This window comes from Mesoplodon densirostris, chromosome 15, assembly GCF_025265405.1.
Source record: "Mesoplodon densirostris isolate mMesDen1 chromosome 15, mMesDen1 primary haplotype, whole genome shotgun sequence".
In the NCBI taxonomy this organism is placed as follows: Eukaryota; Metazoa; Chordata; class Mammalia; order Artiodactyla; family Ziphiidae; genus Mesoplodon; species Mesoplodon densirostris.
Genome location: NC_082675.1, coordinates 47,576,571 through 47,703,228, shown reverse-complemented (window position 1 = coordinate 47,703,228; position 126,658 = coordinate 47,576,571). Strand labels below are relative to the sequence as shown.

The 126,658-nt window shown below is 40.2% G+C and overlaps 2 protein-coding genes and 1 non-coding gene across 3 annotated transcripts; 1 reads left to right on the top strand and 2 right to left on the bottom strand.

The window, feature by feature from the left end:
* Window positions 1-18,862: 18,862 nt before the first annotated feature.
* Window positions 18,863-59,776, bottom strand: RNF138 (ring finger protein 138). Its single transcript, XM_060118729.1, has 8 exons — window positions 59,702-59,776; window positions 59,062-59,244; window positions 39,849-40,014; window positions 37,783-37,898; window positions 25,241-25,297; window positions 24,287-24,398; window positions 22,803-22,910; window positions 18,863-21,187 (listed from the first exon to the last, which is right to left on the bottom strand). Exons 2-8 carry the CDS (start codon window positions 59,169-59,171, stop codon window positions 21,119-21,121), a joined length of 738 nt encoding a protein of 245 aa, XP_059974712.1. The 5' UTR covers window positions 59,172-59,244; window positions 59,702-59,776; the 3' UTR covers window positions 18,863-21,118.
* An 11,372-nt stretch (window positions 59,777-71,148) lies between these two features.
* LOC132503342 (U6 spliceosomal RNA) lies at window positions 71,149-71,255 on the top strand. The gene has a single exon (XR_009534590.1). It is a non-coding gene; the product is annotated as a U6 spliceosomal RNA (small nuclear RNA).
* Window positions 71,256-79,385: 8,130 nt separating this feature from the next.
* RNF125 (ring finger protein 125) lies at window positions 79,386-120,810 on the bottom strand. The gene is made up of 6 exons (XM_060119575.1): window positions 120,372-120,810; window positions 101,020-101,173; window positions 97,060-97,154; window positions 94,237-94,327; window positions 86,400-86,507; window positions 79,386-83,654 (listed from the first exon to the last, which is right to left on the bottom strand). Exons 1-6 carry the CDS (start codon window positions 120,533-120,535, stop codon window positions 83,568-83,570), a joined length of 699 nt encoding a protein of 232 aa, XP_059975558.1. The 5' UTR covers window positions 120,536-120,810; the 3' UTR covers window positions 79,386-83,567.
* Between the last annotated feature and the right edge of the window lie 5,848 nt (window positions 120,811-126,658).

Genomic DNA, 126,658 nt, shown 5'->3' with positions numbered 1-126,658 from the left:
AACAATCGCTGGTTCCTCTACTTTCTTCCTTCTGACCTTATAGTAACAAAGTAATACTTTCTAAAATTCTTTATAATTATACAGTTTCAATCCAAATTCTTTCTTTTGAAGAGGGATAAACTTGAAAAATATCATTCCAGAGCTCACCTAGAAAAACAAACATCTGAAAATAGTCAAGAAAATTTTGAAAAGAATTTAGAGAAGGGGCGGGTGAGAGTGTTTATGTAGGAAGAAAGTGGAGAAACTTGTCTTCCCTGTTAGTAGATACTAAAAGTCATTGGAAATTTATAACAATAAAACCAGTAACAACACAGGAATGGACTGATCAATAAAATAATATATAGCCCCAAACCAGACCCAAATATAAGTATCTGCTATATGCTAGAGCTGATATTTAAAAACAGTAGACAAATGGTGGGTTATCAATTAATGATGTTAAGACAACTAGTTACATGGTTGTTTTTTTAAAAATTAAGGTCTAGGAAAGCATCAGCTGGAATTAGCTGGATGGGGGTGGGGAAGAAGCAGGGACTTTTTTTTTTTTTTGGCCACGCTGCTGGGACCTGCGCTATCTTAGTTCCCCAATCCAGGATGGAACCCTGGCCCTCGGCAATGAAAGCACCAAATCGCAACAACTGGACCACCAGGGAATTCCCAAACCTGGGACATTTTAGACAGAAGGCAGCCAGACCAAAGAAATCACAACAAAGAAAGGAATATGGTGCAAGCAGGGATAAAACAGAGGGTCCGGATGGAAAGCCAAATGCCCATCAAGAATGGTGAGAGCTGAGTGGGGAAGAGCCGGCAGTAACCAGCCACATCGGCCCTGGGATGCCATGCTAAGCAAGCTTGAACTTGATCCTAAAGCCAATGGAAAGTCAAGGAAGTTTTCAAGCAGGAACTTGTCATGACTGGGTTTTCATTTAGGTAGATTACTCTGCTGCTTAGAGGATAGATTCAAGAAGATTAAGAGAGACCATTTAGGATGTAGTTGCATAAAAAGAAGTTTCCAGAAATGTTTAGGAATACAAGCCTAAGGGAGGAATAGATGAGCAAGAGATGGACATTGTCAACATGATCCTCAGGTTTGAGAATCCTCATGTTTGGGTGGTGAGAAAAAGGAGAAAGGTAGGATGGTAACTTAAGGGAGGTTCTAACAGGTTCTAATAAAGAGAGACAGAAAGAGACTTGGGCATGTTGGCAGCAAAGCCAGAACCAGGAAAGATGGGGTAGAAAAGAGTAATGGGGGAAGGCCTGGCAAGAGCTGGAAGGGAAGGGGCAGGGGAGCCGTGGAGGAACCATCTCTCCATCTGCACAGAAAAGGTGGAGGCAGGTGCTGTGGACCATGCAGTCCTAGTATCAGCTCTCATGACCCACCTTTATCAGTTTCTGGAATCTTTCTAAAAAGAAAATGTGCTTCTTGCAACCAGTAGATAAATAAGTCCTGAAGATCTAATACACAATATAGAGATTGTAGACAACAAAACTGTATTAGAAACATCAAACTTGGGACTTCCCTGGTGGTCCAGTGGATAAGACTCCACCCTCCCAATGCAGGGGGCTCAGGTTTGATTCCTGGTAGGGGATCCTGCATGCTATGCGGTATGGCCAAAGAAAAAAGAAGAGAGAGAAATATCAAACTTGCTAAGAGACTGGATCATAATTACTCCCACCACCACAAAGATGAAATAATATGTAACATAATAGAGGTGTTAGCTAATCACATTACAACATATAAATGTATCAGATCAACACACTGTATACCTTAATCTTACAAAATATCACATGCCATGCCAATTATCTTTTTAAAAATTTTTTTATTTTTGGCTGTGTTGGGTTTTCGTTGCTGCACACAGGCTTTCTCTAGTTGCAGAGAGTGGGGGCTACTCTTCGTTGCGGTGCACAAGCTTCTCATTGCAGTGGTTTCTCTTGTTGTGGAGCAAGGGCTCTAGGCACGCGGGCTTCAGTAGTTGTGGCACGCGGGCTCAGTAGTTGTGGCTCTCAGGCTCTAGAGCACAAGCTCAGTAGTTGCGGCGCATGGGCATAGTTGCTCCACGGCATGTTGGGTCCTCCCGGGCCAGGGCTCGAACCCGTGGCCCCTGCATTGGCAGGTGGATTCTTAACCACTGAGCCACCAGGGAAGCCCTTTTTTGGGGGGGCTTTGCTGCGGGGCTTGTGGGATCATAGTTCCCCGACCAGGGATCGAACCTGGGCCCACAGACGGCAGTGAAAGCACCAAGTCTTAAGCACTGGACTTCCGAGGAATTCCCTATGCATCAATTTTTTTAAAAGAACAAATCCACCAATTGCTCTAAATGGCTCATAACGATCCAATCAACAGATTTCCTGCCCTATTTTATGCTGGTGTTATTCTCAGTGCGGGGGATAATGCAGTGAACTGAACAGATGAAGTCCTGCCTTCATGGAGCTTATGTTCTCATGGGAGAGAAGATAGCTCTCAGATCTGTGACCTTAGAGCACCACATAAGGGAGTGATGTGCACCCTGAAGACATACAATTCAAGGCAAGGAGGTCAAGAGTGACTGAGGCATTATTTATATGAGTGGTCGGGGAGAGAAAATCTCTTGTTAGATGACATCTTTCCGAGACCAGAAGGACAGAATTTAGTGAGTGGTGGGTATGAAGTTTCAGGATTAGAGATCCTGTAAAACAACACCTTTTAAGAAAATGAATAAACAAAAGTGGCCTGATCAGTTATCAGTTATACAAACAGTGGCATTTACCAATAAAAAATTTGGGCTGCAAATCAACTCTCTATTAATCCCAAATGTGACCTAAAACACTATTTAATATTTATTTGTGATCCCCAAAACAGGGTTAAATTTTGGAGAACTGAAGGATAAAATTATTATAATAATCCAATTTCTGTTAAGTTTGCATGGAAACCATTAAGAGAAAATGACTCTTAGGAAAGCCTGAGACAAATAGCTGAGATGTATAAAATATTTTAAAATCTCCTTGTAGTTTAATTATTCATCAAACACATGCTATACACCTACAAGTGCTAAGTACTGCGCTGGGCACCAAGGGTCCAGATTTTGAGCCACAGACCTGTCATCTGAGATTCCACTGCCAAAAGGGATGGCAGACTGGAAACTAATTACTTATATTGCATGGCTACAACAGAACATGGCCAAGGTGCTTTGGGAATATAACATCCAGAGAAAGGAGAAACCAAGAGGCTTCTCAGCATAACCCCCTTTACCCTTTCTTATTGCCCTACCACAACTTATTCTTTTTATGTGCTCCAGCAGCTAGCAAAATACCTGGCACACAAGAGGTACTCAACAAATATTTGCTGAACTGAACCAAACTAGGTGACACCTTTACAAAGTTCCTACTCAGGTTCTTCCTCCACCACATCCAGGGTTCTATTCTCATCTTGCCCCAGGCCTCCTCCCACACTACATTCCTTCCTTCCTTCCTTCCTTCCTTCCTTCCTTCCTTCCTTCCTTCCTTCCTTCCTTCCTTCCTTCAATAAACACGTAGGGACTTCCCTAGTGGTCCAGTGGTTAAGACTCCACGCTTCCACTGCAGGGGGCGCAGGTTCGATCCCTGGTTGGGGAACTAAGATCCCTGGTTGGGGAACTAAAATCCACCATGATTAGGAAAGGGAATAAGGAGTATTGGTAGCAATTTTCAATAGGATTTTCAGAGAGGTGAGACAGGAGGGAAGGGGGCAGGGCACAACCTTTAAAAGAATGACATAGCCCTTGAGGATACGACAAATCCTAGTTAGAACAGATTAGGCCCAAGATGGCAGAAGATTCAACTTCCAATAGACCTTGAGCCTCATTATATGCTCATTATAACACATTACCATATGCTAAACGACACACTCACAGGTGCCATGACAGCTCCGAGGCCAACCATAACAGGCCAGAAAGTGGGCCTGGGATTCCTGGAAATCCACACCTCTTCCCCAAAATAGTTGGAATAATCCTCCCACTTATTAACCTATGAAATTACCCAGCCCATAAAAACTAACCACCCCATAATTCAGGGCCACTCTCACCTTCTGAGATGGACCACATTCTGTCTATGGAATGTGTCTCTCTCAATAAACCTGCTTTCACTTTACTATGGCTCGCTCTTGAATTCTTTCCTGTGCGAAGCCAAGAACCCTCATTGGCGGCCCATCCCAGGAACTCGCCCGAGACCTGGGACATAACCATCCTCTTGCACCATATTTTCCTGCAACATCTTTACAAAGGAAAAGGAGGAAGGTGGTCTCTCCCTCCCCACTTTTCCTTTGATTGTAAAAATGTAGCCCACTTAATTCTTGGGGCAGAGCCCTCTTGCCTGCCTACTTGGATCCTTCACAAGTGTCCTATATTAATAAATCTACGTCTTACCTATCACTTTGCTTCTCGCTGAATTCCTTCTGTGCCGAGATATAAAGAACCTGAGCTCCATTAAATCCTGAGATGAGTTGTTTGGTTTCAGTTGGAAGATTGTGGGTTCCAGTCCCATCTCAGGTGCAGTTTCACAATGACTTACTAAGAAAGTGATATTTGAATAATAATCTGAAGGAAGTGAGGCAGTAAAACTTGGGGGATTTTTATGAGGAGAAAGTTCCAGGCAGAGGGGACACCAAATGAAAGACCCCGAGTTGGAGGCATAACTGACATGTTAAAAGAACTACAGAGATGACAGTGTGGCTAGAGCGTGTATGTGAGGGAGAGAGAATCTATAGGGAAGTCAAATGGGTAATGGTCAGATGTCAGTGTGTGTGTGTGGTGGTAGGGAGAGGGCTTGTAAGACTTTGCCAAAAACTTGGCTTCTACTCTGTGTGTGATAAGCATCCACTGGATGATTCTGAGCAGCGGAATAACAAGATCAAAAATGTCTTAGGGGGGCCTCCCTGGTGGCGCAAGTGGTTGAGAGTCCGCCTGCCGATGCAGGGGATACGGGTTCGTGCCCCAGTCTGGGAGGATCCCATATGCCGCAGAGCGGCTGGGCCCGTGAGCCATGGCCGCTGAGCCTGCGCGTCCGGAGCCTGCGCGTCCGGAGCCTGTGCTCCGCAACGGGGGAGGCCACAACAGTGAGAGGCCCGCATACCGCAAAAAAAAAAAAAAAAAAAAAAAAAAAAAAAAGTCTTAGGGAAATTATTCTGGCTGCTATCTTGGGAACAGACTAAAAGGTCAGCAAATGCAGATTGTAAGGTTATTGCAAAAATCTACAGGAAAGCTGATGACAGCTTAGATCAGGAAAGTAGCAATGGGGATGGTACCAAGAGGTTGGATTCCTAGATATCTTTTGAAGGTAGGATCAAAAGAATTTGGACTGGATATGGGATATGGGAGAAATGGAGTAATCAAGGATGAGTCCAGGTTTGGGGGCTGAGCAACTAGCACAACAGAGTTGCTATTAGCTAAAAGTGGAAAAACTGAAGGACAACCAAGCTTGGATGGGGACGGGGAGAGCGGGAGTTCAGTTTGGACAAATTAAGCTTGAGTTTTCCTTTAGACATCAAATTGAAGATGACAGATCTATGAATAGGAAGTTTAGAGGGCAGCTATAGGTTAAAGGCAGAAATTTGGGGTTAACAGCAAAGAGCATTTAACACCATGAGATTGGATGAGACCACTAAGGTGTAAAGTAGAAAAGAGAAAGCCTGCAAGGACTGGACCCTGAGGCCCTACCCACTAAAAGTTCAGGGATACAAGGAGGAATAAGAAAAGAAACTAAGAGGGAGTGACCAGAGAGGGCCACAGAAGAACCAAGAGAGCATGGCAGCCTCCAAAGCAAGCGACAAAAAGATGGAGTGGGTGATCAATTGAGTCAGACGCTGCAGGTAGGTCAAACAGGATGAGAACTGAGGGCTCATCATTGGATTTAGCAAAATGTTATCTTTGGCCACCTTGTTACATACAGTTTTGGGAGACTTGAAGCAATAATAGCCATTCTGGAGTAAGTCAAGTAAGAATGTAATAGAGAAGTTAGTGACAACGAATACAGACAACTCTTTTGAGGTGTAAGAAGTAGAACAAAAATGGGACATGAGCTAGAGGCAGAATGGGATCAAGAGAGTTCAGGTTTTGGTTTTATTTGAACCAGAAGTAATAGTGCAATTGTAACACTTTAAGCATGAGCCAGTAGAGAGGGAAAATTTTATGATGGACAGAGAGAGGGGACAATTGCTGGAACGATGTCATTTTAGTAGGTGAGTGAGGATGAGATCTGGTACACAAATTGTGAACTTCATCCACAGCAGACCAAGAATGTGAGGTGAGTAGACTGAGTACCTGAAGCAGGTGGGTAGATGGGGGTGAGGAAGAGGTTGTAGAAATTCTTTTACTATTATTGCTAATCTCTCATTTCTATATAAATGGGATAAAAGTATCAATTGAATAATTTGTTGGGAGAATTAAATAAGTTAATGCATAACACATAGGATGTGTGTAATAAATGTTAAATATTAAATACTATTACAGGTTAGTCTGGGTAATCTAATATGCATGCTCTCGTGATATTGAAACTATGACCACCTACCCTTTTTTTTTTTTTTTTTTTTTTTTTTGCCGTACACCGGCCTCTCACTGTTGTGGCCTCTCCCGTTGCAGAGCACAGGCTCTGGACGCACAGGCTCAGCGGCCATAGCTCACGGGCCCAGCTGCTCCGCGGCATGTGGGATCTTCCCGGACCGGGGCACGAACCCGTGTCCCCTGCATCGGCCGGCGGACTCTCAACCACTGCGCCACCAGGGAAGCCTGACCTCCTATCCTGATTCACATTTAAAATCCTGCTTCTACTGGACATCTCTCAAAATCAACAGATCTAGAACTCAACTCACTTTGTTCCTCTCAGGGCAACTCCATCTCCTGCAAGCTCATCACAGCGAATGGTTCCTCCTTCTCCCAGGGCACATCAACCAGGATACCAGTTTTCTGGATCTCCTGCTTTCCCTCATGCTCATGCCTGAGCCATTTGGTAAGCAGATAGGGTAGGGGGTTCCCTGGAGAAAGAGAAGCAGGCATGGCTTTCTTGACATAAGAGAGGCCATTTTGGCCTAAGCCATTTTGTGATCTCAGCCCGGCCACAATGCTTACCCTTGAACAGGTCCTTGTAATGACCCTAGGGAACAAAAGAACAAACTGTTATCAGGCAAGAGAAATAACAATAGCAAAGAAAATAAAGCAGTTGTAAAGACTCCCAGTTCTGTTTCAGTGATAAAGATTAGCCTGAAGCACTTTCTTGAGCTGTTTTGCTGAATTGAAACCCCCTTTGGGCCCTCAACCATCACATCAACTGGAACCCAAGGTAACTGACCCTCCTGACTTCAATCAACTAAAGCTTGGACTCTGTTGATCTTGGCCCCAATACGAATACAAAAATGTATTTTGTCATCCAATTGTAATTGTGTGATAAATCTATTGGCTGTAATGTTTGAACATTTATATATGCATAGTAGCTACGGATTGTATTTTATACTATTTGGATGATTTTTTAAAAAAACAAAGTAAAACACCATCTAAATCTCTCATTATAACCAAACCAATATTCACTGCGTAATCTTTCAAAAGTTCAGCCTCTACTAGTCATTAGCCTCCTCAAAGACCTTGCGTGCCCCTGGGTACACAAGAACAGACCCTTGAAGCCTGGCTCCTCACACTCTGCTCCATCGGAGTCTATCTTATCTCCCACCACACCCTCCATGAACTTCTGCTCTGTCCATCCTGCTCTCCTCACCTTCTCCTAAACACACCTTGCTGAGTGTGCTCCTGGCATTCTGCCCCTCCTATTATGATCTAGGTACAATGCACCTTCCAAAGTCCAAGTCAATGTTAGTCTCCTCTTCCTTGATGTCAATAAAGTGATTTCTCCCTCCTGTGAGATTCGACGGAATTTATTTTGCCATACATCGTTGGAGATGTTTTTATGGACATATCGTCTTTTCCCTCTAAGTTATAAGTTCCTTGAAGTCAGGATGATATAGTATCCTTTGCCCTATATCCATAGTTTGTAGCCTAGTGTGAGTCTGATTTTGCTACATGTTATTTCCATTTGTTAGATACATAAAAGCTATGTTTAAAGTGGTGTACACATGGTTGACTATAAATAACATTTCCATTACTTCAGTAATCCCCTACATTCACATGGTTCAGTGAATAGTTTTTGGACTTCTTTTCGGGCAGGTTGGAGTATAATCAATTTTTATTAAATACCTACTCTGTGTAAGGAACTGGAAATATGAGAGTTCAAACAGCATGTTTGCCCTCATAAACTTTGCCTTCTATCAATTACCTTCATGATACTCTTATTTTTCCTAAAGAATCACAATTATATTAGAGGAACTGGTGTTTAAATCATTAGAAAGACATGTGGACATGATGACACTTTGGATCAAAACTAAGGGGTGAACGCTGAGTTTCATAGATCCCTAGATGCAGCAGGTTTACTCTGAGAAAAGGAAGCAAAGTAGGCATTTTCTTCCCCCCTTGTTGCCTTCTGCCCGTCTACACTGCGTCCCTCTAGGACCCTCTGCACTGTGTGGAATAGTGCATGACCCTCTACACTATGACTGTCTACACTGTGTTGAATCTAGCAGCTCTACTTCTAAGTCTGCCCCTTCCTTTTCCTGGACATTTTATCTGTTTCCCTTCAGTTCAGTTCAGCAAACATATATTGAGCACCTACTGTATTCAAGGCATGTTGGAAAGCACTGGTTGCCTGACTTATCAGTATGATTTATGTTTTCATAATATATAAAATATATGTTAGGGCTTCCCTGGTGGCGCAGTGGTTGAGAGTCCGCCTGCCGATGCAGGGGACACGGGTTCGTGCCCCGATCCCGGAAGATCCCACATGCCGCGGAGCGGCTGGGTCCGCGAGCCATGGCCGCGGAGCCTGTGTGTCCGGAGCCTGTGCTCCGCAACGGGAGAGGCCACAGCAGTGAGAGGCCCGCGTACAGCAAAAAAAAAAAAAAAAAAAAAAAAAAAAAATATATATATATATATATATATGTTATATAGAACATATATAAATTTATATTTGTGTATATTTTTATAAGCAGAGTAGAGTAAAATTTATTAAGAGGATTAGGTGCAAAAGTAAACATGTCAGGTGAAAACCAAATAAAATAAAATAACCCTCAGGGAGTGCTTGAATAGTTTATAAACTCTACATATGGGGTACAGAGAAAGTGAGGCCCCCCTGAGGAAACAGCCAACTCATGCTTGAAACACCTCAGACTCACTGTGGGGCTTCTTGAGAGTGACACAAGTTAAGTGTGTATGTGATGAGAATTTGCTGTGTGTGAGTGTATACGTATGTGCCTGTCCTTTTTTTCTAGGAAAAACAAAATTATAAAGATGTGTGCAGTAAGTACTACAAGTCATGGTCTTTCTCCCTTTCTGGTTCAAATTGCCCAATATGCCTGCTTTCTCTTCTCCACTCTGGCCATATTTCAAGCAACTGGTCTTTCAGTATTCTCTCCATAATGTCATAGTTCCAGGCTGCCACCTACTGGCTGTTTAGATGTATGTGCTTTTTTGTTCGTTTGTTTTTATAAATTTATTTATTTGTTAATTTACCTTTGGCTGCGTTGGGTCTTCGTTGCTGCGTGCAGGCTTCCTCTAGTTGCAGCGAGTGGGGTCTACTCTTCGTTGCGGTGCGTGGGCTTCTCATCGCAGTGGCTTCTCTTGTTGCAGAGCACAGGCTCTAGGCGTGCGGGCTTCAGTAGTTGTGGCACAGCAGGCTTCAGTAGTTGTGGTACGTGGGCTCTAGAGCGCAGGCTCAGTAGTTGTGGCACACAGGCTTAGTTGCTCTGCAGCATGTGGGATCTTCCCAGACCAGGGCTCGAACCCGTGTCCCCTGCATTGATAGACAGATTCTTAACCACTGCACCACCAGGGAAGTCCTGACATATGTGTTTTAACCAGTCTTCCTATTGTGCCTCTTGTGATTTGATGCCATCCCTAACACCTTCTGCATTTTCAACACCACGACTAACTCCACCTGGCATTTAGGAACAATGTGCTCCTTCTGTGACAGATGAAGAGTAGAAATATGTGCTTCCTTTCCCAGAGCTGCCAGTTTTCCTGTCATAGACTCATAAAAATGGATTACGATTCTTTACATCTTTCAGGATAACAAGTGTCCCAAGAACTTAAAATCATGGCAGGGTTGCACATTACTTCACAGTCTAGACATAATTATGGTTTTCTCCCAAATTACCATGTGATCTTTATTTTATTTTTTGCAGTACGCGGGCCTCTCACTGTTGTGGCTTCTTCCGTTGCGGAGCACAGGCTCCGGACACGCAGGCTCAGCGGCCATGGCTCACGGGCCCAGCCGGTTCCCGGCATGTGGGATCTTCCCAGACCAGGGCACGAACCCGTGTGCCCTGCATCGGCAGGCGGACTCTCAACCACTGCGCCACCAGGGAAGCCCCCATGTAATCTTTATTTTAAAACCCCAATATCCCACAAGCAATAACAAATTCCTTTCACGAGCATTTATTGAGCACCTATTAGCCACTGCCTGGAGGAGACACCACCTTGTGAGGAGACGTGAGGGACAATCGCTGTGATGCAATCTTTTTAAACTGGCACCTTCGTCCATTGGGGGCCTGGGAAAGAGCACTCAGGTCCCCCTGAAGGGGTCAGTGATGTCATCACAGAAGAGGCTGGGCTGAGGCTTAAGCCAGAAGGTCAAGGGGCCAAGGCTAGGGGGGTGGGGAGGTGGGGTTAAACATTGCAGGGAGAGGGAACAGCAGCACTGTTTGGTGGGGCACACACAATGCCATCCTGGGATTTTATTCCTAGTTTCATCAGCCCAAGCAGCACTCCAGAATCTTGCTTTTAACAGACTGTTTAAACGTTCTTAGGAGAACTGAAACCGAGCGGGACCCTGTGGGTCCCTCCTGGGTACAAAGCCTTTCCACGTCCCCTGTTTCTAGTTTGTAGGAAAAAGGCTTCAGCCTCTGAGACCTTCCCTGTGTTCCAAAGGGCAGATTCAGTTACTAATTAGGGGAGTGAGGGAATGCAGAAACAAAGGAAAGGCAGTCAAGAAACAATAGTGCAGGGCTTCCCTGGTGGCGCAGTGGTTGGGAGTCTGCCTGCCGGTGCAGGGGACGCGGGTTCGTGCGTGCCCCGGTCCGGGGGGATCCCGCGTGCCACGGAGCGGCTGGGCCCGTGGGCCGTGGCCGCTGGGCCTGTGTGTCCGGAGGCCACGGCAGTGAGAGGCCCGCGTACCGCAAAAAGGAAAGAAAGAAAGAAACAATAGTGCAGCTATTAAAGCAGGATCCTGGTTCCTCCTCATGGGATATACATAACAATATCTTAAGTTCTTCTGTGTGGCCCCCAACCAGTTGCAGGATGGTGACTTCAGGCAGAGCGCAAGATCCCTGGAGCACCGCCCTGTTACCTCACCACCAGCCAATCAGAAGAGAGTCACACAACCTGCAGCCCTCACCCCAAGTTTTGCCTATAAAAACTCCACCTTGGGGACTTCCCTGGTGACGCAGTGGTTAAGAATCTGCCTGCCAATGCAGGGGACATGGGTTTAAGCCCCGATCCAGGAAGAGCCCACATGCCTCAGAACAACTAAGCCCATGAGCCACAACTACTGAGCCCGCGCACCGAGAGCCCATGCTCCGCAACAAAGAGGAGCCACCGCAATGAGAAGCTGGTGCTCACCACAACTAGAGAAAGCCTGCACACAGCAATGAAGACCCAACACAGACAAAAAATTTTAAAAAATAAAAAATAAATTTAAAAACTGCCTCAAAAACCATCGAGGAGGTACATGTAAAAGTATGAAATTAGAACACTCCCTAACACCATACACAAAAATAAACTCAAAATGGATTAAAGACCTAAATGTAAGGCCAGACACTATCAAACTCTTAGAGGAAAACATAGGCAGAATGCTCTATGACATAAATCACAGCAAGATCCTTTTTGACCCACCTCCTAGAGAAATGGAAATAAAAACAAAAATAAACAAATGGGACCTAATGAAACTTCAAAGCTTTTGCACAGCAAAGGAAACCATAAACAATACCAAAAGACAACCCTCAGAATGGGAGAAAATATTTGCAAATGAAGCAACTGACAAAGGATTAATCTCCAAAATTTACAAGCAGCTCATGCAGCTCAATATCAAAAAAAACAAACAACCCAATCCAAAAATGGGCACAAGACCTAAATAGACATTTCTCCAAAGAAGATATACAGATTGCCAACAAACACATGAAAGAATGCTCAACATCATTAATCATTAGAGAAATGCAAATCAAAACTACAATGAGATATCATCTCACACCAGTCAGAATGGCCATCAAAAAAACGACAAACAGTAAATGCTGGAGAGGGTGTGGAGAAAAGGGAACCCTCTTGCACTGTTGGTGGAAATGTAAATTGATACAGCCACTATGGAGAACAGTATGGAGGCTCCTTAAAAAGCTAAAAACAGAACTACCATAGAATCCAGCAATCCCACTACTGGGCATATACCCTGAGAAAACCATAATTCAAAACCAGTCATGTACCAAAATGTTCATTGCAGCTCTATTTACAATAGCCAGGACATGGAAGCAATCTAAGTGTCCATCGACAGATGAATGGATAAAGATGTGGCACATATATACTATGGAATACTACTCAGCCATAAAAAGAAACAAAATTGAGTTATTTGTAGTGAGGTGGATGGACCTAGAGTGTGTCATACAGTGAAGTCAGAAAGAGAAAAACAAATACCGTATGCTAACACATACATATGGAATCTAAAAAACAACAACAAAAAATGGTCATGAAGAACCTAGGGGCAAGACGGGAATAAAGACGAGACCTACGAGAGAATGTACTTGAGGATACGGGGAGGGGGAAGGGTAAGCTGGCACAAGGTGTGAGAGTGGCATGGACATATGTACACTACCAAATGTAAAACAGATAGGTAGTGGGAAGCAGCCGCATAGCACAGGGAAATCAGCTCGGTGCTTTGTGAACACCTAGAGGGGTGGGATAGGGATGGTGGGAGGGAGGGGGAAGCAAGAGGGAAGAAATATGGGGATATATGTATATGTATAACTGATTCACTTTGTTATACAGCAGAAACTAACACACCGTTGTAAAGCAATTATACTCCAATGAAGATGTTTTAAAAAAACAGGCAGAGGATCTGAATATATATTTTTTTCAAAGAAGACATCCAGACAGCCAAGGGGCACATTAAAAGATGCTCAACATCACTATCAAGGAAATGAAAATAAAAAGACATATGAATTATCACCTCAAAACTGTTAGAATGGCTATGATCAAAAAGACAAGAAGTAACAAGTGTTGGAGAGGATGTGGAGAAAAGGAAATACTTGTTCACTGTTGGTGGGAATTTTAAATTGGTGCAGCCAATCTGGAAGACAGTATGGAGCTTCCTCAAAAAATTAAGAATAACACTGCCAGACTTCCCTGGTGGCGCAATGGTTAAGAATCCACCTGCCAATGCAGGGGACATGGGTTCGAGCCCTGGTCTGGGAAGATTCCACATGTCGTGGAGCAACTTAGCCAGTGCACCACAACTACTGAGCCTGCGCTTCTAGAGCCCGTGAGCCACAACTACTGAGCCCGTGTGCCACAACTACTGAAGCCCACGTGTCTAGAGCCCGTGGCTCAGCAACAAGAGAAGCCACCGCAATGAGAAGCCCATGCACCACAATGAAGAGTAGCCCCCACTCGATGCAACTAGAGAAAGCTCACATGCAGTAACGAAGACCCAATGCAGCCAGAAAGAGGTGGGGGGGATGAGGGAGAGGGAGAGGGAATGAGAGAGAGATGGGGGGGGAAGAAAGAAAGAAAGAAAGAAGAAAGGAAGGAAGAAAGGAAGGAAGGAAGAAAGAAAGACTGTCATATGATCCCAACTATTCAACTTCTGGGTATATATCTGAAGAATATGAAAACAAATTTAAAAGATATATGCAATCCTAGCTGCAAATTCTCTTTCTCGGAATTATATTCGCAGTTTGTTTCACCATTATGATATTTATTTGTGTTATAGCTATTTAAATACATATTTTATTGTCCTTAAGAGGTTCTAGTTCCTTGAATAAAGTGACATGCCTTATTCAAAAAAAAGATATATGCACCTCTATGTTCATTTCAGTAAATAATATTCATCATTATTTACTATAGCCAAGATATCGAAACAACCTAAGTGTCCATCAATAAGTGAACAAAGAAGATGTGTTACATATATGCAATGGAATACTGGCCATAAAAGACATGGCATCTAAGACATGGTTGGACCTTGAGGGTATTTTGTTAAGTGAAAGACAAGTACCTTGTTTTCACTTATATGTGGAATCTAAAAAAACAAACCAAGCAAAACAAAAACTCATACAGAGAACAGATTAGTGCTTAACAGAAGACAAGGGGATGGGGGGGGAGGGCAAAATGGGTGAAGGGGATCAACTGTATGGTGATGAATGGTAATTAGACTTATGGTGGTGATTACTTTTGTAGTGTATACAAATATCAATTTACATCGTTGTACAACTGAGATTTATATGGTGTTATATACCAATCTTACCTCAATAAATAAAAGAGAAAAGTACCATACTTTTTGCAGAAGCTGATGAGTAGATCCTAAAATCTACATGGAAATGCAAAAGACCTATAACAACCAAAACAGTTTTGACAAAGAACAAAGTTGAAGGACTTTCTTATGGATTCCAGTACTCACCATAAAGTTGCAATTATCAAGACAGTGTAGTATTGGCATAAGAACAGATATAGATGAACAGAACAGAATTCAGAGTCTTAAAATAAATCCTTTTACTATGGTCAACAGATTGTTATCAAAGGTGCCAATGCAATTCTTTGGGGAAAGGCAAACCAGGTGCTGGATATCTACATGCAAGCACTACACTTCATACCATACACAAATTAACCTTAAATAGATCATAGACTTCAATGGAAGAGAAAAAACAATAAAACTTAAAATATAGAAAATACGACACCTTAGGTTAGGCAAAGATTTCTTAGATAAGACACCAAAAGCACAGTCCCATGAAAGGAAAAAAAAAAAAAAAAACATAAAATGGACCTCATCAAAATTCAAAACTTTTGTACTTTACATGACACCATTAAGAAAATGCAAAGAATGTGCTAAAACAAAACATATTCTCTACGAAAAGGATGGTATATGAACCCTGGGGAAGGGGAAATGGTTTCTGAATGTGAACCCCTCCAAGGGTCTGTGAGGTCAAAAATATTTTCATAAAAATACTAAGACATTTTTACTTACCTTACCATGTTATTTGCAGTGTTGGTGTCTTAGCATGAATCAAGGCAGTGGCACCAAACATACCAGTATTTATATCATGCACTCAAGTGCCAGAGGGGAGAAAACAGCTTTACCCATTGATCAGTGAAATCTTTAATTGTATTAAAATTTAATCCTTAAGTACAAGTCTTTTTGATATTCTGTATAATGATACGGGAAATAACGCACAAAGCACTTATAAGGTGCAATTACTGTCTCAAGAAAATGTACTTGTGCAACTGTAAGTTTTGAGCTCAATCAGCTGTTTGCTTTTTATCGCACTGCCATTTTTGCTTGAAAGAACTGATGAAATTCAGACTTACTTCAAGGAAACAACCAACTATTTGTTGCAACGATAAAATCTGAGGTCTTAAGCAAAAATTAGAATTTTGAAAAAGCTGTGATCTTCTCAATCAATGGTCATATTAACAAATATGACTGATATATTTTTTAAATATGTCAACATTTTGGAACATCTACATAACTCATGCTACCATTTTCCAACTGACCATTAAACAATGTTACAAAATCATGCATGGGTAAAAGATCCATTCAAAGTGGAAGACAGACAAATGGGATTTTACTGTTACAGTGCACAAAAAGTCTGACATGGTTTCAGACTGCAGATTACCATTTGCCGAGTTTGGTGTATTATCAAAGAATATTCACAAATACCTTTTTTTTTTGAGATTACTAATATTCCCTTTTCCAACTACACTATGTGAAACTAGATTGCCTTCATATCCTTTAACCAAAACAACCTATCACAACAGATTGAATGCAGATGCAGTTTTAAGAACCCAGCTGTCAACCATTAAACCAGATATTAAAGAGATCTGTAAAGATGCCAAACAGTGCCACTAACCTCGCTGAAACATTTATTTTCCACTAAAAATATTATTAATGGAATGAGTTTAATATTCTATCTGGAAACATAAAAAGTTGGTATAGAGTAATACTAAACAAACATTCATCAACTTTTCAAAAAGGCCAGAAAAACGATTTAAAACCTTAAAGGTCTGAAAGACTACCAAATAACCTAGGTAATCATATACAAGTTATTCAAGTGATTTACGAATATTACAAATATTGTAAGTTTTCTTCTAAACAGGATGAGGATCAGCTGATTATTCTTTATAAGGATTATTTATTTTTTTGCGGTACGCGGGCCTCTCACTGTTGTGGCCTCTCCCGTTGTGGAGCACAGGCTCCGGACGCGCAGGCTCAGCGGCCATGGCTCACGGACCCAGCCGCTCCGCGGCATGTGGGATCTTCCCGGACCGGGGCATGAACCCGTGTCCCCTGCATCGGCAGGCGGACTCTCAACCACTGCGCCACCAGGGGAGCCCCTAGGGTTATTTTAAAAGGTATTTTTTATTTAGAATTTCTCATTGTCTGTAGTATTTGTACTTCTTGGAGACAAAAACAATGTCTCAGATGTTCCTACAAAAGATGAGGCTAGCGAAGACATAATAACCCTTTAGGTTCTATATTCTAAAAGGAGGGGAGAAAATTATTCCAGATTTTCCCGACAAAATTTCACACAGACTGAAGAGACCTGCCAGATGTAAACATATTTGGTAAGTTTGTACTGAATACACAGTAATAGTAAAGGTAACAGGCTCTGTCCCCAGCACTTTGTGTATTAACGCTTAATCTTCACAATCCATAGATGAGAGGCTACATAATTTGTCCAAAACCATGTAAGTATCAAACTGCAGAATCATCAAAACGCCAAGGAAACTAGGCTTGGTTGTTTTAAATGCTTTTAGTATCCTAGGAAAGATGCATTTACCCCCTTCTTCTGTATCTACTGCAGCAGCCCTTTAAGTTTCTACTGGTAGCATTACACAATACTGCCAGAAAATATAGTCCTTACATACTTATTAAAATCTTGTTGCTACAAAAATGTCCTGAAAACAGATCTTATACCTAGTTTATTAGAAAGGTCAGATTCTTACCTGGTTTCAGTGGAAAACCATTTGGTTACACTCTTCACCTGTTTTTCCTCAGTTATTACGAGGGGAAGACCAGTTCTCAGGTTTTATCTAGACATGGAACCACTAGGTGTCAACACGCATGGAGAAAGAACCACTTGCAATACACTTCCACACACAAATATTTAAAAGAAGCTTTAGAAGCTACTTTTTAGCTTTTCTGTCCTGGACAGAAAAGACAATTTACAAAACTAACCTAGATATTTCAAAACAATACTGAGCAAAAGCAGCCAGATATAATTTTTACTGAGTGATTCCATTTCTAAGAGTATAAAAACAGACAAAAACAATCTGTGGTATTAGAAGTTGGTGGTGGGACTTCCCTGGTGGTCCACTGGTTAAGACTTTGTGCTTCCAATGCAGGGAGCACGGGTTCAATCCCTGGTGGGGGAACTAAGATTCCACATGCTGTGTGGCATGGCCAGAAAAAAAAAAAAAGTTGGTAGTAGTGGCAAGTAGGAACAAGGGGACTTATGGGATTCTAGCAACTTTTCTTATCTGTGCTCTGATTACTTAGGCTATTGTTCACAATTTCAGTGTCATGTACCGTTATTTTGCCCATTTAGACAGACATGCCATTTTCTCCCTCACATCTTGTGTATTTTCTTCCTCTCCATAACCTCCTTAGAATAGCTATAATTCATTAATGTCTCCTCCGTATTCACGCCCCTGCCTGTTCACCTTATATTCTGCAATGGTATATCCTTCACCAATCTATTAAGAATTCTTATTACACAGGAAATTGCATGGTATAGTGTAATGCAAGTTTGCCAGTCAAGTACCTAATACACACATTTATCTTCCTCATTTCGGGGTGAGAGTGCAGTCACTCCCATTTCTCAGCCTCAGGATTGGACAATCTCTGTTGGGGTGATGCAGGCTGTAACACACATTTTCAGGTCTCTGTATCTTCTTTTAATCTCGATATAACTCATTTCGATTCCCCATCTTTTTTCAGAACTGTACTGCCTAATTAGAAAATTATATTCCATATTAAGTGGTATCGTGGAATGAGTACTTTATTCATACTTCTATTATGTTTTACAGTACATGTATTTACATGTATTCTGGGCCACACCTTTTCTACAAATATCACAACCTCCAGAGAGGGTTTATTCTTTGAGTGGCAGCCCTAAAGGGTTCCTATAAAGTTATGATTCACTGAAGACTGTAATTAATACTTGCGAAGCATGCAACAAGTATGTGACATGGTATTTGGCAATATATTCTTAGAACCCTGATACCTTATTTAAGGGTAACTTTTCCATTTAAAAATGTCTGTTAACCAGTTACCTAGCTTTCTGTCTGGTTGCTAGCATGGCCTGAAAATCCTGCTGTGTGAACACTTGATAAAATAGCTTTATAAGTTAACATTTGAAATAAAGATAAAATAGGTTTGTAAAGTTAAACCCAACATATAGCAGCATCAGCATGTGGTATCTTTCTCCTATCCACTTTTTTAAGTGCAAAATAATGGGTTATCTCCTACATGTCTTCCAGGGTGAGTTATGAGTTAAATGTTATCATGTCTGCCTCTAAACAAAATTTTAATTAGACACACAAGTAGGAGAAAACCACGTTTAATTGAAAAATAAAGCAATACATCTCAAATAAGACTGTTTAACAACATAAACTGTAATTTGTTGAGGCCTGTAAGTGGTATTCTGAAATTTAGGTAGAGTATCCATACAGTTTCCTCCCTTATCCTGACTCAGCTATATGCACATTAAAAACAAGGACTGTCGTATGAATTTAAACTGCGTCTCTGTAAAGCCAATCCCTATTCGTAATCCACTGACAAAAGGATGGGAGGTTTTAAACAAACATTTCCATACTGAGGAGCTCCCAGGTAAAAGCAAATAAAGTCAATATTTTCCTTACGAAAAAAAACTTATATGAAAGACACACCAGACTATAAATGATATTTAACTAACCCACAAACTTCAAAACACAATTTCACCAAGATGATCTCTACAATTTTCCTTTAAAGAAGTTCTCAAATCTCAGAATGGTTTAACTTGACATACTGGAAGTACTAAATTTTGAAAGAAAGTACTAAAGTTATTGCTTAAACTGGAAAAACCTATGGTCAAAAGTCTTTTTAAAAAAGAGTTCGTTAAACAGCTATTCTTACAATTACACTCATGTACCCGCAGAGAAATGTTCAAGCACATAGTAAACATCACTCTTTCGAATGACACAACCAAGGCGTATGTTAAGATGTATGGCTTTTTTGGTGATTGTTATTACTACCCATAAATTACTGTGTGACTGAAAAAGGTTTTTACAAAACTCCACCTCCAAAATTAACATTTTTATTAAATCAAGTTAAAAAAATGTTCACTGTAGAAAAGTCAACAAGGATTTTAACAAAACCAAAATATACCTTTTTATACAATATATGTATATATTAGCAGCAAACTACTTCTGAGATTTTCTTTTATATTCTTTTGAGTTATTTATTTTAAAGAAAGCATCAACAATGTATTAGTATGGAATGTCACTAATCCACTCTTCATCTTTTATTCTGTGATTTGGGCCTTCTAGTACAAGTTATTTTATGATTCTCATTAATGAATACTAAGAACAAACCCCGTTTTTGACTAAAATGTAGTGAAACAGAGTGGTTGGTAGAATCCATCTCACTACTATAGTCCCACATTACCTTAAGATAACAAATGAGCACCATATAAACAGGTAATTGTGTAGGTGTGTAAACTCATTTTTAAGGTGTAATAGTAGCCAAGTAGATGACTTAGCATTTGACTGTTACTTTAAAAATTTGGTGACATACAAAATTTTAATCAAATCAGATAAATACTTTGATCTCATATTGTTTGTGCATTTTTAAAATCTTAATAGAAATTCTGTATATAACCTGACAAACTGCATGCATATATGTGTATATACACATACAAAAGCGTATGTATATATGCATATACATCTTTAGATTTGAACAAATTTCTAAACTGAGATGAAGTCAAACCTCTCATTTAAATATATATATAGAATGTAATATCACCAACTGGAAGTTTCTAATAAAAGTTTCGTCTTAGCTTTAGCAATTCTGCTATTGAAAATTCTGAGGCCAAAGAGCTGTAATTCAGCTTACTGTACTTTAGGCTTACAAATTAGTCAGCCAAACAAACAAGATATGAAATTACCAACTGCCCATCAAAGAAATAAATTTTTCTCTTGATATTTCCTTCTAACAGCAAAAAGGAAATACCTATACAATGAGCTTTCACTTTTTAAAGAGTCAAAATTAGTAAAGAAATCTCACTAGTCTTCAAAAATACTAAACGTTATATAAATACAATTTTCTTATAATAGTTGAATTCTTCTGCTAGAATCTGTATTTAAAAAAGTTTCCTTTGGATTGTTTCATTTAGCACTTCAAGTCTCCATTCTGCAACTCAAATAACTGGCTCAGATTTGTTAGGTTTATATCAATCACATCTTTCACAATTTGGTACTGTGTTACCTGTGTACAACAATGTCAATGGGAGGAACTGCACCAAATTCCAAAAGCAAGGAAAAATTCAATATGTAATATAAAAATATAAGTACAACAGGGATTCCCTTTTCACCATTACATTAATGAAATATAATCCTTTTAATGCTTTTAAAGATAATGTCCTAACTTTTGTCTTTTAACTTATCAAGAGAATGAAGTTTTTAGATGGCCCACCTTTATTTTTCAATTAAAAACTAAAACAATAGACTGAATTACTTTTATTAATATACACATCAAGTTATTGAAACGGCGACTTCATGTAGTTTTCTCCTTAAAGATGGCACTTGCAGGTACAAAGATGCAGAGACGTCTACAGCCTTCAGATGTTTACCTGAAAAGATTCTTCAACAGCAGTTTGATATTGGGTTTCCTCATCTAGCTGAAGATTCTAAAAACAGTAACATTAACATGTCAATAGGAAAAACATACTCAGTACTTAGTCCAATACATTACACATCTTGATACACATTACACATACTTGAAACAGTTTATGTTACACCATATACTTCTTTAAAATATAAGCACTAAATACCTGAACTTTTAATTTAAAAAAATCAGTTATAATTATTTAGGAACAATTGATAAACAACAGAGATCAGCAGAGAATGAAATTTGAGAGTTACAATGCTTTATGATAACTTATTAATTGAAAGTAGTATAGTTAAGGGTAACCCACAATCATAAATTTTCTGTCATCTCTAGAAAAGAATGCCAATGTCGGAAGGTATATTCATTTAAAGAAAATAAGCACTTATTACATTAAGATAGTTGAATTAACATCATCTTAATCATAACATAAAGGTAACAACTACAGTTCACTCAATCTGATTATACTACTACTCCTTAACTTAAAAAATTCTATTTCCTTTCAATTATGGTCCATGGATTTGCTTTAAAACAGGCCTCCATTTGACAATCTCAAATCATTAAAATTACATGTTCTTCTGTGGCAAGGTAAAACAATCTGACAATTAGATCAAAAGCAGTTCACAAAATAAATTTTTGTTTTTCCAAACACATAGTTCTCTAGATGCAGTAACCTTTCTTACATTGAGAATTTAAGAATAACCTATAATTACTCCATAAAACTGCTAAAATTATCAGAGTACACTTGAATTTTACATATATTTGAAATATTATTACACATATATTTTAATACAGTATGACTAAAAAATGCAAATTACACAAAATAAAAAAATATATATATCAAGAATGACATAATTTCAACACTGGAGGGCAGAAGAAATGGAAATTCTGTTCATGCCATTCTCAGAATTGCACATGTCTGTGCTTATTACATAAACTGGAAAACAAGTATGAACCATTCTTTGTCAGGCTGAATCTTGAATTAGGTAAGGTTTTAATTCATTGAAGATGAATAAAATACAATTTCACAGTTAATAAAATGAAAGTCATCTAAATTTTTTTTTGTAACTATCAAGACACATTTGGGAAGTAGAAATTAACCTCATGCTTTGCTCTGGGGATCCATTTTTATATTATATAACTTCCCTCATGCACTCTGTTAAAGCACTGAACTAAGGCCAGAATCTGCCATTCAACCTGGCTTTACATAAATAAGCTCCCTCATTTTTAAAAAGAATGTGTCTCACATGCAGATATAAGAAATCTATTATGAGTTTAACAAGCTACTTACACTACACAAGAAATACATCCTCCATCTGTCATACCAATTTTACTTTCCTAGCAGGTATAATTTTCCTTAAATCTAGACAGTTTTCATATATATCATCATTTTGTTAATCTGGGGGTTTGCTCTTCCTCTATTTTCTCTCTCTAATATAGAAGGTGGACAGTAAATTCAACTTTCACCACTTCTACAAACCAAAATTCACCTATATTATCATAAAAACAACAGAACTTGCTCTATAACCGTCCAGTATGATGATACATCTTGCCTCAAAACTCAAGTCGAGATTGAAAAAGTTAATTTAACTTCAATATTTAAATGGTATTTTCTTAATCTTGAAAAACTCACTTACCACAAATTCTCCATAATCAAACTGATGTCTTTGATTTAGATGACTAACGAAATTTCTAGTAATCTGGCTAGGATCTCCCCAAGGAAGAGACACACAAATAGGACATGTCTATAAGAAACACAGTATTTCAAATAAAAAATAATGAAAATAACCAAACATCATTATTGAAAGTATTAAAACATATTACAAAAAAATCTACATGAAAAGCATTTCCAAGGGCCAAATTTCATGACTAGATTATTTCTAGACCAAATTACCTTAGATAAATTACACTAATCCAACACAACACAATAAAAAGAGAGATCTAACATATTCTATTACTTAAATCTGATTATTCTACTGTTTTAACAGAAACACCATATCCAGCCTTAACCAACTGTAATAATAATTACCAGTAACCAGTATGTAATCTCATTAGAGCCACACAATAACTGTGATATAATTATTATTATTAGCTTAATTTCATTTATAAGTAAGATGAAAGTAAAGGAAGCTTTAAATTGTATCCTTAAGGTTTCAAATGAAGTAAGTACATCTTAAAAAGTGAATGGATTACAGATGAAATGAAACAAAACAGAACTTTAGTAACTGGACTATAGCCAAAGTTTGTGCTATGTTGAATATAATGCAGAAACAAAAATTCACTAATGCAATATAAAACAAATGAAATCTCTTAAATATGAGATTCTCCCCTGGAGATGTCTTTGGCACTGTATCTGTTTACTTAACAGTAACAGACCCTCTCCTAATGAGCAAAGTAGGGGTGGTATCTCCCTTAGCGCTACCCGAGACTTTAAGGGCATACTGGGGCATACTCTTCCACAACTTTCTGTAAAATTGCTAAGATGTATCCACAATCCTTATTTTATCTATTGATACATTTTCCTTCTAATTTCTGAAGAAAATATTTACATATCAAAATGGGAAGTATCTCTTCCAGCTCAGTTTCTCCTGTTTGATATACAGTTGAAATTGAAACTCATGTTCCAAATGTGGAGTTGTAGAACCATTAACACAATGTTGGAATCCTGCACTCTGCTCTATTCTCCTTCAGTCATCAAAAAAGGTCTCACCACTCTCATACACACCCTCAAAATGGCATCAAAAAGATATGTATGCATCAAAAAGAAAGTATGATTCTTTTCCTTCCTTGCTTTATGCACTCATATACATTCTGCAAGGATACAATTTACAATGTTACTCCTTGGTAATGAGTCATCAGTTCACCTTTTCTTATTTTGCTCTTTTCCAGGCTATTCTCATACTTTACCCTCACAATTAAGCATACACCTTTTTATAAGTTAGTTACTGGGATTTTAAATATCTCATTTTGCTTCACAGTCATCAATCCTTTGTTGACAAAATATACCTTACTGACAATGCCCCACCAAGTTTACAGTAACCACTTTCCCTTGTACACATGAAGTGAAATAAATGGGACAGCATACCTTAAACAGAAGACTGTCTTAAACATACATACTTACCACAGGAACTATCTGAAATAGGTGATTACTATTACAGTGATCCAGTAAACGCTGTCTGGTAAAATTTGATTCTTGACACAAGGGACACTTAAAGGTGGGATGCCCAGAAGAACTATAAAACAATTTTAAAGGCAGCATACTGAATTTGAAATCATAACGTAAAAATGATGAGCTCCTATTTTTTGACCAATTATTATTTCTTTCTTTAAAAGTTATAATTATAGACTAATCAAAGATTGTCTCATTTTAAAAAAACTATGTTTTCAATAAATAATCTACAATAGATATTCCTAAACAATCTCAGTTTACAGTACCCTTAGTGTCTAGGAAATTTTTTCACGGTGCCTCTACAAGAGGCCTAAACAAAAATAATAACAAACCTAGCTGTCTCATTTATTAAAGTAGTTAGATTCAAACAACTTAATTTAGTCATTCCTGTAACCAATAGATGTCACTGTATGTCCCTTGAAAATTCTAAATATCCATGGTGTCCCAGTATGGAAACACCGTATCTAGGAAATTAAAACTTTTTTTAAAAGACTTACATCCATATGGTGTATCTTTAATTTATCCTAGTTCTAAGACTCTAACATACAAAATTCATAGGAAAAGTGAAAAACAAAAGCATCAGCCATCAGAATGATCAGCATTTCAAAATATTTTGAGGATCAGGCATCACTGGGTTTTAATATCTCAATTTCAGCAAGGGACAGTTCAATATTGACAACTCTGCCTAAATTATGCATGGAAGAAATCTGACCACAGTGAAAGAGGAGAGCTACACGCTTCTAATTTAATGTGACCTGTAAAAGCAACTGCATCATTTATTTCTAAACTGCTAACTTATGCATTATGTCTGATGATTTAACTGAATTTAAATTTTTTAATTTAAAAATCCATTATTACAAAGTGATAGGTATTATTTACTAAAATAATAGAAATTCAAAAGCTTACCTTGTATTCTCTTGATATGTTTCTGTGTTATCAGATGTGGATGTTTCACTCCTATTACTTAAGAGGCATGGGGGGGAGTGGGAGAAGTTAATACTTCAAGTAATAAAGCACAACACAGATTAACTGCTAATGAAGACAACCAGTCTGAATTTGTTTGAAAAGCCTGAACTTCAAATAGTTCTGAACTATGATATAATTATGGCATTAATTACTTTTCAAATAAATTCTGATAAGAACACTGCTTATGAGGTCCTTTAAAAATTAATTTAGGCATAGTTACAAAAGTATAGAGAATATAGTATTTTGCAGAATTGTCTTAAATCCATAGCATGAACGTTTCCCCAGGTCCCTTAGACTTTCAAATTAAGAGACTCTTCTACCTCTACCTGGACTAGTAAGTTTTTGAATGCTGGGGTAGAATCAAGAATTTGTGAACTTCTTGACTTGTAACTAGGATATAGTTTAAGGTTGTAGCATCCAAAATGGAGTAGGTTAAGAAAAAACATTTGAGTGTTCATTATGTTTATATTTTCCAAAAAGGAACTAGGCTTTCCAATATTTAATATACAGAATAACTTGATGTCCTCACTGGGACCCCATGCCAGAGTCATGTGTCATATGCAGTATCAGAGAAATCCTGAGAGAAAATTGGGCATTCCATATGAGGACTGTCAGTCATGCATTACAGAATTTCATCAGTGTAGTAAATTTTATAAAAAGAAGGCCTTTCAATAGCAGAAACATTTAAATAAAAATGAGATAGGCAGTGGACAAAAAAACTGTTGTGAAACTTAGAAAACTGACTTTTCATTTTTCTTTTACAAAAGGACAAGCAATACTATATCATCTACCTAACAGATGTTCTCCAATGACATCATTTCCCTTCTGTGAAAATACTGTTGTGTCTCCACACACATTCTCTGCAAGAAAGCTTCCCGGCCCAAATAGGAGACTATTAAACCACTATTTTGCATCTTTTTAGCAGTTATTAATCTGTCTCTGCAGGTAAAGGTGGTATTTTCACAATGTGGAGACTAAAAACTGCTTTTCAAAATAAATTCAAACTACGGAGAGTGCATTTGTTAAAGGGATGTTATGACTTCACCAAAAATAGTATGTCACCTATTTTTTTAATAATCTCATATCTATACATTTAAACTTGGTAACAGATTTTTCTAAACTGGTTTTAAATCTTCCAAATAAAGATAATCATTGGGTTTTGAACATGCCCTAATAAAATATAAAAACTTCTGATTCGTTTGTAAGAACAACTATAACATCGTCAGAGACTATGGAAAATTTCAACAAAAGCCCTTTTAATATTTACTAAATGGGATTGAAAAATATAGGTATCTCAACCTATGACATACTCTTCCACTTGGATCTGTATTGTGTGTTGTAGGTATCTTTTCAGCCATGATAGTCATCAAGACCAAGTATCAAAGTAAAGTGAATTTAATTCAAATCTTTAAATTACTGTCACTGTATTAAACCAAGATTTTAAGAAATTTTAGAAATCATAGTCAACCATATTGTTTCAATAAGAACAGTAACAAAACTTTAAGAATGAAAATATTTTATACCATTAAATAAAGCAAACTTATTTTTAAAGTAACTTTTTCATCTTTATCTCACTTAAATTTTGCATGTGTTATGCATAAAGTATCAGTACTATAAAACACATGCATAGTTTTAAAAGAAACACACAGGGGCTTCCCTGGTGGCGCAGTGGTTGAGAGTCCGCCTGCCGATGTAGGGGATGCGGGTTCGTGCCCCGGTCCAGGAAGATCCCACGTGCCGCGGAGCGGCTGGGCCCGTGAGCCATGGCCGCTGGGCCTGCGCATCCGGAGCCTGTGCTCCGCAACGGGAGAGGCCACAACAGTGGGAAGCCGCATACCGCAAAAATAATAATAATAATAATAAAATAAAATAAAATAAAACACACACATACTCAGAGTACATGCTCAATTTTTTTCATTGGTGGGGTATGCAATCAAAAAACTCCTGATTTAAAGCATTTTGATATCAAAGTTAATGCCCTTTTTAAATGTTTTCTCCTTTCCACCTATTTTTACAATTCTCTATTTTCCATTGTTATCATCATTCTAGTCCTTCCTGATCATCCTGTATCATGCCCTGGGCTATTACGGGGAGCCTACTCATTTATTCTAGAAATGTATGAAAGAGTTCAACAATAGAAAATCTATTACTGACAACCATACTATCAATTTAAAAAACATATGATCATTTATTTCATCTGATGTAGAACCATTCACTAAAATTCAACCTCCAGAATGGAAACAAAAACAAAAAAACCTCTGATCACCCACAATGCTTTTAAAAGTACAAATCCCTAAACTCTAGATAGCAGAGTATCTGGGAATGAAGTCAGATGTATACATTTTTTTAACTGCATACAAGATTCTGATTTGAGTAAGAACCATTCAATGGAGAAATCTTAAGTTCAGGATGATAGCATCATAGAACAGATAAAGAATATGTTAAAAAACCATCCATAATAATAAAATTTTAGATGCATCCCCACTAAAATCAAGAAAAAAAAGGTGCCTTCTATTTAATACTGGATAGAGGCCCTAGTTGATGCAATAAATCAAAATGAAGCAGTAAGAGACAAAAATTGCATTGACAAACCAAATAATTTTCTACGTAATAAATCCAAAAGAATCTACAGGTAAATTATGTAGAACTATTAGAACTAATAAATCAGCAAAGCTGCTAAATGAAAGATTAACATAAAAATCCTTAATATTCCTACTCACTAGTAATAACCACTTAGATTATAAAACAGGAAAAAAGATCCATTTGTACAGCAACAAAAACTATAAGGTTTTAGTAGGAAAAGATATACTAGAACATATTTATGTGTGCCCTAAATGGACTTCTTTTACTGCATTTTTTTTTTATGGAAGAGATAAACAGTTGGGAAACTGGGTGGGAAAAATGAGTATCATATGATGTCAATTCTCTCCAAATTAATCTATGATCTCAATAAATTCAACCTTTATAATGCTTTCAATCAAAATCTCTAGAGGAATTTTTAGGAAACTCAAAAGTCTGATCCTAAAATTCATATGGAATAGTAAAGGGCCAAGAATAACAGAAACAATTTTCTAGGTAAAACAAGAGGGAGAACTTTCCCTACATGATATTAAGACCTATTGTTAAAGCCACAGTAGTTAAGATAGCATGGTATATTAGAAGAATAAATGAAGCAACAGAACAGAATACAGATGTGTAGGACCAAAATGGCATTATAAATCAGTGGGGAAAGAATGGACTCCTCAATGAATGGTACTGGAACAAATGGTTATCACTTGGGGAAAATTTTTCCTACCTCACATTATACATCCAAAATAAATGTGAAAAGCACAGCTTTAAAATGTTAAAGAAAAAAATATCTTCTATAACTTTATGATGTGAGAAAGGATTTCTCAAGCATGACACAAAAAGCAAAAAACATAAAGAAAATAAATATAATATATATAAAAGTATAAATATAATACTTATGTATGTCAAAAGACACAATAAGACTAGCCAAAGACTGATCAAAAATATTTGCAATCAGGCAATGAAAGCCAAAACAGACAAGCGGGACTGCATTAAACTAAAAAGCTTCTGCATAGCAAAGGAAACAATAGAGTGAAAGGCAACATATGTAATGGGAGAAAGTATCTGGAAACCACCTATCTGACAGAGGGTTAATCTCCAAAATACATAAGGAACTCCTACAACTCAACAGCAAAGAAACTAATGACCCAATTACAGAATGGGCTAAAAATATGAATAGACATTTCTCCAAAGATGACATACAAATGGCCAACATGTATATGAAAAGATTCTCAATGCCACTAATCATCAGGGAAATACAAATCAAAACCACAATGAAATATCACCTCAGCTGTTACGATAGCTATTATCAAAAAAAACCAAAAGATAACAAGTGTTGGTGAGGATGTGGAGAAACTGGAACCTTTGTACACTGTTGGTGAGAATGCAAAATGGTGCAGCTGCTATGGAAAACAGTTACAGTGAAGTTCCTCAAAAAAAATAAAAAGTAGAACTACCATTTGATCCAGCAATCCCACTTCTGAGTATTTATCAAAAAGAACTGGAATCAGAATCTTGAAGAAACAGCACTCCCAAGTTCACTGCAGCGCTATTCACAATAGCCAAGGTATAGAAACAATCTTGTGAATAAATAAAGAAAAAAGGATATGAATGGATAAAGAAAATGCGGCATATACATGCAATGGAATATTATTTAATTTTAAAAGAAAAGAAAGTCCTGCAACTGTGACAACATAAATAAACCTTGAGGCTATTATGCTAAGTTAAACAAGCCAGTCACAGGACAAATACTGCATGATTCCACGTATATGAGGTATCTAAAATACTCAAACTCAAAGAAGCCAAGAATAGAATGGTGGCTAACAGGAGCTACAGGATGGGGATATAGAGTTTCTAATCAACATGTACAAATTTCAGTTATGCAAGGTAAGTTCTAGAGATCTGCTGTACAACACTGCCTATACTGTATATAACAATACTATACTATACACTTAAAAATCTGTTAAGAGGGCTTCCCTGGTGGCGCAGTGGTTGAGAGTTCGCCTGCCGATGCAGGGGATACGGGTTCGTGCCCCGGTCCGGGAGGATCCCACATGCCACAGAACGGCTGGGCCCGTGAGCCATGGCCACTGGGCCTGCGCGTCCGGAGCCTGTGCTCCGCAACGGGAGAGGCCACAACAGTGAGAGGCCCGCCTACCGCCAAAAAAAAAAAAAAAAAAAAAATCTGTTAAGAGAGTAGACCTCATGTAAAATATTCTTATCACAATAAAAAAAGGGGTGAGAAAAAAACCCAAAAAACCTATGCATGACTATGCCATTTTATGCTAAATTAAATTGTGGTATTACCTAAGGCAGTTTTCAAAATACTAGAGTACCTCATTTCCAGTCTTTAAAATGCGAAGAAAAATCTCAAGTTCTATGCTTACACGCTTCAAAAAACAGCAAAAAAAAATTTTTTTTAATTCTCTGGAAAAAATGTAAATATATTTGTATTGCATGTAATAAAGAATTATTATCCAGAACATATCATGAATGCCTATAAATAAGGAAAAGGACATTTTATCTAATACTTGTACCAGATTCCTTAATAGTTACTTAGCTACTGAAAATGTTCAACACCTTGGAGAGAAATCTGTTAGAAACATAAGATTGTTTGCAAATTTCATTCTTTCAGTCTTTGTGAAGAGTTGTATTTGGACTAAACTGTTATAGGTTTACTGACATCCAGTTATTAATGTTTACAAAGAGTTAAGATTAGTTGGAAAAGCCTGCAAACAGACCAAATAATTTCCAAGGAAGATAAAAGAGAAATGTGTGCTGGTATCTAATGATTACATGCATCCTCCCTCTCTCCTTTCTAGTAGCTAAGGAAAACAGAAAGATACAGTCCTCCATGTTAAAAGCAGAATTTTATGTTATGAACTAGAAATGGCGTTAGTAAAATAACTAGCACTCCTAATTATTATAAGAAACTACCCCATACGAATGCAATAATTTTGTTAAACATTCACCAACACTTATTACTTTATGGTAAATAGTTTTACCCTGACTGATCTGACTGAAACTTGTGTTGGTTTATTTTGGATGACTCGACTGGAAGTTATCCTGCTTACACAGATGGAAAGGCAGATTATGTCTGTTTTATCCGTCCCTGCATATTCAATAACATGTAGTGTGCCCAGTAGTTCAGAAGGTACAATAAATGTATGCTGAATTGATGAAATGATCTAAGGTTTATTTTGAATTTTCTTTAAACTATGTTAGTTTCTTCTTTTGAGGACCTATGGGCAAAGCACTTCAGTATAATCTCTTTTATTATCAGGAAAAGCTGTCTTTCTCATTAAGAACTATTTGGTTTACAATATCATAGACTTATTTTTTTAATAAAACCTTTATTTTTTTATTTTATTTATTTTTTATACAGCAGGTTCTTATTAGTCATCCATTTTATACAAATCAGTGTACATGTGTCAATCCCAATCACCCAATTCATCACACCACCACCACCACCACCACCACCACCCTGCCACTTTCAGCCCTTGGTGTGGATACATTTGTTCTCTACATCTGTGTCTCAATTTCTGTGATATCAGTGACGTTGGTCTGTAATTTTCTTTCTTTGTAGTATCTTTGTCTGGTTTTGGTATCAGGGTGATGGTGGTCTCATACAATGAGTTTGGGAGTGTTCCTTCCTCTGCAATTTTTTGGAAGAGTTTGAGAAGGATGAGTGTTAGCTCTTCTCTAAATGTTTGATAGAATTCACCTGTGAAGCCATCTGGTCCTGAACTTTTGTTTGTTGGAAGATTTTTAATCACAGTTTCAATTTCGTTACTTGTGATTGGTCTGTTCATATTTTCTATTTCATCCTGGTTCAGTCTTGGAAGGTTATACCTCTCAAAGAATTTGTCCATTTCTTCCAGGTTGTCCATTTTATTGGCATAGAGTTGCTTGTAGTAGTCTCTTAGGATGCTTTGTATTTCTGCGGTGTCTGTTGTAACTTCTCCTTTTCCATTTCTAATTTTATTGAGTCCCCTCCCTCTTTTTCTTGATGAGTCTGGCTAATGGTTTATCGATTTTGTTTATCTTCTCAAAGAACCAGCTTTTAGTTTTATTGATCTTTGCTACTGTTTTCTTTGTTTCTATTTCATTTATTTCTGCTCTGATCTTTATGATTTCTTTCCTTCTGCTAACTTTAGGTTTTGTTTGTTCTTCTTTCTCTAGTTCCTTTAGGTGTAAGGTTAGATTGTTTGAGATTTTTCTTGTTTCTTGAGGTAGGCCTGTATAGCTATAAACTTCCCTCTTAGAACTGCTTTTACTGCATCCCATAGGTTTTGGATCGTCATGTTTTCACTGTCATTTGTCTCTAGGTATTTTTTTATTTCTTTAGTGATCTCTTGGTTATTTAGTAACGTATTGTTTAGCCTCCACGTGTTTTGTGTTTTTTACATTTTTTCCCTGTAATTCATTTCTAATCTCACCGCGTTGTCGGAAAAGATGCTTGATATGATTTCAATCTTCTTAAATTTACTGAGACTTGATTTGTGACCCAAGATGTGATCTATCCTGCAGAATGTTCCATGTGCACTTGAGAAGAAAGTGTAATCTGCTATTTTTGTATGGAATGTCCAATAAATATCAATTAAATCTATCTGGTCGATTGTGTCCTTTAAAGCTTGTGTTTCCTTATTAATTTTCATTTTGGATGATCTGTCCATTGGTGTAAGTGACGTGTTAAAGTCCCCCACTATTATTGTCTTACTGTCAATTTCCTCTTTTAGAGCTGTTAGCAGTTCCCTTATGTATTGAGGTGCTCCTATGTTGGGTGCAAATATAATTGTTATACCTTCCTCTTGGATTGATCCCTTGATCGTTATGTAGTGTCCTTCCTTGTCTCTTGTAACATTATTTTAAAGTCTATTTTATCTGATATGAGTATTGCTACTCCGGCTTTCTTTTGATTTCCCTTTGCATGGAATATCTTTTTCCATCCCCTCACTCTCAGTCTGCATGTGTCCCTAGGTCTGAAGTGGGTCTCTTGAAGACAGCATATATATGGGTCTTTTGTATCCATTCAGCAAGCCCGTGTCTTTTGGTTGGAGCATTTAATCCATTCACATTTAAGGTAATTATCAATCTGTATGTTCCTATGACCATTTTTCTCAATTGTTTTGGGCTTGTTTTTGTAGGTCCTTTTCTTCTCTTGTGTTTCCCACTTACAGAAGTTCCTTTAGCATTTGTTGTAGAGCTGGTTTGGTGGTGCTGAATTCTCTTAGCTTTTGCTTGTCTGTAAAGCTTCTGATTTCTCCATTGGATCTGAATGAGATCCTTGCAGGGTAGAGTAATCTTGGTTGTAGGTTCTTCCCTTTCATCACTTTAAGTATATCATGCCACTCCCTTCTGGCTTGTAGAGTTTCTGTTGAGAAATCAGCTGTTAACCTTATGGGAGTTCCCTTGTATGTTATTTGTCATTTTTCCCTTACTGCTTTCAATAATTTTTCTTTGTCTTTAATTTTTGCCAATTTGATTACTATGTGTCTCGGCGTGTTTCTCCTTGGGTTTATCCTGTATGAGACTCTATGCGCTTCCTGGTCTTGGGTGGCTATTTCCTTTCCCATGTTAGGGAAGTTTGTGACTATAATCTCTTCAAATGTTTTCTCAGGTCCTTTCTCTCTTCTCCTTCTGGGACTCCTATAATGCGAATGTTGTTGCGTTTAATGTTGTCCCAGAGGTCTCTTAGGCTGTCTTCATTTCTTTTCATTCTTTTTTCTCTATTCTGTTCTGCAGCAGTGAATTCCACCATTCTGTCCTCCAGGTCACTTATCTGTTCTTCTGCCTCAGTTATTCTGCTATTGATTCCTTCCAGTGTATTTTTCATTTCAGTTATTGTACTGTTCATCTCTGTTTATTCTTTAATTCTTCTAGATCTTTGTTAAACATTTCTTTCATCTTCTCAATCTTTGCCTCAATTGTTTTTCTGAGGTCCTGGATCATCTTCACTATCATTATTCTGAATTCTTTTTCTGGAAGATTGCCTATCTCCACTTCATTTAGTTGTTTTTCTGGGGTTTTATCTTGTTCCTTCATCTGGTACATAGCCCTCTGCCTTTTCATCTTGTCTATCTTTCTGTGAATGTCTACAATATCATAGACACTATTAATAACATAGTGGATGTTTTCTTCTTTGTACTACTTGGAAGCTGTGAAGCACAGTGTACAGAGTATTACAATATGTTCGGCTACTAATTGAAATCCTATGGGCTGGGTATATTTTTTGCCCCTCTAGATCGTCTCTCCTCCATTTTTCACCATGCTCTTTGTACTGAAAAACTAACCTGCATTAACAGGTTCCCTTCTCTGCTTCCCAAATGGGTTCAGTCCAGCAGGAGATTTGGAGGAAGAAACAAGAGGAAGGTTAGGATACCTATTTCCCAGACTCCTTCCCAGCAAAACTGCCTTGACTGGTTGCATCCCTCTCCAACTGCCCTCTCCACATAGCTTTCTTTCTCCAATTCTGGTGTCTACTTTCTCCCCTCCCCTGCTTTCAGCAGACCCAGAGTACATGACTATTCCTTGTGACTTCCTATACCCTGCTTACATAGTGCACCCAATACTCTACTCCTTAAAAACAGTCCCTGCACACACAAAAAATATAAAATTAAAGATTAAAAAATAGTCCTTCACTAAATTCCCCTCAAATTATCTAATTTGAGTATAATTATCTGTTTCCTCCCAGGACCCTGACTATACATTCTGGCTTCTTATATTTCCTACCATTTTTTAAAAAATCTTTTCCTTCCTTCAACAATTTCCTTACTAGAAATTCATATACAAACTGAATTTTTCCACTGCAACTAGAATCTTGCATAGGATATAATAAACATGAATAAGACTAGGAAGCCCATTCTACTAGATAAAAAAACAGACAAGTAAACAAGAAAGACTTCAGAGTATCTAACACTTGGTCTAAGTCTTCAAAGAGAAGAAAAAGTCCAATGGCTGGCAAAGTGTGGGTTAGAATGGTGGGGAAAGTATGGAGGGAAGGGAGTGATGGTGATGATGATGATAATTAAAAACTAACGTTTAGGAAATTCCCTGGCGGTCCAGCGGTTAGGACTCCGTGCTTTCACTGCCGAGGGCACGGGTTCAGTCCCTGGTCAGGCAACTAAGATTCCGCAAGATGCACTGCACAGCCGAAAGAAAGAAAACCAACAAAGCAAGCAAAAAACCCCCAAACATTCACCAAGTAAGGTACTATTCAATATGTTTTACTTGTATTAACCTACTTATTGACTCCCACCAATGAGGTGTTTAATAGTATCACCACTACCTTTTTAAACAGATGAGAAAACTGAGGTACAGTTTCTTGCCAAAGTCATACAATTAGTAAATGACAGGGCCTCCCTGGTGGCGCAAGTGGTTGAGAGTACGCCTGCCGATGCAGGGGATACGGGTTCGTGCCCCGGTCTGGGAGGATCCCATATGCCGCGGAGCGGCTGGGCCCGTGAGCCATGGCCGCTGAGCCTGCGCGTCCGGAGCCTGTGCTCCGCAACGGGGGAGGCCACAACAGTGAGAGGCCCGTATACCGCAAAAAAAAAAAAAAAATTAGTAAATGACAGAGCCTGGTACCCAGGCAGTCTGGCTCCAAGCCTTCATGTTTAATGACTAAGTTATACTGCTTCTCAAGGATGGCCAGGATACAGTGGGAATAATTCAACATGGCTAAGGCATATTATGCAATATGGGTAGCCAAGAAAGACAAAGGCTAAACGGAAAGGTAAGTGCCAGATCAGAAAGGGCTTTAGAATAGGGATTTTGTCTTATTAAGCTAGTTGTTGAATTAGATCATGGAACCCCTTGAGAATCTTGACATTCTCTCTCCAGAAAAATGCACACATAGTACACACAAAAAATTGGCAGTTTAAGCAGTTCACAGAGCCCTTACTGGCCCGTGGAACCCAGGAGGAGAAACACAGCTATGGGGCCACAGGAAGTCACTGACAAGGTACAGAAGGGAAGATACAAAGACAAGGAGAAAGAGGTCAGAGTTGCACTTCTAAAATATCACTTTGGCAATCGTATACAGGACAGATTAAAGGAGGACCACCAACTAAAAGAATACTGAAACAGTTCAAGTGAGAGATGATGGGGACTTGAGCTATGGAAGTGACAACAGGGGCAGAAGAAATGCACAGATGAGGAATACTGCTATTAGAAATCAATAGTACCTATGACCAATTAGATCTAGGGGTAAGAGGGAAGAAGGCATGTCTCATGAGAAGAAAACTGAGTCATTTAACAAGCAGTGACTGCGCAAATCATATATACTAGGAACTTTGCTAAGAACTAGAGACACATTGTTGAACAAGACAAACACCATCCCTGCACTTAAGAATAATCTACTGGGTTAATAACAAATTGTTGAGTAATTTCAATACAGCGGAAGTACAGAAATAAAAAAACCAAAAGGGATGAACCTAAGGGGATTTTTTTAAAAATCACAAAATAAGAGTGACCAATTTCATCCAATGACACTGAGTCAAGTAAAACGAGAACCTAAAAGAGCAGGAAATCAGAAAATTACTAAAGACCTTTACCAGAACAGTTTCAACTAAGGAGATGAGAAGAAGCCTTACTACAGTATGAGTGCTTCTAAGAGTGGTTAAATTACTGAAAATTAGCAACATGTGAAATGAAATGCTACTAAAATAAAATCTTAAAGACTCTGCTTAACATATCGCCTCCTGGGAGCCTTTCTATAATGCTGCCAATACTGCCTTTCTTTACAGAATGGTGTGTGCTTGCTACTGAGTTTTTAAAAATTAAGCACTTCATTGTTTAGAGATACATGCGTGGGTAGTATTATTATAAAGAAAAGCAAAAGAATGAACAACCCAAAAAAGAGGACAGTGGTTACCTCTGGGCGTATGGGGTTCAAATTGGCATGGGCTCACAAGGAGACTCTAAGGTCCTGAAAGGGGCTTCCGTGGTGGCACAGTGGTTGAGAATCCGCCTGACAATGCAGGGGACATGGGTTCGATCCCTGGTCTGGGAAGATTCCATAGGCTGCAGAGCAACTAAGTCTGTGCACCACAACTACTGAGCCTGTGTGCCACAACTACTGAGCCCGCGTGCTGCAGCTACTAAAGCCCACACGCCTAGAGCCCGTGCTCCACAATGAGAGAAGCCACCGCAATGAGAAGCTGGCGCACTGCAACAAAGAGTAGCCCCCACTCCCGGTAACTGGAGAAAGCCTGCGTGCAGCAACGAAGATCCAACACAGCCAAAAATAAATAAATAAATAAATAAAATTTATTTACAAAAAATAAGGTCCTGAAAAATGTTATAATTTTTGACCTGGCTTAGTGGGCAACTGGGTATTTGTTTTGTCACTATTTTTTAAACCACACATGTGCATTCTGGCCATTCTTATGCATAAAATACATTTCATAAAAATGTTTAATGTACATAAACCTGAGACAATAAGATACAAATCAAGCCAAAACCTAGCTTTAAAAGAACTGAGACTAAAATAGAACTACAAATCTAATCGTACCAAATCTCACTTTTACATGACATTTTATCAAAATAAAAATTACAAACAATTCTATTCTTAGAGAGTAAAAGGATTCTAGTTTGCAAATACATTACTGAAACGGATTTTCTCTAGCTTTCAAGTAATTTCAGTTGTGAAAGAAAATACATTCAATTCACAGATCTACTTTTTATTCAGACATGTAAAGTTTCTTAGAATGATTTTTTACATAAGCTTAAGTCTAGCATAAAGTCAATCTCCCAGATGTCATTTTACATGCGTCAAACAAACTTATGAGGACAAAGGCAATTTACTTTAAAAACACAAACACCCCCCCACACACAAAAACACTTTATATAGTCTCTGCAAAATTTCCATTTTAACTATAAAAATAAAAACTATAAGAATAAATATTGCTTACCTGTTCCCTACTGAATCTTGAGAGATCTGAAAGTTTGGAATGACAGAAGAAACACCATATTCATCTTGGTACTTCTTACAAGATTTGTAATGATGTCTCATGCGATAGAATTTAATCTGTAAATTATTGATTAAATGTAATGTGACTTTCAAAAGAACAAATATAACATGATTCCATTTATATAAGGTAGAACAGAATTCAGACATAAAGTAGAATACAGGTTATTAGAGGGGTCGGGGCAGGGGAACAGCAAGTTACAATTTAACAGGTACAGAGTTTTTGTTTGGGATGATGAAAAAATTCTGGAAATAGCGGTGATTGTTATACAATGTTATGAATGTACGTAATACCACTGTATTGTACACTTAAAAATGGTACGCTTTCTACCTTACCATCCATAATACTGCACTCTAATTGTTCATTTGATGCCTCATACAGATTGTGTGTATGTATATACATATCATGTTTTCTTACCAAATGGACATTTATTGTATTAAAAAAGTTTACCACAATCTTTCACTTATAAAAAAAATAAAATAAAACTAAAAAAAGGTACGTTTTACGTAATGGATATTTTACCATAATAAAAAATTCAAAAAAAAAATTAATATAATGTGACTTTTAATATAAAAAGGAACTCATAAGACTTGAGATATTGCCAACAAGAAGGAAAAAAACAAGGCAGAAATAGATAACTAAATACTCTATTTAAACAAGAGGTCTTGGGCTTCCCTGGTGGCGCAGTGGTTGGGAGTCCACCTGCCAATGCAGGGGACACGGGTTCGTGCCCCGGTCCGGGAAGATCCCACATGCCGCAGAGTGGCTGGGCCCGTGAGCCATGGTCGCTGAGCCCGCGCGTCCGGAGCCTGTGCTCCGCAACGGAGAGGCCACAACAGTGAGAGGCCCGCGTACCGCAATAAATAAATAAATAAATAAACAAGAGGTCTTTTTTTTTAAGTAAATGACTTAATTCTTAAGTAGGAGCTGAAAATAAGCAGTAAGTCTCTGTCCATTAGATGCAGAGACAATGGAGATGAGTCCAACTGTCTGTAAACTCACCATAAAAATTAACAAATAATTTTACACCTGAAAAAAAAATACCACTAATAGACAAAAAATAATATTAGAAGTATTAAGAGGTTGCCTCATAGCACTGGGCATCTTTTTATTTCTTTAACTACTGCAACCTGGCAGAGTTAGAAAGTGCTTTAAAAAACTAAGTTCCCAAGTTAACACTTCGAACATTTTTCAGTTTCTCTCTGAGGAGCAGAGCCAGAAATCTCTCAAGTGTATTTTCCAGCTTCACTTCATTGCCCTGTCAGTTAACACTTCCCTCAAAGAGATGGAAAAGCAGATATGTCTTGTGTGAATGCATGAAACAGCAACTGGTTTTTTTGCTCACTGACTTTATTAGCTGTTTGAAAAAGTGGTTGTGATAAATCCATAATAAACGAATATACTCAAAGCCTAACTACCTCTCACCATTTCAATCCCTTTCCAAACGACAGAATAAAATCCAGAATGGAGAATTAATGCCAGTTATTTGCCAATACCTGATTTTTCACACCTGTTCCTCAAAAAGCAAAGTCTTCTGCCAAGTATTTTGTGATTTCTTAGATAAATACATAAACATCCAAGTACAGCGGGCAGCTAGAGAGTTCCCCCTTGACTACATAAATCCATTTGGCCCGTTTCTACCTGCAAAATTGCAATAATGATACTACCACCAGAAAAACTATTCAAGGACTGAATCTGTACCAGAATGGGGCTTCAGTGAGTTAAATGCCAGTTTGTTCGTTCAGTTCATTTAGCAGGTAATTGACGAGTGATTAGTTTGAAAAAAATGCCACGCTAAAAATTACGGCAAATTCAGAGACTGTCTTTCAGTCTCTGTTCTCAGTAAGTTTATAATCTAGTAAGATCTATAGCCACAGCTTTTCTGGCCTTTTCTACCCAATTCCCAACCTAAATAATTTCTCTTCAAAACAGTACCCACCAAGACAAGTCAAACAGAAATTTCAGAGCAGAAACTTGACTTTCAAAGAACTATGTCACATTTACTCTACCTGTTTTGCACAGCATCTGCAGCTACCAGAAAATCTCCTCATGATATTTTCAAGGTCTAAGGCCCGTTCAGGACATGCTCTCTCTCTTCTAGTCACATTTCCACGACACAGGGGACAATGTATTCCACTTTCTCTCATTGCAGTCAGGAAACATTTTCTACAGAAACTAAACCAAACATTTGTGACACGTTAACTACAGAAAAAAGTACTCTTTTCACTTTGATGATTAAACACAGCAGTTATGGGTATGTAATCATGCTAGGCTATTTGTATGTACATAAATCTAGAATTTTTAAAAACTGTACATGAATTTCTCAGTGTAAGACTAATGTCTGGACTAGATGGGAATACTAAAGAAACTACTTTTAACATAATACAGGAAAAATAAATATTATATAACATTATCAGGGGAAGCATGGTACAAAGGAATGACTGGATCTTATCCTGTGTTGTTTAGCAGCTGATTGATTAACCACAATGGATCTCCATTTCCTCCCCTTACAAAATGAGAGAATGGACCACACATCAACTTTGTCTCAAACTGATGTACTTCAAGATGTTGTTCTATAAGATATGAATAGGTCTCCTACAGAAAGTGATTTTGGAAATTCAAGGATTATTCAAAGTTATTAAGGTTTCTCTGCTAAGGAAACCAAGTGTTGCCCAAACTTCTGTGGTCAGGATATATGAAAATTCCCACAACAGTGTGCAATGGAACATAATTTGAGAAATACTTAAGAACATAATTTGAGAAATACTTAAGAATCCTGGGCTTCCCTGGTGGCATAGTGGTTGAGAGTCCGCCTGCCGATGCAGGGGACACGGGTTCGTGCCCCGGTCTGGGAAGATCCCACATGCCACGGAGCGGCTGGGCCTGTGAGCCATGGCTGCTGAGCCTGCGCGTCTGGAGCCTGTGCTCCGCAACGGGAGAGGCCACAACAGTGAGAGGCCCTTGTATCGCAAAAAAAAAACACTCAAGACTAACTGGAACACCAGTCTAGATCATGATACGGTCTACATTAAGGCAGGAGTAGGAAGGAGGGACAGAGGATCTCTATTTTAGAGACATAGTTCTCAATGTCTATGATTGTGTATGAAGGGGGGCATCCTAGGTTAAAAAATAAAATATAATTTTTTGACAATTACTTGTGAGAGAATGAGAAAGAAAAGCATTTCTAATTTAGAAGACTCAGTAAAAGGTGACTGTATTAACCAAATTGAGAAATACTGGAAGAGTTGGTTTGACAGAAAAACGCAAGTTTAAAGTACCTACAGGGCTTCCCTGGTGGCGCAGTGGTTAAGAATCCGCCTACCAATGCAGGGGACACAGGTTCAAGCCCTGGTCCGGGAAGATCCCACATGCCGAGGAGCAGCTAGGCCCATGTGCCACAACTACTGAAGCCCGCGCGCCTGGAGCCTGTGCTCCGCAACGGGAGAGGCCGCCGCAATGAGAAGGTTGCGCACCGCAACAAGGAGTGGCCCCCACTCACCACAACTAGGGAAAGCCCAAGCGCAGCAACGATGACCCAACCCAGCCATCAATCAATCAATCAATCAATGTATTAAAAAAATAAAGTACCTACAAAAAGCTCAATGCGTGTTATCCAGTAAACAAGTGGAAAATGGATCTGAAAATTGGGGGGAAGAATATGGAGAGCAGATAAGGTAAGAAGAACACTAAAGAAACAATCTAGAAAGATATAAACATTAAAGGAAGGTTCAAAGAAACAGAAGAACCAAGAGTAAGTAATGTTATAGAAGCCAAGTCTAATAAACTACCAAAGAGAAAACAGTAATTAAAGAGATAAAGGTAAAACTATCACCAAACTATTAAGCTAAACTTTCCTCTTTAAATAAAAACTTAAACTGTCAACAAAGTTCACACCAACAAAATTCATTACACAGAGATAACCATGCATAAAATTGATAGAGCTTGAGTGAACGAAATGAAGCAGGTTAGTAACTATTAGCAGGTAAATTAGTCAATATGCTGGCTAATTTAACAATTACAAGTAAAATATAAACACAGAGTATTAAAAGATTTTTTGAAACCTGGGTGTACAAACATAAGCTGTATTTAGAGGGAGTGGATAAAATAAACCAAAATTTCAAAGCCCACTTATTCAATACCTAAAATAGTATATGATAACACTACATACCCACCAGAATGACCAAAATGAAAAAGGTGGAAAATACCAAGTGTTGAGGAGGATGTGAAACCAACCTAAACTTGCATTCAATGCTATAAAAGTGTAAACTGATACAACCATTTTGAAAATTAATACAACCATTTGGCAGTAGCTAATTAATTCCACTCCAAAGTATATACCCAACTGACGTGCATACCTCATCAGAAGAAATTTCCTAGAAAGTTCATTGCCACACTATTTGTAATAGCCAAAAGCTGAAAACCATACAAATGTCCATCAACAGAAAAATGCATAAACAATGACAGCATATTCGCAAAATTAAAACTATAGTATACCGTAATAAGAATGAATTTGGATGTATAATGTTGAGCTTTGGAAACCAAATGCAAAAGACTATAAGCTGCATGATTCTATTTTTATAAAGATCAAAGAGCAGGTAAAACTATATTGTTAAAAGTCAAAATAGTGGTGTCCTGGAAGAAGTGGGATACACTCCTTGGAGAAGTGAGGAATTTCTGAAATGCAGGTAATGGAGTTCTGGAGTTCTATTGCTTGATATGGCTGTTGAACATATAGGTGTGCTCAGTCTGAAAAACATTCACTGAGCTGACTTTTATGATGGGGCACTTTTCTGTTATGAATACTACACTTAATTTTTTTCAATTAGGAGTAAAAACAAGGGTAAATATGTTTAAACTGTTATAAAAATAGCTAAATTAATCTTCTAACTGGGCTTAAAAACAAACCAAAAAAAAAAAAATCGCTAGAAAATTTCCAGAGCTAAAAAAATACGTCTGCAAAATAAGAAACAATCAAATGACCAGTACAATGAATTTCTGAAAGATCTTCAACTGGATCACTAGAAAATCTTAAATAATTATTTTTTTCAACTTCTAATAGCTTCCAGAGAGGGAATAAAAAAAAGATCGCGTACTAAGGTAAGAGAATCAGATTAGCATCAAACTCATCAGCAATAACAAACAGATGACAAAACAATAGAATGATATGTTCAAAGTTCTGAGGGAAAGTGACTTATAACCTAAAATTTCATCTTCTGGATACTAAACTATTTGCTTTTTGAACCCTAGGCATTTCTGATAATGCAATAAATACTGAGAAACGACGCATTCTGCAAAACTGCACACTAAAACTTACAGGGCTTGTGGGGAAAAAATGGTTGGGTAAACTAACTACCTGTAGAACACTGTCACCAGAGGACTAACAAAAACCCAAACAGGGCTTCCCTGGTTGGCACAGTGGTTGAGAGTCCGCCTGCCGATGCAGGGGACACGGGTTCGTGCCCCGGGTCTGGGAAGATCCCACATGCCGCGGAGCGGCTGGGCCCGTGAGCCATGGCCGCTGAGCCTGCGCGTCTGGAGCCTGTGCTCTGCAGTGGGAGAGGCCACAACAGTAAGAGGCCCGCGTACAGCAAAAAAAAAAAAAAAAAAAAAAAACCAAACAATCCTAATAAAAATACTAACACATTTTAAAAGACATTTAAGTTCTTAATAAACATTTTACTCTAAAGCTTAAAAAAAAGAGGTGAGGGGTTAGAAAGGAGTGATTAAAGCTGATAAATTCCAGAGAGATCTCAGGGCCAAACCCAACCAAGAAAAAAATGCAGGTTGTGCGTTTCGTACAGTAGTGTACAATTCTGTGGCTTGTTATATTCAACTGAGTTTTAGTGTACTTCTCTTCAGCAAATGTAACCATTTGCTAATGGCTCAAAACATCAATGTGCAGGGGAAAAAAACACATATAAACCAATCCGTTCTGATATAATCTCGTATGACAGAATGTTATCACTGTTGAGTCTGTTATCACTCGTCTCTAACCTTGTTTGTGGTCTTTTGATATGGAAAATTTTTAATTTTTAATATAGTCTAAATTCATCTCCTTTTCCTAAAATTACGGTTTGTGCTCCTAGTCTTAAGCCTTCCCCTTCTCAAGATCAGGGATATTTCCCTACATTGCCTTCTACGAAGTTTAAGTTTTGCTCATCACATTTAAGTTTTTAATTCACCTAAAAATACCTTTATGTATAGTAAACAACAGAGATTTCATATGCAAAGCCATTATCCAAATACCATTCTACTGAATAAGCCATCTTTTCCCCATTGATTTGCCATGTCATATCTATCAAAGTTCTAATACCTGTATGGAACTATTTCTGGGCTCTCTAGTGTATGTCCTACTGATCATTTATCTACTGCTGAATTAATACCATACCATTTTAATTACTGTAACTTCATAATACTACGTCATGGTACCTAGCAGGGTTGGTTCTATCTCTATGTTCTACTTTTTCCAAATTTTCTCATTTATTCATGGTCATTAACACATCATTATGACTTTTTAATCAGTTTTTCAAGTTCTACCAAAACAATGATGTTGAGACTTCATTGGAATTGCATTAGCTTTTTTAGAATCATCTGAGGGAGAACTGGCATCTTAATTTTATTGAATGGTTCTACCCATAAACATGTCATGTCTCTCCACCTATTTAGATTTCTTATGCTTTTCAGTAGTTTTTCAACTTTCCCTACAGAAGTCTTGACATTTTTACTAGATTAAATAGTCTAATTATTTATAAACTATTTATAGTTTTTGTTGCATTATAAATAGGATTCTATTAATTTTTTATCTGATTACTGTTGGTATAAAAAAATGTTATTGATTTTTGTCGTTCTTATATCCAGAAACCTCTCTGTACATTCTTATTAGTTCTAATCATTTGTTAGTTGTTTCTCTTAGGTTTTAGATGTAGTTTTATCATCTACAAATTATGACAATTTTATCTCTTCTTTTTCCATCTTTGTATACCTTATTTCTTCTTTTCTCACTGAATTGCCTAAAGCCTGAAATACAATGTTAAATGGTAGGGGGGATATAAATATCCTTATCTAGTTCTTGACTAGAAAAGCACATAGGGTCTACTATTCAGTACATTTACTATAGATTTTAGGGAAGCTACCCTTAATTAGAAAAGTAAGTTCCATACTATTCCTAATTTGCTATGACATTTTATAATGAAATGCTGAACTCTATTAAATGCTTTTAGCATCTATTGAAATGATCATATGCTTTCAACATCCAAATTCTCTTCCTATTTTGAAGGTGTTCTTCATTATGTGATTTTCAGTGAAAATCAGTTCCTTCTGAAAGGACGAAAAACTGTGGGTCTGTCAATTCCTCCCAACAATTCTGTCAGTTTTCATCTAATGTTATGTTGGTAGCTACAAAAAAGTTCAAGATTATTCCTTTTATCCACGTGAAATGACTTTCTTTCTTGTAATGCTATCTGAATTAAATGGTCTGATATTAATATTTCTATACCAGCTTTCTTTTAGCTGACATAGAAATATAAGGACTCAGAAAAGTTCTCTGAAAGACTCAGTTCTGCTGTAAAGTATCACACACATTCCTAGAAGTCACTGCAGTATGCAAAATCATCCAATAAAAACCACAGAGCTCATGGGAAAAACAGGGTTGGGGCACAACACACAAATGTACACATCCAAAATAATACTCTATATAGGTTACAGATGCATTCACGTTTAAAAGTTTTAACTCAGCCTGGAAAAAATACACACTACTCATTACAATAACTGTTAAAAATATTTTAGCTTTATGTTTTACATTCCCTAAGGGAAATACTTTAAGCAAATATGAATACAATTTATATGTATACTATGCTACTATTTGTGTTAAAAAAAAAGGCAGAGGGGGCTTCCCTGGTGGCGCAGTGGTTGAGAGTCCGCCTGCCGATGCAGGGGACACGGTCCGTGCCCCGGTCCGGGAGGGTCCCACATGCCGCAGAGTGGCTGGGCCCATGGGCCATGGCCACTGAGCCTGCGCGTCCAGAGCCTGTGCTCCGCAACGGGAGAGGCCACAGCAGTGAGGGGCCCACGTACCGCAAAAAAAAAAAAAGTCAGAGGAACGAATGTTATGTTCGTGTCTGCATATGTATACATGATATGTCTGAAAGGATACCAAAGAAATCAACAGCGATATATACCGGGGAATTATGGGGCAGAGGACGATGCAAGGAGTGACAACAGGAATAAGAAAATTTGAGGGAGTTCCCTGGCGGCCTAATGGTTAGGATTCCAGGCTTTCACTACTGTGGCCTGCATTCAATCCCTGGTTGGGGAACTGAGATCCCACAAACCATGTGGCGCGGTCAAAAAAAGAAAAAAAAAAAAAATCCCAAGTCAAATCTTAGTAACTAAGCACAGCTATCCTTTAAATAGATACTAAAACTACTTCTTGAAGACTAGCAAAAATATATCTTAGAAAGCAAAAATGATTTACAAAGGTGCAAAAGCAATTTAATGGAGGAAGGATAAACTTTATTTAATAAATGATGCTGGAGCAACTGGAAATCCATAGGCCAAAAAAATGAAACCCATTGAAGTCTGCCCCTTTATATAAAAATTAACTCAGGGCTTCCCTGGTGGCGTAGTGGTTGAGAGTCCGCCTGCCGATGCAGGGGACACAGGTTCGTGTCCCGGTCCAGGAAGATCCCACATGCTGCGGAGCGGCTAGGCCCGTGAGCCATGGCCGCTGAGCCTGCGCGTCCAGAGCCTGTGCTCCGCAACGGGAGAGGCCACAGCAGTAAGAGGACCGCATACCGTAAAAAAAAAAAAAGGAAAGGAAAGAAAAAGAAAAAAAAGAAAATTAACTCAAAACAGATCATAGACTATAGTAAACTGGGTAATGGCCATCCAAAGATACATTCACTTCCTAATACCCAGAACAAGTTAATATCACCTTATATTGTAACAGATCTGATTATTGTTAAAGATTTGGGGATGAGGAAATTAGCTGGAATTATCCAGGTGGGTCCTAAATGTCACCACAAGTGACTTTATAAGAGAGGCAAAGGGAGATCTGACACAAATACACAGGAGAAGCCATATTGAGATGGAGGCAAAGACTGGAGTGATGTGCCCCCAGCTACTCGAGGCCCTGCCAACACCTTGATTTTGGCCCACTGAAATTGATTTCAAACTTCTAGCCTCTAGAACTGTGAAAAAATTAATTTATGTTGTTTTAAGCCACCAAGTTTGTGGTAATTTGTTACAGTGGCCCTCAGAAACCAATATGCAGAGTTAAATGTGAAACATTAAACTATAAAACTTTGAGAAAAAAATAGAAAATATTCACAACACAAAGCTACACAGAGTTCTTAGACTTAATGTTAAAAACACATTCCATAAAAGGAAAAACTGACAAAGTGGACTTCATAAAAATTTAAAATGTTATTAACAATCTTAAAAAAGACTGTTAAGTAGATAAAAAGACAAACCAAAGACTAGAAAAAAGTATTTGTAAATCATATACCTAACAAAGGAGTAGTATCTAGAATACATAAAGAAGTCTCAAAGATCAAAAGTTAGAAAGCAAACGATCCAATTAAAACATAGGCAAAAGACACTGAAGAGACATGATTTTAACCTAAGATATACAGGTAGTAAACATGCACATGAAAAGATGTTCAACATCATTAGCCATTAGTAAAATACAAATTAAAATCATGAGGTATCACTACAGATTGAAATGGCTTAAAATTTAAAACAATGACAGGGACTTCCCTGGTGGCGCAGTGGTTAAGAATCTGCCTGCCAATGCAGGGGACATGGGTTTGAGCCCTGGTCTGGGAAGATCCCACATGCTGTGGAGCAACTAAGCCCATGTGCCACAGCTACTGAGCCTGTGCTCTAGAGACCGCGAGCCACAACTACTGAGCCCACACGTCACAATTACTGAAGCCCATGCACCTAGAGCCCATGCTCCACAATAAGAGAAGCCACCACAATGAGAACCCCATGCACCTCAACGAAGAGTAGCCCCCGCTCGCCGCAACTAGAGAAAGCCCACGCACAGCAATGAAAACCAACACAGCCAAAATAAATAAATAAATTTATTAAAAAATAATAAAAAATAAAACAATGACAACATGAAATGCTGGCAAGGATGCAAAGAAACTGGATCACTCATACACTGCTCGTGGGAATATAAAATGGTATAGATACTGTGGAAAATAGCTTGGCATTTTCTTAAAAGACAAAACATGCAACCACCATATGACCCAATAATTGCATTCATTGCATTCTTGGGCATTTATCCTAGAGGAATGAAGGCTTATGTTCACACAAAAACCTGTACATGAATATTTATAGCAGCTCTATTTGTAATAGTCAAAAACTGGCTATTCCAGATTTCCTTCAGTGAATGAATGTTTAACCAAAATGTGGTACATCCATACCACATATGGATTCATATTCACCAATAAAAGGAACTAATGATAACACACAACCTGAATCTCCAGAAAATTATGCTGAGTGAAAAAAGAAATTCCAAAAAGTTACATATTGTTTGATTCCGTTTATATAACATTACTTAACATTCTTTTTTTGCTAACAGCTCTATTGAGATTTAAGTCACATACCATACCCCATTCACCCATTTAAAGTGTACATTTCCGTGGGTTTTTTACTGTTATTTACAGAATTGTGCAATATTTAAGATTCTTAAAATGTCAAAATTATGGAAATAGATAACATGGGACTTCCTCGGCGGTCCAGTGGTAACAAATCCGCCTTCCAATGCAGGGGACACAGGTTTGATCCCTGGTCGGGGAACTAAGATCCCACTTGCTGTGGGGCAACGAAGCCCGTGCGACACAACTACTGAGCCCACGCACCTCAACTAGAGAGCCCTCATGCCCCAAACTACAAAGCCCACACCCAAATAGAGAGAGGAAACCCACACATCATAATGAGAGATCCTGCATGCCGCAACGAAGATCCTATGTGTTGCAACGAAGACCCAATGCAGCCAAAAATAAAAAATAAAAAGTAAATAAAATTAAATTAAAATTAAAAAAAAAAAAGAAATAGAGAACGTGTGAACATTAGTGCTTGCCAAGGGTTAAGGAGGCACAGAGTGGGATCAAGAGGAAAGTGGGTGTGGCTATAAATGAGCTATGTGAAGGATCTTTGTGATGATGGAAACGTTCTTTATCTTTACTCTATTAAGAAGGAAGATATCCTGGTTTTATTTACAAAATATTACCATTAGGGGAAACTGGGCCAGGGTACACAATTTCTGTATTACTTTACAACTACATGTGAATCTACAGTGGTCTCAAAATAAACAGTTTAACTTATCCGTATATTATAATGCATATTCACTTAATAAATACATATTAAATACTTACTACATAACAGAACTAGGGACATGTCAGGGAACAAAAGTCATGAAAATCCCTACCCTGATGGGACTTACAGCATTGTGTGCATGCAGGTACTTGTGGCAAGTTTGTGTATTGTATATATACTATATCCAAAAACATTTTAACAAGTCATATTATACTGTGCTAAAAATAGTAAAAGTAATTAATGAAAGTGAAGAATCCCAAAGAATCAAATTATTTTAAGAATTCAAATATACTAAAAAGATTTTTAAAAGAATGGAAAAGGAATGCCCTCTAAGAAATACTGAGGTCAACTAAATAAGATAGGCAAATTAATAAAGATTCAAAAGCACACATCATATATCTTAGTAGATTCCAGGTAAGTCCAAAAATGGACAATTTTTTTAAAAGATTCAAGAAACAGAAAAAATGGAATAGCACTGTAACTTTAGATAAAGAGAATCAAGTATTTCAAATCTGAATGTATAAGAAAATGTAATAATATACCAAAAACAAAGCAACTGACAGGAAAATAATGTAAAGTAAGTAATAAATTACAATAATTATTAAATCATAGTCATAGAAATGATCACAAATGTACCTACACACTCTGAACAGTAAAATTACAAATTAGTATATAAAAATTTAATATGGAAAAATGCACATAGCCATATGTTGCTAGCAACTGAAGAAACAAATTTTAAGGCGAGTTCTAGACACCACTATGAACTGTATTAAACTAACAAAATATTGCTTTAAAAAAATGCTCAACGGGGCTTCCCTGGTGGCGCAGTGGTTGAGAGTCCGCCTGCCGATGCAGGGGACACGGGTTTGTGCCCCGGTCCGGGAGGATCCCACATGTCGCGGAGCGCCTGGGCCCGTGCCATGGCCGTTGGGCCTGCGCGTCCGGCTCCGCAGCGGGAGAGGCCACAACAGTGAGAGGCCCGCGTATCACACACACAAAAAAATGCTCAACGTAGCGAATATCCTGCTCGGGCTGCGCGCTGGGCCACGGCGCAAGCACCGGAAGATGGGGCCGCCCGCCCATCCGCCCGGCGCCCCGGGTCCCTGCCCGCCGGCCGCCCCGGCGTCCCCCACGAGGCCCCGGAGCCAAGGGCCAAGCGGCCGCGGACGGCAGCGTAGAAGGCGCGAGGTAGTGATGATCTTCAAAATGAAGTCTCTGGAAAATGTTCAGTTCTCTGCAGGAACTACAAAAATGGAAGGAAAGAACATTTTCAAAACGAAATTGTTGCCACCGCAATGAAGAGTAGCCCCCGCTCGCCGCAACTAGAGAAAGCCCGTGCACAGCAACGAAGACCCAACGCAGCCAAAATAAATAAATAAAATAAAATAAATTAATTTTTTTTAAAAAGCTCTTTCTAAAAAAAAAAAACGGAATTGTTGTGAAAGTGTGTTTACAACTAACTGATACTATTGACAGTTTCTTTTTTCTTTTTCGCTAATGAAACACTTTAAGAAGATTGTATTTATGGTCAAAGGAAACTGGACTAACCATGCGGCCGAAGACTTTTCCCGCCACGACCTACTCTGGGAACAGCCCGCAGCGGCTGCAGGAGATCCGCGAGGGGCTTGAAGCAGCCGCCCAAGACCTCCGCCCCGGGGCCTCCAGCAGGGCCGAGCAGTGACGCTGTGCTGGACGCCAAGGCCCTGGGGGGCCAGGCAGCAGCAGCAGCAGCAGAGGAGGACAGACCCAAAGTTCGGGCCTTACCAGGAAGCCCTGAGAGAAATCAGATACTCCTTGCTGCCCTCTGCTAATGAATTGGGCCCTTCAGCCGCCGCAGAAGTAAACCGACAAATGCTGCAGTAACTGGTGGACGTGGGCTGTGACCAGATGGGTGGACGCTCCCAGGAGGCTGCCCATCTGGGGTGCAAAGGAGACCAGCAGAGGTCCCTGGAGAGGGGTTTCTAGGCTACAAACCCAAGGCCCTTTCTGTGTCCCATTGCACTGTTTTCCACCTCCTCTCCAAAACCATCTTGTTAGCTGCTTTCCTTTTCAGGCAAGATCCAAAGATTTCTCAACTCTCCTGAAATTGTGTCACGTGCACTTTCTGTCCTCTGTGATGATGGGAAGGCTTTCCCACGTAGCCCTTTCCTTGGGGTTTATTTATTTGGCTTATTCTGAGCTGTCATGGGGAAGAGACTGGCTTCCTTGAACTTGTGTTTGGTCTGTGCATTTTTTAACTCAGCTACAGGTAAGGTTGGTTAACATGAGTTGGCTCTTTGCCTCTGTTTTCTCCTGTTTTAAAAGATAGCCATCTATGCTGTTAGAGGACACGTAACTATATTAAGGGAACGAGAAAGGCTAGAAAATAAAAAGCTTGAGAAATTTTTTTTTTAAATGCTGGCAAAGATGATGGAATACAGATATACTTTAATAGTCTAAATGGCATTATGTAAATTAGCCCAATTTTGTGGAAAGCAACATGACATCTATACAAACAGCAGTAACTATTTATTGAGCACTTAGGCAGGGTTCTAGAAACTTTACATAATCTTGAATTCTTAAGAATAAATAAATGTTTTAAAAGTTCCTTTATTTGGGCTTCCCTGGTGGCGCAGTGGTTGAGAGTATGCCTGCCGATGCAGGGGACGCGGGTTCGTGCCCCAGTGCGGCTGGGCCCGTGAGCCATGGCCGCTGGGCCTGAGTGTCCGGAGCCTGTGCTCCTCAACGGGAGAGGCCACAGCAGTGAGAGGCCCGCATACCGCCAAAAAAAAAAAAAAAAAAAAAAAAGTTCCTTTATTTTACAAACGAGGAAACTAAGACTTTCAAAATAAATAAACCTATATGAGACTGAAGGCAAGATGATACTTCATTGAAAACAAGGCCCTGCACGTTCCTTCTACCTCAGGGTCTTTGCCCAGAATGTTCCCTCACTCCAAAATACTCTATACACAAACACAGCCCTCCACAAATTAACACCTACACATCACAAATCTCAGCAACAATTTCACTTCCTCAAGAAAGGTCTTTATTACGTACCCATCCACCCACCAACCCACCTAGATCTGGTCCCCTTCTTATATTCTCTCCTTAAACCTATGAGTTTGTAACTGCACATGTATCTGAGTGTTTATTTGAATTAAAAAGTGTCTCACCAATGCCAGTTCTGAAGACAGGGATCATATCTAACCGTACACCACTGTAAGTATAACACAGAGCTGGGCACCTAGTAGGAATTCATTAATATTTGTTAAAGCAATGAATGCTAATTTACCTTAATCTAATCCAAAATTTTACTTAACCCAAGACCAAGATATAATCCACAGTCCTCAAATCAAAACCATAAGCAGCTTCCATGTACAAAACACTACAACAGAGTTATAATCATCCTTGTGTGACACAGCAGACAAATTCCCTTGTATTTACCCTCTGACCCAGCAATTCCACTTGTGAAAATTTATCTTACAGGAAGAACTCTCACATGTGAAATGGTATTCATACAAGTTTAATCAATGTGCCATTATTCGTAACAGCAAAAGATTGGAAACAACCTAAGTGTCCACAGATAAGAGATTGGATAAATAAATAAATATTTTAATAATTAAAAAAATAATCAAACAATGGAACACTAGAACACTAAATATGTTCCATGGGGTCAGGAATTTTTGTCTGGTTTGTTGAACCCTAGAATCTACATTAGTATTATTGGCACATAATGGACACTCAGTGTTGGCTTACTGAATGAATGAAAACTCTACAATCTCTCCCCCCCCCAAAAAAAGAGTAAGAAGGCCCTTTATGTACTGATATAGAATGACCTCCAATACAGTAAAACATGAAAGTAGCAAGGTACAAAAGAATGCATACAGTATGCTGTTCTCTGGAAGAATAGATAAGGTAACAGTGATTGCGAGAGACAATCATATAATTTCCTTTTGTACCTTTAAAGCTGTGAATTACAATATTCTCCATTCACAATAATACCTTCGATATTAAATATCTGGACCAAAAAACTTGAAACAGCCTCCATTCTGTTTACAATAATAATCTAGCTTTTTGTGTTAGATGCTATAGTTATTAAACTAAACATAATTTTATATTTTTATGGGTTTTGAAAACTATAAAACACACATACAAGATTATTAGCATTCACAAACATTATCTCATTTTGCCCTTGCAACAACCCTGTGAAACAGGTTGTTTCTACCCCTGTTTTATGGAGAAGAAAACAGGCTGAAAGGAGTTAAATGACTTGACCAAGTGATACAGCTAGTAAGCTGTGGTCTACCAACACAAACCCACCATTCATACATTTATTCAATACCAAATACATACAGTAGGCTCAGGTAAGTACAAGTAGACCTGGGTTGCTGCCTTTTAAGAGCTTACAGTCTAGTAGGAGTCTGCCTTCCAATGCAGGGGACGTGGTTTCGATCCTTGATCGGGGAACTAAGATCCCACATGCCGCAGGGCAACTAAGCCTGTGCACCACAACTACTAAGCCCGTGCCACAACTAGAGAGAAGCCCGCGTGCAGCAATGTAGAGCCCGCGCGCTGCAATGAAAGATCCCATGTGCCGCAGCTAAGACCTGATGCAGCCAAAAATAGATAAATATTTTAAAAACTTGTTAAAAAGAGCTTCCAGTCTAACTGGTGAGAATGGCATCAGTCAAATCGTCTGATCCCAAAAATATTATGATTATGAACTGTGATAAGAAATACAAAGAGGGATTTCCCTAGTGGCGCAGAGGTTAAGAATCCACCTGCCGGGGCTTCCCTGGTGGCACAGTGGTTGAGAATCTGCCTGCTAATGCAGGGGACACGGGTTCGAGCCCTGGTCTGGGAAGATCCCACATGCCACGGAGCAACTAGGCCCGTGAGCCACAGCTACTGAGCCTGCGCGTCTGGAGCCTGTGCTCCGCAACAAGAGAGGCCGCGGTAGTGAGAGGCCCGCGCACCGCGATGAAGAGTGGCCCCCGCTTGCCACAACTAGAGAAAGCCCTCGCACAGAAACGAAGACCCAACACAGCAAAAATAAATAAATTACTAAACTCCTACCCCCAACATCTTCTTTAAAAAAAAAAAAAAAAAAGAATCCACCTGCCAATGCAGGGGACATGGGTTCGAGCCCTGGTCCGGGAAGATCCCACATGCCTCGGAGCAACTAAACCTGTGCACCACAACTACTGAGCCTGCACTCTAGAGCCCACGAGCCACAATTACTGAGCCTGTGTGCCACAACTACTGAAGCCCGCATGCCTAGAGTCTGTGCTTCGCAACAAGCCACCGCAATGAGAAGCCCACGCACTGCAAGGAAGAGAAGCCCCCGCTCGCCACAACTAGAGAAAGCCCACGCGCAGCAACAAAGACCCAACACAGCCAAAAATAAATAAATACATTTATTTTAAAAAAAGATGGCCTAGAGCAGCAATTATTATATCAGCAAGAAACCATGTAAGCCTGGCTTTCAGATTTATAACGAGTACATAGGAAAGAAGGTATTTTGAAAATATGTATTTAGTTAGTTAGTTAGTTAGTTAGTTAGTTATTTTTTGCAGTACGCGGGCCTCTCACTGTTGTGGCCTCTCCCGTTGCAGAGCACAGGCTCCGGACGCGCAGGCTCAGCGGCCATGGTTCACGGGCCCAGCCGCTCCGCGGCACGTGGGATCTTCCCAGACAGGAGCACGAACCCGCGTCCCCTGCATCGGCAGGCGGACTCTCAATGACTGCGCCACCAGGGAAGCCCTGAAAATATGTATTTAGAGCATGACTGCCCAAATAGGATACCAATAAAGGTGTTCAAATTGTAAGAAATATGAAGTGAAAATTCAGGGACTGGATAACCCAAAGCAGGTCAATAAAGAATCATACAAATCTGTGCTTAATGAGAAGTGGAGGGTGATTTATATTACTTCATTTTAAAAGATGCTTCCTGGGACTTCCCTGGTGGTCCAGTGGTTAAGACCCTGCGCTGCCAATGCAGGGAGCACAGGTTCCATCCCTGGTTGGGGAACTAAGATCCCGCACGCTACCTGGCGTGGCCAAAAAATAAAATAAAAATAAAATAGGCCCCGAAGCAAACAGATTAGATTTCCATTTTTAAGAATCTGGCAAGGCATCAACTTGTTATTATATGTAATTTTCATTGTGATAGAGCTTACTTCTAACTGTACAGAGTTGTTTATTTAACCATTCAAAATAGAGAAGGGAGGTTTGGTTTAAAGAATCTTTGAAGATTACAAAGGGAAAAAAAACAAGAGATAAATACCTTACCACTATGCCAGTCTGTACCTTCTGAAACATACCTGCTCAACTTTCATATTCTTAATTCATCTTTACATGTTTTTCAAAACATCTGACCACTCTAAGGCATCTGACACTGCTGACTACCTTTCCTTAAAATTCTTCTCGGTTTCCTGTCACACTCTATCTTGGTTTTCTTCCTGTTCTTATCCATTCCTTCTCAGGCTGTTCTTTTCTCCACTCTACATTTAAATATATATTCTCCAGCACTTTGTTCTATCTAGGTCTCTGTTATCTTTCAATTTATACACCTCCTCCAGGGGCTACATTCATACTCACAGCTTTAGTTCCATGTATTCCAGATCTACGTACATACACTTAACTATTGGACATACAATCATCAAATCTTACACAATCTCCTTAAAATGTCAGGAATTTCTTCTCTCCATTCCCTCTATCATTACCTTGGTTCAGGTTCTAATCATTTCTCTCTGACAGAGCAATGAATGACCTCTTCACCAGTCTCACCAGTACCAAGCTAGACAAGGCTAGTAATTAGTAAGCATTCTAAAATTTAAATGTGACCATGCTGCTCCCCTGCCAAAATTATTCAGTAGGTCTCTATGGCTTTCAGGAAGAAGTTCAAATTGGCTTACACAGTAAATTCCTGCCACTGTCGCTAAGCTCCATCTCTACCACACTCATCTTTTGGCCAAACTTTGTAATCGGGATACAGTCATCCTCTGTAACCCCTCCTCACCTCTGCATATGCTGTAAACCTAATCAGGGTATTCCCCAACAATCCCTGAATACCAATTCTGACCTAAAGTGTAACTTCATCCAGGAAATCTCTCCTACACTCATAGGCTAATTTAGATACCTGCTCTCAAGGCTCACATAAATTCTCCTCCTCAATTTCTTCCATACCAATCACATTCATGTATAGGTCTTCTCCATTAGACTATTAACATTCTCCAGAGAAAGAGCACTTTGTTTTGTTTTGGCCTCACAACATGTGCGACCTTAGTTCCCCGACCAGGGATCGAACCAGTGTGGAGTCTTAACCACTGGACAGCCAGGGAAGTCCCAGAGAAAGAGCACTTTGTATTCCCTGTACCTGACACACAGAAGGCATCTGACAACTGCTGTTTGAAGGAATGAATGAGGATTAAATGGGAATTTATATTTTGGTAAAGTTTTTCCAGTGATAATGAACTTGCTCCTTTTACTAGAATGGGCAAATCCTTCACTACAGTTGAAATGGCACAGGGGCTGAAAGCTCTTATCACCACATCTCTCACTACTGATGAACAAAAAATTAATTTTGTAGCTAAATATAAATTTGTTTAAAGGCACAGGTTTGTCCTCTGTAAAAAGGGAAAAGCAAATGACATTCTAAACTAGGTTATTTAAAACAGAATTCTATTTCCCCACCAAACTCCTCCCAATCAATACCTTGTTCCACCATTACCACCCTTTCCAAAGAAAACTTTTTCTCCATCCACCTTAATTTACTGTTTAGCCAGAACCTTAGAGCAACTGTGTGTGCATCTGAGAGGGGACAATGCTGGTAAATGAGGGGATGGAGGAAGGTGAGTAGTAGGTGTCCAGTTCTCCTAACAAAACCTACTCCATTATTTTCTTTCCACATCCCAGCCCAGGGAGGTGATTTAAGAAAAGCCCTCAACAATCATCTTCACTCGCTTTTCCACAGCCTTGAGGTCAAGCCAAAACTACAGTTTGATTTAATAAAATGTCTCACGAGGGAAGTGAACTAGAGCAAACTGCACGGAATTTTGAGGGGAACTAGAGATTACAATGAGTTCTATGAGGTCAAACACCCAACAGGTAATTGAAATGATTCTGTCCGGAAAAGACCTACTGCCTCACTGTGCCCTCCTCCCCTCCCTGTCTTCCACCCACTGCCAGCCCAAGCACAGAAAAGGCATCAAGTTATAATAAACACTAACAGATTAAAGACTAAAAAGTATACACTGCTCCCTAAACATCTCAAGATATTTTTCTAACAATCTGCACTTGTTGCACCAAATGATAAAGGAATAAGATTGTCATTCATCTCCCATAAGCGGCAAAAATATAACTGGCGTAACTTCTATGGTGAAAAGTCACATACTCTTGGGCTCACACAACCACTACCACTAGGAATAAGGTAGACAACAGTGCAGGTAAGACTGGGGATCGGAGTGACACGAGTGGGTCTCAAGAAACAACTGTAAGGAAGTTTGTGATTAAGAACCCCAAGTTCGGGCTTCCCTGGTGGCGCAGTGGTTGAGAGTCCGCCTGTCGATGCAGGGGACACGGGTTCGTGCCCCGGTCCGGGAAGATCCCACATGCCACGGAGCGGCTGGGCCCGTGAGACACGGCCGCTGAGCCTGCGCGTCCCGAGCCTGTGCTCCGCAACGGGAGAGGCCACAACAGTGAGAGGCCCGCGTACCGCAAAAAAAAAAAAAAAAAAAGAACCCCAAATTCAACAACCCATTCTTTACAAAATTATAGAACCGCCCCTCCCCAAAAAAAAGGTCGAAGGAGAAATCGATTTAGAAACTTGTTCGACTCTTTTCAGCTATTTGTAAGCACACAGAACTTTCAAGCCTGGGTGTACTTTTTCAAATAGAGATTTCCAAGCCTCAGCTGCCAGAAATTCTTTATAAGTTTGTAATGGAGCCTGGGAACTGGCATGTTTACTTAAAAAGCTCCCCAGGGACTCTGGTCAGCAGCCAGGTGTGTCAGAAATGCTATACACCTTTACCAGAAAGGCTCCTTCTAACCCTTACGGACACCCTACGAGTCTATACTAATTATCGAAGTTCTTCCTAACAGCACCAGGCCACCTCACCGAATCCCTCTGTGTTCTCCATCACCCCTAGGATTACTGCCTTAATTTCAGTTCATTCCTCACATCAGCGGTCTATCTTTCTCATCTCCACCCTTGTAGTATTCAAGTAATAAGCAGACGGGTAAAACAAAGGGAAACTATCACTTCAATACCCGGAAATCCTGTCAGTTCTAACATATGAGGGAAGCAAACCCATTCTAGGTCATTCCAACCTGCACTGAATTTTGAACGCATCGAAACACTTTCAAGCGTGGTCTGTGAAGCGGGTCTGAAAGGTTAAGTTAGAAGAGAGCTCCTCGATCTGGAAAGGATGGGCCAAGGTTCTGAAAGGAAAAGGGAGACTTGAAAGCGGGGCGGGTCGCGGAGCCGGGCGAGCGGGCCTTGCGGGCACCTCTGGCCGGTTCTGACACCCGACACCCCAGCCTTCACTCAGGTTGCTAGGAAACAAAAAGGCTCCACATTCCCTGCAATTCCTCCCGGGCCTGCAGGAGAAGACAGGGGCCTCGGGGCCCGAGGACGCCACGGGGACGGGCCTGGGCACTGCCCCGGGGACGCGGCAACGAGGCAGCTCCGGGGCCCGGCAGCTCCGGCTGAGGGGCCAGGCGCAGGGAGCGGGCCGGGAGTTCGGGGGGAGGGCGGCCTGGCCTCCGACCGACGGCGAACGGGCCCTCGGCTCCGAGCGGCGCCCGGGGAGGCCGTGGCGGGCTCCGCTCCCGCCAGGCCGCAGCCCAGGGTCCGGGGCGGGGTGAGAGGCCTAAATGACCACCCGGCTCCGCGCGGGGGAGGGGGCGTCTACTCACACGTGCTGACAAGCCGCGGTCCGTACGGGCGTTTTGAGCACCTCCTGACAGACGGGGCAGTAGAAATCATCTTCGGTGTAGGACGTGGCCGCGGAGAGCTCCTCCGCCATGGCGGGAGATGGGGGACGAGGTTATGGCGGCGGCAGCGGCCCAGGTGGCAGCGTCGACCCGTGGCCCGACTCCCTGTGTGAACCAGGAGGGGGCGGGGAATCGCGTCAGGAAGCGGCTCGCGCCAGGAAGGAGGCGGGGCCCTGGAGGGGCGGGACAGAACGCCGAGACGCTACGGCCGCACGCGCCGGGCGAGGGTAAATCCCCGGGTTGCTGCTCTTGCCGGGGCAGGACGGGGAGGCGGCGCTGGGCGGGAGGCGGCGGACGAAAGCCCGGCGATTGGCCTCACTGACGTTTCCACGAGCGCCCGCGAAGGGCGACCCCGCCTGAGGCCACTCCCTTACCTGGCTCCGCAAGGCAGCCGCGACTCAGCCCTCTTCTGCGCCTCCGGCGTCCTTTTCCCCGGCCTTTCGGCTCCTTTTCCCCACCCCCTCCCCGAGCCCCACACCCGCGCAGCCGGCTTTCGGCCGCAACCTACGCTTTTCCGCGGCTCCCCGCCCCGCCCCTACACTCCGCTTGCGTAGACGCTCACTTAGGTGAGCCAGCTTCACGGGCTAGCGTTGGTAGAGAAGCCGGGCGCCGTCCTCCGGCTTCTTGTCCAGCCGCTGCCCCCTTCGCAGCTGAGGCCGGGGGCGGAGTGGCGGGTGGAGTGTGCTGGGCCCATCGACCTTAAACAGGGCCGGGCCCGAGGCTCATGGTGCACGTGGATCCCACCGCGGCATCGCGCTGCCTGCAGCCTGCCCGGCAGGTCACCGAACATAAGGCGGCGAGCGCGGGCCCGATGAGGGGGTGGAGGGCGGCCTCCATAGCAAACGGCTTGTGACGTATGCAGCAGCTTGTGACGTCAACAGCTGGGTGTTCGCTGTACCCCCAGCTTCCCTAGAGCAGGGATCCCCCTTCGAGCCACTCCTATCAAATATATTGGGGTTTTCAGGAATTTTCCCTCAAAAAATAGAATTACATGGTATTAAATATTTGGTCCTTGTTGTTGCCCTTGTCAGAATGTTTGGTTCATGTCAAGGTGTGTTAATGTAATAATCCGTTATGGGATTTTAATCTTTCGGAGAGGAAAAATTAAAGCCCCCTTGAGAGGGTTTCAGCTTTAGACCTTAACACAGTGTGAGTGACGAGTTACAGTCGCAGATGCGGTTTTCCACCAACACCTTTGTTTTGTTGATAGCTTTGAAGAAGAATGAGGTGGAAGCGTGAACCTAGGCATTTCACCGTTATTCAGTAATTTAAATGCTTTTTTGTTTGTTTGTTTTGGTTTGGTTTTGGCCATGGTGCATGTGGGAATCTTAGTTCCGGACCAGGGATTGAACCTGTGCCCCCTGCAGTGGAAGTGCGTAGTCTTAACCACTGGACTGCCAGGGAAGTCCCAAATGTTTCTTTTTCTTTTTTTTTTAAATGGGCCCTTAATTCCGAGATATATCCACACAATTGATAGATCTATAAGGTGAGGTCACAACCACATGAATGGAGCTAAAGAAATCTAGAACATTATAAAGCATCCTCAGTTTGCTTCAGAAAAGAAAAAGGTTTCATTAGCATGCTTTGTTAAAGCTTTCCGCTGTGAACAAAATAAATCATAGAAGCCACTGAAAGGCCTAGTTAATTCAATTCTGTCATTTATTGTCTACGGTGTCCTTGGCACTGTGTTAGATGTTATGCAGGTGTCATGAACTTTGCTCTCAATTCATTTATACTCTTGGATATCTATCAAAATGAAAGGACAAAAAATGGTATTTGCCGAAGTATTAAATTTTTCATTAACAGTGACTATAATGAGGCTAGGAAGAAGAACGATTGGATTTGTATGGACTTAGAGAAAACCTCATGGAGGAAATGGGTCTTAATGCTCATCTTTAAATGACAATTCCTAGAGTAATACTCACTGAATTATTTGTCCAATGAACAGCGAATTCCCTCCACCACCAAACTACATTTTGTATTTTTTTCTCCCTTTCCTCCGTAACAAGGCAGAGCAAGAAGGCTAATTTTAGCTTCAGATTTCTTGGGAGGAGGAAGAGTGCTTGATGGGGGGGGGGATACTTAATCGCAGTAGTCCAGGTACTTTTCAAATTCTCTTATAAAATGGTTCTTGGAGTCCAAATTTCACATTTTCAATAATATATTCCCAATCATATTTTACTTACTTTGACCACTTTAGGAAGTGGTATTTTCTGCTTACTAGAATGTTTCCCTTTACTCATTAAGAATCCTTAACCAGGGCTTCCCTGGTGGCGCAGTGGTTGAGAGTCCGCCTGCCGATGCAGGGGATACAGGTTCGTGCCCCGGTCCGGGAAGATCCCACATGCCCTGGAGCGGCTGGGCCCGTGAGCCACGGCTGCTGAGCCTACGCGTCCAGAGCTTGTGCTCCGCAACGGGAGAAGCCACAACAGTGAGAGGCCCGCATACCGCAAAAAAAAAAAAAAAAAAAAAAAAAAAAAAAAAAAAAAAAAAGAATCCTTAACCAGAACATTAATTTTGTGACTTATAATTTTACTTGCTTCATTCTTTCTCTAATGGCAGCCTTACTCATGCCCTAATCCAAACATGTTTGTATTACTTCTCATATACTCTGAGACTCAAATAAGCAGTTGACATACATGTAAGCATATAGTTGGCCATATGTGGAAATACATCAAAAATGTGGGTATAAGGAAAATGTAGTTACCCACTGAGAGTTAAGCTTAGAAAAATAAACCATAAATGCCAAAAGACACAATCTTCTGTCTTGGCAGCATTTCATACAAAAAACTACTTGATATTTTTAGGGCAGCATCACAGATTTACTCCAATTACGTTCAGCTGTGTAAATAAAACCTCCTCAGGTTTGGGGCATAGGGGGAAAACCCTAAATGTTAGACCAGCTTTATAAACTTAGTCTGTTGAAATAATTTAAACATTTCCTTTAAGTTTAGGTTAAAACACTCAATCTGTTAACAGTCCATTTCCCTCAGTCGGCTCCCCTCAAAATGGCATCTGGAATAAGAGGAAGGACAAAGGGTAGCCGACATGAATTTGAGACACTACTGGGGAATCTTGGTCCTGCAGGTCTCCTTTGAATTCTTGCTGGACTTTTCTGCAGAGAAGATAATTTTGGCTGCTCTCTAAAATGCAGTGAGTCTTGGGCATTGTGCTGCTGGTACCTGCTGGTGAGGGCTACTCTGGCCTGTCTTGCCCGGGTCGAGGCCTTGTCCCCAGCGCTCATCTCTCCTCTCAACCTCCTCTCCTCAACACACCTTTCTTCAACTTTTTGTTCCAACCATAATCCTGCTGATGAAAATTAATCAGTCGATCTAAGAAAGAAATGGAAAATTTCATTCGAGCCAAATTTGAGGATTATGACCTGGGAAGAGTATCTCAAAAAGCTCTGAGAACTGTTCTGCCTATTAGAAGTCAAGGCACAGTTTTATAAGTTTTTTGAGACAGAGGACAATACATCAAATGACATTACTGACAGTTTACATAATCCAGATCTAAGTGTCATGTCATCATGGTGGGTCACGTGACCCCTTACAAGCTCAAGGAGGAACGTTATCTTTTAAGGAGTTGTCTTGTTGATGCTAAGGAGAACATTATTCCTTATGGTTCAACAGGTATTCCTGCTGATGGGGGAGGTTTGGTCGATGCATAATGCAGATACATGATGCACAGTGGTGGGAGAGAGGAAGCCAAAGGGCAGAGAAGAATTTTTTATGTTTACATTTTTGTCTTGCCATAAAATATGAATTTTATTTCACAATCCCTTAGACTGGAAGAATGGACCTTTCCCCTTGCTGTTTATGGCTGATTGGGCTGATTGGGTGCTCCCATATGTAAAACTCTTCAGTCAAGTCTACCTAGCCAGGTAATTAACATACTAAAGGGGGAGATAAGTGAATTTAGAAAATTAATTACTTTCTTGACAAAGCCTGGCTTTGTCTTGTTACAAAACCTTCAAAGTTTTGCTGGTAAAATTGACTGCCTTTGAAGAAGTGAACGGGGAAGCTGGGAGATGGAATAGAAGAGAGGCTCATCTTTCACTGTCTACCCTTCTGTATCTTTTTAAAGTAGTACCATGTGCGGTGCTGACCTTCAGCTGCTTGACAGCCGTGCAGCTCTACTAGTCCTTTTCAGCCTGGCCCCTGATTGGTCAATAGTCTGTTCTGAATGGCCAGTGCCCATTTGGTTCCAGTTGTTAAATATTTTCTTTTAAAAAATTTTTTTTTTAATTTTTATTTATTTATTTATTTTTGGCTGTGTTGGGTCTTTGTTGCTGCGCGCGGGCTTTCTCTAGTTGCGGCGAATGGAGGCTTCTCACTGCGGTGGCTTCTCTTGTGGAGCACAGGCTCTAGACGCGCAGGATTCAGTAGTTGTGGTACATGGACTTCAGTAGTTGTGGCTCGCAGGCTCTAGAGTGCAGTCTCAATAGTTGTGGCTAGTGGGCTCAGTTGTTGTGGTGCACAGGCTTAGTTGCTCCGCGGCATGTGGGATCTTCCTGGACCAGGGCTCAAACCCATGTCCCCTGCACTGGCAGGCAGATTCTTAACCACTGAGCCACCAGGGAGGTCCAAATATTTTCAATATTACTCCTGATCATGTACATAAATAACCTATTCACTGAATGCATATAATTTAATTGTTTAAGCTTGTTTTGGAAATGTTCTTTTTTTCCAAAAAAAAAAGCAAAGTTCTTTACATTCCTGTTAAATTAATACTAATTTCTTCTTTTCCCCTCTTTACCCCAGCACGCACGCACGCGCGCGCGCGCGCGCGCACACACACACACACACACACACAGACAGATGGATGCCTCAGGCTAAGTAAGAAGGAGTTCAAGTGAATAAAAATGTGAAAGGGAAACCATAATAGGCACCATGTTCCTATCAACAAGCATTCTTTTTTTTTTTGGCCACACTGCACAGCTTGCAGGATCTTAGTTCCCCGAACAGGGATTGAACCCACACCCTCAGCAGTGAAAGCACACAGTCCCAACCACTGGACCACCAGGGAATTCCCAACAAGCATTCATAAATCCTACTTCCAACCCCCACTCTAACAAATCATGATTTTTGTTTAGGTAGCTTCTATTTTTCTTCCAGCTCTATCTTTTAGGAGGTAACCCTTATTCTCAGCTCAAGGGGGAAACCCATGATTGAGATGAGCCAATCTGGATGGATTATTTCTTCTTACACATTTAGGCCTGGGCCTGTGACCCAATTATGATCAAGGAGGTGTGACAGGAATTCTTCTGAGGGGCTTCAGCAAGTGCTTTTCTTTGCTGATCAAAAAACAAATAGGAATAAATAATTCCATGCTACTTCTGGATGTTCTTCTGTCCATCTATGCTGCCTGAAACTCTGCAACCATCATGAAACCATGAAAAGAACAAGCCAGAGGATAAGCCAAAGGACTGAATATGCCAGAGCTGAAAGATTGAAGTACGGAGGTCCTTGATATAATTGAGCATTAATCTCAACAACCTGAAACCGCCCTACAGTGAAGTCCTAACCACTGGACTGCTGGGGAATTCCCTACCCTACCTCCTGTTAAACCTTTCTAATAGTTTAAGCCATTCTCAGTTGGCTCTTTTGTTATTTGTAGCTCAGAGTATCTGAGCTAGGTATTTGCTTAATGACTACCAGATCTGTTCCCCCCCCCCCGCCCTGCCCCCCCAGTCCTCTATTCTGCTCTGTATTGCTGGAGTTAACCCTTGCAAACTGTATCGCATTTTCCCTTACCAACTGACTTCTTGCTATATTCAGCCAGTGGGGGTCATTGAAGAGAAACTGGAAGGAAAAAGGAAGGAAGAAGTCAAGGTATTTCTCCCTCTGTGATATTGTGATTTCTAATAAGAAATATGTATTTGGTCTTTGTTCCTGTTTTGGGCACAGAGCTCTCCTAAAAACCTTTTGAATTTCCTACTTGATAAGAACAGTAAAGGTATCTTTTTTTATGTTACTAAGGTGACTTTGGGAAAGCCCCAGAGGTTGGAGGCTGGTCTCCAGAGGAACCAACCAAGTGCTTAAAGGGTTGGAACTTTTAGTACCACACCCAGACCTCCAGGGAGGGAGGGGCTGGAGTTTGAGTTCCCTCACCAATGGTTAATGATTTACTCAATGATGCCTCTGTAATGAAGCCTACATAACAGCCCCAAAGGACAGGGTTTAGAGAGCTTCTGACTTGGTGAACACATGGAAACTGAGGAAAGTGGCCTGGTTAGAGAGCATGGACGCTCCGCATCCTTTCCCCCATCCTTTGCCCTACACATCGCTTCATCAGGTTGTTCCTGAGTTGTATATATCCTTTTATAATAAACCAGTAATCTAGTGAGTAAACTGCTTTCCTGAGTTCTGTAAGCCACTCTAGCAAATTAATCAAACCCAAGTAAGGAGTAGTGGGAACCTCTGATTTATAGCTAATGGGTCAGAAGCACAAGTGACAACCTGGACTTTTGATTTGGTGTCTGAAGTGGGCAGGGGGATGGGCAGTCTTGTAGGACTGAGCCCTTAACCTGTGGGATCTGGCACTATATTCAGGTAGGTATCAGAATTGAGTTGAATTGTAGGACTTGCAGCTGATATCTGAGAATTGTTTAGCATATGGGAAACACCCCCCTAAACACATGCATTGACATTGGGTGACAGAATTTTACCCTCTCTTTGCTTCTGGCAGTGACCTCATTTCTTCCATGTTTCTGAAACTGTGGACCTCAGATTGGGACTTGAACCCACCATCTTTTTTTTTTTTTTTTTTTTTTTTGCATTACGCGGGCCTCTCACTGTTGTGGCCTCTCCCGTTGCGGAGCACAGGCTCTGGACACGCAGGCTCAGCGGCCATGGCTCACGGGCCCAGCCGCTCCGCGGCATGTGGGATCCTCCCGGACAGGGGCACGAACCCGCGTCCTCTGCATCGGCAGGCGGACTCTCAACCACTGTGCCACCAGGGAAGCCCCCCTACCATCTTTTAATTGAGATCACACACATGGTCTCAGGACTTAATGAAGCTCAGGTTCTTTTTTGTTTTTAATTAATTAATTAATTAGGCTGCTCTGGGTCTTAGTTGCAGCATCCGGGGTCCTTGTTGCAGCATGGGGACTTCTTAGTTGCGGCATGCAGGCTTCTTAGTTGTGGCATTCATGCGGGATCTAGTTCCCCGACCAGGGATGAATCTGGACCCCATGCATTGGGAGTGAGGAGTCTTAACCACGGGATGGCTAGGGAAGTCCGAAGCTCAGGTTCTTGATGTCTCATCACAGAATTCAGTGAGAGACAAAGTGATAGGTAAGAAGTGGATTTATTTAGAGAGAAACATGCTCCACACACAGAGTGTAGGCCATCTCAGAAGGCGAGAGGCACAGAAATATGGCATGGTTAGTTTTTATGGGCTGGATAATTTCATAGGCTAATGAGGGGGAGGATTATTCCAACTATTTTGGGGAAAGGGTGGAGATTTCCAGGAATTGGGCCACCTCCCACTTTTTGATCTTTGATGGTTGGCCTCAGAACTGTCTTGGTGCTGGTGTGTGTGTCACTTAGCTTATGCTAATGTATTACAATGAACGTATAATGAGGCTCAAAGTCCAATGGAAGTCAAATCTTCTGCCATCTTGGATCTAGTTAGTTCTAACCAGTTTTTGTCATGTCCTATGGCTATATCATTCTTTTAAAGGTTGTGCCCTGCCTCCTTCCCTCCTGTTTCAGTTCCAGCTTCTGGGAGACCACCCTTCCCTCTATGGTCCCAGTTGCTGCTGGACAGTCCCTGCCTTTTCTCAGTGGCTTCTGTGCTTGCCTTGCTATCACACTTGGTCTTTCAGCAATTTTGACATCTTTGTAATTAATTTTCTGTATTAAACATTTTCTTTTGAACTACTTATTGAGAGCTTTCTTTCCTGATTGGACCCTGACCCATTTTCCTAACTGAATCAACACTTTAGAAGGACAAGGGGAAGGTAAAGGAGAAAAAAACACTGCAAAAGTGGTTCTACTTCTCAGAAGAGAAGGAACTGAGTTACTTTCCATTGCAAGTTTAAATTCCCTCCTCACATCTCTGCAAATTAGCACAAATGGAAACTCAAAAGTGAGGTCTAATTAAACATAGAAAATAAAGGAATTCACCTTTTTAGTCTACCCTGGTTTGGGACAGTTAAATTTCAACTCCTTCATAAATGTCATTATAAATATGCATTTTCATACTATTTACCTTACATTTAATTCCATATCAGCAGCATTTTTATATACTATTATACAGCTGTCGTTTTAAATAATATTCCTATTAGTAACCCCATTGGGCCTATGTATCCTGTGAAGTAAAACCTCCATGTTACAAATCGATTAGCATAGAGGTGTGTATAGTCCCAACTTGAGACTGTCACAGTTTCAAGAATATGGAATTGAGATCCCTATATTCTAATCAGTCTCCATTAAGTGCATTAATGTTGCCAGAAAACTGGGTTCACCTCTTGGTGTGTATCTAGCCAATAGACACAACCAAGCCAAAGGTTGGGAGAAGGAAGGACTTATTACTTGCAACAAGTAAGGAGAACACCAGGGATCTCTCCTAAAGCACTGTCTACCTGAACAGCAAAACTGGGGAAGTTTTAAGCTAAGGGTACATGCATATTCGTGAAGGGGCTTGAGCAGAGGAGAATTCAGCATACAATTGGGGCAAAGGTTGACAGAGTCCAACATTTAGTTGATTGAAGTCAGGAGGGTCAACATCACATTTCTTCCATCCTGCACCTGGTCAGGGCGGGGCGGGGGGTGGGGGGGTGCTTAGTTCCTGCAGCACTGAAAGATATATTATTATGTATATCCCTTGAGGAGGAACTAGGACTCTGCTTTATCACTGCGCTTTTCTCTCTTCCTGAATTTCCTTGTTCCCTTATGATCATTAATACTGAGACCTGTTCAAGGGCAAGCATTGTGGCCAGGCTCAGATCACAAAACGTCTGAGACCAAAATGGCTTCTCTTATGTCAAGAAAGCAGTTTCTGGTTCTCTTTCTCTGGAGACCCCCTTATTTATCGGCTTACACTAACTTGGAAGGTATGTTAACAGGAGCTGTGGGGCAGCCACCTCCTTCCTTCACCAAGCATAGAAAGCCAATCTGTAGAGAGCAAACCAGCAGTGAAAAACATATTCTGAATGCAGCTAAAGTTGTTTCACTGGATAAACTATGCTGTCCTCAGAGGCAGAGCTATAGATTAGACCAGAAATGGCAAGAGATTTCAACAAATCAACTCACATTCCAAATTTTCTTTGATGATATTTGAAAGTTATAGAAGAAAAAGATCCCTCTCCCCGTCCTTTGTCCTACCCACCTTCTCCCTTCCTCCTTCTCCCTTTTTCTTTTTCCTTTTTTTCTTTCATTTACTTCACACATTTATTGACATCTTCTGGGCATTGTTCGGTTCTGGGCTCACAGCCAGGATGAAGGCAACTATTACAAGATTAGTTCCAGTATAACAGTGGAGGCAAAAGCTTCACACCAGTTTTTAAAAGCAAACAAAGTCTAATTTTTAAGGAAATAGAAGAACAGTCCAGAACATAAACACTCTTCTTTCTGTTCTTAAAGTTAATTATTCCAGCCATTTCCCACTCAATACATATGCATTTGTACTTCCTCAAAAGGAGACAATCCAAAGCCCCTTCCAGCTGTGCTTCTAGAGGCAATGTCACAAGACTACTATTTTTTCCAGTGCAATATCTCTTACTTCTTCCTTTAGTTGAGTCTTAATCTAGTCCAGTTTTGTTTGTTTGCTTTTGTTTGTTTGTTTTGGCCGTGCCCCACGGCTTGTGGGATTTTAGTTCCTCCACCAGGGATTGAACTCATGCCCTTGGCAGTGAAAGCGCAGAGTCCCAACCACTGGATGGCCACGGAATTCCTCTGGTCCAGTTTTAATATCTCATCATCCTGCAGTGTTTTTTTTTTAAATTAATATTTTGCCACATTTGCTTTCTCACTCTCTGCATATGGTAATGACTTTTTTAAAATATTTATTTATTTATTTATTTAGGTTGTGCCAGGTCTTAGTTGAGGCACGCACGTGGGATCTCGTTCTCCAACCAGGGATCGAACCTGGGTCCCCTGCATTGGGAGTTTGGAGTCTTACCCACTGGACCACCAGGGAAGTCCCATCCTGCAGTCTTAGGCTAAATCATAAATGTAATCCCTATCAACCACCTCTCATGTGCCACAATGCAAAACAAACACAACTACAGTAAGAATTTCCATTTAGAATGTGGAGAAAGGAGAAGGAACCATGGAATATGTACTGTCTGCTGTTGGACAGAGTTAATGAAGCAAAGCAGAGAACCACTGAGTCTCATGGTTGACTTGAGAGTGGTGAGAATCCCATTGTCAATGAATCTGGCTCTCTGATATTACTTGCTGGGATAATTACTGTTGCCAGGGGAACACCTAAAAGGACATTAGCATAGACTAGCCTGTCTAAGGAGAAGGAAGGGGTCTATCTCATTTGCAATTCATTTTTTGTTAAAGGTATTGGGGTACCAAAATGAGACTCTTCTTGAGACTCTAAGGAATTAGGACATTCTGCCTTATTGATTTTATTTTTACTTTTTATTTATTTTTAAAAATCAACTTTATTGAAGTATTATTTATGTACGATAAAATGCACCTACTTTGATCATCTAGTTTGATGAATTTTGGTAAATGCTGCCCTGTTGATTTTTTGTGTGTGTGTGGTACGCGGGCCTCTCACTGTTGTGGCCTCTCCTGTTGCAGAGCACAGGCTGCGGACGCGCAGGCTCAGCGTCCATGGCTCACGGGCCTAACTGCTCCGCGGCACCGGGGCTCGAACTCGTGTCCCCTGCATTGGCAGGCGGACTCTCAACCACTGCGCCACCAGGGAAGCCCCTGCCCCGTTGATTTTAATGAATCACAGGCTTGTCACAGGTTGGGTTTCTGCTGGTGCTACATTTCTGATAAAACTGTAGTCATCTGTTTATCAGTTTCATTTTAGGGGAACTTCCTTACAGTAAACACCAAAAAATGTGTCAGGTCATGGGGCTGCTAAATTGAAGAGACAAGACTGGGCGACCCTCAGATTTTCTATTTGTTAGCAGCAACTCTGGGGATAACACATATCCAGGGCACTCCTTTTGACAAACTTTGTCTTAGGACAGTGTAGATGAAGAAACTGGCTGGGCTGGCAGAGAACTCTTGCTCTCTATCTTCTAGAATATCATTCTATCCCCCAGACTGAACTCCAGTCCAATATACTTTGCCATGGCATTGCCAGCCTGTTTGTCAGGAGGGGAGCCAGTGTGTGGCACTGTGGTACAGCTCAGCGAGGCAGGGTACCCCAAATTCTCCATTCATTCCTCCCCAGTGGCCAGGATCTCACCCTTTCTCAGTCAACACTGTAATCTTAAGCACAGAAAGGGAAGTGAATCAGGGAACTTGAGCTCTTCACTTCGGTCCAGCAGATGATTACTTTCTTGATCTGGACCTCAGCATTCTCACTTTCCAATTCTTCTTTTTCTCTACCTGCATCCAGGAAAATCTCAATGAGAGCATGCAAATTTCTTGTTGTACTTTATTGAAGGTACTCAGGAAAATTTAAGAGTATCTGATTTTCAGTCTGGGTCCAATCAGGAAAGGGATTTGAACCGACAATTATTTGAACAGAGAAAGTTTAATATGAAGAATTTTTAACTCTACTAGGGGATTAACATGAGAAGTAAAGGGGGAGGGGATAAATTGGGAGATCAGGATTGACATATACACACTACTATAGGTAAAATAGAAAACTAATAAGGACCAGTAGGTCCTTATTATAGCACAAGGAACTCTACTCAGTACTCTGTAATGGTCTATATGGGAAAAGAAGCTGAAAAAGAGTGGACATATGTATATGTATAACTGATTCACTTTACTGTACACCTGAAACTAACACCACATGCTAAATCAACTATACTCCAACAAAAATTAAAGTAAAAAAAGAGAACTCTAAAGAATATAGAGTTGAGTGCTTGCTTCAGCAGCACATGTACTAAAATCAGAACAATACAGAGAAGATTAGCATGGCCCCTGTGCAAGGATGACACTCGAATTCATGATGCATTCCATATTTAAAAGAAAAATAATAATAACACAGGGTTGAGATAGGGTACCCAAAGAAGGACTCTACCCCCACTTCCAGACCTTTGTCAAGACCTTGCTGGAGAGGGCCCAGCTGTGGCTCACAGGATGGCAGAGAAGTCACTGTGGTGCCATGCTGTTGGAACTTGCTGGAAGTTTGTCCTCTAGTTTGCTTCAGGCAAACTCTTCCCTCCTGGTGGTCTCCAAATGCGAAATTATTTAAGCTCAGGATATTTAGTGTGAAAAACAACAACAACAGTGTTGTCAAACCCAAATTCCTGTGCCTGGTGCACAGTGAGACCAAACAAGCAAAAACATCAGAGTTTGGAGCAGCGAAAGGTTTATTGAAGAGCCAAGCAAGGAGACGGACAGCTCGTACTCAAAAAGCCCAAACTCCCTTATGGTTTTTGGGGAAGAGTTTTTATTGGCAAAATTTGGGGAGAGGGCTGCAGGGTGTGTGACTTTCTTCTGATTGGTTGGTGGTAAGGTAACAGGGTGGCGTTCCAGGAATCCCAATTATAAGCCTTCTGGCTCCAATCATTCTGGTGTCCACATGCTTGTGCCCAGCCTGAAGTTACCATCCTCCACACTGAATGGGGGCCTTAGTTTCTGTAGAAGAACTCAGAGATATATACCAGACTGCCTTGCATATTTCCCCCTAGGAGGAACCAGAACTCTGCCCCATTGCTGCACTATTGTTTCTTGACTGCCTTTCCTTTGTTTCTGCATTCCCTCATTTCCCTGATTAGTAACAGTTTGAATCTGCCCTTTGGAACTCAAAGAAGGTCTAAGAGACTGAAGTCTTTTTCCTACAAACAAGAAATGGGGAGACACAGAAAGGCTATTGTACCTGGGAGGGTCCCACAGGATCCTGCTCGGTTTCAACAGTACCCATAACAAAAACAAGAACTGCCTTCTCGTCCTAAGAGTTCCATCAAAAATCCTATAAAGAAGTGATGCTAACTCAGACTGGCAACTCAAATCAGTAAATATCTAAGAGAATGTACAACTGCAAATGGGGGAAAAAGCAAGCAAACAAAGCTGTGTGCTCTAAGTTTATCAGAAGTCTGGAGAGAGACCTGGGGGTGGGGAAAAAAAAGCAACAGGGAGAAGCATTGTTCAGTCTCTATATTTAAGTACGTTATTTTTGAAACCTCAAGGGCTTCACCAGTGACATGATACTTCTTTCCTAAATTTCACCAACAATTGTAATTTCCCAAACTGAGAGGCATGAAACTATATATTCGGCATATAAATTGGTATTTGGTTTACCCACATACCAATTTTGTTTGTTTGTTTGTTTACTGTGGTTAAAAAAAAAAGCATAAAAGTTTCCACTTTGGGCTTCCCTGGTGACACAGTGGTTAAGAATCCGCCTGCCAATGCAGGAGACACGGGTTTGAGACCTGCTCCAGGAAGATCCCACATGCCATGGAGCAACTAAGCCCGTGCACCACAGCTACTGAGCCCGTGTGCTACAACTACTGAAACCCACGCACCTAGAGTCCATGCTCCGCAACAAGAGAAGCCACCGCATGAGAAGACTGTGCAATGCAACAAAGAGTAGCCCCCACTTGCTGCAACTAGAGAAAGCCCGCGTGCAGAAACAGAGACCCTATGCAGCCAAAAATAAATAAATAAAATAATTTTAAAAATAAATAAATTTTTAAAAATTTCCATTTTGACCATTTTTAACTGTATGGTTCAATAGTGTTAACTATATGTACCTTGCTATGCAACAGGTCTCTAGAACTTTTTCATCTTGCAAAACTGAAACTCTATATCCATTGAATAACTCCTCTTTTCACCCTCCCTCTGCCCCCTGGCAACAACCATTCTATTTTCTGTTTCTAAGAGTTTGACTACTTTAGGAAAAAAATTTCGTTACAAATTTTTGGCCATGTCACATGGCTTGCAGTTTCTTAGTTCCTCAACCAGGGATTGAACTTGTGCCCCCTGCAATGGAAGTGGAGTCTTAACCACTGAACTGCTAGGGAATCCCCCTAAAGTAGTTTTAAAATCAAAAAGCCTTGAGACTGAAATTTCTGGAGAACACGCTCTTGAAATACTGTCAAAGCATAGTATGATTTTATATATAAGACTTTGACCTTCTTGCATGTATTAAGGATGTGTCAAGGGGACAAAGTGAAATACATTTAGAGGCATATCAAAATATAGTAGATATAAGAACTAAACATTTCCTTCATTTTATTTGATTACCTGGGTTTTATTTAGTTGTCTACAGTGACTCTGCAGCAAATTACTACACTGTATAATCTGGAGCAAGTTAAACTCAGCAACTGTAAAATACAATGTACAGTTGTCCTTCAGAATTAGTGCAATACCTCTAATATCACCAAATGAAGGTGAAATAATACTGCTTGTCCCGTAGGAGCTATGTTACTGGACTGCTCACTGCTTTAAAACTCTGTCTAGAAGAGAAGATGCCTAGTAGTTTGGCTCACTTGACAAGTCTATCTCTAAAAAGAAGAGCTGCATCTGGCTTGAAGACTTTATTCGTTAAGAACATCTTGCCTATGCTTTTCAAACTACAATTTATTCACTAATTTATTCATCAGATATTTATTGAGTGCCCATAGATGCACTGTGCTAAGTTCTGGGGAAATAGTAATGAGCAAATTCAGACATAAAGTTGCGCTTTTTACTATAATTTTGCTCCCCATATAGACTTTATTAGTGAGGAAAGGATATACTGAGGAGCTAACATGAGTATTCTGATCCACTTGTCAACCACTCGTTTTTCCGTTCAACAAACATATTGTTTTGTTTTTTTTGTTTTTTTTATTTTTTTCGGTACATGGGCCTCTCACTGTTGTGGCCTCTCCCGTTGCGGAGCACAGGCTCCGGACGAGCAGGCTCAGCAACCATGGCTCAGGGGCCCAGCTGCTCCGCGGCATGCGGGATCTTCCCGGACAAGGCACAAACCCGTGTCCCCTGCATCGGCAGGCGGACTCCCAAAACTGCACCACCAGGGAAGCCCCTAAACATATTTTTATGGCCTGATTTTCTGTCCCCCTCAAATGCATATGTTGAAACCCTAATCCCCAATGTAATGGTATTTGTAGACAGGACATTTGGGAGGTAATGAGGGTTAGATGAGGTCATGAGGGTGGTGCGCTCATGATGGGATTGGTGCCTTTATAAGAAGAGACACTAGAATGCTTGATCTCTCTCTCTCTGCCATGTGAGGACACAGTGAGAGTGTGACTGTCTGTAAGCCAGGGAGAGAGCCCTCACCAGAAACTGAACCCTGAAGGTCCTTGATGGCAGACTTTCCAGCCTCCAGAACTGTGAGAAAACAAATTTCTGTCTAAGCCACCCAGTGTATGGTGTTATGTTATGACAGCCCTAGCAAACTAAGACACATGTACTGAGTTTCTAGTAAGGCCCTGTGAATGTAACCCTCGCCCTTAAGGAATGCCCAATCTCATGAGTATCAGTCATATAAACAAAGAAATATAATATGGTATCTATAGCAATGGAGGTGTGGTCCAGAGATAGTGTGGTCTAGTGATATAAAGGATGGTGTGATTGACTCTGCTTGGATAGCTCAAAGGAGTCTTCTCAGAGAAATTATGAAATTTATTATAAGGAGAGGTAAGATGCCACTACCAAATTGCTTTGTAATGTGTAAATTCTACCACTAACACCATCCCAGTGTGCCAGTTCCTCCACATCTTCTTTGCATGGGGGACCATCAGTTGAGAAATTTGCTAATAGACTGATTCAAAAAATATTTACTGAGAGCTTACACTATGTCAGACATTGTGTTAAGATAGAAAAATAATACATCACTATAGAGTTCAAATTAATATCTATAATTACTGTATTTGCATGTTTTATATGTATGTTTTACTAGCTATTTCTCTCTATTCTTATTTATATTTATATTATTACATACTTATTGTTATGGGCTGAATGTTTGTGTCCCCAAAAATTCATTTTGAAGCCCTAACCCCTTATGTGATGGTATTTGGAGGTGGATCTTTGAGGGTAATTAGGTTTAGATGGGGTCCTGAGCAGATTAGTACTCGTATAAGAAGAGGAAGAGACCAGAGGTCACTGTCTCTGCTATGTGAGAATTCAGCAAAAAGGTGGCCATCAACAAGCCAGAAAGAGGGCCCTCACCAATAACAAAATCTGCTGACACCTAGATCTTGGACTTCCCAGCCTCCAGAACTGTGAAAAATAAATGTCTATTGTTTAAGCCACCCAGCCTATGCTATTTTTTTTTCTTTTCTTTTTTGGCCACATCCTGCGGCTTGTGGGATCTTAGATCCCTGAGCAGGGATTGAACCCACACCCTCAGCAATGAAAGCTTGGAGTCCTAGCCACTGGACCACCAGGAAATTCCCATACGGTATTTTTTTTTAAATTTAAGTATGGTTGATTTACAGTGTTGTTAGTTTCTGGTGTACAGCAAACTGATTCAGCTATACATATATATATATATATTCTTTTCCATTATGGCTTATTATAGGATATTGAATGTATTTCCCTGTGCTATACAGTAGGACCTTGTTGTTTTTCTATTTTATATATAATAGTTTGTATCTGCTAATGCTGAACTCCAAATTTATCCCTCCTCCACCCCCTCTCCCCTTTGGCAACTTTAAGTTTGTTTTCTATGTCTGTGAATCTGTTTCTGTTTTGTAAATAAGTTCATTTGTACCATATTTTAGATTCCACATATAAGTGATATCATATGGTATTTGTCTTTCTCTGTCTGACTTCACTTAGCATGATAATCTCTAGGTCCATCCATGTTGCTGCAAATGGCATTATTTCAATCTTTTTTATCAGCCTATCATATTTTTTTATAGTCTGCTAAGCTAAGACACTTATCTATTGAGGTATTCTTACTAACGAATTAATTTACACTTCTGCTTGGTTTCATGAAGACTTTGAGCTAGATTACTAGGGTTTTAATATTTTTTATCACTCTTGTGAACTCCATGTGATAAAAACATTATGTTTTTACATGTTTTTATATCATCAATAACTATAATGATAGATTAGCAGAAATATTTACTAAGTACTTACCATGTGCCACTGTTTTTGATTTTGTCTTAAGATGCACATTAAGATATTGGGTAGATTAGTGGTGTATACCTGCACTCAAAGAATTTATATTCTAGAGAGGGGAGACACTCAATAAAAATGAAAATAAACATGTAAGCTAATTTCAAATTCTAATAGCAGTTAAGAAGAAACTATAATAGGATAATAGACAAAAGGGGGAAATGACTTTGGCTAGAATTATGATAAAAATCCTTTATGAGAAGATGACATTTGATCTGGGAGTTAAAGATTAGAAGGCAGCCATGTCAAACTCTGGGAAAGGGCTTTTCAAACAGAAGGAATAGAAAGTGCCAAGGTGCAGGAACCACTAATCTTGGTGTGCTTAACCTAAAGACCAGTGTGGCTGACTTGTAGGGATTAAAGGAGAGAGTAGAGATGAAATTGGAAAAGTAGGCAGAGGCCAGATCATGAGGAACTTTGGAAGGGAATGGAAAGGCATTTAGATTTTATTCACGTAACAATGGAAAGCCCTTGGTGCATTTTAAGCAGTGGGAAGGGGGTGGGGGCATGATCAGATTTATGCTTTTGAAGATCTCTCTGACTGCTCTATGGATAATGGTCCATACTGCCATAAGTGGAGGGAGGCCAATTAGATGTTTACTACAGGGATCCAGGAAACAGATGATGATGGTTTAGATTAAAATTGTAATCGTGGAGATAGTGAGAAATTGATAGATCTGAATGTATTTTGATGACTTGCTGATGAATCCATCAGAATTTCAGACATTCTAATTCTGTACATCTGGGGAGGGCTGAGAAAAATGCAGTTATACCAAGTAACCCAAGTGGTTCTGATGAAGGTACACAAGTATACTGAGAAAATACAGTGGTAAAGACTGAGAATGCACTTGGTGTTTCTTTTAATAAATAAGAAAAATGATTCAAAAAAAGAAATTATTGTCTTATGTTTGAGAAACGGACAGGTTTCTCATTTGGTAAACTGATCCCAAATTGTGAAATAAAATTAATGAAAAAATTACCATGGCAAAAAAGAATATTATTTCCTGTTTTTAAAAACCCACTCTCATTTTGACTTTCACCCTTCCATTTCAAAGATGTTTTTAAGACCTTTCCCCTATGGACCTCTGTTTCTCTGTCAGCTTTTCTTGGCTTGTACCTCCATGGTTGATGTTAATATTATATCCCAATATCCAGAATCTCTGTGTTTCACCTTCACTGGGCCCTTTTTTTTTTTTTTTGGCCATACCACATGGCATGCAGGATCTTAGTTCCCCGACCAGGGATCGAACCCGTGCCCCCTGCAGTGGAAGCGTGGAGTCTTAACCACTGGACAACCAGGGAAGTCCCCATTGGGCCTTTTATTTATTTAAACATTTTATTTATTTATTGGCTGTGCTGTGTGTTAGTTGCAGTAGCACATAGGATCTTCATTGAGGCATTCAGGACCTTTCATTGCGGCGAGTGGGCTCTTCGTTGTCTCGCGTGGGCTTCTCTCTAGTTGTGGCATGCGGGTTTTCTCTCTCTAGTTGCAGCGCTGGGCTCCAGAGCGCATGGGCTCTATAGTTGCAGCACGTGGGCTCTCTTGCTGAAGCTCACGAGCTCAGTAGTTTTGGCGCACGGGCTTCGATGCCCCACAGCATGGGGGATCTTGGTTTCCTGATGAGGGATGGAACGGATGTCCCCTGCATTGGAAGGCAGATTCTTTACCACTGGACCACCGGGGAAGTTCCATGGGCCTTTTAAATGGCTGCTTTGGGGCAATGATTAGCCCTAATCAAGACCCTTGTATGGTCTTCTCTGAAGCCTGCAGGATTAAAATACCAGATGAGGGCTTCCCTGGTGGTGCAGTGGTTGAGAGTCCACCTGCCGCTGCAGGGAACATGGGTTCATGCCCTGGTCCAGGAAGATCCCACATGCCGCGGAGCGGCTGGGCCCATGAGCCATAGCCGCTGAGCCTGCGCATCCGGAGCCTGTGCTCCACAACGCGAGAGGCCACAACAGTGAGAGGCCCGCATACCGCAACAACAACAAAAAATTAAAATAGGCTAAAATACTAGATGATTTTTTTAGACATAAGATAAAAACTTAAATATTTCTTAGCCTCAAGGATCTCAGACATACGTGTCCCTCTGTTATATATTTACCTTATTTATTTTTATTTGTTTGCGCGAGGTCTTAGTTGTGGCTTGCTGGCTCCTTAGTTGCAGCACTAGGGCTCCTTAGTTGTGGCATGCAAACTCTTTAGTTGTGGCATGCGTGTGAGATCTAGTTCCCTGACCAGGGATCAAACCTGGGTCCCCTGCATTGGGAGCACGGAGTCTTATCCACTGTGCCACCGGGGAAGTCCCATTTTACCTTATTTACTTCAATAACTCTAACCTAAGTGATGAAAGTAAGTCTTCCCAAACCATTCTGGGTTCCCGGTATCTTTTAGGATGTCACTCAGCAAACAGTCATCAGAGGTCATGCCATTAAGACCTGTGCTCTGGCCTGTTCCTCTCCTTGTGAAAAAATCCAAAAAAAACTTTCCTGTCTTAGTATATTCTGAACTGGGGTACATATGACAGCTATAGCCACCCCAAACTTAGTATGTATTTAGCAGGGAGTAAGAGATACAAAATTCATCTTCATCTTGCCTTTTAAATTTCAGTGGAGTCCCTTGGAAGCAGAGCCAATAATAACTTCATGATGCTCAGCTTTACCTTGACTCAAACCAGGGTTTCTAAACCTCATCACTATTGACAGAAAGGGTAATCCTTTGCTGTGAGGGGCTGTCCTGTGCATTGTAGAATGTTGAGTAGCATCCCTGGCTTTGATCCACATCCTGGGCAATAGCACATCACAGTTATGACAACCCCAAATGTTTTGACATTGTCAAGTGTCCCCTAGGAGGCAAAACTGCTCCCAATTGAGAACTACTGGCCTAAATGAAAGTATATTTTCATGATAGATATTGCTGAATGATGACAATTTAAAAAACATATGAGGTTTAAAAGCATAAAAGGGTATTAGATGTAAAAAATTATCAAGATCCATGTTTAAGAACAGACACAGTAGATATTTTAATGAAAGCAATGGTCCTGCCATTCTTTATTTCTCACAATAACACATATTTACAGAAGAAAAGGAATAGTACATTTTAATTTCTGATCATTATACAGATTTATTTTTTGCAGTTGAATAGTAAAAGGATGAATCTCTTAGTGACTTTTTAAAATAATTTCAATGTTACTTGAAGGTACTAATTATATGTTAAATGTGTTCAGTAACTGTTGTAAGCTCACTTGAAAACAAAGGACACTTAGCACCCAGTAAAAGTAATAAAGTAACATCATTAGAGCCAGGATCTTTTAGAAGATCTGACCTGGAACTATCTTCACCGTAGATTCCCAATACAATTTCTCAATATGTTTTAGAAACTTGGGTGTAAAAAATATGTAAAAGGAAAATCTCCATAGGTTTTTGTAGGATTAGAAGAATTTAGCTTTTAAAGAATAACATGTGAATCAGTTTTTCCCTCATAAGGCCTTGAAAAATTGGCACCTTGAGGTGCTATTAAAAAAAAAAAGGAGATTTTTTGCTTAGTCAACAGCTTCAAATATTGGTTTTCATTTTTTAAGACAACAATGAATTATAAATTCCTTTTAATAAAAGGTTAAAGGCACAGTGAAACAATGAATAATAGTTGCACTTCACTATTTTAGAACTCAAAATAATTCAAAAGGCAAAATAATTCAGGTGGCCAGCACCTGGTTTGTCCCGTAGGGGGCAAAATTATCAAAAGAGATATCCAGGGACAGGATGTAGAATTGCTGCACTGAGGTTTAACAGTGGCAGGTGACTTAAAGCTTTACTCAAAATACAGTTTTTAAGTTTTGAAGTTTTTTTCAAGTTTTACAGATTTAAAGATGCCTTTTGTATTGCTTGGAATTAACAAAAATTTATTTTCTGGATAGTGAGTACTAATACTCAGAAATATATTCTTTTGTTTTTCCAGGACTATATTTTCAATCTAATGATTACCTCTTAAAAGTTCCTCTCCTTTTGCCCTTGTTGTCCAATAAGTTTTGCTTTACTGGTTGAGCCATCCAAACTGTAGGAAGAGAGGTGGTGAAACTAAAAATCTGTTGTTACTTGTTAGCAGCTGTGAAAAGCAAGCTTGAAACTAGTATCTAAAAGGGAGGAAATATGGCCCTCTAGATTTCACCCAGCTTTACGTTTCTCTAATTACCTTGCAGTGGATGGCAGAATGGTAAGCAAGGCTTTTAAGAAGTAATGGATAATTTACTATAGAAAATTTTGGGGAACATGACTATGACTACATTTACGTGTAAGGAACAAAGAAGTTTATAGACGATTACAGTTAAGAAGCTAACCACAACCAAGTAACATTTTATCCTCAGGAGTTGAAATCATGCATCTTCGTAGCTTCTTTGCTTGCCTTCAAGATGGAAATATTATTCTATGTGCTAGATTTGTCATTAGAGAGCCAAATATGAAAAATAGAGCCATCAAATAAGGAGTGGTAGCAAGCACTAAATATACAGGTACTTGAAGAACTAAGCTAAATGGGGGATAAAAGAGAGTATTGTATGTTACACCAATAGGTTCTCAAAAAACGTCTTTTTTGGTCTTCCCTGCTGGCGCAGGGGTTGAGAGTCCGCCTGCCGATGCAGGGGACACGGGTTCGTGCCCCGGTCTGGGAAGATCCCACATACCGCGGAGCGGCTGGGCCCCTGAGCCATGGCCGCTGAGCCTGCGCGTCCGGAGCCTGTGCTCCGCAACGGGAGAGGCCACAACAGTGAGAGCCCCGCGTACCGCAAAAAAAAAGAAAAAAAAACAGAAAACGTTTTTTTTTTGTTCTGGCTGTACCATGCGGCTTGCAGAATCTTAGTTCCCCCCGTTCAGGGGTCAGACCCGGGCCCTGGGCAGTGAGAACACAGAGTCCTAACCACTGGACTGCCAGGGAATTCCTTGAAAATGTTGATACACTACAACTTTAAACAATAGGAGATTAGGGAGAACAAATGAAAAACATTTTTAATTGTACCAGCTATCATACTGGTGATGGTTTATTAGTATTATTATTCTGAGACTGTTGCATGCATAAAGTAGATTAAGGAAATGAATAATTGTGGGATATTCCTGTGTCCTTGAAGGCCAGGATTCTCAGTAGAGAAAAACAAAAGACACAAATGTAATAGAAAAAATTAGGCAAAAACCCTGTAGTACTTAATTTGATTTGCAAGTATCAAAATAAACTCAAGAATAAGTGTTTTATCTTAAAAAAAAAGGATATTTCCTAGCTCTCTCCTAGAAACAAAGACCAATATAGCTGCTATGAACTTAACAATCACAATTACAGTTCTGAAGCACTATTTCTCACTGAAAATAACCAGGCTCATTAAGAGAAATGGCTGATACCAGGTCTGGGGCAGGAAACATCCAAGTTGAGCCTGGAATAGCCTGTCATACGAGACTACAAGGAAGCCAGTAAAGACTGCTAGAGTAGTGTCAGAAGGACTCAGAGTGAACTTGATAAGGCTCCCAATGACCAAAGATAGGACAATTTGAGCTTTAATAAGGCAATATGTGAAATGGATTAAAGCCTATCAAATATGTTTGAATCCATGAGTTCACAACACTTAAAAAAAGTGATCTACAGAGGATGATAGAAAACAAATTTATTATCTTGAAATTTGGTAAATAAAGGGGAAAATTCAAGTTTATTTTCCCTTTCCTATATGAACTTGACCACTGGTTAACCAAGTAGTAGATATGGGGAAACACCTCTTTAAAAAAATGTTCCAACTAATAAATGAAAAAGAAATGATAGAATATTCTCCAACCCACAACAAATCAATGGATCTAGGCATTGAGTATCAATTTCAGCTGACATCACAAAAGAGAGAACCAGACATTCTGTGCCCTCTGTTGAAAGAATACACCATGATCTATGGTCTGGCCAAAAGTTTGAACCTGAGTCTGCTCAGATCTCTGGATCCATGTGTCAGTATCCAGAGGATAGAAGAACATGCTGAATTGTGCCATGAGTATGCAATTAACAAAATATAGACAGTGGGAAATATATAAAACCAGGTTCTTCAGTAGGTAAATTTTAAGGAAAAGAAAGAAGGAGAAACCCAGAAATTAAAAACAGACATTAAGAGATATATCTAATAAAGCAATTTTAAATGGGTAAGATTAAAAGCTAGTGTGTAGAGACACACACTTGGGGGATAAACTAAGAAAGAAATGCAAGGAAGTGAGTACTATTGAAATCAATGTAGTGTTTACTTTTGTGGGGTTGAGGAAGAGGTTTGTTAACTGTGACAGGACACATAGAAGACATCCAAGGTGACTGGCAGAGTTCTAAAAGAATGTTTCTTTATGAGAATGTAATAAGCTATATATTTTCTGTTTGGTTTTCAGTTTTTCTGTTTATTTTATAATTTTCCTAAAAGATAAAATTAAAAAAAAATAAAAGCCCTTAGGATTTTCCACTAAAAATTATGGATGTGAATACTTCTACTGTAAATATCAGCTGATGGTTCTTAAGAAGTTGCCTGTATTATAGAAATATTTCTAAATAATAAGCTACAAATATTTGAAAAATATAATATTAAATTCTTATGTGTGCATAGTTATAAAAAGTCAAAGCATTAAGTATACATTCCTAACATGAAATTTATTTTATTACAGTATTATGTTATACAATTTGGTTAAATGGATGTTGTCAACTGCCAAAATTTTCCTTTCCTACTCCATACAAGGTTATTCCTTTTATTCTATTAGCGGTTAGAACGTGAACTCTAGAAGAGATTTCATATTTCCTTGAATGACCACACTTTGTCTCACTCTCCATAGAACAAAGATTAGTTAATTTGACCAACCATGAGGGAAGTTATCAATATGTAGCATTACACACAATGTCATCTGATTTGCAAATAAAGATCCTTCACCCACATACTCAGCCTTATGTTCTCTTCCATATATTAATGGCTGATGGAGACTTTTTTTGCTGTTAAGTGTCTGAGAAACTCAAGAATGTAAAACAGACCTAAACCACTAAAATGAAAGCAGTTTTAAAATGCAGTATAACAATAAACGTGGACAAACATATAACTGTGTTGTACACTTTTTTGCCCATCAAACATTGACAGTTTCCCTCCAATCCTTCAAGTAGCATCTTGAAAAAAATGGTGCAATTGTACTATCTCCTTCCCTTTTCTTTTAATACAATTATGTGGTGTTCGAGTGATTCACATATTCCAGAAGTGACCGGTCTAAAACCCTTTGAATAAGAGCTTCCTCAATTATATTAAAATCCTACAATAAAGAAAAATAATTAGAAACATACAGTCAGAGATGACAGTTTTCAGAAATTGAAGGATGGGAGTTAAGACAATGCCTCATTTTGCAAAGTGAAGCCCTGAATTTAGTCCAAGTTTCCACAAAAACTCATAGAACCCAGGACTTCTGCTTTGGGGCTTGTGTATTTTCTATGTCATTTTTACTGCCTATCAACTAACTAGGTACAGTCATAGTAAAATAGTTTTGATCTGGAATTTAAAGTTTTTATCTGATCTAACTAGTAGTTTTTAGTCAACAGTACAAATCCTGTCAGAGTGCTATGCTCCACATAAACATGTAATAGTTAAGACATTCCCATAGATGAGACATGTAATAGTTAAGCCACGTAAAGTTAAGACATTCCCATAGGACTCATCGATCCCGGCAGTACTACTGAATATCTAGTTTTGAAAAAAGAAAGGCTGAAAACAAAACACTCTTTCTCCTTGCTACCCTATGGTCAAAATGGAATTCAAAACTTTAGGTCAGCACATTCTATAAATAAAACAAAAAGTATTAAGAGCCCCATCCTCTGCAATCCATCTCCTCTTCGCCAATAAACTAAAAAAATAAAATAAAATCTTTATTGGAAGTCCACTCTAAAACATAAAAGCAAATAAATGAAATCCAAAGGAAAGCTATAAAGCACAGCAGAGCACAAGATTTGGACTCAATGCCAGGTTGTTCTGAGGCAATTTATTAACCTTTGAGCATCAGATATTTCATAGCTAAGTAAGGATAATGATATAGTACTTACTTCACAGAAGTTGCTGCAAGGAATAAAATGAGATAATTTGCATAAAATGCCTAGCATAGTACTTGGTAGTTTAGGAAACAAAAAATCAAAACAAAGAACACTTTTTCAACCTCACTTCCACATCCAAGAATATGGTTTTGAGTGGGTGGAAAGTATTCTCATCAAAGTGGCTTCTTCCTGACCAGCCCTGGGTCACACTTTGAATGATCTTGAGAAGAATGGACTGAACATGAACAGCCAAGACAGGCATGGAATCAACCTGGCTTTTAGAACGTCTTATGGAGCTAAGATAAAGAGGAACCCCTATGTGTTATGAAAAATGAGAACACATGGCTCTGTTGAGGGCTTGTGTGCCTTGGTGGCCAGAAAAGACATTATTTGAGAGACGGAGGAAAGAATATGAAGCCTCTGTAGTGTGGTTTGTTTGATTCTTCAAGTGGTCCTGATATTCCCATTTAGCCTCTCCCCATCTCCAGTTTGCCTAACATCCGTGCCCTAACTGCAAATCACTCTACATGCATTATCTCATTTAATTCCCACAAGAGCTTCTGGAAGCAGTGTGTACTTTGCTCTCCTCACTTAACAAATGAACAAACAGAGGCTCCAATGTTAAATACCTTGCCTAAGGTCACACAGCTGTGACAGGGCTGTTACTGAAACCCAGGTCAGAACCCAGGTTTCCCTGTGTTGAATCTGGATAATCATAGTGGGCAGATCAGAAGGCGTGGAGAAAAATTTCCAATGACAATCTTCAACAATTATTAAATTCCATCTTGAAATTGCATAAAAATAGTCAAAATCATGTGAAAATTATATGCAAATTCAAATTTAACCCTTAACATTTCATGTATTTAGATAAACGTAACAATAAAATGTACTATTTCAGAACATGGCTATGAATGATTTTCCTGCTCATGATAGGCAATACGCCTTTGCCGAAAGGGACTCAGGGGACAAAGCATTACTCTCATGTGATAATGCATAGAAAAAAGGCTATGTTAACCTTTTGCTTGTTATTACCATTTTTGATAACAGAAACTACGGTCATAAGTATTAGAACTATTCATACTATACCAGATTTTTCTTTCATCTTAAAAAAATCCTTAATATAATGAGATTGGCCATGAGTTGGTAGTTATTGATGAGTAGCTGATGGGTATACAGGGGTTCATTATATTATCCTACTTCTGTATATGTTTAAAAATTTTTCATGATAAATTTTTTTTAAGTTGAAAAAAGTTCAATAAACACGAGAGTTGTGTTTTTTTGTTTTTTGGGTTTTTTTTTGCGGTACGCTGGCCTCTCACTGTTGTGGCCTCTCCCGTTGCGGAGCACAGGCTCCAGACGCGCAGGCTCAGCGGCCATGACTCAGGGGCCCAGCCGCTCCGCGGCACGTGGGATCTTCCTGGACCGGGGCACGAATCCATGTCCCCTGCATCGGCAGGCGGACTCGCAACCACTGCGCCACCAGGGAAGCCCGAGAGTTGCGTTTTACAGAATTTAAATTAAAAATAGAGCCCGTGTGTCTCGCTACACTGATAATGTCATGTCTGTTACTAGCCATTCAGTATATTATAAAATGAACGCAAATTCTCTGAGCCATTTCCTTACAGATATGATTTCCTCTCAGCTATATAAGTTTTTTACTTCATAAAAATTATAACTATTAACGTATATTGGGAGGCACTAGAGTAGAAATTAAAATAATGTGAAAGTGAAATCTAGGTCTTTACACGATGGCTAATTATTTACATCACAAAGAAAATGATTTTGTCTAAGGGAGGTAACTACTTTACTATTAACAGTTTATAAAACAGCATGTTTTTATGATTTCCTACTTAATGCTAATACTTAACATTTTAGCTATACATACATTTTTTCCTCTACAATCTTACTCACTTGGATTAAGAAAGCTAAGCTAAACACAGCATAAAAACAATGTAAAAGTAAGAAAATATACTTACTATGAAATCATCATAAAACAAAGTGTGACTGACTTGCAAATGTCTTATTAAGCTGCCATTGAAGCTGCTTGGATTCTCATTAGGTACTAAACGGCAAAGTGGACAGAACTGGAAATAAACAAGATCAAGAGTTCAAGAAAGAATTTTAAATAATCATTACTGTCAGAATTAAAAAATTAAATAACCATTCAACAAAATAAATTTTAATTTTATGAATATATTGGCCATACCTTGGTATTGTCTTAGAATTGTATAAATATTAAAGCAACATAAAGAAATAAAATTGCACTTATTTCTTCATATGCATTTCTTGTATATAAAAGTATATGTTTATCATTTAAAAAAAATTTATTTATTTTTGGCTGCATTGTGTCCTTGTTGCTGCGCGCGGGGCTTTCTCTAGTTGTGGCGAGCGGGGGCTACTATTTGTTGCGATGTGCAGCCTTCTCATTGCGGTGGCTTCTCTTGTTGCAGAGCACGGGCTCTAGGCACATGGGCTTCAGTAGTTGTGGCACGCGGCCTCAGTAGTTGTGGCTCACAGGCTCTAGAGCGCAGGCTCAGTAGTTGTGGCGCACGGGCTTAGTTGCTACGCGGCATGTGGGATCTTCCCGGACCAGGGCTTGAACACGTGTCCCCTGCATTGGCAGTCGGATTCTTAACCACTGTGCCACCAGGGAAGTCCCTATCACTTTATCATTTAAACAATATTACAGTCAGTAGGTGTGCCATAATTTAATTAGTTACCTACCTCTTGGAATACTGACGTTTTCTTGGTATGTGGATATTCTATTATTACCAATTATAGTATCTATATTGTTTACTTTTGGGGGGATTATTTTCTTAGGATACATGACCATAAATGGAGATTAGAAGGTCAAAGTTATGAACTTCACAGTTCATAATATATATTACTCTATAGTTTTATACTGCCACCAGCAATATAGATTATAATACACCAGCATCAAATACTAATACCAGCATCAGGTGTTAGTATTTATACATATTTTCTTAATTTAATAGACATTAATGGCTCTCTAATAAAACTTTTTCATTTTGAAATATTTATAAGCTCACAAGAAACTGCAAAAATAACACAGAGAGGTACCATGTCACAATCACCCAGCTTCCCCTAATGGTAACTTCTTACATAACTGTGGTACATTACCAAAACCAGGAAACTGGCAATTAACTAGACAACATCTGACTTAGATTTCACCATTTTTTGCATGAACTCATTTTTTTGGGTGTGTATGTATAGTTCTATGAAATTTTATCACACATATAGAAATGCATGTAACTACCGACACAATCAAGATACAGAACTGTTCTCTCACTACAAAGAACTCCCTTGTGCTGCTCCTTAACTTCCTCTTCTCTCCCAGACCCTGGCAACCACCGATCTCTTCTCCAGAACTTTTGAGACTGGCTTTTTTTTTTTTTTTTTTTTTTTTTTTTTGCTGTATGCAGGCCTCTCACTGCTGTGGCCTCTCCTGTTGTGGAGAACAGGCTCCCGACGTGCAGGCTCAGCGACCACGGCCCACGGGCCCAGTCGCTCCGCGGCATGCGGGATCCTCCCGGACCGGGGCACGAACTCGCGTCCTCTCCACCGGCAGGCAGACTCCCAACCACTGCGCCACCAGGGAAGCCCGAGACTGGCTTTTTTCACTAAGCATAATGGCCTTGGAATTCATCCAAATTGTTGAGTGCATCAATATAGTTCCTTCCTTTTTACTGCTGAGTAGTATTCCATGGTATGGAGGTACCACAGTTATCCATTTACCTTTGAAGGACATTTGTTGCTTTGGGCTGCTACAAATAGAGCTGCAATAAACATTTGTGCATAGATGTTTTATGTAAACATATTTTCATTTTTCTAGGATTAATTTCTAGGAGTGTGATTGCTGGGTTAGTGTTACAGTTAACTGTAAAAAACTGCCAAACTATTTTGTTTGTAAATGGCTGGACCATTTTACATTCCCACAAGCAATGAGTGAATTATCTAGTTTTTCCTCATTCTCATCAGCATTAGTTACTGTCAACATTTTTCTATTTTAGTTGTTTTCATAGGCATGTAGTGGTATCTCATCATGGTTTTAATTTGTAATTCTCAAATGGCTAATATAAATGACTCTTTTAATATATACCACTTTATCACATCTTAACATAGGTTTTTTTAAAAATTGTATTTCTTCGTGTATTCATTTTGAAAAATGAGATGCAGAATCATTACTGAGTGCCAGGTATATGTTAGGCAATAAATGAGGTGGTATTCTCATTTGATTCTCACAGAAACCCAGTGAATTATCATCTTTATTTTGTTGATGAAACCAATTTCAGAGAGGAAAAAGATTAGCTTAAATCTACACCACTTCAAGTATCAGAGCTGGAATCTAGGCCTCTACTAGACAATCCAATGTCCTTTTCATATTATAACAGTGTCTAATTTATCAGCTTGGATGATGTTTTTCTCTAAATTTAAATGAGATCTTTACATATTTCTTTTCATTCTTATTATTTTATGGGGGGGGTCCCAGTTTCAATATGCTCAATTTCTATAAATAAGGTCCATTTTAAAATTTTGCTCTACTCAATTAATCTTAATGTCTTATTTTAAATAAAATTACATCATTTAAATTATTATTGCTTTATAATAATTAATGATTTCCTTACATTCTAGCTATCTTGGTTAATTGACAACATGGCTATCCCAAAATAGCACTCAATCTACCCTGAGACCCCTACATAGTGAGAACAGAGCTGAGACCAAGAAATATTTTAATAATAGAAACAACCTAAGTGTCCAGCAACAGATGAATGGATAAATAAGACATGGTATACACACACACACACACACACACACACACACACACACACAGTGGAATATTATTCAGCCATAAAAAAGGAAATATTGCCATTTGCAGCAACATGGATGGACTTGGAGGGTATTATGCTAAGTGAAATAAGTCAGTCAGAGAAAGACAAATTCTGTATGATATCACTTATATGTGAATCTAAAAAAATTACAACAAACTAGTGAATATAACAAAAAAGAAGCACACTCACAGATATAGAGAACAAACTAGTGGTTACCAGTAGGAGAAGGGGAGGGGTAACATAGGGGTAGAGGATTAAGAGGTAGGGGATTAAGGGGTACAAACTATTATATATAAAATAAGCTACAAGGATACATTTTACAACATATATCCCATATATTGGGATTATGGACAATATTTTATAATAATTATAAATGGAGTATAACCTTTAAAAATTGTGAATCACTATATTGTATACCCATACCTGTAACTTATATAATATTGTACATCATCTGTACTTCAATTGAAAAAAAAGGATGTTGGCCTCACCTCTATGACAGTGAACGCAATGGGTAAATAACAGTCACCATATTAGAAGCTACCACTAACCTCAATCCTTTGGAGCATCTATTACAATGGACACCCAGCTCTATCTGTGGTTTCGATTAACTCCCACAGCAACTCAGCCAATTACAGGACACTTTCTATATAATGGTAAATACCATTTGGGGAAGAAATTAAAGACAACGGAATCCAGTGCCAAAAGAGACACGCACTGAATATAATTATAGACAAATATGCAACCAAACTTAAGGTACCAGATGGCACATCTAATTTAATAGGAGTTTGGAAGCATATCTAATGAAGATTTTCTCCTTCTAACACGTTTATGCATATATGCTCCCACTGCCCAGTCCAGCCACAGACATTCTGAATACCCATGGAAATAAACTGTTGTGGGAATGAGGGCTCAAGCTCTTGTCACTACAGCTTTTAATTCCAAACCAACTGAAGTCCTGTCCCTTCCCATAAGGAATGAACCTCAGGATCAAGGCAGAAAGTAAGACTACCTTTGAACCTGTGTGAATGGAAATACGATTTTTAAAATATCCTGTTTTTCATATCACTACATCCTACTATGTGCTAGGTTCTCCGCCAAGAGCTGGGCATGCAGTGCTGAACAAAGAATTAAGTTCTATGGCTTCATGAACCTAATAATTTGGAGGGAGAGACAGACACAAATACACAATTAACGATTTGTGATAAATGAGAAAAAAGGGGAGAAATGCAAGAGCTGAAATTAATTTGGGTGTCAGATAAGTGAAATTTAAGTTGAGTTCTAAAGGATAAATAAGAACCAACCAGTGGGGACTTCCTTAGCAGTCCAGTGGTTAAGACTCCATGCTTCCACTGCAGGGGGCGCAGGTTCAACCCCAGGTTGGGTAACTAAGATCCCACATGTCGGGCAGAGAGGGGTTGGGGCAGGGGGGCAGGAAGCACACACAAAAAAGAACCAACCAGTGAAAGAAAACACTGGAAAGAGAGAAGAGCCAGAAAGTGTGGTTCTTGCTGAAACGTCTTCCTTTTAGAAGATAAAATATTAAATTTCTCTCGAGTGGTCTCATAATTCAATCTGAAGCATGCTGTGTGTGTCATTTGCCTTTTTTTTTTTTTTTTTTGTGGTACGCGGGCCTCTCACTGCTGTGGCCTCTCCCGTTGCGGAGCACAGGCTCCGGACGCGCAGGCTCAGCGGCCATGGCTCACGGGCCTAGCTGCTCTGCGGCATGTGGGATCTTCCCGAACCGGGTCACGAACCCGTGTCCCCTGCATCGGCAGGCGGACTCTCAACCACTGCGCCACCAGGGAAGCCCCCATTTGCCTTTTTTGAGTCCAATATTCCATAGATATAATTTTTCAAAAAGAAAAAAACATGGCAGAATATAATTACTGTGTGACAAAAAGGAGCTGTTCTGAAGGTTGCACATGAGAACAGTCAAAATTCCTTGATGTTCATAACTTACTACCCCTGTTTGCTTCAGCAACTCAGAAAGAAAAGATTAGTTGCTTGTGGTTTGATCTCGAATTATCTAATTCTATCTGGAAGGCAGAATCATTTGCCCCAATCTCTAACCGCCCTGAAACTTCTTACATCTGGTAAGTCAGATGATGTCACTGATCTTATCTGAAGGCAAACCCAGCAATTCAGTCCTTCAGAGCAATAATTCCTTGTTAACTTCCACACCAATCCAGAAGCAGCCTTGGACTCAGCCCTCCTCATCCAAGGATTCCACCAGGTGTTTTCACCTACGTGCCCCCAGAGGGTCCCTAAGCACGTGACCCCAGCCCTGCCACAGTATCTGCATCCAGCCTTTTCCTAACCACAGGGTTTTTCCGGACTTCTAGTGGCACTAGATGCTTCAGAGTGCATGTGTCTTAGGCTTCTACACTTAAGCACGAAACACTAACCCAGGAAACCTGAAGGTGTTCGGTTCCAGAGACCACTTTTACACAGCCCTGGTGTATTACAGAACCATGGCTTTTCTGAGCAATCTGTTCCTGCCTGAAGGCCTTGATAGCATCCTGGTCTTGTGGTAAAATTTACTTCACCTCCTCCACCTCTCCCAGTTTGGGTTCCCCAACTGTGAGAGTACATGGCTTCCTCTGAGAAATCTGCTCTAGCCTTGATTTGATATAGCTGCAAAAATGGTAGTAACCCGGCATCATCACCTGACTCACTTACTACTACCCTGTGAAAAAGGCATCATCATTACCGTCATCTCCATTTTACAAATGATGAAACAGAGGCAAAGAGGTTAATAGGATTTTCTGCGACTTGCACCAAAGCTTATCTCCCTCCAAAGCCTAGGCTTTCCTCCCCCCGCCCCAGGGCACTGCTGTTCAATAGAAATGCAACAGAAGCCACACACATAATTTTATTTTTTGAGTAGCCACATTACAAAAACTAAAAGGAAACAGGTGGGATTAATTTTAATAATATGTTGTATATAACTCCAGATATACAAGTTATTATTATTTTAATAGAAATTTATTGAAGTATAAACGCTTCACAATACCGTGTTAGTTTCTGTTGCACAACAAAGTGAATCGGCCATATGCATACACGTGTCCCCATATCCCCTCCCTCTTGAGCCTCCCTCCACCCCCCCATCCCACCCCTCTAGGTCATGGCAAAGCACCAAGCAGATCTCCTTGTGCTATGCTGCTGCTTCCCACCGGCCAGCTATTTTACATTCGGTAGTGTATATATGTCGATGCTACTCTCACTTTGCCCCAGCGAAGCCTAGGCATTTTAACTACTAAGTTCCACGATTCCTGGTTTATCTCTGTCCTTATGTTGGCTTTCTTCAGTGACCTCTATGACCTCTAAATTATAGAAGACCCAGCTTCCATGGACCACCTTCAATCTGATGGCCAAACTGAGTGGCACGTGGACTGGACTTCTGCGGAGCAGGTACACAGTACCAATGGATGGACAAATATGGGGCCTGCCCTGGAAGGATGCTATAATGCGGCCCATGGTCCAGAGTGCCTAGTGTTCCTCCAGCCAGAGCAGCACCCCGGGCACTACTGGTCAGGGCTCAGACTGTGTCGATAATTTCTCCTTCATAGGGTTGCTAGGAGAAGGCAAAGAGGCACTCAGAACTCAGTTAATGGTAGTCACTATTATGCCATCCTAATGTTTTCTTCAAGCTTCCTCTAGGACGGTTCCCCAGGGACATATCATAAAACACCTCCTTAGCCCAGTTTCTCCCACAGAGCAACCTGAGCAGGAAAAGCCCCTGACAACCTCCTCTGCTGCCCCAACACATATCAAGCTCTTAGATAGCCATTCCAAGAACCAAACCTCTGGGCCATTAGGATGAATAACAAATTCCTTTGCTGTAGGAGGACTTTTGTCTTGAACTTGCTAGTGGAGCACAGTGTCTATGCCCTGGAGCTAGACTACTGGGTTCAAACCGTAGCTGTGATTATTTACCAGCTATGAGATTTACCTCGTAAGACTTAACCTCTCTGAGCCTCAGTTTATCATTTGTAAAATGGGGATAAGAATCATATCTATCTCATAGGATTGTCGTAAGGGCTATCTAGCTATCTCTCCATCAATCACCTATCTAATATACTTACATTTCAACTTCACCCACTTTCTGAAAGGATTTTATGGAAAAAAAAACAAACCTTAAAACAAATTTAAAAAAACCCAAACTCATATATATGAAAAACACATATACATATATACACATGTACACATATACAACATAAAACTAAAATAAAATTCAAAAAGCTCTTCAAGGTATCATTTTACATCTGTTAAGCCTGGATAATTTAAAAATAAGTGTACGTATAATTTATCCCTTATAAGTACAACATTCAAAAGTCCATACCTTTGTGTTCATACCATCATTTTATAATTTCTTTCCATATAAGAATAGTCTCTACTCTGATTTTGTTGATCATATTTTGTCCTTTTTCTCTGAGTTAGAAATATGCTACAGGGTATTACTGTGTAAAGAACTCTCTTATTGGGTAATTCAAGACACTCTCCTAAGTCAAAAAAAATTTTTTTTAAATAAATAAATAAATGTACCCAATCTTGGCCAGGTTAAGGTGAAAGTGGTTTACTCATAAATTGCTGACACAAATATAAATTGACTCAAACTATTTAGAACACATTTCAAGAGTTAATAAAAACTTGCACTCTTGGTCCCAGAAATATCAATCTAAGGAATTTCCTCTCAGGAAAAAAGTGCTTTAGAAGGAAAAGTTTAAATGTACAAGAATGTGAATTCGAATCCTAAAAATTGTTACCAATCCAAATGTTGTAAAATAGTAAAATGGCTAAGTAAATGATGACGTATCCATCATCACCCTGCCTTACCTCTCAACTCTACAAAAATGAAAATTATAAGGGGAACTCCCTGGCGGTCCAGTGGTTAGGACTCCACGTTTTCTAATGTGTATCAAATTTAGACACTGCAGAAATGTATAATAACACAAATCCTCACCACAGGTCTCCTTTCTGATCTGTGATGAGTAATGCAATGATCCAGCAAGCTGTCTTCATCCAATTCCTTCTGACAAAATGGACATACACACCTGGAAATTACATAGAATACAAACGTTACTGAAATTGTTGATCATTAGACAGTAGTCACTTAACTAGAGGTAAAAAATAGAATGTAAGGGGATCTAGTTTCTGGTCCTCATTCTTTCTGAGTTGATGTTCTTTTTCCAATCCTGGTAATAATCTTGGTGCCTAAATTTTTTCTCATGAGAAATGTAAATGTGTAACCTCACAGGGGCAGGATAGAGAATCAGTTATAGTGCACTTGAAGCACTTGATTTTCTTTGGAAGAGAAGTACAATCTGAGCACCCCATTAACTGAGGAACAGAGGAACAAACCACCCAGCTGTGCCTAAGTTACTTCTTCTGTCCCTTTTACTTCCTCCCTTTCCTAAATCAGGTAACATCTGAATGAGGTGTTACTTTGTTCTCCAACTAGCATATCTAACAACACTGGCATATATAACTAAAGGTGTCAACTCACAGTGTTAGCATCCAGTGAAGAATGGAAAATGGCCTGCAACTACCTTGTTACATCCTTATGCACACCTAGGAGTATCTGTCCCTCACATCTGTGCTGTCCAACGGACTAGCCATTCGGTATGTGTCTACTGGGCTAGTCCAAACTGAGATATGCTGGAAGTATAAAACACACACTCAATTCTGAAGGCTTTATATATACATAAAAAAGTAAAATATCTCAATAATTTATATATATATATATTTTTTTTTTAGATGTTGGGGGTAGGAGTTTATTAATTTAATTTATTTATTTTTGCTGTGTTGCATCTTCGTTTCTGTGCAAGGGCTTTCTCTAGTTGTGGCAAGCGGGGGCCACTCTTCATCGCGGTGCGCAGGCCTCTCACTATGGCGGCCTCTTGTTGCAGAGCACAGGCTCCAGACGCGCAGGCTCAGTAGTTGTGGCTCACGGGCCCAGCTGCTCCGTGGCATGTGGGATCTTCCCAGACCAAGGCTCGAACCCGTGTTCCCTGCATTAGCAGGCAGACTCTCAACCACTGCGCCACCAGGGAAGCCCTCAATAATTTATATATTGATTACATGTTCAAAGATAAGACTTTGGCTATATTCAGTTAAATAAAATATATTACAAATTAATTTCACTTGTTTCTTTTTACTTTTTTGAGTATGGCTATTAGAGAATTTAAAATTACATATGTGCTCTGCATTATATTTCCATTGCACAGTGCTGCCTTAAATTCTTAGGGACAATATGGAGGCTTGGAATTTTTTGCTCACTTTCCATTGTAGATATAACTTCCTGTTCCCCAAGAGTTGTATTCTGGACAAGCTCCCTGCATAAGAATTTTAAAAATTTGAATTATGTAGTAAGTTCTTCCATAAAGCAAAGATTTCTATCTTAAATGCAAATATTAATCTATCCTGTAATACTGATTAATCAACAACACTTCTCATTTTCTGTTATTTCAATTCTTTATTATTTCATTCTAACCAGCAGGAGAAATTAGTATTTAAATTAGGTTTCATATATTTCAAAATTTTCATAAAGCCTATCAACCTTACAATCAAACCACACAGAATTCATACTCTGCCTAGAGCTAAAATACTCACTTACAATTTAACAGAATGGTATAATCCTATAATAAAAGGTATATTTGCAAAGTACTCTCTAGTAAAATGAGAGGAATGGGGTGATCATTTAGACTTTTGGGGTAGGAAATTTAAGTTATATTTTGAGTAGTATATTTTCTTTTTTTAAACATTTTTATTTAAGTACAGTTGATTTACAATGTTGTGTTAGTTTCAGGTGCACAGCACAGTGATTCAGTTATAAACCAATCAATCAATCAGTCAATCAATCATACATATATATTCTTTTTCAGATTCTTTTCCCTTATAGGTTATTACAAAATATTGGGTATCTATCCCTGGGCTATACATGCGTTTTCTTAAAATAAGCAGAACTAACATTTATCTTCAGGAGAAAAGAAGAAATTATACTGAATACCTCTTTGGATAGCTGCATTCATAAGCAGATTTAATGGTTTCAAAACCATCATCCCTATGCAGGAGAACACAAATCATTTCTTTATTTCTTTAGCAGAGGCAGATGCCGAACTTTCTAATTCCTCTGCCTATCAAGAGAGTAATAACCCAGATTTCTTTCTTTCTTTTTTTTTTAAGAAAAAATAATTAATGATCAATATCCTCCATTACACCTACTAGCCACCTCCATCCTTCCTCCAGCCCCATATAAGATTACCCAGAAAACAGGTACAGCATTCAGAATGCCTGCCCCACACCTGTTCTTTCTTGTTAGAATACACACTGAGATGTCACTTCGTCCCTTCTAAAGAGAAACCAGCAAAAGGAGAGAGAATGAGCTGGGGAACTGAGAGGAGGTGATGGAAAAGTAAAGACAACAACCTCTAAACCATCATCTACTTCAGGACTCTGTTAGTCACAAAATAAAGCCTAGCAGAAATTGAACAGTTCTGCTTTCTATTTTTGTATCTTCCTCCATATAAACTTGTCTGAGGAAGTTTCCACAATCTCTCCAGTGTTCAGTTGGTTCTCCCCATACAAAGTTTTTAAAGCAGAGAGAACAAAATTCTTTTGTAATTATTCCCATTAACAAATGATTACCAGTAATAGGTATTATGGTCAGAAGCCAAAACATAACTACATACATATTTTCAGGACAAAAATGTTAAGCTTTCTGGCTCATTAAGTTCTGTATAAGCGTATCAAATTTAGCATTAAACTAAATTGTACTGAAACAAACCTTGTTGCTGTCTCTCCAAGTTCTTGTAGTGGTCCATACTTATCTATGTACTTCTGACATGTTCTTATGTGTGCCCTCATTTCACTGAGGCAAACCTATATAAAAGCAGATTAAAATAAGCTCACTGTTGAAAAGGGGTTCATTTCAGTCAATGAAGTCTTTTGTGACCAGCTTTATTGCTTTCCTTATTTCAAATAAGGTCATAGTGTGGGGTCAGTTGATTAAAAGGATGCAGTCATGATAATAGTACAACCAATTTAAGGCATTATCAAGCATAACACTATTTTAAGTAGTTTTTTTGGGGGGGCCGCGTCCCATGGCATGTGGGATCTTTGTTCCCCGACCAGGGATTGAACCCCCAGCCCCTGCATTGGGAGCGCGGAGTCTTAACCACTGGACTGGCAGGGAAGTCCCAAGAAAAACACTATTTTAAATTTTTCTTACAACTAGAAGACCCAAAAGCTGAGTTCTTGAATTTGGTTCTTCTACAAAGTATATGTTTTTTAAAGTGCAAAGATGTATATTAAATCAAATTTACTTTTTTTGGATACAATTACCTAAATCGGTGATGGAAAGAGGGAAGTAAGGAAGAAAAAGGGGAGGAAAAAAAGAGCAAAAGGAAGGAAAGGAAAAAAAGTAAAAAGAGAGATAGAAAGAAAGAAAAACAAAGAGAGGTAAAAAGAATAAATAGATGGATTTTAGAGATGTCCAGAGTAAGTGAAAAGAAACCCTGTGCTTCAGGGAAAGATATAAATACCATGGCTTTATAATACATCCAGTAGTATTACATGAATTCACAGTATACAGTATACTTAATGGCCCCATTAAGAGCAAACATAAAGGACAGCTACTGCAGTCCATTTTTATCAAGGCAGAATAAAGAGCCCTTGTCCTTCCAGATATACATTCAGATTTCCTAACCATGAGGGATCTGTTGCTAAATAACACATACTCTACTAAATGTGTCATTAGAAACTCTGATAAGATCTTGTGCTAAAGGAAGCTCTGTACAGCTGTAAGGTGGCCCACCCACCCTGCTTCATTTTGCCCAAGGTACGGAAGTTAAACCTCAGACATGAAATCTACCATGTCAAGAAAACAGTTATAACTGTCACAAAAGACAAAAATAAAAGCAAATGGGGGGCTTCCCTGGTGGAACAGTGGTTAAGAGTCCACCTGCCAATTCAGGGGACACGGTTTCAATCCCTGGTCCGGGAAGATCCCACATGCCGCGGAGCAACTAAGCCCGTGCGCCACAACTACTGAGCCTGCGCTCTAGAGCCCGCGAGCCACAACAAAGAGTAGCCCCCGCTCGCCGCAACTAGAGAAAGCCTGCACACAGCAATGAACACCCAACGCAGCCAAAAATAAATTAAAAAAATTTTAAAAGCAAATGGAAAAGTAAGAACAAATCCTTGCTTTATAACTATCCATCTAAAAAGATGTAAAAGCTAGGACCGATCTAGGCATCTGTCTTAAAACAGACTGTTTGGGACTTCCCTGGTGGTGCAGTGGTTAAGAATCCGCCTATCAATGCAGGGGACACGGGTCTGGGAAGATCCCGCATGCCACGGAGCATCTAAGCCCTTGCGCCACAACTGCTGAGCCTGCACCCTAGAGCCCATGTGCCACAACTACTGAAGCCCGCGTGCCTAGAGCCCTTGTCCCACAACAAGAGAAGCCACTGCAATGAGAAGCCCACGCACTGCAACGAAGAGTAGCCCCCGCTCTGCAACTAGAGAAAGCCCGTGCGCAGCAACGAAGACCCAACGCAGCCAAAAAAAAAAAAAAAAACCCAGACTGTTTTACAACTTTTAACATCCAACTTTGCACATCAGTGCTCTCTCATCTCCTTATGACTTTTGTTAAAAGTTTCTTTCTTCTTCTTTATATTCCTTGATCAACAAAGAGACATATTCCTCATATAAATTAGCAATCTGGGGACTATGTCCTGACAGATGAATTGATAAATGGATAGAGCGTCTACCCCAGACACAAAACTGTGAAAGCCATTGTCAGAGGTGGCAGAAGGAGCACAAGCCACTGAGCTTGCACTAAAGGAGCTTATCATCTAATGGAGGAAAAACAAACAAACAAAAGATGTGAAGACAAGCAGACACTGGGGACTGGAATACTAAAGCCAGGCTCATGGAAGGGAGGTAAGGAGGACTCTGAAGAGTAAGAAGAGTTGAAAATGGCTATAGGAGGAATGGCAGTATTCCTGACGAGAGGAAGAGACAGATACAAGAAATACCTCAAAGCAAAGATCAAAATACTTGTGAATAATCAGAAATGCAGGGGGGTGAAAAAGGAAGGGGATCTCCACCCAGGATAACTGAGAGAATGCTCTTGTTTCTGACAGGTACCAAAGGTGGGATAAAGAACTGGAAGACAAAATAATACGCTGGGTTTGATTCTGTGCATGTTGAACTTTAAATGATGGCAAAATATCAAAGTAAAAATAATCAGTAATGATATTAAGAATGTGAAAGCTATTGATTTTAAGCATTTACTATGTTTCACAGTGCTAAAAGCCACTTACATTTTGTTGTTTACCTTTACAACCACTCTGTGACACAAGCATTACCTTTTCCCTCAATTTAAAAGAGTCAAACAAAAACTTAGATTAATAACTTGCCCCAAATCACAAAGAGTAAGGGAGAGAATTAGTGTTTAATCCCAGGATGTCTGACTCCAAAGACCATGCATGGATTCCGTAATCAGGCAGCCACGAATAGATTTTTGAGTCTTACAAAAATATTCAAAAATGCATTGAGCATTTATTATGTGCCAGTCACTCTTCAAAGTGCTGGGTATACAGCTGTCAATAAAACAGTCATGGTCCTTACCCTCATGGAATATTGTGGAGATAATGGATAATGGACATTAAATTTAAAAATTCACAAAAGCATAATTAAAAATGGTGATAAGTGCTATGAAGAGAAAGCACAGACTGCTAAGAGAAAGTGTAACAGGCTATATTTTAGATGAACAATCAAGAAAGGTTCTCTAGAGAAATGTAGATCTTCAGCACATGATCTCTCTTTTGATCTCTAGACTGGTAATACCTAAATACCCTTCCGTTAGCAGTTCAAATTTAATGTATCTAAGACTTAACTGTGGATTCTTCTCTAAATTTGCTCGCCATATTAGCACCTTCACCTACTCATCTCAGAAACTTGGGGAGCATTTTGATACCTCACTGTCACTCACCTCCACATCCAGTTAATTATCAATTTCCTTCAATCCCTCTCAGAATACACCTTGAAACAACTTCTTATTCCATACCTAATGCTAGACCCTAACCCAGCTTCCTTAACACCTATCCTAAAATCCACTAAACTGGCTTCACCAATCCTGCTTTTGCCCCCTCCAAACCATTTTCCACTCACATGCTAGAGTGACATCTTAAAAATATAAACCTGATCAAAAGCTTATACTTTTTCTATGACTCACTATTGCGTTTAAGATAAAATCTAGAATCTTTGTCACAGCTTCTAAGACCTCACATGATCTAACCAGGCTAGCATAATAACAACGGAGGAAAACTGCAGCAAGGAGGAAGTGGTCAACAGAGACAAATACTGCAAAGCCCAGAACAGTACAGGTGGAATTATGTGACTGGAATTGAAAATAAAGCTATTCATTGGGTGGGCTGCAACCGCATAGCAGGAATGGAGGCCACATAATAGGGGGTCATGGGAGTAATGGGAAGAGAGGAAATGGAGGTGGTCAATGAAAGCATTTGTTTGAAAAATGAGGTGACAGTGGGCATCAGGTGACTGCTGTCCAGCAGCCCATACATAGGAAACCAGAGGAAAGGAAGAGGAGAGGCTGAGACAATAAACTTTGGAAAGTCGGGGTAGGATGAGGTCAAAGGCATAGGTGAAACAACTGGCTGCAAAACAATTTTCTCAGAGTTCTAAGACGGTAACTATGAGCAAAGGCAGGGTCACATACCAGGGTGTCACACTCAGTGCAATTCTGGAACTCGGATTTCATTTTCTTGGCTACATCAGTTGCTGGAACTCCTTCAGAAGGAAGATATGCCCGGCAGTAAGGACAGGTCCACTTATTGTTCTTGAGACTGGTAGCAATGCAAGAACGGCAGAATCTACAGGACACAAACCAAGAACACATCACTTTCCTTAACAGTATAAAGGAGCCACCACTAGGTGTTCATTTATGGAAACCGTATTTTAATGACACCTTGTACACTAAGAGCTGTTCTGCCAAACGAAAGCTCTATCTGCATCCTACAGCTGCTGGGGAGTCTCTTACCTTCCCTGCAAGACCTCCCTGGGGCCACACATTCTCACCACGTGTGCTGCACGCATTTAAACAGAAGGTGACAGACAAAGTGGTGAAACAGCCTTCCTACAAACAGAATGAAAACTATAACTCAAATATTGCCAGCCATAAAAAAGAATGAAATAATGCCATTTCAGCAACATGGATGGACCCAGAGATGATCATACTAAATGAAGTAAGTCAGAGAAAGACAAATATCACATGGTATCATTTATATGTAGAATCTAAAAAAATGATACAAATAAATTATTTACAAAACAGAAACAGACTCACAGACATAGAAAATAAACTTACCAAAGGGGAAAGGGGGAGGGAGGGACAAATTAGGAGCTTGGGATTAGCAGATACATACTACTATATATAAAATACATAAACAACAAGGGCCAACTGTATAACATAGGGAACTATATTCAATATCTTAATAACCTATAATGAAAAAGAATCTGAAAAAGAATATATCTATATCTATGTGTGTGTATGAATGAATCACTTTCCTGGATACCTGAAACTAACAAAACATTGTATATCAACTATATTTCAAAAAAAAACCCCTCTAACTCAAAGGATATCTAATGTGTTCTTTCTTTTCTTAAATCCTAGTTTACCTTAAAATCTGTGGGGCTGGGGGGAATAGGTCTTTGCTCTGTGAGATTCTGTGTGTTAGATTAGAAAATAGCAGCAAGTTGAGGCGGTAAAAATACGAAACACGTTAAAGTCTTCATAAAATAATTTTAAACTCATCCTCAGATGCAGGAAATTATCTAATCAAAAGTACCACTTTAGGAATGTCCTCCACGTCAGTAAATACATTCTCTGTTTACTTAAAGATGATCATGATAAAATCTTAACACAGTCAACAGAATTCACAGAAAATCTTGACCTATCTATGGGAGCTGCTGAAGGCTACATGTGCACAGAAGTAAAAGTGAGCATTGCAATAGGTTATACACATTAGCATGAGCTGACAGCTCTTAACTCAGCATGTAATTATTTGCGAATATTTATACACGGCAAAAGTTAAGCTAAGTAAATTATACATACTGAAAAGTTCATATATCATAGGTAGACATACAGCTGAATGAAGTTTCACAAACAAAATTCCTAGTATATTAGCCATTTCTGATTCTTTTTTTAAAAAATTTATTTATTTTCATTTTTAGCTGCGTTGGGTCTTCGTTGCTGTGCACGGACTTTTCTCTAGTTGCGGTGAGCAGGGGCTACTCTTCGTTGTGGTGCGTGGGTTTCTCATTGCGTGGCTTCTCTTGTTGCAGAGCACGGGCTCTAAGCACACGGGCTTCAGTAGTTGTGGCATGCGGGCTCAGTAGTTGTGGCTTGCGGGCTCTAGAGCGCAGGCTCAGTAGTTGTGGCACACGGGCTTAGTTGCTCCGTGGCATGAGGGATCTCCCCGGACCAGGGCTCGAACCCGTGTCCCCTGTATTGGCAGGTGGATTCTTAACCACTGCGCCACCAGGGAAGTCCAGCCATTACTGATTCTTAAAAGTATTCTCTTCCACCTCTGTTATAAAAGTCTTATATTCACACAGAGGATGCTTACTTCTGCACTGTTCTTGAGGCATCTGCTTGATGTTGATGCCTGCCCAGCACCCATTTCCCCCTTTTTCTTGCCATAGCATCCTGATTTTGCTCTGCAGGAACTACACCTCTTATATGAGATACAATTTGGTGGGACCTCAATCCAGGTGCCCATAATCCCCTGCTGAAGGCAGAGCGCCTAATGTCGGCCATGCTAAGTAAACCCTCTCTCTGGGAGATGAATACTAAACAGAGTGACATAAAGACTGATTCAGCAACAACTTGATAGGACTATCCTGCTCTTTATTTAGAACCCCAGATCTGCCTGGGTTCCTACCCTTTTCTTCCTGGGTGTTTTTGTTATTAATGTCATTTGGTAACTTTATATTTTGATATAATTTCAAATTTGATACACTGCTTTTTTTTATTTACAAAATTTTAAAACACTTCCACATACCTTAATTCATTTAACCTTAATAAACCCCTAAGAAAGATCATTATTTCCTTTATAGATGAGGAAACTGAGGTACGTAGAGGTTAAGTTACTTCAGCAAGGTCACAGCTACAGAAAATGCCTGAACTTTGTTGACCTTAAGCTGGGGTTTCCTGACTCAGAATTCAGTGACCTATCTTTCCACAACTGCAGCTACCCCAGTTGGAAAGAGCAATACTTTCAGAATCAAAAGACCTAAGTCCCCTGCTGTATTTTACTTCTATCTGCCTCAGGTGATTAATTGTAAGTTCTAAGGCACATTTGCCCTTGCATTTCTTTTAGTCCCTAAGAATTGGTTCTCAAAGTGTAAGCTTTGAAGGGTATTTATTACAAATGGTCCAAATGCTCAACTCATAATTAACATTTCTAATACAACACCTGTGGTTCTGACAGGAATTCTTTGTTTACATAATTTAGGAGCAAGCAGATAACACTGTGTTTCTTGTCAACTAAAAGTCTTCCCCCCTTTCTCACAATTTGAGTTTTATGCTAATACAAACAGAAGATGAATATTGGTGCAAAGGGACTTCCCTGGTGGCACAGTGGTTAAGAATCTGCCTGCCAATGCAGGGGACATGCAAAACAAACAAACAAAATATACTGGTGCCAAGCCCCGTGGTAGGCACTGATACACATCAGCTCATTTCACCTCATTTCGCTCTCACAGGAATCCTAAATGCTGCTCTTTCTCCTTACCCTGAATGATAGCAAACTGAAGTTCAAAGAGGTGTAACAACTTGCCGAAGTCACATAGCCAGAAGATAGTAGTATTTTTTTTTTGCGGTACGTGGGCCTCTCACTGTCGCGGCCTCTCCCGTTGCAGAGCACAGGCTCCGGACACGCAGGCTCAGCGGCCATGGCTCACGGGCCCAGCCGCTCCGCGGCACGTGGGATCTTCCTGGACTCAGGCACGAACCTGCGTCCCCTGCATCGGTAGGTGGCCTCTCAACCACTGCGCCACCAGGGAAGCCCCTCTTCTGTTATTTTATAAATACTTCATACATGTTTTTGTAACTATGATTGATAACCACAATGGAAATTCTTAGTAGATATTCATGAAAAGTAGCACACTTGAGGCATTAAAAAAATTTTTTTTATTGGCGTATAGTTGCTTTACACTGTTGTGTTAGTTTCTGCTCTACAGCAAAGTGTATCAGTCACACGTATACACATATCCCCTCTTCCTTGGACTCCTTCCCATTTAGGTCACCACAGAGCATTGAGTAGAGTTCCCTGTGCTATACAGTCTGTTCTCATTAGTTATCTATTTTATATGTAGTAGTGAATATATGTCAGTCCCAATCTCCCAATCCATCCCACCCCACCCTTACCCCCTTGGTATCCATACATTTGTTCCCTACGTCTGTGTCTCTATTTCTGCTTTGCAAATAAGTTCATCTATACCGTTTTTCTAGATTCCACATATATGGCTTAATATACGATATTTGTTTTTCTCTTTCTGACTTACTTTACTCTGTATGACAGTCTCTAGGTCCATCCAAGTCTCTGCAAATGGCACAATTTTGTTCTTTTTTATGGCTGAGTAATAATCCATTGTATATATGTACCACATCTTCTTTATCCATTCATCTGTCTATGGACATTTCGGTTGCTTCCATGTCCTGGCTATTGTAAATAGTGCTGCAATGAACACTGGGGTACATGTATCTTTTTGAATTATGGTTTTCTCTGGGTATATGCCCAGTAGTGGGATTGCTGGGTCATATGGTAGTTCTATTTTTAGTTTTTTAAGGAACCTCCATACTGTTCCCCATAGTGGCTATATCAATTTATTGAGCATTTAAAAAATCAAGTCCCTCCCTATAACCCCCCCCCAACTAAGTCTGTACAGTGGTATTATCTGTGGCATGAAACTCACAAATAAGCATTATATAGATGTCATTGCATTATGTGAGAATATTAGTTGCAAATCCGGTAGATTAGTCAATTAACTGTACTTTTGATAGAAGAGATTATGAACTGGAGAAAACACATCAAGATCAAGGTGTTTTGGAACAGATTGAACTTACTGATTATGAGTATATGAAAACCACAGCTTTTAGAAGTGTTACCATGGAAAGGTACTGGATGCTGCTGCACCTCAAGTCTCATTTTCTGGGGTGCAGAAGCAAGACTGCAGAACTGCTTAGTTCAAAAGATCTGAGGAGAACATTCTCTCCTTAAAGGTACAGTTATCAAATTCAAGTCATGAGAGCTGAAGCATCTACCATCCTTAACCTAGCACCTTGGCATGAAAATTATATAAGTGATCATTTTCTGAATTGTCTAATCAGAATCCTCACAGGGCTATTCAGCTTTAGGTAATATATATTATATAACAGGGCACAGAGAAAAGATAACTCTAAATTAAAACCTCTGAGAAAGCAAAGTGTAGAAGTGTATATAGAGTGTGAGCTTCTTACAGGTTTGTAGATGTGTAAAAACACCTAGGGTAAAGAAAATAAGAACATTTACCTACTTGTTGGAGAAATGGGAACTGGAAAGAAAGGGGTATATGGTAGAAGAAGGGTATTTTCACTGTCGAATTTTAAGTGTGAACCATATAACCTTATTACCTACACAATAAACAATTCTTTTAAGAAGTTAATTACCTACAACCACTTGGGATAAATGGTCTGGTAGTGTCTGATAAAACAAAATTACAAGCACCCCTTGACCCTGCAGTACCAAGCCCGTGTTTTACTCGAGAAGTTAAAAAATATATCCATTTGTATTCAGAAGGGATGTTTTCACAGTAGACCCAACCTGGAAATAACCCAGATATTTATCAACAAGAAAATGAATAAAGAACCCATGGCACATTCCTACAATGGAATACTACACAGCAATAAAAAAGAACAAATTACTGATACACGCCATAACATGGATGACTCTCAGAGACATACTAAGAAGCCAGACACATGAACTTATCTACGAAACAGAAACAGACTCACAGACATAGAGAACAGACTTGTGGTTGCCAAGGGGGATGGGATGTGGGGGAGGGATGGATTGGGAGTTTGGGATTAGCAGATGCAAACTATTATATATAGAATGGATAAGCAACAAGGTCCTACTGTATAGCACAGGGAACTGTATTCAATATCCTGTAATAAACCATAATGGAAAAGAATACGAAAAAGAATATATATAAATATAAATATATGTAACTGAATCACTCTGCTGTACACCAGAAACTAACACAACATTGTAAATCAACTATACTTCAATAAAATAAATTTAAAAAAAAGAAGCCAGACACAAGAAAGTACATCTTGTGTAATTCCACTTATTTGAAATTTTTGAATAGGCAAAACTGATCTATAATGGGAAAAAAATAACTCAACAGTGATTGCCTATGGTGGTACACGGACGGGGATGGCTGGGAAGGGGCATAAGGGAACCATATGGGGGGTAATGAGACTATTCTATATCTTTTTTTTTTTTTTTGCAGTATGCGGGCCTCTCACTGTTGTGGCCTCTCCCGTTGCGGAGCACAGGCTCGGGACGCGCAGGCTCAGCGGTCATGGCTCACGGGCCTAGCCACTCTGCGGCATGTGGGATCTTCCCAGACCGGGACACGAACCCGTGTCCCCTGCATCGGCAGGGGGACTCTCAACCACTGCGCCACCAGGGAAGCCCGAGACTATTCTATATCTTGATAGGGGTTTGGGCTAAACATTGGTCAAAGCTCTGCAAGTGTTATACCTAGGATGTATGCATTTCACTCTATGTGTAATTTACCTTTAGAAAATCCCATAGACAAGTTGTGAACTCTGGTTAATATTACATATGCTGATATGAGAAGGGGTAGAGTGTGCTGATGTTTGTAACCTACTCTAAAACGCATCCAAAAAATAAGATGGATTGATGGATGGATAGGTATGTGATAAAGTGAGAGGTAAAAGCAAATACGGTGAAACTAACAATGGTAGAAATAGGTATGGATATATGGTTGTTCACTGTACAATTCTTTCAACTTAGCTGTATGTTTGACATTTTTCATAATAAAATGTTAGGGAAAATGAACCACCTTACTATGACTTAAATTTTCTTTACTTTTCAGAAAAATTTGGTTGGAAAACCAGGAAGGGAAATGCTTGGAGGATAAGAGACCTGAAATATTTAACAGAATGTGATTTGAAGAGAAAAACATTTTTAAAAATGATATTTTTAAGAGCATCCAAATTCAGTGTGAGGAAAAGATTATTTTGCATTTATGATTATTTAAATAAATTTAAAGAGCACAGAACAATTTGAAAGATAATGTAAGGCTGAAGTTTTGTTTTATGTTTAAGTTTTTTTTTTTTTTTTTTTTGCGGTACATGGGCCTCTCACTGTTGTGGCCTCTCCCGTTGCGGAGCACAGGCTCCGGATGCACAGGCTCAGTGGCCATGGCTCACGGGCCCAGCCGCTCCGCAGCATGTGGGATCTTCCCGGATCGGGGCACGAACCCGTGTCCCCTGCATCGGCAGGCGGACTCTCAACCACTGCGCCACCAGGGAAGCCCTATGTTTAAGTTTTGTTTTATAAGGTTTGTTTTCCCTCGAAAACAAAACTGTAAAAAAAATGAATTCGTGTGGCTTTTAGCAAGAACAGTTATTGCATGGTTATAATGAAGATTTATAAAACATGCACAAATCTCCCCAGACCCAACCATACAAGCATGCCTTCACTAACGAAATTTTCACTAATAGCTTATGACTGCCAATGTTTGACATGCCAGAGATGAAACCATGGCAGTGCCCGAGGTCCCTGCTCTCAAGAGTTCTAGAAGGAGGAGAGAGGAAATGAGAAGGTAAACAAAAAGACTGGCAAACGATAAATGCTCTGAGAAGAATAAAACAGTTGACAACACACATTGAGTGGGTGGGGCAGAGGGAGCAGTGAGATGGGTGGTCCCTCAGATGACATTTGAAGGCATCAGTCTTGGGAAGGTCTGGGAATGGTTTTCCCAGCTGAAAACAGGGACCATTTTGCTGAGGTACAGAAAGCCAGCGTGGTTGAAATGCAGGGGGCCCAGGGGAGGGTGATTGGCAGTATGTGGGACAGTAAGGTAGGTAGGAGACCAACCATAAAGCCAGAGCTAAGCATGATGGGAAGGCACTGGAGGGTTTTAAGTGGGAGAGTGATACGACTTGATTTACATTATATAGATCACTGGCTCCGGTGTGAAGAATGGATTACAGAGGTACGAGAGTCACGGCTCAGAGTCCAGTGTTAATTCCATTGTAAGTGTTGGTTCAAGAGAGCATGGTGGCTTAGCCCAGCAAAGGAGCAGTAGACAGTGTAAATGGACAGACAGATTTAGGATTGATTTGGGAAGCAGAGGCAAAAGGGCTTACAATATACCAAATGACAACAAATATATGCCCCATTATGCCAAGGGAAAGAAGTCAAATACAAGACTATTTACTGTATGACTCCAAAGCTCAGTGACAGAAAGCTGATGGGGTTGCCTGGGGCCCAGGAGTTTGGGGAGTGGATTGATTGTAAAGGATTCCAGGGAACTTCTTAGGGTAATGGAACTAACTGTTCTAGATCTTGTTTATGGTGGTGGTTATAGGATTGTATACAGTTACGTACTGTATCACCTCAATAAAGCTGAAAAACGCAACCCAACTAAACAAAAAATGCCCCAGTGACAACAGGTCAGTAACAACAACACGGCATGAGCATCACAGAAATACACACAGCACAGAACCATTCAGAATCCTGTAGGGGTCCCTCCCACACAGCCCCAGGTACAGAGTAGCTACTCAGTAAATGGTCAGTAGATTGAAATAACCAAATCAGTTATGAGGAATGGGCCCAAGGGGAATTTTCTGGGCAGGGCCCAAGGTTCCCATTAATAAATAAGTGTTGTGTCCTTCTGGAAGAACCCAAGGGGTAAAAATGAACACAAACCCCAGAGATAAGAAATTCCTATTTGTCTGTCCCCCTCTCCCCCTCCATAAGGTGGCTGAGAATGACGAATCACAACAGACATGATCAGAATTAGGAGAATGTAGGGGAAAGATAGAAGTCAACTGCATTGTTTTTAAAGACCGATTTAATGTTTTCAAAAATTCTGAATGAGTTGTTGTTGCCTTTTTTTTTTTTTTGGCCGTGCCTTGTGGCATGCGGGATTTTATTTCCCTGACCAGGGACAGAACCCGTGCCCCCTGCAGTGGAAGCACAAGATGTCATAGCTTTAAAATCAGATTTCACACACAAATTCAAATTTCTGGCTTCTCTTGAAAAGCTAAGTCTCCTGCAACTCTGGACTCATTTCCCACGTGGCCACATGGGTCGGTGTCCCTTCCTGTAGATACCCATCCTCCTCGCTCACTCACACACCTTGCCTCCCCCCTGCTGAGTTTGCAGCTCCTGATGACATCAGTCAGGAACCAGATAATGACTCTAAGAACTTTAAAACCAGCTGGGAACTTAATTATCCCACCCCCATTGTTTACTTTATTAACCCCTTTCTGTTTCTCTAATTAAGTGGTTAGCAATAAAACTCATATAAGGAAAGGGTGGCAAGGTATTGGAGGAAAATGGGGAAAGGGTTGCTGAGGACACTGGGTAAAGTTATGCACACAGTCTTAAGGGGGAAAACTGCACCCTAAGTATAGGAGAATTAAAGAGGAAAGGGCTGTATTAGGGACTCCATGGGGCCTAGGGCTAGACAGGTAAAATAAGTAGCCAGAGGTGGCCCCTAAATGTGGTTCTGGAAGAAGCCCTTGGCAACATGTGGTTGGTCTAACATTTTCGTTATGTTCTCAACACTGGGCTGCTTCACTGTGGGTAGGCCAACATGAAGCTGAATGAAAATCTTGGGCTCCCTTGGGGAGCTGGAACATATAAATAGAATAAGGGGAGCTGCAATTGTTATTCAAAGGGAGGATGAGAGTCTCGGGCTAAAATACTCCAATATAGGACAGTACACACACACACACACACACACACACACACACACACACACACACACACACACACACACACACACACACACACACACACACACACACACACACACACACACACACACACACACACACACACACACACACACACACACACAAAACCAGTCTCCCTCTTCAGTGATCCAATGATGGATCGATCAGCCTGGACAGCCCCAAGCACAGCTATTCTTAGAGCACAGGCCTTTAGCCACTGTCCCTCAAGATTTCCTTGGAGGTGTTTATGTATTCAATTAGGTTACGCTCAAAGTCCATCCTGGGAATCATTCAGCCTCCAAAAATTGACTCTGCATATCTCTACACTCCTTTACATGTTGATTTTTATATTTAGCCCCCTAAGGAAAATTTTATTTCCTTTAATCTACAGTCTTAGAGGGGTGCCTCTCTATAACCCTTAAACACTGTCCTCAACTTGCAGTATCTTGCTGTCAATTAAATAGGGTTATCTGAGGCTGTACTTCTCAAATCTTAAAATGCATATAAATCACATGGGCATCTTGTGAAAATGCAGATTGCGATTCAGCAGATTTGAGTTGGGGGCTGAGATTCTGCAATGCTGCTGGTCCTAGGACCAGTAGTCAGGTGCTAAAGAGAATCCTGGTGTAAAACTCAGTCTGCTACATTATTTAGGTTCTGTTTGTTGGAGAATACGTAATTTAATAGATCACTAATATTTAATGTGCCTACGACAACACCAATGTTGCTAAGTAACACAGAGCAGTCCAACCACCAGATGAGGCAAACTTCAGGCCAGCTTATTACATCTTTCTAAAATTCTCAGTGATACAGGCACAGATGAGTAACCCTATAAAAGGAAGGGAGTTCAAAAACTATCATGGGACTTCTATCTATGACTCAAACTCCATAGCACCAGCTGGCTGGCACTATGAAATGGTTGTCCAAAGTTGTGCTCACCAAAGTATCCAAATTTTGTCTTTTTTTAAAAAAAATTAATTTATTTTTTATTTATTTTTGGCTGCGTTGGGTCTTCGTTGCTGCACGTGGGCTTTCTCTAGTTGTGGCGAGCAGGGGCTGCTCTTTGTTTTGGTGCATGGGTTTCTCATTGCAGTGGCTTCTCTTGTTGTGGAGCACGGGCTCTAGGCACACAGGCTTCAGTAGTTGTGGCATGCGGGCTCAGTAGTTGTGGCTTGTGGGCTCTAGAGCGCAGGCTCAGTAGTTGTGGTGCACAGGCTTAGTTGCTGCACGGCATGTGGGATCTTCCCAGACCAGGGCTTGAACCCGTCCGTGTCCCCTGCATTGTCAGGCGGATTCTTAACCACTGCGCCACCAGGGAAGCCCCAAATTTTGTCTTATTATTTTTAAATTAATTAATTTATTTATTTTTGGCTGCATCGGGTCTTAGTTGAGGCACAAATCTTTCATTGCAGTGCACAGGCTCTTGGTTGCAGCACTTGGGCTTCCCTCCAGTAGTGGCACCCGGGCTCCACAGCACGTGGCTTCTGTAGTTGCGGTGCGCAGGCTCAGTAGTTGCAGCATGCATGTGGGATCTTAGTTCCCCGACCAGGGATCAAACCCGCGTCCCGTGCATTGGAAGGTGGATTCTTAACCACTGGACCACCAGGGGAGTCCTCCAAATTTTGTCTTAGAGTCATTCATTAATTAAAAATACTTAACACCTACTAAGTGCCAGACCTTAAAGGAGTGGCAATGCAGAAAGTAGCATTCCTTTATTAGAGCAACGGCTCTCAAGAGTTTTGGGTCTTGATGGTACAAAAGACTCCAATCATCCTATTTTAAGTGATGCTTATCCAAGTACATTAGAAGAAGGAAGCATTCTATTTAGCATCAGGGGCCTGGATGATTTCATCTTAAAATCAAATCACAGGTCAACAGGCACATGAAAGGATGCTCAAGATTGCTAATCATGAGGAAAATGCGAATCAAAACCACAATGAGATATCACCTCACACCTGTCAGAATGGCTATCATCAAAAAGAACACAAATAACAAATGTTGGAGAGGATGTGGAGAAAAGGGAACCCTCGTACACTGTTGTTGAGAATGTAGATTGGTGCAGCCACTGTAAGAAAATGTTACGAAAGTTTCTCAAAAAACTAAAAATAGAACTACCCTATGACTCTACAATTCCACTCCTGGGTATATATCTGAAAAAAATGAAAACACTAATTTGAAAAGATACACACACCCCAACATTCATAACAGCATTATTTACAATAGCTAAGATATGGAAGCAACCTAAGTGTCCATCAACAGACGAATGGATGAAGAAAAGGAATGGACTACTACTGAGCCATAGAAAAGGAACGAAATTTTGCCATTTGCGGCAACATGGATGGACTTGGAGAGCATTATGCTAAGTGAAATCAGTCAGACAGAAAAAGACAGATACTGTATGATATCACATGCGGAATCTAAAAAATACAACAAACTAGAGAATATAACAAAAAAGAAACAGACTCACAGAGAACAAACTAGTGGTTATCAGTGGGGAGAGGGAAGGGGGAGGGGCACTTTAGAAGTAGGAGATTAAGAGGTACAAACTATTAGGTATAAAATAAGCTACAAGGATATATTGTACAAAACGGGGAATATAGCCAATATTTTATAACTAAATGGAGTATAACCTTTAATAATTATGAATTACTATATTATACACCTGTAACATGTAATATTGTACAGCAATTGTACACTTCAAAAAAAAATCAAATCACAGGTCAAATATTATGTCAACATAAGTTGCAATCAGATGGGAACCTTCCACCAACTCCCACTACTTCAACTACTTGCATCTGTGCCCATTTAATATTCTACATCCTCTTAAATGGATGAACTGTCCATTCTCCTGCCTAAGGCCAAGCCCCCCACTGTAAATCCTAGCCCTGCAATTCTCTCTTCTCTCCTGTGCATCAAAGTTTCCCTCACTATTGGTTCATTTCCATCAGCATACAAAATATTCCATTCTTCTTTTAAAAGAAAATTCTCTTGATCCCACTTCTTTTTCCAGCTATTGCCCAATTTCTCTCTACCCTTTGCCTCTAAACTTCATGAAAGGGCTTTCTCTACCCCCCATCTCTATCACGTACTCGACCTTTAAAGCAGCACTGGATTCAGCGGGTCGCTCTTCCCTGGAAAATACTTCTTGCACTCACTCAGCCTCCAGGACACCTGGGGGTTTCCTTCCTCTCCTTTGGCTGCTGCTTTTCTGGCTTCCATGTCCCAGCTTCTTCTTCTTCTTTTTTAAAAAAATAATTAATTAATTATTTATTTGGTTGCGCCAGGTCTTCGTTGTGGCAGGCAGGTTCCTTAGTTGCGGCCTGCGAACTCTTAGTTGCAGCCTGCGAACTCTTAGTTGCGGCATGCATGTGGGATCTAGTTCCCTGACCAGGGATCGAACCCGGGCCCCCTGCATTGGGAGTGTGGAGTCAACCACTGTGCCACCGGGGAAGTCCCCATGTCCCAGCTTCTAAATATCGGTGGGCACCGCTGCTCAGTCCTTGGACCTCTATTCTTTTCTAACTATACTTAACTCCTTGATGAGCTCATCCAGTCCCATGGATTTATATCGAGTATATGTTTATGATTCCCAAGTTTATTACCTACAGCCCAGTTCCTCCTCTGAACTTCAGGCTCACATATCCAATTGTCCACTCAACAGCTCCACTCAGTTGTCTGAAACTTGGCTCGTCAGTAACTGAACTTTTGACTTAAACGTGATCTTCATCCCATCCTCTTAGTCTCTCCCATCTCAGTCAGAGCGGCTCCAGCCTTCGCTCAGGCCAAGCACTTTGCAGCCATCCTTGATTCTTCACTTTCTTCCACACTCCGCATCAAATCCATCGTGTTACTGGTACCTTCAATGACATCTCTATAGTCCTACTATTCTCACCACCTCCACGGTCCCCATGCTGGTCCCGTCCTCTCCCATCTGGATTACTATGGTGGCCTCTGAACTCAATCTCCTTAGCTTGCTCCTCCCTCTGCAGACTATTCTCAGCAGCCCGGCAGATGCTTTTAAATCAGCTCAAGCCATGAATCTGCTCAAAATCCTCACTCAGAGGAAAAGGCAAACTTCTTATAAATGTCCCCACACCAGTCAAACTAGCTTCCTCACCTCCTGCTTCCCTCTGGACCAACACTGTACAAAATCAGGCCCTGTCAGGGCTTCCCTGGTGGCGCAGTGGTTGAGAGTCCGCCTGCCGATGCAGGGGACACAGGTTCGTGCCCCGATCCGGGAAGATCCCACATGCTGCGGAGCGGCTGGGCCCGTGAGCCATGGCCGTTGAGCCTGCGCGTCCAGAGCCTGTGCTCCGCAACGGGAGAGGCCACAACAGTGAGAGGCCTGCGTAACGCAAAAAAAAAAAAAAAAAAAATCAGGCCCTGTTTATTAAGAGTCCATGCTTATTAAGAATAGAAATTGAGAGAAGTAATATTTAGAAAATTGTATAGGAATCTGACAGAGTAATATTATGCTGTAGAATCTAATAACAATTTTTCAAATGACGGCTTGTATTTGATATATCTTTTTTTTTTTTAAGTTGGCCGCACTTCATGGCTTGTGGGATCTTAGTTCCCCAACCAGGGATGGAACCCAGGCCACGGCACTGAGCCCTAACCACTGGACTGCCAGGGAACTCCCATCTTTGGTATTTTTAAATTTCATTGTTCCACAATACATTTTTTATTTTATAAAATTATTGGTCTGGAAATTAAAACAAAACACTTCAGAGGTTCTTTACAACAGATAATTTAAGATGCACTGCTCTAAATATCCTAATATTGCAACTCCCACATACTTCCTATCTCACTTCTTTGTCTTATTTTTTTTAATCCTTAACACTATATAACAAACTATATAATTAACACCTGTATCTTGTTTATTGTCCATCTTCCTCATAAGAATGCAAACTCCAAAAGGATAAGCCTTTGTGTCTGTGTGCTCAGCACAGAGCAGGCCACGCTGGCTGGATCAAAAAACGAATGCACCCCATGCAATAGTAGGTCTAACCAAACAACCCACAGCAAACTAAAATGATAATGATGAAGCTAAATGAACAATGATTTTAATTTTAAGAGAACTGTGGACTCCTACTGTCTGCTTGAGCAACATGTAGGTGTGTGCATGGCTGCCTGATAGTCAGGCTTCTTAAGAGAATTCTGAAGTGTCTTCTAGTAAAGCCTGAATAATGATCTAATTTTTGGTTTTGATCACCTGATTTTAATAACCCTTAAAAGCCTGTTGAAAAGATGTGATGGTTAGTCTTATGTATCAACTTAGCCAGCCTATAGTACTCAGTTTAATTCAACACTTCAGCAAATGTTGCTGTGAAGGTATTTTGTAGATGTGGTTAACATCTATAATCAGTTGACTTCAAGTAGAGCGATTATCCTCAAAAATGTAAATCAATTCCTTAAAATCAATCTCTCTTTCTCTCTCTCCATATATTTATATACAACCTATTGGTTGTTTCTCTGGAGAATCCTCACTGATAGAAAATATGTATTAATATCTATAATAAATAATAGGATAAGTAGCTTTAATCTTAGGTTAAAAAGAAGTCTTTGGGATTGTGTACCTCCTGTAAGAATGAAAGCACTGTGGGCTTTGGAAGTGAAAAGGGTAAAGGGAGTCAAGAGGCACAAACTTTGAGTTATAAAATAAGTAAGTCATGGGATGTAACATATAGCATGGTGACTATAGTTAATTAATACTGTATTGCTTATTTGAAAGATGCTAAGAGAGTAGATCTTAGGACTTCCCTGGTGGCACAGTGGTTAAGAATCCGCCTGTCAATGCAGGGGACACCGGTTCCATCCCTGGTCTGGGAAGATCCCACATGCCGTGGAGCAACTAAGCCCATGCACCACAACTACTGAGCCCGCGTGCCACAACTACTGAAGCCCGCGTGCCTAGAGCCTGTGCTCTGCAACAAGAGAAGCCACTGCAGTGAGAAGGCTGCGCACTGCAACGAGGAGTAGCCCCCGATCACCCCAACTACAGAAAGCCTGCGTGTAGCAACAAAAACCCAACACAGCCCCAAAATAAATAAATAAATAAATTAGGAAAAAAGAGAGTAGATCTTAAAAGTTATCATCATAAGAAAGAAAAATTTTGTAACCATGTATTCTGACAGATGTTAACTAGAATTTTGGTGGTGATCATTTTGCAATATTTACAAAAATTGAATCATTACGCCATACACCTGAAACGAATATAATGTTATATGTCAATTTTACCTCAATAAAAATTTTAATATAAAATAAAATATACTAAAATTAAAAAAAAAGAATGAAAGCACTGATGTCTATTTCTGGGTCAGTTTAAAACACATCAGGAAACCCTCAGACTCTACTTAGAGAACCATGAATTTGATGCTCATACTTGACCACAAATGAAACGTTTTAATCCATTTACCAGAAAGCACTTCAGAATTATCTTCAACAGTTTCATTTAAAAAAATTAGGCAAACTCTGTGACTTGGAGCAACTCAACCCAACTCAGGTCTATGCCGATGTGGCTCTTTGTACTGTATGGTCTGCTCTGGTTTGTATTTAGCTCTTAGGCCTATTCTCAAACTCTTGACCCTTTCTGGTGACTCCCTCAGCTCCAGCCTTGAGCTCTGTCCGTAAACCCACGTTCCCAGTGCCTTTGGGACATTTCCATTTAGATGTCTCCCTATCAGACTACTGTACATTCAACAGGCTTAATTGTGAGTTCATTAACTTCCTCCTGAGCTAAACTCTGTCCCCCTATATCTCTGTCTTCGACTTCTGTCTCCCTCGGTATATACCATACCAAATTTCTTGAATATTTCTTTTAAATGTAAATCAGATTCCGTTTTAGTTTCCCTTATGCAGTTTCAACTTATCTACTCCCTCTTTTCCCAGCTCACTGTTAATAGAAAAAAGGCAGAGGTACGAAGTCTTTTCCCCCAAATCTACTTTTACAACTGATACTGATACTGAGATATGAATAACGTCAGTTTGAAATGACAGACATTAAAATGGAGCTTCTTAAATTAAAGTCCACCAAATGAAAAAAGAATTAAGCTAAAAGTAAGGCTATCTGGGACATCTTGGAAATGTCAGACTTATCTTTTGTGGCCCAGTTTTATTCCAAAAGAAACATAGAGATAAGAAATAAAACATGGGGGCTTCCCTGGTGGCGCAGTGGTTAAGAATCCATCTGCCAACTCAAGGGACACGGGTTCGAGCCCTGGTCCAGGAAGATCCTACATGCCGCAGAGCAACTAAGCCCGTGCGCCACAACTACTGAGCCTGCGCTCTAGAGCCCGAGAGCCCGAGAGCCACAACTACCTAACTCCGAGCACCTAGAGCCTGTGCTCTGCAATGAAAACAGAATAAGAAGCCCCCGCACCAAAACAAAGAGTAGCCCCCGCTCGCCGCAACTAGGGAAAGCCCGTGCACAGCAATGGAGACCCAGCACAGCCAAAAATAAATAAATAAATAAATACATAATTTTTTAAAAAGAAATAAAACCTGTTCATTGGTTTTTGCTTGCTTTACGGAATGACTTCGATGGAAATAGAAACTATGTTTTGACACCTGAAACTAAGACAACATTGTAAATCAACTATACTCCAATAAAAGTTAAACAACAACAAAAAAAGAAACGTTTTGAGCCTATATTATGGGCTACTTTTACACTTTAAGTACTCATAAAAATTCCATTACCCACCTTATTTTACAAATGAAGAAGCTGAGATCAAAAAGATTAACCAAAGTGGTGATTACACAGCTGGTTAGTGGCTATGAAGCTCTCACTGTTTTACTGCATCACAATACATAGATACATATTCATTCAAGGTATTGTTGCCGTATTATACTTGCTTGACTTGAAACTAGTTTATAAACAGAAATTAGCATAAACAACCTAGTTCAGCAAGTTTGGAAATTAGCTTAGTATGGGATAATATAGAGGTTTCATATGCATTTCCTCATTTTCCAATTTAAGTTCAATGGAAGAGAGTAATTCATTTAGGAAGTACAAACGGTGTTAGGAAGGCTCACCATCCCCAGAGCAGAAGGGACTCTAGTTAACATTTACAAAGTGGAAGAGGCCCAAGTAAATTTGCCAAAAGTAGGAATATGGAAATTCTGCCCCCGGCCAGAACAATGGACATAGATTTGTCAAAACAAAGAATAGTAAAGTGAGGGAAGGCAATTTGTCCAGCCCTTATTGTGCTACTTCATGACTATTTTTCCAGTTGCTGGTTTCCTATTCACCCTAACAAAGAAAAAGATTAAACAAAGGATTCAACATTTTGCAAATTTATATTACTCTAGCAGAAGCAAAACACTGCAGACACTAAGTTATAGCATTCAAAATCCAAACCAGCGAAAACAATCAGATAACAATCTCCAATAGCAAAGCTGCCCAGTTCAGTTCTACAAAAGAAAATCTTCCAAGACTTGAGCCCCACTGTGTGTCTTTGGTGCAACCTAAAAGTTTTAATGCTAATACAGACTAAATTTAAATGTAGGCTAGGTATCCTGCGGTTATTACTGCTCTGAACTAATCAATGTATTTCATATAATGCAATAACATCTTGGCTTCCATCTTGGCCTTGGGGAATTACGTCAATGAGCTACATCTGGACAGCTGGGAAACAATGTCAGTAATCAGACAGGAGCTAAATTAGCTTTGAGTTTAAAGTACAGAGCTGAAACAACAGGCCCTGAAAATATGGCCACAAAAGAATGCCCAGGGACACTTTTTCTTTAAACATTGTGTGGGCTGCAGATTTTTCTCCCTGGCTCTCTGCTTTTCAGTATTGAAAACTGCTTCTCAGATACTAGGCTATAGGTGTCAAGGACCACCTAAGTCCTTTTAAAGACGGTTTGTGCACTTGCATTCGTGATTTATGATACTTCTTTTTTCCTGGTAAGCCAGAAAGCACTTACTGCTTCGGGGCTTCATCAAACTAGTTAGTCAGCGGTCCAGATAAGACATTAAGTGGGTTTCCACTCATGCTCTATGCAATCCCCTCCCCCGCCCGCCCCCCACCAATCTCACCCACACAGTCACACACCCACGCACCCACGGGAAGAAAGCTTTTAAGCAAATAGAACACAAACTCACAGATCCAACCCCTACTACTAGTTACTCAGGCACACGTTAAGGACGCGCCAATTTTATAAAGGGATTTTGTTTTTAAACTCTTCCTAGAAACTACCACGGATGTGCGCTAACAGCGAGTTTTAGTTGGTGTGTACGTGGTTTCTAAGACAGTTATTTTTATCTCTACTTCCTACCGCGGTGGGGAGGCTGTGCATAAGGCAGGTAGTCTGCAACCTCCTTCACTCGGTTGGCTGTGTTTTTAACTGCTGCATTCACGGGCTTGGGGGTAACGTTCAAGCCGCAGACCCAGCCCTGGCGGCTTGTTCAACCCTAACGACTACAGAAAGTCACTTGGACGTTCCCGTTTGATTGATCTTTGAGGGGTTTGGGCGTCTGTGTTGGGAAAGGGAGGTGGGGATGGAAGGACAGTTTGCACAGATCCTTGTTTGCTCAAGAGACCAGCCTCGCGGGCGTTCTAGAACACGTGCACAGAGCCAGCAAAACAAAACCGACCCGGGTTCCGGGCGGAGAAGGAAGCACCGCCCGATTAACCGAGTGGAGCGGGAACTGCGCTCGGCGGGAGCCCCTGCCTTGGGCCCAGGCGGGTGCTGCTTCTCCAGCCAAGCGCACCCTCCTCAGCCGGCAAGCCCTTGCTCCCCGCGGCTCTCGCGCCCGGAATTCCCGTCCCTGGGACTCCGCACTTGGGCTGCGGGAGGAGGCGGCTCTACGGCGGCTGCAGGGCCCGCTTGTTGCTGTTTTCTCCTCCTGAAATCCTGTGTCACCTTCCGACTGGGCACTTTCCCCGTGGTCCGCACTCGACGGGTCCAGGTCTCTCCCTGCAGCAGTTTCCTTCAAGCGCCGGCTTCTGAACCCCCCGATCCCCAACGGCTCCGCTAACATCGCCCTCCCCAGGGTGTGGGCGCGCAAACCTAGCTTCCCTGGCACTTACACGTGGCCACAGCGGGTCCGGACGGGGTGGTGCAACACCTCGAGGCAGACGGAGCAGTCGAAGGACGTGACGGGCAGCTCGGGGTCTCCCCTGCGCTCCAGGGCCCGCAGGGTGGCCGAGGCGGGTGCGGATTTTCCGCTATCGCTGCTCAGCACGGAGCCCATCGCTGCGCCTCCGGCCCAGACCGTTGCCAAGAGCCCGGTGCCTGCAGCCGGCTTGTTTTGTTGTCCTGCGGTGGAGGAAGTAAGTCCCGGCCCAGCCGCGATCGCCGCCTCCCAGAGCGCGCAGCTAGCGCAGCCCCGAAGCAGCCTCCGCGGCGGGGCCCAGCCTCGGTCTGCGGCAGGCCGAGTGCGCGGCCGCGCGTGTGAAGTGAGCCTTCGCTCGCTGCCTAAGTCTAGGCTTGGAGGCGGAGGCGGCCGCCGCACCGGGCACGCCGCGACGTCCAGTGGCCCTGGGAGAATTGAAACCTGACACCTCAACTGCAGAGCAGAGGACCTGGGCAGGCAGTGAGCCTTCCAAGCAATCGCCCGCCTCCTCCTTGCGAACCACTGTAGCAAGTGAATGAAAGTGCGGGCGTGGTTCTGTTTGAAGGCAATCAGAGAACACCCACTTGTAAGGTGGTGGTCCTACGGGTCCTGCACTGTTGTAATCATAATAGGCCACAAAGATTATCTACGAGCGTCTCCTAAGAAAGTGCTAATCACCACTTCCGTCTTGTAATCAACACTGCATAAATGGAGAGGTAGCATGCAGTAGTGGAAAGAGTTCTGGGACCTGGATTCGAATCCTAACGCTAGGACAGGGATTCTAGTGCTAAACCCTAGGACCCTCCCGACCCCCACCCCGTCCAGTTTCGTCGCCTTAGAATCTCCTGCTGTTGTTTGTATTCCCCTCTCCATCCTCTTTTGAATATTTATGACCAAATATAGCATTTATTAATTCACACATTTAATAAGGCTTTAATGCCCACTGCATGCCAGACTCCTTTCTGGTGATGGGGACACAGTTCCCAACAAGCAAACAAAATCCCAGTTCTCACCGAACTTACTTAAAAAACATTTTTTTGGAGATATAAATTCACGCTCTTTTTATTTTAAAAAATCCATGGTAATACATAATATGCATATGCAATACACACAAACGATAATACATAATAATCCTATAAACTTCACCCAGTTTTCCCCAGACTTTACTTTTAATGAGAAGATATAAGTAATCAACACTAAATAAATGAACAAGTTCATTTCAGCTGATAAGAGCCAAAAAGAAGATAAAACAGGGAGTGAGGATGGGGGCGGGGAGGGTAAGAAGGTCAGGGAAGACTTCTTGGATGTGGTGACATTTGAGCAGAGTCATGAATAATGAAAAGGAGTCAGCCACTCAGAGATTTAGGAAGAAGCTTGCTAAGCTCTGGGAACAGTGAGCAAGGCAAGAACAACAACAACAAAAACCAGGGTGTGGAGCTGGAGCATGAGGGACCAGAGGTGTAAATGGCATGAGATGAGGTAGGAGACGGTCCTGATCATACCCAGTCTTACAGGGCAAGACCAAGAGCTTGGGTTTTATTCCAGGTGCCATGTTTGATTTAATTCCACTGCTGTGTGGTTTGGAAAAGACAGGAACAAAATAAGAATGGAAGCAGAGAAACCAGTTAGGAGGTTACTGAATGAATCCAAGTGAGGATAATAATGGCCCGAACCAGGGAGTCACCTGGGTAGTAGGTGAGAGATGGACAGGTTTGTGATATATTTTAGACAAAGACCTAAATGGGCTTGCTAATGAATTGGGTATAGGAGTGAAGGAAAGATAGCTATTGCTACCTGTAAAAGATAAACAAAAACCTTCCCTTGATCCCACATTTCCCTCAGCTCCTACACTATGTCTTCTTTAAGGCCAAATTTCTTGACCTGATTCTCTACTTTTTAGGTCTTCATTTCTTAATTACTCCATCCTTATGCCATCTAACCTGGGTTCTGAACTGACCACTTTATCTGTCCAAAAACTGCTTTGTCATCAGTGTCAGTGGTGGGTGGCTTTTATGTGGATAAATCTAATAGACTCCTTGTAGTCCTTTTCTTGCTTCACCTCTCAGCTGCATTTGTCAGTGTTGACTGCTCCCTCCTTGTAGAAACATGCTTTGGCTTTCCTTCTTTCTTTCTGGCTGTTCTTTCTCAGTCTCCTTCACTGGACTCCCCTGCTCCATGGAAAAGCTAAGTGCTATGGATCGTAGGATTCTGTCTTGGGACCTTTTCCCTTCTGATCACTCATTCCCTACCTAAGAATCTCAAAAATCACATAGATTCTGTTACCATCTAGATTCCAAACTCTTTATCTTTCCTCTAGGCTCTCAAATGCCCAACTGCTTTCTTGATATAATCACCTGGTTGCTTCAGGCACCTTCAACTCAACACTGCCAACAATGAACTCATTATTGTGACTTCCCACCTGTTCTACCTCCAGTTGTTTATTCCTCTCTTAGTAAATGGCACCAAAATCTACCTAGTAGCTCAGTCCAGACACCTGGGAGCCATCTTTGATTTCTTCCTCGTCTTCACTCACATTGAATCAATCCCAATCACAGTTCTGCCTCCAATATATCTCTCAACAGTTCTTGAATTGTTTCATTTTTCTCTATTCCCATGGCCAGCCACCACTTACTTTAAACCACTGTGTTCTCTTGTGTGACCTGTTGCAATAGTTCCTATCTGCTCCACCTGCATCCACAATAGCCACTGTCCAATCTATTATCCACATCGCAACTAAAGTGACCTTTTGAAAAGATATCCTATCTTGTATCACTCCATGCTCAAAAGACTTAAATGGCTCTCCATAACCCTTAGCATTACATTTCAAATACTTAGCATGATCTACGAAGTTCTCCATGATCTTACTCCTTCCATAACTATAATCAGTAGAATACCTTCAGCAGCAGGGAACAGAAATTCAACTGAACGTGCCTTAATCAATAAGGATATTTATTATCTAATATGTAAATTAGTCCAGAGCGAAGCAGTTCCAGAGTTGGCTCGGCAGTTAAAGATGTCCTTAAGGTCTCAGCCCTTTGCCATCCCCAGTGTATCAGTAGTGTCTTCCTCATGGCAGAAGGATGGCAGGAAGTGCTCCAATAATCACATCTACACACACCCATCTCCAAAAGCAGAAAGGAAAGATAGAGTTTCCTTCTATTAGCTCCTTCTCCTTTTAAAGTGGGAGGAAAACACTTCCTAGGGGCCTTCCTCTGCAGACTTCCCCTTATATCCTATTTGTCTAAACTGGGCCCCATGATGGTTCTTAAACCAGTCACCAGCAGAGGACAATGAGGGTACTCTAACTGGCTTAAACTCATAATATACTCCACCAGGCTTGGCACTTCAGTTGTCTGAGCAATACAATTAGGGGTTCTTTACTGGGAAAGAAGAAGATAAGGAAATTGGATAGGCCAACAATAGGGCCTCCCAAAATACCACTGTGGGCCCCATCTGCTATCACTCTCTCCCTTATTCTGCATGGTCCTAAATTTCTCTACTTCTTATAATTTCTTGACTGTACCAAGCTCCTTCTGACCTCAGCGCCTTTATACATGCTTTTTTGCTCTGTGTGAACACTTCCTACCAACACCCACAACTCTCAGCTCCTCTAATTCAAATCTCAGGTCTTAGTTTGGTGACTTTCTACACCACATCCATCTCATACTATCATCTCCTTGATTTTCTCATAGTCTGCTGTATTGGCCTTCCTATTTCTCCTGTGGCGGCTACTCTTAAGAGTAGACATAATGAATGTGAAGTGTAGGAGCAGCCTTGCGTGTAGGAGCTGATACATGTACTTATCTTTATATATGTAATTCAATACTAATTTCACAAGATAGATATTATATGTTCCCATTTTATAGGCTCAGAGAATGTAACTTAGCAAAGGTCACATAGCAAATATGTGGCAGATCCATAATTTAATACCAGATCTTTTGTTTTAAAATCCATGTGTTTTTCACTAAGGCACTTGTGTAGAGATGAGAAGTACTAAGAATCTTAGAAAAGAATAAGACAAAAATTAGATAAATTAAGGCAGGAAACTGGGACCTGGGAGGATAGATGAAAATTAAACATCTGATATTATTTATAAGGCTCTTAATAAACTTATAAAATTGACAGTAATGATGATAATGATGATGATGATGATGATGATGATGATGGAGGAATCAGCCAGAGAATAAATTTATAATCCAGACTCTAGGCCCAGAAAGGCATCAGAAGTATAGGTTAGTACAAAAGAAATTTGAAAGCCCTATAATCAACATCTCTGGTATCAAGAAGGCTGATGAATCTCTCACTAAATCAAAAGGAGAATAAAATTGTCAGAAAAAATACATACTTTCCTTACTTAGTTCCTTCCAGTTGTAACGAAAAGAAATGAATTTACAATTTTAAGTAGTGCTGAAGATATGAGCAAGACGTCTCTATATTCTTTGAAGTTTATTGTTCATACCAGAAACTTAGAGGAAATCTAAATGTCCATAATAGGAAAATGTTTTTGTAAAGTATGGTAAATTTACTTAACAAACAGATAAAGCTCCATTTAAAAATGTGCAGCTTGGACTTCCCTGGTGGTGCAGTGGTTAAAAATCTGCCTGCCAGTGCAGGGGACAGGGGCTCGAGCCCTGGTCCGGGAAGTTCCCACATGCTACGGAGCAACTAGCCTGCGCTCTAGAGCCCTCAAGCCACGACTACTGAAGCCCGCACGCCTGGAGCCCGTGCTCCGCAACAAGAGAAGCCAGCGCAATGAGAAGTCCGCGCACCGCAAGCAAGAGTAGTCCCCTGCTCGCCGCAACTGGAGAAAGCCCGCGCACAGCAACAAAGACCCAACGCAGCCATCTCCCCCCCACCCCCCAAAAATGTGCAGCTTGCCATTTTTAGGCCCGTTTGTAGTGTTTCATTTTAAAAATGCACGTGGGTGAAAAGACAGGGATGTTTATTATGGTATCGTTTGTAATAGCAAAATATTAGAAATACTTTGAATGTCTACCAATACAAGAGTGATTAAATACATTATGGTACATCTTTACAATGGAATACTATGCAGTCTTTAAAAAAGAAGAGCAACTCTGTAACTCTCCTCAAAGGAAGCTCTCCAACATATATTGTTGTGAAAAGGGCTTTAGGAGCACAACTGTATGTATTGAATACTATCATTTATATTTTTTAAAGCCCATATGCATGCATCCACACATACATACACACACACGTATTTGTACTGGCATATGCATATTAATATCCTTAAAAATATACACAAGGAATGAATAAGTGTGATTGCCTCAAGGGAGGGGAACTAATTGGTTGCTGGGGAGCAAGAATGGGAAGAAGTAATTTTATTGCATGATCTTTTGCATATTTTGATATTTGTGCTGTGTATGCACTGTAATAGATAAAAATTAATTTTAACATACATATACCCTTCAATGCAATAATTCTAATCCTTGAACTAATGTGTAGACAAACATATAACAAGGAGATATAAACAGAAATGTTCTTTGAAGCATTGTCTATAATATCAAAAATATGCAGCTAACAAAATTTCCATGGGGAATGATTAAATATATTATGGTACACACATTCTGTGGAAGGCAATGCAGTAATAAAAAGAACAAGCAAAATTTTATAGCACTTAACTATATATCAGGTATTAATCTAAATGCTTTATATATAGTAACTAATTTAATCCTCGTGGTAACCCTATGACATAGGTAACTAATTTTGTCCTCCTGATTTTCCAGAGAAACAGAGGTGCAGATAGGTTAAAAACTTGCCTCAGATCACATTCATGGTAAAAAGCAGAGCTGGGAGTCCAACCCAGGAAATCTCTCTCAATACCTACAAATTTAACCACTGTGCAATATTGGCCTTCCCTGGGATAACATGGGAGGTATCTCTAAGACACTGTTAACTAAACAGGGATATTGTTGAAAAAAGAGATGTTATACTTCTTATGAAGAAAAAGCATTATATATTTCTCACTGGGGGAAGGCAGTGCAGTACATGTTCAAGATCCTAGCTCTTTCTCTTGCTGAGTGACCTTGGCAAGTTACTTCTTTGGTTTCGTTTCCTCATTTTCAAAACACAGATAATGTTTACTTGTAGAACTGTTGTGAGAGGTCAAATGCAATAATGTTGAAACCCTTGCTCATTGCCTGGCAGGTAGTATTAAATAAATGTTAGTTATCTCTGGCTTTGTTTATTCAGCAAACATCCAAGGAGAGCCTACTGGGTGTCACGCTCCTCACCAGACTCTGG

Excerpts from the sequence above, each read along its gene's own strand:
- RNF138 (XM_060118729.1), bottom strand. The coding sequence starts at position 59,171 with ATGGCGGAGGAGCTCTCCGCGGCCACGTCCTACACCGAAGATGATTTC. Across the intron at positions 40,015-59,061 it reads ACCGCGGCTTGTCAGCACGT|TTTCTGTAGAAAATGTTTCC; the intron begins GTGAGTAGACGC and ends TGTTTGGTTTAG. Across the intron at positions 24,399-25,240 it reads ACATATCAAGAGAATACAAG|TTCTTCTGGGCATCCCACCT; the intron begins GTAAGCTTTTGA and ends ATTGTTTTATAG.
- RNF125 (XM_060119575.1), bottom strand. The coding sequence starts at position 120,535 with ATGGGCTCCGTGCTGAGCAGCGATAGCGGAAAATCCGCACCCGCCTCG. Across the intron at positions 97,155-101,019 it reads GCACTGAGTGTGACACCCTG|GTTTGCCTCAGTGAAATGAG; the intron begins GTATGTGACCCT and ends GCTTTTATATAG. Across the intron at positions 83,655-86,399 it reads TGTTTTATGATGATTTCATA|GATTTTAATATAATTGAGGA; the intron begins GTAAGTATATTT and ends TCTTTATTGTAG.